The sequence below is a fragment of the Hypomesus nipponensis genome, chromosome 11, assembly GCF_054491055.1.
Source record: "Hypomesus nipponensis isolate SF chromosome 11, ASM5449105v1, whole genome shotgun sequence".
Lineage (NCBI taxonomy): Eukaryota > Metazoa > Chordata > Actinopteri > Osmeriformes > Osmeridae > Hypomesus > Hypomesus nipponensis.
In genome coordinates, this window is record NC_140371.1 from 16,704,759 (window position 1) to 16,826,654 (window position 121,896).

Consider the following 121,896-nt stretch of genomic DNA (forward strand, 5'->3'; position numbering starts at 1 on the left):
ATTACCGTTCCCCTACTTCAATCAAAGCTGAGAAAAGAAAGGGGAGAAAGGGGAACTGAGTAAAGCAGATGGGAGGGGGTGTTGGTGATAGAGAGACTCGGAGATACACACAGCTCCCTCCCTGCATGACAAGAAAGGGCACTGTCTCTGATTAATTAGCTGGAGTTGGTAATCAGTTTAATAAGTCTGAAGTTGATGGTGAGAGGTCCCCTTTGGCAGGGCCTGGGTAAGCTTAGCGCCCTGTTCAGGGCCATCTCTTTCTTCTGCCGAGTAAACATGCAGTCTCTATTTACATAAACAGTTGTTTCTTTTTTGTCAGGGCCTATTTTGCCCAAACTGCCTGAGAGCTTCACACCAAAGCTTAAGTCACTTCCAACAAACAGAGATGGAGTAGAGGACAAATTCATGAATTTTTCAATATAGGAAAACTAATTAAATCTAGGCCTTTTGTAAAGAATATAGGGTGAGGGCACTTCTTCTGGATAGTGTGGTCCAACAAAGGGAGTCTAATGCACTAATAGAAGATAATTCAGTCCAGTCCCATAATGGACCAGTCAATGGTCAGCTATCACTTTCATTCTTTCATTCTTAATAGAAATCTTATTTTGAGAGTTTTTAAAGTATACTACTGAGTGGAAAACAAGACTTATGCAACAGCACAAAACCTGAGAATGTTGTAAGGTACCTGACTGTTGGTTAACTCTCACTACAATGAAAGGCCAGATTATGATGACTCAATCATATTGATAACTTAAACCAAAATATCCATAAATTCTATGTTTTAAAAATACTTTGTGACCTTACTAATAACTCACCATTATAATTATTCTCATGGGTCTATTATTCATATCATCTCACATAATAATAGATTGGTGTGACAAGGGCATCAAACAAGGTTGGAGAATGAAAGACCACCCAGAACAGCATTATCTCCCCCTTTTGAAGATGATTCATCTGCTCACGTCTCAGAGCTATATCTTCAAGCAACAAACCCTGAATCTGAACAAAAGGAAAAGAAAATGGGTGTAAGTCTATATAATATACAATTAAATAATTCTGATGTGAATAATGTAATTAAACCTATACATTTAGAGAGAAAAACTCCCTGTCAAACTTTTTTAGATACAACAACAAATATATGTCATTGTAATATATGGTACTTACATGATTACACCCAGTTATATTACTGTGAATTGTTAGATTAGTATATGCCGAAAGTTGAAATCTGCTATAGTCATCTTCTATTAAACAATGTACTTACTGTACTTTTAAGTACAGTATGTAACCAACCTGTTGGTTAACTAAAATAAATAAATTGAGGGCTGGTATGCCTTTTATCAAATAATGTATCACACAACATTACACAAAGCAAAGTTATAAATTATCTGACTTAATTAGCATCTCCAGCATAAAGTTGTTGCCATGGCACCTTACATTTAGTTTGTGGCCAAACAAACTCATAGTACTCAGCCTTTGATAAGGGACTACCACATAACCAATGCAGTTAATGATAGTCCGATGTTACAACAGAAAGACAGTCAAGTAGCAGATAGTGCACAGAAATAATTTAAGCAGTGTTAAGTGGTCTATTGTCATTCAAATGATAAATTATGCTTGGCAGAGGTTTAAGAATGGCTTTTACAAAGCATTGCTATTGTTTGTGTCGAGACAAGGTTTTAGGAAGTCAGAATTGAGGGAATTGCTTTGGAGAGTTTCAAGAACTTCCTTGGGGTTTGAAGACAAATTGGTTCCAAGCTCATCAGGCCTACCCTATGAGTCAGATGAGCTTTCGACAGAACAAACTACTGCCTCTGCTGCAACTGTGAAGGCTGAGCCAAACAAAGCTGAAAGGGGTCTAGTGACAAAAATAAGCACAAATATACTTTTATTTGGTTCTAGATGTTTCATTATAAGTGTTGTTGTATTTATTACATAAATTCTTTCTTTTCAAATGATGCTAATCTACATTATAGTCATACATTTAAGGGAAATACATGAGCCATGAACAGCTTTCTTCTGTGTTTATTCAGATGTTTTTAGGAGTGACAGACAGAAAATGTAGACTCATTTCACCATTACTTATTGTCTGTTGTTGGTTGTTTTCAATCAAGTAAAGCACTGTAATTACTTGCTGTAGGTGGTTGTTCTTTCTTGTAGACCTCCTTGGGATGTAGACAATAAATGACCAGACAAACCAGACTCACTATGGACTGTCTGGATACAAATCAAGGTAAAGCTAATGACATCATTTATGTTCATTCATGAAAAGCGCCTAAGGTTATTTTGATCACTTTGTGACCATTTGTAAGACAAAAGAATCATTTGGGTCCTGTCAGTGCTACATTGACCCAAGGTCTTAGTGAATCATTTGATGCAGGTGTGTTAACACAGAAAACTATTACTTGCTTCAAAACCATTACTTCTACTCAGTAGCTCTGCACCAAGATTCATTCCTTTTATACCAGTAGTCACTTTGTTCCCCCAATTGTAATTGCTTAACGTCACAATTGAAACCCCAGTACATGTGCTAAAAAGAGATCAAAGCAGTTAGTCCAGATGATAATATTTGAGACAAAATGACAAATCAAGACATGTAGTGGATTCAGAAGATAGCTGTTTAGTTAAGGTACAGTGAGCAAGGATAATAGTAATACATTTTATTTATTTTTTGCTTAAGCTATGTAGGTGTAGGTATGGCTATCACATTACTTAAGATGTCATTACCTTTGTGGGGATAGTAAAACGATTCGATAAAGAAAAATGAAATATTCATTAAGTCGGTTAATAATTTATACAGATAAAATGCAATATGCAGTTTGCTTAGTGAAGATGAATACATAATGACTGCATGTTCAGCATATTTGTTCTTGGGAACATTTTATCCTATTTCATGATAACAGAAAATTAATTGAAAGTTAATTTTCATTTTGTGTTCTTATATTACATAAAATGAGAATACATGCTTTCAAAGTTTCCAACTAAAGCACAATTTGTAGGGTCTTACAATGCAGTATAACTACCCTAAAATTACTATGATTTTTAATTATTATTGGGGAATAGTATTAATTTTTTTTGTTATCAAATTATGAGATCTGTCTATTTGCCCTCATTCCAGGAACTTTCTGTAGCAGAAGTTTCTGTAGCAGAAACAGTGTCTGAGTTGAAAAGCTACTGTTATCAAAGCCGAATACAGTGAGAATATCACTTCATACTTTGCCTTGGTATTGAAATTGAGTGAGTTTCAAACTTTTTTCAATTAATGGAACACATTTGATATTGATACTAAACATATATTTGTAATTTAATGCAAAGTTTTGGCACCCTAGATATGCTTTGTTAATTCCCTGCATTTCATATTATTGTACATCATGTGCATTGGTTGACTTTTATGCGTTAATTCTCCTCATTCATTTCTACATTTACATTTAGTCATTTAGCAGACATTCTAATCCAGAGCGATTTACATTAAGTACAGGGACATTCCCCCCGAGGCAAGTAGGGTGAAGTGCCTTGCCCCAGGACACAATGTAATTTTGCACGGCCGGGAATCGAACCAACAACCATCTGATTAATAGTCCGACTCCCTAACCGCTCAGCCATCTAATCTCCCTCCCTCTGTCTGATGCAACCTGCAATGCCATTTTTAAAGCGAGCCACTCAGTGTGCAGACAGTGTGCTCATTATAGCTTTTATTTACAGTGATGTATCCATGCAGTGACAGACGTTTTAAGTTGCTGAATGCTCCAGATCCCTCCGCTTGACTAGGATACCCCAAACACTGTCAAACTAATCTCGTCACTGCACAGAGGTTAATTTGGCTCTGAGATGAATCTACTTTTGTCTAATTATCAATCGTGACACCCATAATCATTTAATAATTGTTGCATTATAATAAATGGCGTGTCTTTTGTGTAAGAATTCTGCGCATCTTGACAAACAAGACCTATTAAACAACCCTGTGGCCTTTTTCAAGAGTGATGATTACGCTAATTAAAACTGCAAAACATCTGTGCGGGCGGTGGACGTGCCTGAATTAAACAGGTCATTAAATCAGCAGAGGAAAATGTCAACATCCACATCGGCTGTCGCTCTGAGACTCTTGCACTTTGCAAATGTTTGAGCACTGAAACAGAAATGTTAAAATAGAATATGCTACTTATGCATGTCCCCTCTCCTAATGTCTTTAGTTAATTTGTTGTTGTTGTTAATATAAATGTATGCTTATAATATGACCGTCTTTTGGAAATTGGACATGCTGCTTTGATCCAAAAACCACTTTACTCTACACTTAAGTTACTGTACCTTATAGTTGATGTAGTATATAAAACCAGCAGAGGTGATAAACTTTAGAAAAATCTCTATATTGTCATATGTATATAATACTTTATATCATATAATAACAATCTATTGTAGGTCTGTTGAAACAAATACCTTTTCCTTTGGGTTTTGAAGTTAAACCTGGGTTGCTTGTGCATGTTTGTTTGCCTTTAATCCCGTGATGGGAGATAGTGATACTATTGATATCTTATGTACTTGATACCAAGTACATGTGTCCATTTTCACGGCAGAGCCTAGGCTACACTTCACAACATTCAACCATTTAATAGGATTGTTGTTCTTCTTTTATTATACTCCTTACAACAACCGTTTTTCCCAATAAGTGTTTCAGTATGTGCCGTGGGAGTTTGTCTATGCATTTCACAACAAATCAACATAGGTCAGGGGCCAAACCTGGCCTGCAGTAAAAACCCAGCAAAAATAGCTCCTTTACATGGAGAAATGGAAAGTGGATTTTCCTGCTTAAAAACAGCATCATCCCTGCTCTGGGCATTATCCTGTGTTCAAAGAGATTAATAAACTGAGATGCTATTGATATGGTGGTGCACAGCCCTTGGCTGCAGATCTGGTCATGTTCAATGACAACCCTAGCAATGCTAACATTAAACGTACTGAAAGGCTCTAACATATGACAAACTCATACTCACAGATTATTTTTGCTTCTGGCCATTGTTTTGACTCCACTGGTTAGACAGCAATTCCAGGGACTCATGATGAGAAGATATACAAAAGGGTTTTTCCTAGAGAAGGTAAACATTATCCAAGAAGAGGTCAAATTAATTATCACCTCTATGAAAAGCCTTCACTATCTCCGAGATTTGAGGTCATGCAATGTTTACAAAGTGAATCAAATATTCACACATTCAGACTGCTCTGATTCAGTAAGCAGCAATGAACACCATCACATATACCATTATCTTAACAGCATAGCTGTTAATAAACACAGATGTTGGGTGGCAAATAAGATCTAATGATATGAGTTAGCTCCATAGGGTTATGGGCAAAACAATCTTACATCAAATGTTGTGTTTCTTCTTCAGTCGAGACATATTTTCAGATAGCAGTACTTAAATTGAAGAAAGTGGATGTTTTACTTTGATGTGCTCAACATTGTTAAACTCCTCTCTCATTAAAGAGATAATAGTTTAATTAGCACAAATTCATAAACTGACAACCTTTCATACAGCCCTGTACTGTAGATAGGCTTGGATCACTATTATTGTCTTCAATCACTGTCTGGTGTTTTGTTACACATATATTGTGCTTCAAATCAATGATAAATAATATAGCATTGCTTAAGTGAACAATAACCGGATACCATTTTAAAGTTGAAGGGTTACATTTTCCAATCATCTTTTTATGCTTCTTGAGGTTCTACTGAAGTACACACAGCAAGGCTAAGAAAATGCAAGCATTTGAGAAGACAATGAGTAAACAACTATTGTAGGGTGGATTCATCCAGTTTGCCTTGTAGAAGAGCAATCATTTTACATTATTGAAAAAATAATGAAACCTTATGACAGCAATTAGACTTACACATTTTCTGTATGCACTTCACAATAATGATCAGAACAAGTATCGCAATTGGAATGTGGAACAGAACTGGGGGTTCAGATGAATACAGGGATTTCAGCATATCCAAAAACATCAAAGTGCAAACTAACAGAAAAGGGAAAAGTATGGCAAACATACATTGACATGGCATCCTCCACCGCTAATGTAGGCTTCTCTTGTGCGCCTCTAGTTTAAGCTGAGGAACAATGGCACTCCCTCAGCATGGTTGAAGGCCAACAGCAAAGCCTGTGTTTGTGTCTCACACATTCTCTGTTCACTCAATTTACAGTTTATGGCTGCTCAGAACAGTTTACAGCGTCCAAATTTCATTTTGCACTCGCAAATCCTATCGCACATTATCCTGTACATTGCATTAGGACCCTAATCTTTCCTTTCTCTTCCTCCTTAGAAGAAAGGAGTGCCTTCATGATTAACCCACTTTACAGCAATAAATAAACGCATCATCCAGTAATGTACACCAGATTTAATTTTTAGGAAAGGGACCAGAAAAGCTCAAATCACAGAAATGGAATGAAAAATAACACAATGCAGCCACCATGGAGTGCCTGGGGAGAATTAATTTGAACATTTTGTAATTCTTGCCTTATACTTGATGGGCTTTGCATTCTCTTTTTTCCCATCCTTCTTCTCAAAATCGTCTGTGAATGTGTACAAACTTCCATGTTTGTTTAAATACAAATGACATACAAGGCAACATCACAAATCTAATTGAATATACCAAGACATAAAGTACCAAAATCACACTCAAAATTTTGTGAACCTACAGGTTAAGTACACCACACATACAGAGAGAGAGAGAGATTTCAAGTCTGCTATACATCTTAGATACTGCCTGTGCTGCTCTGTTTTATTTGATCTATCGTTGTTAGGATATATAAAGACATGTGAAGGAGCTAGACTGCTCATTTGAAAATATAACATGAATTCAAATGTCTTCAATGATGATTCAATGTCTCCATGTCTGTCACATGTATCCCATATTACTTTTGGTCTCCCATCTTTGCTTGGCTTCAAACCTGAAATACAAGAAAGTATATGTTTAAATAACAACAACCTCTTACTACAATAAAGTTTTATACTGCTTTAAACTAAAAAGTAGACTGGTGTGCTAATGTGACAATTTTTTTTACGTAAAGATCCACAGTTGGCATCGGCTTCAAATTGTGACAGTTCAACATGGTGCCACATATAAACAGTGCATTTGCACATATAATTATGTCGTACTGAAAACATTTAAGACACAACAAAGGACCTAAAACAATTTAATTAGCTAAATTAAAATACTGTACTGTATTTAAGACAAAGTGATGTAGAAGATGATGACGATGTTAGAAGAGCAAAACAACAACGAACCCCCAAGCAATTTGCTTCTTCCTTTTCTGAGCAGCCCGCGAAGCCTCTGCTTCCTGTTTGCTTTGCACAAAGTCACGGCAATCGGCCGCTTTTGCAATTTTCACGGCCAGCTATTGAGAGAGAGACAGAGACAAGGCCCATTAGAGAATGTAAATCAGTCTCTCTGGCAAGCAGAGCTATTCCAACTCGTGTGTCAGGGTGGCTTCCCATCAATGCCGCAGGTCCCTGTTTTGTCTCACCAAAACCGTGATGGCTCCTAGACTGTGGGTTGGAACATAGAATACTTACTGTCTACACACATGAACACACACCCACCCCCACACACACAAGAACATTTCATTCACACTAGATAATATAGTCAACAATCCCATATAGTCAAGTCCCATGAATCTGCAAAAAAGGTTCTGACATTCTAACATGTGGTCTACATTTAATTTTGAGTATTTGTAGTCTTCGAAATAAGAAATTAAAAGAATGGCTATGAGTGCAAGCCAAACTCCCAAGAAAGAGGTATTGGGTGTATTGTAGTGCAGAATAATCCCAATAACCCAAGTCACAGAGAAGCACTGGAAACAAAAGGATAAATCCTGCCTCCTCTGTCACTCCAGAGATAGGTTTATTATTCAACCAGAGGCAAACTTTGATAAACAATTTGGAACAATTTCACCAAACCTTTTGGTAATTCTTTGTAATATTCAGAGGAGTACAATCAGGGAGAAGAAAGTCTTAAGGTAATAAAGAAATGTGCCACCACTGCGCTACTCAAGAGAAAAAACCTGGTGAAAAAAATGTTTCAATTATAATTAAGTGGGATAAACTTTATTAGAAAGACTGAAACTAAAATATCTCCTAATGCATGCTGGGATTAAGCAGGTCAGAGCGAGCAGCTAGGAAAAATTAAACTCTAAAGGCTTTTTATCACCATATTTCAGGAACCAAGGGTGTAAAATGTTCTAATTTGGGATACATTAAAAGCCATAAAGGTCTTTCAAAAAGATTAATGGTACTTTGCTTGGATTTAAGATAAGGGCTTCAGCTGGCTGCAAGTGCTGGGCTCCGACTGGGCCCTCGAGGCATTCATCTATACAGTCACTTGGAAGATTTGTAAAAGCGTTTGCATAACCTGAAGCTAACATCCTATGACAGTTTTATAATTCCTTGCCATTTTTATAGGTTTTATGGCCCATAAATCATGTTTTCTAGTCAAACGTTTTAAAAGGGAAAGTTACAATGGATGATCACTCTCATGTTTGGGGTAGATTTGCCTGAAGATAATACTCACCAGGGTGTTTTGAGCACCATGTTTAAGTGAAGTAGGTGCTAAATGCTTTTGCTTGGCCAGAGCGCATGCTGAGATCATAAATCTGAGGTTCATAAAATTGTTGACAAATCTCAGAACAGCTCTTCCTTGAAACATTTACCAAAAATAAAGTAATTGAGTAAAAGGCCCAAGCTTATTCTGAGGGGGAAAAAGTGGTGGATGCTAAATGGCTTCTTCTGAGGTTTACACCCAGAGATTTATCTTTTTTTCTACACACGGATTACCCATATTAACCTGCTCTCCTGTGGGGAGCATTTGAAATGCAAAGGTCTATAAAACACGCCTTCCAAAACATTGCACACGCATAATTAAAAACCTATTGCTGTACCCCCCCCCCCCCCCACAAACACCTTTTTCTTTCTAGTTCAGAACTGAGCAGCTACTATTTTTGAACCGTTAAAGGTCTTTAAAAAAATTATCAGTTTAGTCTACAGTCCCTGATTGTCTTTACTGGGGCTCAAACATTAATGTCAACCAAGTTACCTAGGAGACAGAACAGATCAAAGAGACAAAAAAGCCCTCAAATGTCTGATTAATCAAGCCTGCAAACAGCTTATTTCTTTTAGCCTGCATGCAAGTATGAAAATGAGATTCCGAGAGCAGTACATTGTGCAGATTTGTTCATTCTTATCTGAACAAAGCCAGCGGCAGCTTATTTCATGGATCACTGGCACTGTCAGGCAGTGGCGCCGAGCAGGTGACGGCTCCTCTTTCTGTGGCTCGAACAAAATTAGCAAAAAGTCGGCACAAATTAGCCTCTCATATTTTCTGTAATATGACATTATTTTTTATTTACTTTTTTGATCCACTTTTCAGGATTTTTCACCCTCCCCTTGTGTTCGTCTTAGTGCCAAATCCTTTCACATCAGAAGCTGGCAAAAAGAGTGAGACAGGAATAAAAATACAATGCAAAAAGAAAATGGTACCAGACACAAAATCTTACACATTCTTTGTTCAAATCAGTCATTCAAGGCTATTTTATGTTTCCAAAACGACTATAAAAATCTTAGACTGCGAGTGTCTGATTCAATCAATGGTTTCTTCTCACCATTGTTTTCTCTTCAGTCTGTCCTAAGCACAGTCTGTGTTTAACCAAAGGTTTATTCAAAGGATTAATGCTGTGACCTTTGGAAGGGTTTGCAAGCGACAGATCCACACTGCATAATATAGTCACTGCAGCAGCGGCAGCTTAGGGCCACTAGGAGGGTTAAGTCAACAGCACCACTTTCTGTTGTCACTCATGTTTGGGTTGTCATGGAAATTCAAGTGGGCTCACAAACATGGGACCCAGTAGATATATAGACCTATATGCAATATAGGTTATGAAGACCATGTCAAATATATCCAGTTTACTGACAGAATGAACAATGAAAACATAACCATGAGTATGCACAAATCCCACTACAAAGACATGAGAAAGTATCTATTACAGTAGCTACTGCTTATTACGCCATTTATGTGGCTTCAGAAAAACATAGTTGAGCGTATGACTAAATAGAACTCAGCAATGTCAATACTCTAAAAAAGTGTTCTGGTATTAACAATATGAAATAAATGATGGCTTTAAGGAAGCAATGGCCTTAAACTCATTCATAAATTTCTATCCAGGGAAGCCTCTTCCAATTAAAACGTGTGAGAGGTGGATTAACAGGGGCTATGTGGCTTTGCCTCACTAAATCACCTCCCCGAGCTGCTCTGCTGCATTTGACGTGTAAACGATTAATGACCAGCCTAATTCCCTTATCACACTACCTTAATGCCTAAATAATGTGGCCTTAGTCAACTTTGGAAAGCAGGGCTGTATAAGAATGGAATGAATATCAGATTAGGCAGCTCACATGTAATTTCAGTCTAATTTCCAAGAATGGAGGTGTGGAGGAAAAAGAAAATGGTTTTCTGCATAAAAAGTCAGATCACTCCCATAGAAATTAGCTTGTTTATGGAAAGGAAATCCAGTAAATGTGGCATTATGTCATACATGTGCCCATTAATTTAATGCTATTACCCATGTTCATTTGAAATGTCAATACATCGATGTACAATCGATATACACTGACTACTGTATAGGTATTCTAATGATTGTCACTTTGTGGAGTTCACATTCCACTGCCTGTGTGAGCAAAGCAGGCTTCAGATCTGTTTGTTCTGCACAAAGGAGATACACAACCTGGATTTAAGCCCAACGGGTTTTCTTTGTGTAATGCATTTGAGGTTATACACCACAGGAGTGTGGTAGAAAACCATCTATGTTACACTTTTCCTCCTCTGACCTGTTTCTCAATGGAACGTCTCAGCTAACCCAGGGCACCACTATGTCAGAGTATCAAATCTAGGTCTGCACACCAAACTGTAAATTAGTAGCATGAAAACATGCAAACTGACCTAGCCTCATGCTTGATTTGACTGTGTTCCAAAACCCTCTTCCTAGCATCTGTATCCTGAGAGTTTCTTTTCCAGACATATTTCCATATTCTCCACAAAAAAAAAGATAATCAGTCTTTCATAGGGCAGTCACATAAGAGGTTTATGTAATCTTACCTCCAATTTGACAAACAGCATTACATGGCAAGTAAAAAGAGATCCACTCCTGGGAAGACACTACTGAACAGCCTTTGGTATAATGCCATGTCTCCACATTCTGTTATAATAATCTGATTCTAGATACACAACTGTCATCTTTAGGGGCTGAAAAAGTCTGAAAGTTTGCCGGCTTTGTGCACACTCCATTATCTTGCCTCTTCTGAGTAGGGTAGGCTTATTAGCAAGCTTTGAACTCACACTTACAATGATGTGCCATCAACAGTTTTATAAGCTAATTAGAAAAACAGTTTAATTAATGACTGACTGGCAATAAAATGGCAATCATGAAAAAAGAAACCAAGGGTGCTAAGCTTCCACTACCACCAATTAAGGCCTAATTACAAACAAATTATATATGTGTTTTGCTGTGGGCTTTAATTTTTAAAATGGCTCTAATTAAAAGAGAAAACATGCTAATTAATTAAACAGCACAAAAATCTACATTGAAAAGTATGCTTTGTCTATCAAGTAATTAATGAAATACAATAATCCAAATGAGATTCCCTAGCATTTGATAAAAGCATGTTACCCATTTCAAAATCCATTTCAAAATTAATGGGCAAAAAATGTAATGTGAGTCATCCACAGATACAATAAAAGTTCATTCAGTGATAAATTGCTTATGCTGAAGGAAATAGGAACAAAGATGAGAGTTTTCCTTCACTGTTTCCCAGTTGCCTGGGGGTCCTTGAAAGGAAGACAGTGTAAGTCTCATTCTTTGATGTGGGGCGGGGACAGGGGAAATCTGATAAGGAGTGTTTTCCGTAAAAGCAATTCTCATTAATTTTTGATTACAAACACAGGCATGGCAGGCAAAGGTAGTGAAAAGGAAGAAGGCCCAAATAACATCAATAACATGAAACATTCTTAGTTCAGCTCTTTGTTTTAACTAACTAGCCATGTCTCTCCGAACAAAGCCAACCATGCCACCTTTGTTTCACAGTACTTAAGCAAGGCTTTCCAGAGGCTTGTATTTAATGCACAGTATAGCTTTTAGCCCATGGCTTACACGATTTAAATAGTTCCTCTGTAAAGAGGGTTGCAGTATAATAACATTGAATGTTATGGAAGTCTTATAATGCAAGTTTGCCTTACGGACAAAGAATAACAGCCCTTCAAGAAACTACCTATTGTTTGAAGAACTGCGTCTCAAGGCTTGCATACCTTATCTTTATAAGTACCTGGTCATATTACACATATCTATACCAGGACCCAGTGTGTTTTAAGAACCTGTGCTTTAGGAACCACACTAGTGTCTCTCACAGTGTTCACATCCTTTAGCTTCTGGAACATTAACGGACATGACACCCCCTATTGTGTCAGACTAAGGGTTTTGGTTTGAAGTGGTAATGCTACGCTAATAGCTGTGATCAGTGCTAAGGGGAAACTGTAAGCAGTAACACAGTGTGACAGTCCTTTGTTTCGTATTGTACTCACTTTTTAAACTGCGGCCTCTGAGTATAACAAAGGCTTATGGTTTGGTTTTATAAACCACTGAATTATTAGTTATAGTATAAGGACATTTTTGTGTCAACAGAAAAGAACCTTCCAAAAAACATTCACCTGGTAACATCAAGGGACAAAACATGGGTTCATGGGTAGTACTGCAGTCATTTTACACTAGACCAAGTCGACATCCTGGTGGTCTGACAGAGACATTTATATATAAATGGTGTTACCATCACCACAGGAAACTTCATAATCCCATCATCTCTATACTGTAATACAACTACAATATGAAGAACCGCTCTACTTCTAGCAACTGAAGAGTTTCAGTTTGGATGGAAATACAGCTCTAACTGTTTCAGTTTCTCAAATGCTCAATTAATCCATCTTTCAACTATTAGCTGCCGGATCCTATCAACTCTCCTGACATAGGTTGAGCTGGTTATATATAGCAGTCACTTAATGCTATGCTAATTACGGAAATTAATTACACCATATGCAACTTACAGCTGTGTCAAATAATATGCAATAATCAAAGGATGGAGTCGCAAGTGTCTTAATTGAAGGACTTGCACCACTTAATCTTCTGAACTAATATTAAGAATTACTTCAGAGGCCAGAAGCTTTTCCTTGTATTTTGGGACTTGTTAGGCCTTTGAAAAAAAAATCATAAATACTGTTCTGAAGATCAACAAACTAGCATTCATACTGTAGCAAAGAAGATCAAACACTTGTAATACTACTGTATCTATGTCACTTTTGTTCTACAATGCAAGGTATTAGGGATAAAGAATGGATGCAAACAAAGAAATAATTGTCTCATGGTTTTGGTTAGTATGCCTATGTGTACCTACTTTGAATCAACTTTTGTCGTTTTGTACTTTTACATTTACTTTTAAACCAAATAGAGGTTTAAAACATATCTAAAACAAAGAAAAGCAGTCGAGAAATATTAAAGTATATACATGAGAAGGCAATCTCAAAGCAACCTGTAATATCCTGGCAGTGTCTCAGAACTGAGACAGATGAAAGTGCATGTATCACAGAATTAGTAAGGAGGTTTCAAAAAGGGTTTTAACACATTGTTTCATTACTGAGATTAGGAGAAGAAAGCAAGCTGCAAAATCCTTAATTGATAGCTGAAAAATTCAGAAACAAACAACTATATTAGGTAAAATTCTGGGTGGGCTTTCTATCTTCCTCTATTACACATTGGTTTGAGGATATAAGTGCTGAACTGGTAGATGTGTAGGATGAACATACAGAACAGTGAGAAACAATGTGCCAATTTGTTTTTTACAAACAATCCTTACTGTAGAGGGACCTTTATAATGCTTTGAGTCCAGTAGTTTGCCACCAAAAAATCTAATAAATGTTGTTTTTTGCCTAGTGGAGGCCTTGTGGAGGCAAGTGGAGACCATGGGATGACTAGACTTTTGGAGTTTATAATAGTCTATGCACTATGCTCCTCAACATGTGAACACAGTGAGTTATGTATGCCAGACTGCTGTCAAATCCATCCTTCATGTTCCTGGCAAGCCACAAGGCAGGTGACAGAGAAGCAAGAACCTCAGCTAAATCTTCCTAAATCCACTAGTGCTCTAAGAGGCTTTCTAAGACTACAGGTACTTTAATTTATCTTTCAGTTTCTGACCACTTGTATAGCCATCAGTAGCTTACAGTAAACGGAAGAGACCATAAAGTCTTGAAGTCTGTTTTCTGTTGCAGTAGAAAGACAGATCAGACACCTAGCCTGCATTCATGTATTTGCAAAGTGTGAAGTTATGGTGACAACTGGAGAAGTGTCCTAGTTTTGCATATACAATACATGTTGATCAATGTTGCTAATGAAAACCTGACGTTACAAAGAGCATCATACCACTCAAAGAACAGCACATCAGACGTTTCTCGAAAGGACATGATGTGATTCCTAACCAAAAACGTAGCAGCTATTTCTTCTTAATCACAATTATTGGTGTGTGTGGGCTCCATTTTCTGCTAAATTAGCTTCAACCTGCTTGATCCCTGATGGCTGCCAAACCAAGTAGCAACAAAACTGCAGGCACTGCATTTAGGGACGTCTGCACTTCAAAGGTAAGAAACTCGCACCTTGAGAATGTTTTAACAGTTGGCTTGAAAGCAATGTACGGTTCATTAAAAAGCACAGCCAAAAGTCCTTTAGACATTGCAGCACTTCAAAACTAAGGGGAGGGCTTTCCATTAACTCAATGGAAAAGGGCTCCAGGACTTCTCAATGGTATGTGCCTGTGTGTGTTTTTGTTCCTCCATGTCTTTGCAGGAAAAATGGCCATGGATCCATTAGTTTGATTTGTCACAGCAGGAGCACCCCAAAGATCTCTTATCAGCACAACGTTACCTCTCGTGTGGCGAGTCTGTCGCTCATCTCCTCCGCCTTGGCAAAGTCCCCTCCAGCTATGGCACTCTCTATGCTCTTTTCTAGGCCGGACTGCAGAGAGGGGGAAAATTGAGAGATTTCGAAATAGGAAAAAAAAAATCAAAGAGTAACTTCAAAAGTCCCCAGGGCCTTATTTTTAATATGATTGCCATTACCACAAATATGTAGATTTCCCTTCACAAATGAAAACCTTTTTGATTGGATATTAGTGAGCAAATCTTAAAAAATGCTACAGGAGATTACCAAACATAAATGTGACTCTTTAATTACGCATTTCCATTACAGGCCTCAACAGTGATGGTTCAAAGATGCCCCTGGTGAACGACAGCATGACGGTTCTCCAAAGATGAGACTATCCAAGGCTGTACAGGGCAGCATTTCTACTTATACACTCAACCAAAAGGCTGTAATAGGATGCAGTGTGACTCGAGCCCTATTGTTCACAAACTCACATTGATCTCAGCCATCACATCAGGCACAAGAAAGCAGAGGAACGACAGTAAAACAGTTGGCCGAAGCAATGTGGACAGAATGATTAATTGTAAGTCTATTTTGAAAAAGCATTTTAAAGTTATATCAATGTCAAGTGTGAAAGGCTAATGATGAAATATATTTTAAAAAAAATGAATGTAAAGGAGTGAGGCCTTTAAAAAATACAGCTTCTTGTTAATTCTATCTTTAGCAATTGATGGTAGGACTTCTTTTTTGGTGCTGAAAGACACACTGGGCTAAAAATAACATTCCAAATCAGCATTGCTAGAAATGCCAATTGAATTTGGCTCATTTCACGATATATATGCAGTACTGTACTTCATATTCCCAACTATGCAGCTTACATGGTAATTTATATAGATATCAAAACATGTGACATTTAAAAACTGCTGTTTCTGCTGTTCCCTGCCTCCTCTCCATCCATACAACTACTAACCTACTAGTATGTCTGGAGTTTAAGAAAGTCATTCAACCAATTTCTCCAGTTCTTTACTGCTCTGTAAAGCACTGGACTTTGTAAAGCTAGTTCTTTTGTAAAGACACAATGTAGATATGTCCCTTACATTAAATCTACCTCTTACTCCAATGTTAACCACATAAGTCAAAGTAAAAAAACATCCACATGTCAAGATTAAACTACTCTCATCACTAAATGTAACACAATGTTATTTTCCTCTGTCATGTTTGAGTCAAGAAACCTATCCATCTGTCATATGATAAACAGTTTGAAGAAACTGAAATTAAACATTGGAAGATGGAACAATTTCATTGCTTTTTTAGCAACTTGATCACTGGACATAAGCAGGAAAATTCGAAGACAGAAATCTTGTTACCTGGGGAGTGAGGTCGCCACTAGCAGGGGGCTGAAATCTATCATTGATGCCAAAGTACTGCTTAAGGCCACCCCAATGCTTTTCGTGCTCCACCTGATGTTCTCTAGTGAGAGGGGAATATGGTTAATGTTTATGACATTGTAACAGACACACATGGTTAATATAGGCCTATATGGTTGGGCAAAGCATAGCCAGAGTACAGGGATCTGGTAGACTAACTCTGCTCTCAAGTTTAAAAAATAAACTATAATTCAGGAAGATTAGTGCTTCACATGTCAGTTGTCAGTGAATTGTCTGTAATTTGATACAGTTGCAGTTGGCTAGAGGAAATTACAATGTGGCAGTACATTTGACAGTACTTTGTTATGGATAAAATGTTACCAAAGTTATTAGTTCATACCTTTCTTGGTTTGATTCCATACTCTCAATTGCAGGTTTATTAACTGTGAAGCAGATTAAAAAACAAATGTATCATTCTTAACATGAGAATCTTTCTTGTTAACCGATGGGCCAAAATGTTGAAACAATCATTACACCAACAAACAGGTAAGGGTTTATTTCTACTATATTCTTGGTAAGTTGGTCTCAACAGATTTCACCCAATGATTTCATGATAATATGTCGGGGGGGGGGGGGGGGCATTAACTGGTCCACTGGTACATCAAACATGATTAAATATGGTTGCTAATTTATGTGACAGCAGCTGACCTTTCTTGTGTTTTTTTCTCTGCCGTTTTCCTTTTCTGTACAGCTTTGTTGTCTTGAGCTCAATGTTTTTCTTCTGTAGCTCTTTGAATTTCTGAAAAACATAATGACTCAACTGATATGACATATAGCTATCAGTTACGTGTATGTTCTATTAAAGATACATGCATGGTCTGCATTCTTCACGACTTAAGAATTGATGGTTAGTCTGATCTATTATGCATCCTCATAAGAGCATCTCGATGGCATATTTGCTGTTATAATGCCCTACCCAGTACCAATGTACATGATGTCATTTACACATACTTGCCACATTTCTTGTGAGATTCCTGGTAAGCTGCAGTCTGGAGAACAATCATTTTCTATTAGATTGACATTGAAAGGCTCTTTTTCTACAGCTGCCCCACAATGTTCTCCTTCGCTGATATGCAGAGATCCAACAAGACCTTTGGATTTTGACTGTGCTTCTTGACTTAAAGCATCGATTTCATCATCTGAACTAAGTTCTAAATCCGTCAAACCCTTAGGCAGAAGTCCACGATACATTGTTACCGAGTATTTGCACAGTATCTAAGCATTATATTAAGACCTTAGAGTACAGTTAGGTTTAAGCTACGGCTGCATTCGAAAGCAGTTCATTTCCGGATACACATCGTGACGATTGAAAAACAAAAGCTACGATTGGGCAGGGCTTTTCCGTTCACCAATGAAAACTATGCTTGTTTGATTGTGCCTGATGAGAATCGTTGATAGGCTGGGATCGCTTGAACCCTCCCAATTTCGCTTTGTAGCTCGGCTCGTTTTTCTTGTACTGAAATGTGAAAGAAATTTAAACACGGAACGCCTTTATCAACTATGTAATGTCCAAATTAAAGACTTGCGAACTTTAAAGATATAAATATCTGCACTTTACAAACGTATTGTAAAACAAAGTTATTTAGCCAAAATCTGTAGTGAACCAAATGTGATGTTACTGTCAGCTGTTTGATAGGTAGTTAAGTACAACTTGCATGTCAATGGTGAAATAATAGACATCTGTCGGTGTTACTCATACAATGTTCTCAGAAAGATAAGCATTCTATTTGGTGACCAGTGGCTCACACATTATTCAAAATGCTTCAGGCATTACATTATCATTAGAATGATTAGCATGCAAATCCTGTATAGCCCTAAGCATTGGCAAAGAAACATACTCCTAAATTGCATATTAACCCAAACTCACATTAGTCTTTTTTGGTTGGATTTTCTTGCATTTCGAACTGCAGAGAAGGTTGCATTTTGTTGTTGCCTCTGCATACTATTTGTATGAAGCAATGTTGTGTACAACATTGGATTTTATTGTGTTGTTTTCATTTGATGCTTCTGTCCTTTTCAGCTCATGTGATTGACAATTGAGTCATCCAGTAGAATATAGCTGGTGCTTGCATTTCTCAGTCATACAATATATAGGTTCTAATATCATTAAAGCAAGTACCTGATATCAATATAAAGAGTTACCCCTCTGGAATGAAAGTGTCAAATGTTTTATAACCCATTCCAAAACATCCATAAATGGCCTTGCTCTCTCCTTGACCTCTATATGCCCTGTTAGGGACATTTACAACTTTTCACTTTTTTAGACCAGTTTAATGCATATTAAACACGGCTGATAGGGCTTATGCTATCCTGGTACAGTATATTTAAAAGACATTTTGAACATTTTAAATCTCAATCTCATCCACTGAAATATGCAACTATTAACTGGTATCACTCACTCAGAATTATAACAGAGTTTAATTGCATGTATGACAAGTTGATGGGTATAAAGCTTAGTCAGCACCAGGATGAATTCTAAAGGTAGGCCAAATGAATGAACTACAAAGTTGTGGTATTTGACAAAATGGACAGTGTTTTATTGATTATTGAACTTTGTGTTCTATTGCAGAGTTGAATCATATCTGGGCCATCTCTCTCTCTTTCTCTCCCTTTCCCTCTCCTTCCGTCCATTCCTTTGGCATGCGCTCCAGTTCATTATTTCCATCATTTCTTAGTAATTTGGAGTTGGCTGTTTAAAACTTGGAGCCTCTTATTAAGTTTTGGCCATGGTGGATAAGAGGCAGGACTGTAAGAGCAGGGAGATAAACTAATCATCTTAAACCCCTAATTATTAGTATCTTAGTGTGACAGACTGTTTTTGCGAGCTAGCCAAATTGAGCCTCAAATGAGGAAAGGCATATCTGTGAAAGTGGTAATAATTTTAAGTCATCTCGATCTGGCTTGGGGTGGCAGAATTCATTAGTGCAGATTAGCACTGTGTGTACAAAGTAAATGAGATATCTAATAGCAAACGTGGAGGTCCAGGGATTCTTAATTTCCTGCCGAATATGAGGGATGATGTTAAGAGGTGATACATTTTAACATTCTAACTTGCACTATGTGTATCTGTGTGCGGCGTTAGCCAGTACTTTATCACTAAACCTCTGACCTTTCACCCTCTTCTGTTTGAAGCTACTTTGAAAGTTATATCTCATACTGCAAAAGGCAGAAAACGGAACTCCATATCAGATTATGCAGTGTTACCCTGACAGGGTACCAATCAGAATTGTTTTTGCGACGATACGAAGAAAGCTAATCATGTGTGTAAGGAGAAGGTGGGGAAAAAAATAAGATTACAAAGAATAATTTGCTGATATAATTACACCAAAATTGGGTACACACAATCGTCAAATACATGTATTGCTTGACCTGGGTTAGCCAGTGAAATAAATCCTCCTTCTATAGCCTTTGTTAATTTGTTTTTATCATCTCCAAGTGGTGTTTGTGCAGGCAGTTCAATTTGCATGTGTAATTCCACTGTGCAAATTGACAACAAGTAGATAATTCTAGGAAATAGGCTGGTTGCAGGCCCTAGCTATCTTCCCAAGCCTATTCATTTTGAGGAACCGCTGAGGCATGAAACTCATACATCAACTATTTCCTGACAACGCTTAGGCTTATTGTCCCCTAAAATGTCATTACAGCCATTATTTATGAAGCTAATTCATTTATTAAACCATATTTACTCTGACAGAATTTGTCACATTCTATCCATATCCTGAGCATAGCCTTTGAACAATGGTGTTTCAACGAGTCAAGAGAAAGTTTTAAACAGAGCTTATTTGGTTTCATATGCAATGTTGAAGTAGGATGATTTTGTAGAGTTCACAGGTGAAAACATTCAAATGTGGGTGCATTTAATGCTGAGTTATCTTCATAGCAAGGAGTAAAAATGTTTTTTTCTGAATGTTGGTCTCCAACATCTTTTAATGTGCAGCCATGCAAAATGATAATGGAATGAATCAAAAAGATAAAGTGAATAGACAATCTTCGTACCTGTAAAATACGTGTCCTTGTTTCTTGATATTTCAATAAACACCTTAATATACTTTTTCTATGGAATTATTAGTGCCCTTGGCTTACCTCAGGATGTTCTGGCGAAATGTTGTGCAAAGTATACCAAATTATCCTTCTAAAAAACCATGATCTAATACTGACAATAATTTAAATAAATTAATAATCAAACATTAGTTAACATGACTAAATGGACAAATCCTATTTTAAAAGCTCAGATCTATTCCCTTCTGACAGCCACATTCCTAAATGAGTGTCTAGTCAGTGTTAACACACAGCAGTTAAAGAACTTAAGCGAAACGTTTTTGCACCTATAACTCCTTGGTCTGTTAGTGCTGACTTATGGACGTGTCAGTTTAGCACAGCAGAGTAGGCTCACATGACAGTGTGTATAATTTGTAATTGTGAGAGATGAAGTTACACATAGGGGGTCATACATTTGAATGTAATGTGTTCACCCTGGATAATTCCATCTTGGTATTCTCCTATATTTCTTTCTTTTGACTCACCTGTCAACCAAAAGCACGTATCACAGCAGTTGTGTGGAGTTGAGTTTGAACTGTTTCACAATATTGATTTGGAGGCATGACATTTTAATTAATACTGGGTGTTAGCTGTCATAGACAGTACTATTGGTTGGTGGATGAGGTAGATGAGGGGAGCAGTGGAGATAAGTATAAAGCCCTTACTGTGAAAAGCTTGTAAAAGGGGATAAATGTTGATGGGTAAGACAGTCCTGGAAGCAAAAGCACCAATATCTGTCTGTTTGTCTTTTCGCCTGTCTTTATGTGTGTCCATCAACGTTTGTTCTGTGGCAGGTAGTAAAAGTCTTTGAGACACTATCTGCACTTTTTTACAGGTTGCAGGAAATGTCTTGTTCAGTGGAGACCCATGCATGCCAAGAGGCCAAACAAGGCAAGGGAAGACAGAGGATCAGAGGGGAAATTAGCTAACTTTGCAGCAGTCCATTGAACAGCAATAAGCTTTCAGGGCTTAGCCAGCATAAACACATTAAATAGATGAGATTCATCAGCACTCTAGTGTCAAATCCACAATGCCCAAAGGCAAATCTCAACCAAGGCAAACTGCTGTAGATACAAGTTTTTTCCACATATGTGCAAGCCACCATCAAATCTGCAGTATAAACCATAGGACTAAACAACAATTTGTATCAAATTTTAATGTGCAAAACCGTGAAGTATGTAAGACACACACTGTTAGTTTGTGATGTTGATTTGTTTGATCTGTGGGTGATAAAATAATACCTTTTAAGAAAACACTTTTAATCAGAGGTAAGGATTCCTTACTCATTCCAACTTTATTTGACATTTTTTTTGTGTTGTGACATTTCTCTCCAAATCATTATAGCTCTGCCTTTTGGATGGGTTCACTGGAGGCAACCAGATCAGCATGAAATTAAGCTCAGTTTGAATCTTTACAGACTCCAATCAGATGGGCTGAGATTTAATCATGGTTAGTCTGCCCTACTGGACTGAGTTTCCTTAGATGAAATGGACTATGAATTCATAGGTTCACTTACATGGTTGATTATACCAGCCAAGATAGGGGGTGGAACCTTTTCTTCCACCCTTTTTTTCAATTTCCTCAAAAGAAGAACAAAATGGATATTTCCTTCTCACTGATTGAGTCTGGAATTAAGAACAAAAAGGAAAATCACTTGCAATGAAATTACAGCATGAACAAAGGATTTGGACCTACAGTCTGTTTACTCCACAAAAGAAGATTCATATTATTCTCTCTCTGATGTGTTAATGTGTAAAACAGTACCTTTCATTAATTTCCAGCTGCTTAATGTACCATTTACACTGCAGAGAATGTAGCATTTTTCTGCTAATTTGTGTGCCTGGCCTTGTAATCATTCCATTACCTTGCTTGACATAAAATAATGCCTTGAAATAATGGGAAATATTACCTGATGAATTAATTTAGGTGATAGCATCTAGGGTAAGAAGCTTAAATGCCATCTTAAATTACATGCAGGCATAGAAAAACTTTCAACTAGTCTCATTTGCATAAGAGGAGCAGTGAGTGTGGAGCCTTCATTCTCATAGAGGCCAGCACACTCGCTGAGAAGGCTAATTGATGAAATGATTGTAAGAAACTATTAATCACATCATTAGCAAGAGTAAAACATGATACCAGATCTCCCTTTTTCTAATAACAGATTGGTTCTTGTGGTCATGCTTGTATTCTGGTGGTACTCAGTGTCCAAGACTCACATATTTCCTACATATCATGAAGTACCTCATGTTGTAGTATGAAACAAGCAGAATGACCACTACTACTCCATTATACTCATTTATTGACCCAGAGTATTGTAAATCATGGGTCACACGGGGAGAAAAGAGTTAAAACCATTCTCTGATGTCAGAAATTAGAATAGATTTAATAAATTGCTTTATAATGGTCAAAGGTTACAACCTATTAATTCAAACCTAATTTATATCTACAACAAACGTATTAACATTCAGCAACTTGCTCCATTTCCATTGTCTTTAAGATAGTAGAGTTGATATTCAGTTTGACAATTATTCTACATTTTTAATTTACTTAATGGACGCAATAGCAATTTGGAGAGTGGAAATTAAAATGGTCAGTCAACTGATTTAATCTCTTTCATTTTAGTATGTGAAAATGTCGTTCATTAAATTGTTGCATCCCAGGTAATGAGCAGCCTCGACAAATAATGTCAAGTCCTGGGGCCCTCTTCATTCAGTTTGAAGGGGGCAGTGAAAGTTCAGAGGACAAGGAGATTTGTCTGTGAGGACTATCTTGAGAGGGCAACATCTGCAGCATATTGATGACCCACATCACACTGTAGGATTTCACTGTTGCACCATGGTAACCATGGTAATACTACCATGCTTACAAGGCTTTTCCCCATTATGAAGCTGCAGTACATAATGTTGCTCTCAGATTCCTCAGCTGAAAGTCCCCTTCCACCTGGAATCTCTTGGCACAATCTCCCAATACCCAAATGTTCTTACTAAATATATAACCTTACCTGCATCGTATTTTGTAAAATAATTTAACAATAAAAACAACCCTGGGAACAATGATAATATATTGTATGAGGACATGTATGCCTGACATATCCCATAATCAATGTTTGATGTTGATATGAGACTATCAGCTTATTAGTAGCTTCCACACTATGGGTGCAGATATAATTTCATTTACATGTACAATGATACGCTTTCCATTTACCTGTTTGCTATGTAGCTGTAAAATCTTTTTTTTTTTCTTCAGCACCTACGATCCATCTTTCTAATTTTGCTCTATTGCAGCAAAGTTTTCAGGTAAGCTCTCCCTCATAGCACAGGGAGAGAAAAAAACTCAGATTGTGAAAATCTCCTGCCTTTAGAGAAAGAGAGGGAGAGGAATGCCTTTCCTTCCTCATTACACTGCTGTCATTTACTCTTCATCCCCGTACTCTTTAGTGGCATTAAGACGGGATGTAAATTTGACAGTTAACGCTGTTAGAAAATGGCTGGTTCAAGAAGGGCAGGAATTAGAGATGGGCATTAGGCACTGATAAGCTCCTTTCCTTCGCCGCGGCGACTGCTTAACATTCATGGGAAAGTCATCATCAAACAACGTTATCGCAGCTCTGTTGACGGCTGAGGAACATCATCACTATGATAATTTTTTTTATAGCTGTGAGCCAAAAAAGCACTCTTTTATTTCAGTGGTTTGTTAATGAGATAGGAGCTTGTTGGTATGGGCAATGCAAACTTACCACTCTCCAACGTTTGTTTGAGTCCCCCGGTGCCCCCCTCTCTTCCCAGTACTCCTCCTCCTCCTCCTCCACGCTGTTTAATGTTGCAGGGGGACATTTTTATGTACTCCAATAAAAGTGCTCTGTGTACATTGCTGAAGGAGGGCCTTTATGTGTACCTTTACAGATCAGTTGTTCAAAGAAGGAAAACATGGTGATATCAACAAACACTCAGCTGCCACATGTCAATCAACCACTGTATTGTCATTTGTAAGCGGGGTCCAACCATAGGTAACACAGTATATCCAAGAGGATTAGCATGAATGGTGGTAGGTTGATAAAGCAAATTGGTGACCCACAGTATTACCTCTCTTAATCAATGGTAAATACCCTTTTTAATGGAATAGGATGTCAGAATGTAAGGCTTCAAAATGATTTCTACTGTCTTAAGTGAGGACAATGGATCAGTGGTTCAGCTGGTCCCATTTTGGACACATCCATCCAATGTACAAGATTGTAAGAAACAATCTGACTGCTTCTCATAACTTTCACAACAATGGTGTCCTTCTAACAGTAGATATCCTTAAAGACAGCTTGTTTAGATCTATGTTTAGACAGTACAATGGCCGCTGCTTTGTCCTCCTTTATGCACAAACCCCTAGTGGTCTGAAGCAGAGATTTCGAATGACAGTAGAGCAATGCAGAAACTGTGTCAGCTGCCAACACAAAGCAGCTCTGTTTTGGATAGGGATGCATGCATACTGTGAACTGTAGATACCAAATCAGATTTTGGATTTATTACTTAGCTTTTGTGAGTTGAGTGGTTTAACAGATTTGATTTTTTTAGATTGTTGCCAAGAAAGCCTACAAAGCATTTCCAACTTATTTTAATTAGTTTGCGAACTTTCTAAATTTACCCTGCACAGTTTTTTCAAAATTCCTAAACTCCTATACACAGTATCATGCATGTATTGTCATTTTCAGATATTAATAGTCTTTATATATTTAACCATTTAAAACCCCAAATATTTGTCCAAACAGTCCAAGTGGTTTAAAAGTGGGTAACCTACTTGATATATACTGTGCTGTTCAATCTGTACAGTTTGTACTGCACTGTAATTAAGCAAAAGTTGCAGTTTGTTGGTGAATGCACTTTCTTTTGCTTTGAACTCCAAAGCTGTTTATTTCATCCATCCCTATAAGCTGTTAATTTTCATTACAAGCATCCATGTGTGCTTGTGGTCTCCTAGTCCCAGGGCATGGGAGAAGAGCATCATCACTCGGTTTTGGCATTTAGAGTACTTCCCACTCTCTTATTTAAAAACAAAAGGCATCTTTGTAAACCAATTGGTGTTCAGGCCTTACTGGTAGACACCCTAGGCACATTTCAACAAGGTGTCTTTGAGAGCACTCATAGCAAAATAACGTTTCTGCAGTTTATTTTCTTCTCCGAAAACAATGTGCCATTAGCTATGACAGAAACTTTCACTGCATGGAAATTCCTTCCAAAATCATTCAATGTACAGAGAACAGTAGACTTCTCATTTTAACTCACTTTGCTCAGTTTCAAACTTATATTCTTTCAGCATTTCTCGGACAAATTGACAGCTATCTTGGCCACAGGTTCGGCACTGACTTGTTAGGTTACTTTGTAAACCAAAATTGTCCCCACCCAAAAAAGAAAGGTTTGAGTTATTTGCCTCAGATTGAAGAGCTGCACTCATACTCTTTACGTGTGTAGCATAGGTCAGTCTCCTGTTCTAAATCATCATAAGGTAATGAACATGGTTTTCACTTTAGAAATATCTGTTTTGGTTTTACCTTTGCTACCAGGTTACCATTTTTGGTTTGATAAATGTCACAGACATACTATTCTTTATTGAATTACTCCTTTTCCTTCCTAAGTTTTAGTTAAATTTTTAACCCATTACTAAGTAATCATATTGTCAAAATCCGCAGAGCCTTTCATCCTTCCTACACCCTGCTTTATTTGTGATCCCTCTACCCGTTCACTGTCTCTTTCCCTCTGTTACTCTCTTTCACTTTCATTGCATTGGTGCTCATATTCTTGGGAATGAATAGATTAGTTTTACTAAAATAGCTGTTACTCAGATTTGAGGTCAACTGCAAATCCATTTGGAGAGAAAAAAAAACACAACTAACCTCACTCTTCTCTGCCATCCATAGTGACCCGCTTTTCAACAGTTTCTCATCTCGTGGTGCTAAGCCAAGGGCTTAGTGCCCCATTGATAGGAGGTAATCTGTAACATTATTTATTCACTAATATATTTACACTTATTTTATTAGCCTAAAATAATCACTCCATGAAAGTGAAATCTTGTGTCTTCTGAAGTAAATGTCAACAGGACTGACAACACACCATATTGAGAATAAGATTATCATAACATTTAAAAGGCAAGCATTTATTTCTGTAAGTCTTTAACAAGTATTGTCTGTTCATTTCCGCATGTGATGGAAATATTTAATATATGCCATTAGTTTTAGAAGTATGTATTTGAAAGACATCTATCTGTTTTTTACGATTGATTTTCTGAATTACCACAACACGCATCTGTCATGTCATTTGAAAATAGTTTTTTCAAGGTTGCATTATGTCAATAATTGTACTAAAAGACTGAAACACTATCATTAACATGATACTACCACTGGAGTTGTTCTTGAGTGAACATGCAGGTTCGCAATTTGTAATTACTAAGTATTAATTTTTAATGAAACTGATACTGTTTTATGAGTTATTAAGGGTACAGTTTTAACAGAAACAAATCCACTTATTCAGTACAATGAAAGTGGTTGCATGAAAGAAATAAAGTGAAGGTGCAAAGAGCATTGAAGCTAACGAAGTGTATTACACACATATTAAAGTAATTTTCACTTTGCCTCCCAGACCTGGCAAAAACCACTTTTAAGTTCTTATTGTACTCTAAGGTATGGGAATTTTTTTCCTTGTTAACTTTGAAGTAAGCTCAAAAACGTATAGGTAGAGAGGGGATGGCATCAAATAATCAGCAACTTCAAAAAGCATGCTGCCACTTAACACTCCCAAAGCTAATGTCCTCGAGACATTCAGAATGGAAATTATTCAAACTCATTTAGTGGCAGCAAATTGGTCTAAGTTCAATCAGAAAACAGACTGACACTGAACAAGAAGTGCACCCTAATTATACTTGTTTGTCAAATGAAAATTTCATTTGGGTAGAAATGAAACCTTGCAGCAACTTCTTTTAAGGTGAGCTCCTAGTTGTATTATCAGCTAAATGCAGTAAAATCCATAATCATATGGTGATAATGAAAATGGAGCCAATGTTAACATTCAGGCTTCTATTGCCCCTGGCACATGGTGATAAAATTAAGTACCATAGTCCTCTGCAAGGCACGCTGACACACGGGCTGGTCTTTAGCCTGTTAGATGCGTTTTTGCATTTTAAAAACTTTATCAAAGCACTGTTGCAATGTGGAAAATGTCAATGTGAAATGCACTGAAGGCAAATTGGAATTTCATTAATTGTAAAATTATTGCTTTTGACTGATGTATTACTATGCTTGTTAAGAACTGGAGAGGGAAATGCTGGCCTGTCTGATCGACAGTTGCCTCTTCTTGTTCCATGTCCTTTGCTAGTTAGAGATCTACTTTCCAACTAAAAATGAAATGTAAATAAGTGGCCAAAGTCAAGGGAAATCCAAGCTTATATACTCTAGGTCACAATGTATTACAACATATTACAAAGATTCATCACCACGTGCAATAAACAATACTATGACTTACCATTTAGAACAAAATGTAATACATTTTGTCACCGGAGTTGACAGACTTCTTGGCAAATTCAAACAAGCAGTACAACAATATGGTCAAACTGAATAAAGGGAATTAACCTACTGTACAGTGTGTTACAAGAGAGGGGCAATCTGACAGTTGATGTGGTGTAGATCCATATACTAGGATCGGTAGGGTTAAAGCTAGACTTAGCATAGGTCTCTAGACAACCATTGTCTCGAAGAGTACTGAGCAGCAATTACTACAAGGCTTTAGCGATCCCACTGTGTGCAGGCATCAGAGATAGCACTGAGTGGTGGTATCAGCTGTCAAAGCCCTGCGCTCTCAGACCTTGTTTATTGATTTACCTGGTAATCCTCTGTGTGTCTATGTTGTCAATGATGGAGGAGAAAAGGGACGACTTGTCAGGCAGTCTATTGACAGCAACTGGAGACATCATATTAGCTTATATATCTCTAAAGGGTTTGAAGAGCACATTTACCTTTTAGGTTGCCTGAAATGGATGACCTCTGTTAAAGAGGCTTATTTTATGTCAACATGATTAGACACTGATGAGAGGTTTATCTATACTATTTGTTATGATGAGTTTTTAATGTTAGGCTTGCTTCCTGGGATTTTAAAACAGATAAACAATATGCAACATAATCTGACTTATAGGAACACTTCTACTTGACAGACTGTACTATCTTATATGTTGCTGCACATTATATTTGACATGATAAGGCACAAAGTACAGCACTTACTGCATGTGATTTCTAGATTTTTCTATTTAATGATTTTCTTATTTGGTATATGTTAGTGCAAACTATGTCCTTCTGGTCAGTGGTAAAATATGTCTTGTTATCAGTGGAATGTCTCCATTTAGTCATGAGTGATAGATAACTATTCGCTAAAATGAGTCATTCCTCCTGACATTGGAAAGTAATTTAAATGACACTGTTGTCACTCTTACCATCACACTGTTAATTGAATTTGTAACAATGTTTAAGAAAACTTATTTCAATACCCATATTCCCAGACATCGCCCTGTGTGATGCGCAAAAGCTGTACAGGTTTTATGTCTGGCACACATTTTTGCTGCAGAACTACATTAGTGGTGGAACTCTGACCTCTTGTGCTCTATTCTGGTAATACTGCTAACGCTGCTAATGCGACTATATCAGGCATGGCATTTGACTCCTATTTGTATTCTTAAACAAAAAGGAAATTCTAATATTTATTATTGCAGAACTCAAATAATTGAATGCTAACTGTCCATAGACATTACCAATAATCATCTTTCTCTACAAAAGGGACACCGATTTAAGAATCTATCCTAATTAAACTATTATCTCCAAGCAGACACGCATAGGGCTAAAAATAAATAAATAAAACAGGAATTATCTGCTGGACAGCATGATTAATGTAGCCCAAGCCGACGTACCAATTGAGTGTCTTATCGTGTCCAAGTGATTTCAGCCAAGCAAAGACAATAGATGAGAGCAAATTGATCTTTAAATAGTAGTTTAAGATACTGGTTTGATAAGTCATGTGCCTCAACCGATTTGAGCAATGAAGCATGTATTCAGTATATTGCCTATTTAGATACACAAGATTTGGTTGTCAAAGTTATTAATAAATTATTTTCTGACAATCTTTCAACCTAATTGTATTATTTATGATAGTGGTGCTGCTTGATTTAACTTATGATGTATAAAAGAACTCCAAGCAAAGGTTGAGTTTGATAGAAGGTTGTCTCATTCTTTTTGTCCTTCTACTACAGTAGAATGGAGAATGTTTGTTATGAACATCACGCTTATGTATTAATAATACAACCACAAGACAAACAGGCCATGTGATGAGTACAGTACAGTAGTATCCACAGAATTTCTCATTTTTATGGAGCTAGAGTATATACAGTAATGTACAGAATATTGTAATGATGGTAAGCTACTATTACCTTTCTACCAAGTGAAAACATAAAATCACAATTCAGTGAAAGCAGGTCAAATCTCTTGAGAAAATTTGGCAATTGAAATAAGACCCTTCATAGACACACTTATCTTTATATGGCTTTGCCAATGACCACCTCAACCTCATGTTTTAAAGCCCGCAAACTGCTTTTTTTTTTTGTGGTCCCTTATGGGAACACTTGTCAATTGGGAGTGTCAGTTGAAGAGAATGACAGTGCTATTTTTCTCTTTACTAGTCAATGCAATGCTTGTTTAATAGTAATTGGAATCTTATCCTGCTGTTTGCTCATCATTTCCTGTGCGTAGTTATTCAGAACCTAAACTCCATTTAAGTTTTTAATAACATTTTAGAATAGTTCCAATTCAGGTAAACAGAATCTGATTACCTTGATGGATTGAAAATGTATGTCTGGGTTTATTTGATTTATTTATTCAAGGCCTACAAATGGAGCTGCTTTATGGAAGCAAACAAAAGGTTCCCTCAGTATTCCAATTGCATGTAGGAATATTAGAATAGTTTAAAGCCCTTCTGACATTGTACTAACCCTCACCAAATTCTGACACATAATGAAAGAATGACAGTGCTAAGAAAATGTTGCTACTGTACCAATTGGGGTTATAAATAAGTTACAACATGTTATGAGAAAACAAAAACAATATACGATGAAATTCCTCTGTGTGGCCTGGTTCGAATGGAAATTAAAAAGCTACTACAGTCCAATGAGCCCTAGATAGAACCATTCTCTGATCGTTTTAGATTTCTCTCCATAGGCGTCCCATTGTGTTGGAGGACATGCTTTGCCAAAGTGCTCGCCAACTGCTTACCAAATGAGGTTATAGTGTTTCCCTATCAACTGTAAATTTCAATAATTTGTTGGAAGGGCCTCTCACTGTCACTTTTTATCATATTATCAATGACGACTCAATTTTCTTCAGCCACTCCAAGTGGAGCACTGACCCCGACCCTATTATAGTCCTGTAATGAAGTGCAATGGACTGGTAATTGGCCCACATTATACAAGATCAGGTAACATTAGACTTATTTTCTTATCACAATGAGCCTGCTGGTGACTCTCAATGAGAAACCAAACACAGTCTCTTTCTTATGCAGGCCATCGTCCAAATAACATTTCAGCTACTCCTTCCTATTTAAGTTTTCCATTTCAAGATTGTCCTACACATCCCAAGGTTGCAACTTGTTTCTAGTTTCCTTCACTTTAAACACTCTCCCCAAACCATCTTATTATTGTTGCAAATATGTGGAAGATCAGTCCGAGAATGAGGAAGTGCAGCAAGTGAGCTGGGTAGATGACCATATGGCTGTAATATGAGGAGTACAGTACAGATCGACTGGCCTTAGCATGTCAATGGCTACCTCCAGATGTTTTTTGGAAAATAAATTTGTAGTCACTTATGTCCAATTTCTCAAACATGAGACCAGAACCTAACACCTAACAACACCAACAACATACATAACAGAGAAGAGAACATTTTGAAATGGCCAAGTCACCTTTACTTTTCTAGTAAATGGCCATGTCACATTTACTAGGCACGTTTACTTTACTTCATAACCTGACAGCTCGAACTATTCAAGGGGTCATACTAGCATAGTTATTTTTGGACTAGAAACATTGAATCAGAAGCAAGTACTTTATCTGTGCTCTGAAATGTCTGGAGGCCTGGTCTCTCCCCTCTGAACTAAGTCTGGCACTGGTGGGGTCAGAGCCATGTGCTGAAAATACTCTGAGGAATAAAAGACAGGATATTGGATAACAAGGTTAAAATATAGGAGCAAAATATTCTCTTATTAAACTCAGACTACAGGGATTTGGTTTGAGCCACTTAATAGACAGTGGTTTTGAGAGAGCCCAAACAAAAGGTAAAGGTACGGTCATGCTTATGGTAGCTAATAGCTGAGTTAATAGAAATTAAGGGATTTTTTCCACAGGAAATTGTGCTTAGACACAGGTCAAGGATCATCCGATTCTTCAAGAGGGTGTTTTAGAAGTCAGGGGGTAAGCATTTGTAAGAAATTTTAAAAAGTCAACCTATTTTGCAGGGGTGGATTGTCAGAACATAAATACATGCCATCATTTATTTAAGGGAATAAAAAGTGCAGAATGATTTCTTAGCACAAAGCAACATCATCATTATTAGAATCAGAATCTGGTTTATTGGTAAGTAAGTTTACACATACATGGAATTTGCTTTGGTCGGTTGGTGCATAACAGTATGCATAGTAAGTAGATAAAACAAGTTTTAATTATAATTAACCAGACTATAAAATACTGTAATATGCTATAAAAGATACAACATGTCTTAAATCATATAGATGTAGATCAACAAACTACTGAATGTATCAGCCTCATAGTTTATAACTGTAATTAAAGATGACATTAGCTTGCAGAGCAAACATATCAACATGGGATTTAATTTATCATGGCAACATCAGACAGTTGGAATGATTGTATCTGTGATGGGATGCTGCCCTCTGTTGGTTACCTGGGCTCCTGGACGATGCATTATAGATGTTTTCAGAGAAATGGAGCACTGGATTCACTGTGAGGGTAATAGTCCCAAACAACCTGCAGACATTGGTTCAGATAAAATCCACAGTAAATTGTACTGGACAAGTCACAAAGTTAATCGTGCTTCAGTATCTGTCATCTGTCTCTTGGCTTGTCGTTTTGACTTTGAAAAGCATGCACACTGCAAGGCTAAACTTGAGTAACTTTGCTACGGAAGTGAAAATAAGAACAAGCACACTTGACAGGTGTGTGTGTGTGTATTTGTGTGTGTGTGTGTATGTGTGTAAGTAGTTTAGTGTGTGTTTGTGTAGTGGTGAAGGCGTGGGAGGATAAATTGTGTGGTGCTACCTTTTTTGCATGTTGGTGTGTCCATGTGACATACCGACATGTCATAGTTTACTTGTGGAAAATCGTCAAAAGAGTACAAATCAGTTTTACAGTGAACTGTTACAACTGAACCTCTTTCCTGTAATTCATGCAATTAAATTAAAGGTGGAAAATAATGCTTGAATGTATTGTAGATTTTATAGTGTAAAAGTGAAACAGCCACTGACACATTTATGCACTTGTTCACTTCCACTTCTGTTTGGCCACTTTTCAGTTTCAGGAAGTGACGCCAAGCCACCTAAATTCAGGAAATCAACAAAGACTATTTATATTACAGAGTAAGTAGTGAAGCTGAACAGAAAGCAAGTACTTCAGTGCACAACGTCCAGAGCTGAGGGAACACCAGTTCAGATGTTTGACTGACGTGAAAGACTTGATGCAAAGCTCTTTTAACTTCACAATATGGAAGGAGTTGTGTCATCCTCATTTGGTAAGAAGGTCATTAACCTATTTGCTTCATTGTCAAACAAAAGTTTAAAAGTGGAATCAATCTTAAAAAGTACTATTATCACTCTCTTAACTGTGCGGATGAATCACAGATTGTTCAATAATCAGGAGTGGGGTAGAGTGTATTTTAATTGACTGTTTTGAATTAAGAACTTAACCTTTTTGAAATGTGGTTAGTTATAAAATGTAAGAGGATGGCCTCTCAAACAAGGAAGTGTGATCGAATTCTTCCGCTATTTGCTATCGGTCAATGTACTTGTTTTACCCCGAAACCCCAGAAAGCTTTTTCTGTCGTCAGTGTCGTTTATTAATAACTTTCACAACAATCATTTCATCAATTAAGTTTACTTTTGTGCAAATTAAATGTTTTTAAGAAGAAAGAACAGAGCTCTGAATATTGAAGGGGACTGATAGTGGTGTGTGCCATTCACTAGCTGTGCAGGGGTTACCTTGACATCATTATGTAAATACAGTAATGAGTTCAACCCAGTTACTCTTACTCATATTTATTCTGTAGTACTGTGGTGGTTTAGCCTGTTGACTGTACTGCATTGTTACCTTGACCGAATGTACTGTGAGACAGATGGTGCTGTGCATCTAGAATCGAACATTTTTCCCCACAGCAAGACTCCTAAATGTTAATTTCTTAATGTATTTAATATAGATAAAGGACAGTCAATTCATCAAAAATGTGCATCAATGATGCCTCTGTAATCAGCTAATCTCAGTGTTAACATTTTGTGTGTTTTAGAAAATCCTGAATCCCCCCCCGACTGTGAGATATTGATTGTCCACACTGCTGAAGCTGAGGAATGGGCAATATATTTACAGAGGATCCTAAAATCCTCTCGAAAGTTTCTCAGGAAGTCCATTGTCCTGTACACTGTGGGACCGGCTGATTATCTACATGGATATAACTTTGAACATTTCCATGGCAGTAAATGCATTGTACCATTGTTGACATTACCATTTCTGGACCTTTTATGTGACCCTGAGGTCCTGGGGCCATTTCAGAGACTTCTTCACCAGCCTCACAGGGTAGTGGCTCTGTTGTGTGGTGTGTTAGAGGAAGATGTTTCCATCTGTAACTTTGAACACTGGCGGAGCTGGAGGAAACTCTATACTGAGGATGAACCAGCTCTCTACATATCCACTATTTTAGAGGCCATCAGTGACAGTACGTTTGTTACTGCGGGGATTCAGATTCACTATTTGTAGAGTCATTTTCTAATTTGGTATAAGTAATGATCACTTATCCTAATTGATATTGATATTAATATTATAGCACAATAAATATTACAGCACATTCTGAATTTTTCTTAACTTTTAAAGGCAAGAGAGAGGAAGCTGACAATGAAATTGAAGCCCTTGCCAAAACAGCGGATGAAACCACACCAGTGACTGTGGTTGAGATCTCTTCCCAGGAGAACAAAGACAACATTATCTCAGAGACTCTGCAAATTCAGACTAAGAGTATAGTACACCCTGCCTGTCTCACTGTCCAGCCAAACAGAGTACTTTGTGGGGTAGGAAGGGCTTTGGTTAATAATTCAGTTGATTCTGAAACTGCTATTCACTGCATGTCTGATTGTGTTTTATGTCTTCTTAAAGGACGAGGTTACTCTTTACATCATCTTGACAAATAAATTGGACTGTCAGTCAAAAATAGAAGTTGAGTTTTCATCTAATGACACAGTCATTTTAAGGATCCCAGGAATTCAAGAAAATGAATATACAGTTAGTGTTGCTTCGCCTGGTAAGCATGAAACTGTGAACCACATACTGTACTGAAAGATGTTTTGCAATAATAACCCACCATTTCACTATCACGGTGTCGTACTACAGACACATCATTCTATGTACCACTGTAAGTTTGCATTAAATAAGACAAGCTTTATCTTTTTTTTCTAGATATGCCAGCTGGAGAGGTGTCACTAACTCTGTACAGTGACGAGTCCTCAATCAGTTTGAGCCCTGTTACATACTATACAAGAATGGGAGAAATAAGTAGTTTTCTGGAAAATGCCTCTGCTCCTATGGATTTCATGTGCCAAGTGAGAGTTGACACAGGCAAAGAGCAAATTATTTACCCGGCATACCAGTTTGGAAAACTGTTTTGGGGCTGCTGTCTCACGGGCTTACTCTTTCTTCAACAGGCATTCAACATCTCTTCTAAAGCAACAGAAACACTTGACACCTTGCTTACAGACTCAGTGAAATGCAGGATGCCTGCAAATGGACTTCAGATGTTTGGAATAAGACAGATGGAAGAAAATAACATGGCTACATGTAAGCATTGCCTTTTACAATTCTGTTTTTTTTTCTTCCCACCAAGCTAACAATAGCCATTTATATTCTAATCATGCCAAGTTAAACTTTGTTTTGTCTTTCAGATCAGCGGAACGAGGAGCTTCCCACTCTTCTCCACTTTGCTGCAAAGTACGGTCTGAAAAAGCTGACCACAGTTCTATTGCAGTGTCCTGGAGCCTTACAGGCTTACAGTGTGATGAACAAACATGGAAACTACCCAAATACACTGGCAGAGAGGAGTGGCTTTTCTGACCTCAGGCAGTTCATGGATGAATTTGTAGTAAGTCCATTATCAACAAGAGTTTATACCTGTCAGCAACACTAATGTTTAGCAGTTTCGTAAAAAACACTTTTACACAGACACGTTGTCCTTGTCAATGGGCAAGATTAGTGTCAAGCAGCAGTATTCTGTACCCAGTATGGTGAAAGCTGAGTTCATTTCTTTCTCTATCTTGAACCACCCTTTCAGGAAACAGCTGACATTGTTAAGTCCCACATTGGAGAGTCCATGGCAGAGGAGGAGGATGGGGATGTGTATGAGTCCATGTCTGACAACATCTTGAAGTATTCCTTGAACACGGGTTTCAGAGAGGATATTTACGAGTCAATGATAGACTTGAATCCAGACTGCATGGAAGACCTATGTATGAATTTACAATGAAGAGTCATAAGTATCCGTCCTCTTTGGTTCATGTTTGATAGTGATGGTAATGGTAATCATTTTTATTTTTTGCTTTCAGATGAGTCCATGGAGGCAGTAACAGGAGCGCCTCTTAACTCAGAGGAAGCTATGCTAAGAACGTTTTTCACAGGTATTAAATTATTCTAAAGTCAAGCCAAAATTCTTTAAGAAATAATCAATTGAAAAGACTAAACAAAAATATTCTCAACATTGCACTTCAACATTGCCGCACAAATACAGAAGACAAACAAATAAATAAATAAATGTAGTAAACATTTTTGACAATATTCATGTAAAAAAAATTGGGTGTGGCTAAGACCTTTGCCCAGTACTGTATATCATGCATACTATGAGATTCTTTATAAAATCACTCAATTTTTTTCTGACAATAGAGAAAATGAGTTTCTCACAGGAGCAACTTGAACATTTGAATTGTCATGACAATCGTATGCCTTTCTCTTATCAATAGGGAGGGAAGGAGAAAAGCATCCAAGTTTTACCCAGGAAGAGGAGTGTGATAAAATGATAGACCCATATGAGCTGGAGGAGGACCCATATGATCCGTGTATTCCAGACCAAATCTATGACACAGTGGATGAAAATGCAACCTGTGTCCTTGAAGTCTTAAATCGTCCACCAGCCCCAATTCCCAGACCAGTGACAGTTATAGAGCCCAAACTGCCACAAACCTACATCTCAAGGGGTAGGAAGTTGTTTTATTTTTACAATGCTCTCTCCACAACTGAGAGAACACACCATTCATCAAAATCTGAAGAATCTAACAATCAAGAAATTGTTTCCAATCCAGTGTTTTCTTCAAAAGAGGAATCGAATCCACAGAATATTTCCAGAGAAGCAGCAGCTGTACTAGGTAGTTAATTGTTATAAGTTCAGACAGAGCCCTTGTTCCTTTTACTGTATATGAAGGGTGTATGATCACGTTGACAAATGTCAAGATTTCTTCTTCTTGGCAAGTAAAGTGGCATTAAACGTTTCTGTCTCAAACTTCTAGCGAGGCCAGTGAGAAGACAGGCTGTTGCTTCCGGTGCCATCTCGCCCTCCACCCACGATCCCTATGCTGGGATGAAGACCCCAGGGCAAAGGCAGCTCATAGCCCTGCAAGAGAGGGTGAAAGTAGGGGCCATGAGTGTGGATGAGGCTGTCCAAGAGTTCAAGGCCTGGCAGTTTGACCAGGAAAGGAGATCCAACTCTATCCGCTTTCAGCAGGTCAATAGTAATAACTGATTTCTAAGTATATTTAAGTACAGTGAGACAGGTACATGTCATTGAAAGCTATGGGTTGGTAGTAAATGTGAATAAATGTGTAATGTGTGTCTGTTAAGGAGCAAGAGGATGTTTAGAATGAATGATGAAGTGTTGAAGTTATGTTGCAGGAAAATTTGAAAAAATTACGAGACAGTATTTACAGACGCCACAAAGACATGGAGAAGATGGGAAAGGAGCTGGGTAAAAGGGTTCAGATTATTTACTTTCATGTTCATGTCATGTTGCTTCTGAGTTGTGCTTGTACAGTAGTTGATCTGGTTTTGTTTCTTCCCTCTGAGAACTAGACATCACCTCTCCACTCCCAAATAATTGTTCCTGGGGTACTGACACGACGTTGGAGTGTGCTGTGTATGAGTCCAGCCCCCAGGCCATGGCCCCACCGCCTCCTGTGCCCCACCCAATCCAGAGAGGCACCTGGCAAAAAGGAAGCACATCCAGTACTTCCAGTGAGTTCTTAGCCCCCTGCAACCATGTTGACCCCAGTATTCATCTGGAGGGCAATGAGATCTGAATGTATCCATTATTTCCTCTTGTCTGTTTGGTTTCCACGCTTTGTTGCACTCTAAGCCTCTACAGTATCTTAGAGCTGAGAAATGGAACTGACACCTGCTTGTGGTTTGCACACGGAATGAGTGTGTTTGGGGGCTTAGTCTATGCAAAAAAAACTTGTTGTATTACTAGTTTGGTTTCGGTTTTTGATGACTTCAGATCCAACCTTCTGCTGTATTCAGGTAGTGGAAGTAACAGACTCAGCACACATAGCACCATCAGCTTCAGCAGTGGAACAGAGCCAGATTTTGAGGTGAGCAACTGGCTCTTGGTAAGCCCTTCTATCTTAGTCCAGAGAACCTTTTAGGTCACTTTTCTAATGATTTGTTTGGATGAGCAAAGTGTCACATACAAATGAACACATGACTTCTAGGGGGAAAAGTATTTCAAAGATCCAGTGGTGAAGTTTTAATGTATATTTCAAAGCTTCAAAATCCCACGGTTCCATTTTACAATTAACATACATGATACATTAATGGATAATAATTCCTACTAGGCACATCGAGAATTTTTAGCCTGTTGTATTGATGATACACGGTGTATACTTTTTGCTACATTCAATAGGAAGCAATAGACTATCTCCCTCCTCCACCTCGACCCCCACGACCTACTGAGGCCTCTCCGAACCTTCCCCCACCTAGGATCCCTCCACGAGTACCAGAAAGGTAAGACATCCATCAAGCAATGTAGTTTTATCAGCATACATCAGCAACTGTGATATTACATCATAAACCACCTTAAACAAACACATGGAATTCTGAGAAAACAAACAAAAGTGAGCACGCTGACACTGACACTTTGACTAGGCCGTTAAAAGGGTGTTTCAAGTGTAAAGACACCATTTGGCCATGTGATATTTTACGTGAACATTAAAACAAACAAAACTATTTTCCTGTAGTTGTAACTTGTAACTTTTGACTCTGACATTTGTGTTTACACAACAAAATAGAGGACAAAGGTTTGAATCTCTTTCATACAAAAATTATTTGTGTATCTCATTGAGCATGTCCTGGTTAAATAGAGGCTAAATAAGAATTCATATCATAGCTTGCTTTAAGAAATGTAATTTCTTGTGTTTGCAAGGGTTCCAGAAAAAATCCTGCATGAGCGTTACGTATCAAGTCCATTGCGAGCACTTCCTCAAAGACCATCATATAGAGACACCTTTCCACCCTCTATACCACGTAGAACACGATGATCTACTTGCTGACATCTTCACATTTTTTTATGATAATTTTACAATTAATGACATACGGAAAAAAGGATGTGAGAAATACAACTAGATGTGGAGTGAATGGTCAACATTTCTAGATGTGTAAGCTGCATCACACACTTGCACTGTTCATGAGCACATTGTAACTGCAAACATTTGTGTTGTGAAGAATTGAGATTACAGTGTGTCTTTGGTATTTGTTTGTTTTATATAATTTACACATGTACAGATTATGTTTTACACATGTACATGTCTTAATGTATAAAATAAGGAACCTATCACAATTTTGATATTTTGCATGTGTTATCATTTAAAAGGATGTGTTGACAAGATGGTGTCCTGTTGCATTGTCAAAGGGGATAAAGTTAATAGTGCAAAGCTATTTTATTTGAATGAACTTATAAAGTGACAAATAAAGGTTAGGGTAAAAAAAGGTAAAAGTATATATTTTCTATACCTTTCTGACCTGACAGGTGGGGATCAATTGAGATGGATTTAAATTGACCATTTACATTAAAGACTTAAACAGAGTGGAGTCATTAGGTTTGGAGTAAAACAGTAAAAAAGAAAATCATGTTTTATGTAACAACATAGCATCTGGGCTGTATAGACATGTATCACATAATGAAAAGCAGGCAAATAGCTTGTTGCCAACTCTGGCCACTGGGTGGCGCTCTGCATGTCTACACTGCATTTCATGGGTTCAGGTTTCTAACGATGGTTTAGACATGGGCCCAAAATCCAGTCTGAAAACTGCAATGCAGGGGCGTTGTTAGACCCTTTTTACTGGGGCACGTGCCCCAGTATAAATCTGCTGTGCCCCAGTAAAATCGAAAGCTTGAGTTTAATATTTATTAGTCAGTGCATTCATTTAGATTAATAATCCCGGAAAAAAGTCATGCCTATCCCAATCTTGTAAAATCAAAGCAGTTTAACCAAAAACACAAACCGATGCCCGCAGTTGCCAAATAGCCACTGCAGCATGCACACAAAAGTCCGGTACACAAGTCAGATTTGAGGTAGGCTAAGAAAACATTACAAAACTAAAGACATTTTTTAAATAATAGGCCTACTGATCATTTTAATTTGACTAAAACATAACAACAATATTACATGAAGCTCAAATGAATGCAAAAAAATGTGCGTGCTGGTATTAACTATTGATGTCCCTGCCAAAGTTGATATCAAACTTGCGTCCTGAACTGTGGGTTAAGCAAGGGGAGTTTCTATAGCCGAGTAGTGGATTGTGCGCAGCAAGCTTGGAAGAAAAAAAGGGATATGAATAGGGGCCTGTGTCCTAGTAGAGCTTTCTGTCTAATAACGCTCCTGTGCAATGCTTTATGTGCTCATATTTAATTTTTGTGTTTTTCCAATCAATTATCATGCTGCATATTGGTGTTATATTCATGACTTTCTAAAAGTTGTCAACTATTATTTAGTTTTTATTTGAGAGACATTACATACTGACGTTTTTTTTTACAAGTGAGCCTTAAATTAGTTTTAATAGTCCTTTAAGAAGTAAATGAATGAACCCAAAGAAGCTGCCTGACAAGTTTATAGTATATTTTTTTGTTATCTTAATGTTTCTGGGGCTATCTTGTTGTTATTATCAGTGACCTATGCACTTTGTAAAGCTCTCTCTTTGAAGTCGATAAAAGCGTCTGCTAAATGAATAAATGTAATTGTAATTATTATTTGATTAAACCACAAGCATCTTCAAGTAGGCTAAATTTCATATTGGTTAAGGCAATTTTTTTTTACTGATGTAAGCATCTCAGAGTACTCCTGAGATCATCCCTCCCCTTTGCTGTCCCCACATGCAAGGAAACGCAGTCTAATGTGGTACAACGTGCTGATGAGACCAGTGGGTGTGAGCGAGCCGGGTTAGTAATTGACTGAAACACTGTAGGACAGACCTCAGTGCCGCGTGTTTGGAAATATCGACTTGGCACACTGGATTGCCATTCTTTAGAGGTAAGCTACATCATGTTTGTCCTTTTGGGTTGTTGTGGTGTTTAGTCCGTTTGATACTGTAGAATCACTAATACAGATGGTTTCAGTAAATTCTGTATCCAGTGTACGTTGGCAACAAAATTGCTGACTTTGTATGATGTTGTTTCATTCTGTACCATAATGCTGTGGGGTTATTCTGTCCCATTGATATACTGCAGTGAAGAACTCTGTCCCACTGTACACCGCACTGTGATCTTGTTTTTTGGATGGGACACACATATGCCACTAAATTGTTCCGGGACAAAACAAAATACAGCCTCGTTCTTTGACAGCCGTACTGCAGTCCAGAGAAGAACCGCTAGTCGACCGCTACATCCTCGCATGTGCTAATCATTACATCCAAAATAGAAAAATGAAATCATCAAAATGTTGTTATGGTTTGTTGGGTTTTTGTTTGTTCAACATAAGCATTTTACATTTCCCGAAATGAAGGCCATTCAACATCAAATATTTGCAACAATATTATCTTCTGACAAGTTGAGGGTTGCACATTGTTTACTGTAGATTTGCTTACCTATACCGACTTAATGGCATGCACATTATGCGGCATACTGTACGTTTGTTAACAGGGAACCCGTCTATTTTTTATTTCCAGGGGTATCTCTTGCTTGTCTGCAGTAACCCAGTGGGCATTGGGTATCATTACTTCATACTGCATAAACCTTAGACAATACAAATATTCTCTAATTGTGAATGTGAACGACCAACGTGACAATACAAATTGGGGCACCACTACTATTGAATATGCAATATCCACACACGTATAGACAGCAGTATGAACGAAAATGACCCATATTGCAGTGCACTGCAGGATACCTGATCAATGCTATATATTGGACCCGTACACACACTGCCATACATTTGTGAAGGCAAAAAGGTAAATTTCCCTCACATGTCACTATTAGGCAAGCTCTAACCGTATCTGTTTGGTACATACTTTACATTGGCAGACACATTTAGATAATTCACAGTTTGTTTAGCTTTTCAAGCCAATCCAAGTTTTGTTAATGGACATATTGGGCCAAAATGACCATTAAGTCTCAGGCAAGGCTTCTCCATGGTTACACACCGAACCAACGTCAGTATAAGGAAACTACAGTAGTGAACTCTCATTGGCCCTGTAGAAGTATTTGCACAGCGAATGTGTATCAGTTGTTTGACAAATAGGCCCGGGGCTTTCAGATTGAGTGCATGTGACATTAACTCCTGGCCAACATCAGAGCATTGATCAGCCTGTGGTCCTGTACACAGTTCCTGTGGGAAGACTCTTGGGATGGAGTGCAAGGCTAACACAATGTTCATTTACATGTGTAAACATACCCGTGGTCCTATGTCATCATGTTACATCAAAGTTCTCTTTGTTAGCTCCGTGGACCTACCTTGTGATACCCTGTGAACCTGTAAATCCTGTTGTTCAGAGGCATCGCTGTGCCTAGTGCTGTGATTCTATACCACACTACTACCGTGCAGGGGAATGGCCAAGCCCACCTGTCAGCTTGGCAAGCAATGGAGAATCAGGTCTAGCCTTCCAACAGCTGTGTCATTGTCTACTATATCTCATTGACGTGACACTCAACATGAACCTGGCTCTGGGATCAATATGCTGAATGGATGTAGTTGTAACTCTGCAATCAGTGACTTTATTGTCACAGTAGTTTGTACTCTGTAGTATTCTCCAGGCAGATACATCAACATTTACTGTAGGCCTCCATTGTCCAATGCCATAGATAATAGCTCATACTCATAGCTCATACTGCCATAGCTCAAACAGTTCTCACCACATAGGGTGGCATATTACTGTAAGTACAGACTATTGTAATATTTGGAGTACATTGTTTATGTACTGGCTGCTTAGACTCTTCCAAGCCATATAATTAATTATTTATATTGAGTTGTCAATTTTTTATAAACCCTGTTTAGAATCATGTTACTTGAATACCCATTGGACTGGGGAGAAACAACCATATATCACAAATCTTAAAACTTTATTTTTAATTTTTTAAACAGGGGCTATCCTTGCCCATTATTTGAAGTACTTCTCTGGTAACAATTCCTTTAATTTCCCTGGAACTAGCTTCCAGCATCTATGTAAGATAATGGCATGTCAAGGTCATGTCACACAACTACTGAACTGATGGAAGTCAAAGGTCATAAAGGTTTATTATTTTTCAAAATAAGATCATCTTAATGAAATGATTGGCTGACAAACATTGATGAGTATGTCCCAGCAGTCAGCTTTGCAGAGCTTCTGTGAATGGTTCATTCAAAGTTCCATGTTCTTAGGAATGGACACCATGAACATGAAATATCTGGGTTCTTTAGTATTGTAGATAATTTGATTTCTTTGTTCATTTATCTAAATTGTATACCTCCATATCTATGTTAGATATTTAACATAGTTCACTACATGGAAAGTGTAGTATGAAAACACCAATGTTTTATTCTGCAGTAAATAACTGATGGCTTTTCAGTAAGACGGATGTTCAACACCAGGTTTCTGTTTTCATTCTGTGTTAATGTTACAACTCGTTGCTTAGCAACTTCTCCCTCCCCCTTTTCCCATCTGCTTCTATTGGACGAAGTGGATAGTGCTGCTTGAGTGTTATGCTTTGGCTTTTTCAGGGTCTGTGTGCACAAAGAACCCCCCCCCCCCCCCCCCCAAATGAAAGTAAGTAAACAAGAGATTGAATAGGCAATTTATGGTTTGACGATAGATTTGTCGCTCTTCACGCTTGTATTGTGTAGGAAAATAATAAAGGAAATAAGAGACACAAAGAAGCACAAACACTTTTTGGCAGTTGTTGTCATTATAGTATTGGCATACAGTTTCCATAGGGCATTCGTTACTGTCTTTTTACATTGGTGCTAAATTCAGAGATATGCTGTCATTCTTTAAGGTGTCGGGTCTGTTGGTATCCCCCGACTCTGGTGATTGTATCAGGGTTATCTGTTAGGGCTAAGTTGACAGTGTGTGACACTCTTGGAACAGACAAACATGGAGACATTTCTCATGATGGAGGCAGTCTTATGTGGTATTTTTCACAAGGCCACATTTAGCAAAGCACTTAAAATGAGTGGATTATCGCATTGCTGTTTATAGACATGTTTAGGTGCTGTATCTCATGACAGTTTAATCAAGCAGTTCTGTCACATAAGCACTCACAGAGTTATTATAAGTAACAGAGAACACTCAAAGCTGCCATTCCACATCTGAGTCAAAACATCCCCCTTGAAATACGGTGACACTTTCAACACTCTCTCAAACAATAACATGAATTGTCATCAAAGCTCCCAAAACAAACAGGTGGTCCAATAGGAATCTGCATACTTCAAATTTAGAGTCAGATGGCTGAGCGGTTAGGGAATTGGGCCAGTAATCAGAAGTTTTCCGGTTTGATTCCCGGCCGTGCCAATGACGTTGTGTCCTTGGGAAAGGCACTTCACCCTACTTTTCTTGGGAGAATGTCCCTGTACTTACTGTAAGTCGCTCTGGATAAGAGCGTCTGCTTAATGTACATTTGCGGGAGGATAGTCAATCATCTCAACTCAAACAGTCAGGAACATATCCATCATTTGAAGTGCACTACATTCACCTCAGTTTGCCCAATTTTAAAACAAGCTTGCACCTCTGACAACATTTCAACAACAACAAGTAAAACAAAATTCAGTGCTAGTTGCCTGGCCTGGAGTGCTCACTTGCCATGGAGACGTATTGTCCTTGGTAAACTGTCAGCTCACTGACGTTCTTATTACACTGGCTCTAAAACCCTGGCAGTCAGACTATGCCCAGCTTGGACCTCTAAAAATGTCCATGTGAGACAGTGTGTCCATGTGAAGAGCCAGCGCCTTCTCCAGGACCTTCACACGTGCCCAGCCCACTCTGCCCTGGGGATCTGGTCATCGTCATGCCCAATAACTGTCCGAGCTTTCCATGGACATACTACAGTAGTTGCAACAACTATGCTTTGAATCCTGAAGCACAGCACTGACCAAAACAGAAACGTTTAGTCAGCACTCCTCATACTGATTAATAGTAGATGATATACATTTTAAAATACATATCTTAGGATTCAGTTTCAATTCTTACGCGAAAGGCACTTGAAAATTATCAGGTGCATGCATTTCCTTTTATGTATGCCTTTGTTTAAAACCATGGCCTCTGCTCATCAAACATGTCTGTTGAGGAATGCGTAGAACCCTCGGCTTGTAGCCAGTGTGGAAGCTGTTTATGGAAGAGAGGGGGTCCTCTCAATTAGAGGGATAAGCTGATGCTCTGGAGCGGCCCTTTCGAGCCTTGTTTGGAGCTGTTTTATAGGATCTTCACTGAGCCCTGGACAGCTTCTTTTCTCCCTGCTATTAGTTGACAAAGCAAAAGTCAAATGGCATTACGTAAGAGCTCTTTCTCTACTTCAGTAGAACACCAGACCTCGTGATGAGTTATTTTGTGTTAACATTATACTCTCTTCTCAGCAATAGTGCAGGAATCCCTGGTCAAAGGTATCATTGTTTGAATTCTCGGTAGCATTATCTTTTGTTTAATTTTTCTAAAGTAAACATAGAGTTGTTTAAACATGTGACGCTTAAAAGACTGTAACAGCTCAGAACAGCTGTTCATGCTCACTGCCATTGGGTTTACAATGACATTCAGAAGACCAGTATTTCAATCAATGTGTAATTTAATGCATTTCAAATATGTTATTACAGTGTATAGTACTTAAGTTAGTACTAGTTAGTTTGAGTAAAACAGATTCTTGAACTCTACTTCCCTAGCCGTTGTCCAGAGTTGTCCACTAGCTAATTCCAGATCTCCTCAGATGTCCAATTTGTGCCAGGAGGGATCTGGGGACAGAATGTGTTTATGTACTGATGGTCTGCAGTTGTTGAGTAGGTGCCACATTCCCAAGTGGCATGTGGTGACAGGCCAATCGGGACACGCCTTCTGTTGAGAGTGGCCAGACCACCCCGGCTCCTTATCCGCAGTATACCCCCCCCCCCCCCTTTCCTCCCCCACTCCCCCAGAGCAGCCCAAGGTCAGATGTGGGCACCTAAATCAAAGAACAGCCAGCCTCACCTCCTCAATACTGTCTCAGGGGTTTTTTACAGAGAGATATATAGAGACAGATAGAGAGAGAGAGAGAGAGAGAGAGAGAGAGAGAGAGAGAGAGAGAGAGAGAGAGAGAGAGAGAGAGAGAGAGAGAGAGAGAGAGAGAGAGAGAGAGAGAGAGAGATAGAGAGAGAGAGAGAGAGAGAGAGAGAGAGAGAGAGAGAGAGAGTCTGGCTTGAGTGTCAGACAGAAAGAGTCTGTCTAGAGTGTCACATGGGCTGTCTGATTGGATGAGCTTCCTACTGTACTCAAGACTGAGATCTGAACTGAGCTGTGAAAGTAATCTGGCACAGTAGGTATGGAATGGCACTCAGTTAGGTAATGTCACTAATAACATCAGTCATTGACTGTTTTTCAGAAAGAGATTGTATAGTTTATTCTTGCCATGAACAGTTAATATGTTGTATGACGGAATGGGTGATAGGTAGCATGTTGTGTTTAACTGGCTAAAACAATGTACACAATACTGTATGTCCTGCATTGTGCTGTAGTCCATTAAATGGTATAGACTACTTTCTGGAAATGCAATTCTGAATGTTCACATGGTGTACATAACCATAGTGTCATCGGTGCTATGTCTGACTCAAAGCTCAGGTGATTTTTGATTTTGCTGCTGGCTGAGCTGAAGGGCGTTTGTGGTTTGTGCTAGTGCCAGGAATGTTGGCTGATAATATCAACATTTAGTACTGAAGCACTCTCAGTTAGGAAGGAATCACACTCTGTGGAAAATCAGGCCTGTGTGTTTTCACTTGTCTCATTAAGTTTGACTGAGCAGTCGACTCCTCATGATCTCAGTGTGAGTCTTGCTGTCAGTCACCATCCTGTTGTCTGTTGTTGCGGCTTTACTTTTAACCCCCTCTTGCTTTGGACTGACTGACTAACTGGCTAAATGACCAAGGACCATGCGTTATTGAAGTTTCTGGCGGAAAGCAGTTGCCAACAGCTTGTCCTTTAGTAGTAAGCTAATGACCCACAGAAGCCCTCACATCTAAAATCTCAGAACCCTATCTAAAACCAAACTGACCTTCTAGTACATTTGAGTTTCTTTATCTAGCACAGTATATTTGTGTTCTTCAGTGAAATATTTCGTGGAAGATGAGAGAAGAATGTTCTTACTGTAAGTAAAGACTTGGTGTGAAGTGAAGTGTGCTTCATAACAGCTTATCAGTCTCATGTTTATCTTGGCTTGGACATGGCTGGCTGTCCTCACACTGGTGGACTAGTGCCGGCTTCTCTCTCTCTTTCTCTCTTTCTCTCTTTCTCTCTCTCTCTCTCTCTCTCTCTCTCTCTCTCTCTCTCTCTCACACTTCTCTCTCTCTCTCTCTCTCTCTTTCTCTCTGTCTGTCTGTCTCTGTCTGTCTCTCTCTCTCTCTTTCTCTCTCTCTCTGTCTCTCTCACACTTCTCTCTCTCAGTTGGCCTTTTCCGAGGCATCCCTTCCTAATATGGAATGGAGTGATCTGTGCTCTGATATGTTTATGTGTTGCCATGATCTCTCACATTCTTCAATAACTGTAGCTGCACTGAAAGAAGACAGTTTCTTCTTTTTATAACACCGTCTTTTTCTCTCATTCAATATTTTTGAGAAGCAAGTTAAACTCTGAGAGCTAGATGATTCGTTTGCTGCAGTATAAGCTTTCTTCTGTTGGAATTGTTTGGAAATTAACAGATGTCACCTCCATAAATGGTGTCTGAGATGATGTGTGGGCTCTTTGTGACATTAGAGATCTTGAAGAGGATCAGTCTTTCAATACACTAAGGTTATAGATAGAAAATATACAAATGTTATCTCTTACTACGGAGCGTTTGTTTGAACGTTAGCTCAAAGATGGGTCGATTATTTATGTCTACTTTTACCCATGGGTCTTGTCCAAAAATATCCTGTTTCATTTACAACTGTTTTGGTAAGCATAATTTATGTGCATGTGGTGTGTGTGTGTTTGTGTGTATTTGCATGTGGGGGTTCTTACCATTTCACATGTTTCTTGGCCTCTGTGACTTAACTCAGGCACCCTTTTCCAACTATAGAAATGGATGTGTTCCTAGAGTGTCTCCTAAATCAGTCGTCTTACATTGTTATAGTGAGGCTCCTGGCAACTGCAGGGAGATGTTTCACTGCTTCTTTTCAGGTGTCCTGGTGTTTCCCTGCACGCTCTACTGACGCTATTCAGATTTACATATGTCCTCACCCCCCCATGTCTTTTTTTGTCAACCGGAGGACTCATTAGCTGTTACACTCTCTGATGTGTGAATTCCCTCAGCCTTTGTGAGAGTTTGGAGATTAATGTTTTTCTCGCCAACAACATTGTGCTTTATCATTCAACTAATGAGGTGAAAACTTTTCTAAGAATACTGTGAATAGGTTACTGTGTTGTAGGCAAACTGTGTGTGTGGTGAGGATGTACGGTTAGAGCTGATGAGTTTCCTCTCAACTCTTGCCATAGTGGATCCTGTTTCAGCGTGTAATGCTACCATAGGCGTGCCACCTTCTCATTAGCTAGATGCGGGTCCCAAATGTAGCCATTATATGCATCACCGCTAGCATAGATCAGTGTTAAAGTGATTGATGAAAATGATACATGCTGGGTGTGGGACAGTGTGTTTTCAGACATCTCATTTTCACAGTGTGTTCTAGTCTACCCTGCACAGTAATGGTCTGAGCCAAACTGCTGCTATCACATAAAAAATATCCTGCTGACAGCTATGCCATATTTTGCTGAAATCTTTGTCAACGTAATACTCAATCTTTTCTCCTTTTTCCAGGCCTCTCCAGCAGAGGGCAGTGTGAGGTATAATATATCCCCCAGTAAGTCCTGCAGTAGGCTGGTTTTAATCACTATTGGTGAATAATTGTGTTTACTTATGATTGGGACTGACATGCATGCCAGTGGGGGCTGGGTTGTGGAGGGTGTGCACATGCAGCATTGACACATAGCACATAATCACACTTATTGATACTTACACAGTCATTAATCAGTGCTTCATTTTTAATTGACCTCACAAATCAGCATAACAATATACAGTAACTTAAATAAATAAAGTAAGTGAATAAAGTATCGCTATTGAATCATTGTGCACGACAGACAGTGCTTCACTGTCTTCCAATTCATAAAGCTTACTGTTACAACAGAGATGTTCTTTCTGTCAGTAGCGTTCCTTCCTTCCCTCCTTCCTTCCTTCCTATAATCTATCTTTCTTGACTCCGTTATCCTCTTTGACATCACATGGTCTGCGTTGTTTCCCCTAAATGGTGCCTTTATCTCCATCCCATGAGGACTATACTATACTATACATGGCTAATGTGTTCAGAATCATAGTAATTAATACAAAATGATCAATATGTAAAAAATACTATTACACTTTATTGTCCCCTCTCACGACTTATACGCATGTGTGTGTACATGTGTATTTGTGTGTGTGTGTGTGTGTTTGTGCGTGTGTCAGCTCCTTTTGTGCCCTCCGGTCCTCGTTCTGTCGCAGCAGTCAGGATCACCCCTCTGAGAAGCATGAAAGGCTCTCCTGACCTGATTCCTGCCTCAGGTGAGGAGCTGATTAACTCCTTCACTGCCCCATTTCTCCTGCTCATTCATTATTTATCGGCTGAACTGAATGACACCTCCAACATTCTGTAGAGGGTTAGGAGGACTATTTGGATACTAACTAGTGCACTAATACTTCACACTAATAATGAGTGCTCATTTAAAGCTAATGGCATTCTGGTGATGTTTAACCTGATGATGTGGGAGACAATCACTTGGTGGCCTGGATTTGATGTTGAAGTTCTATTACAGTCATTGAGGGCATGAAGTATGACATATTCCCACTAGGCCTGAAGCAATAAAATCTTGTCCCATGGCGATAACTGAAAATCTTACTGAAAATAGCCATGTTTGAGATCCAGTATGATTGCTGCTTGACTTTGTGGGATGAGGAGCTTCAGAGACTGTATGAAGCTTGCATGATTTAACCTGTCTATCCTTTTCCTAGAGTTGGATCCCTCGAGGGTGTGCAAAGGCAAGGGAGTAGTGACTTTACGAGCCACTCTGATCCACATAGATGATGAGGATTCCATCAGCGAAGAATCCAACGTTGACACAGCTCCAAGTAAGTCTCAGCTACTTCAGCGGTTGGCTAGCATTCTCTGGATAATGTAGAGGTATCACTCTCTACAGTGATATAAGATACCATGAGGAGGTGAGAGAGGCCAAGTCTGCATAGACGCTGGGAATGTGAGAATGAGGTGAATTAATTGCATTTTACACAATCGAAAAAAAAGTGCTTCTAAGAGGTTAAATGTATGTTCATATTTAACTTCTGAATGTTTGGATATGTGAGTTATGTTTTCTGTTCAGAAGTGCATTTATATTTGGGTGTTTTTATGTCCTAATCGTTTACACTCCCTTCTCATATTTTAATGTGTCTGTCAGAGCAGCTTTTTGTTGTGTCCTGCCCACACTGCACTTTGGAACCAGGGCCTTGACTGTGGACTTGTTTGTTGTATTCAGCATGTTAGAACTGGCCTGGAGGCAGGCCAAGGCTTTGGGGGTGATGGTTTAATTGTTGTTGAGCCTGAATATAAAGGCCAGTGGAACAAATGGCCTTTACAGGGCACTGAATAGGCGCCTTGTTGTGATGACAAAGTTCACAGATTGTGGGAGAATCTTTTTTTCCTCCATGGGGATATTAGCATCTCTGTAGATGGAAAACCACCATGATAAGTGTTTGGTTCCAGCGGGAACAGCCGGAGATTCGTTTCATCCGGGATTAATTAACAGTTTTATTTGTTGTCACAAGTGTATTGCCAAGTGACAAAAGATACAGTATTTTAGATACTACTAAATATTGAGTAGCTTTCTCAGAATGAGACTGACACTACAGTGCTGTTTTTGGCTAAACTAAAAGTACTGCCAAATCGTTTCAGGTGGCTGGGCCAGCCAAATCAATGGAGACAGTGCTCAAGCAGGATTGGCAGATGGAGGCGTAAACAACATCACAGCTGATCTACCTACAGTAAACAACACATTATCCCAGGTTTGTTTACGTTTAAACATTTGGCATTTTGTGAGAGTCATGGAGGAAAACAGTTTGGTTGTATAATATGTGGATTGATGTAAAAGCAGTGAGACGGAAAATGTACATCAACATGTTGTTGACGTTTGCTTTGTCATCAGGCAAGTTCACCCGTGAGCACAGAGGAGCTTCAGTGTCCCTCCTCCTCTGACCTTCAGAATCATATTATATCACCAGCAAAGGCCCCCTCTATCTACCCCTCCACCACAACAGTCAACCCAACCATAGTTTTGCTTCAACACCACAGAGGTAAGGGCTAGCTAGCTCTGTTTAAAGGCAACATTGCTTTATAATATGTAAACTTTGATTGTTATAAGCATTTCAAAGGAGAAACCAGTACAAGGTACTGTATACTGAGACTTGGCTTTAGCTTAATTTCACTGTCTTTGCCTTGTTCACGTCTATCTTTCCCAGAGCAACAAAAGCATATTTTTCATTTAGAAGGTATGTGCTAAAACTCTCGTAATACCATCTCCTTCGTGTTCTTCGGATGTCATACCGCATGTGGATCATCTGTTCATGTCTGCATCTAGCCAACAGAGAACATGTTCATGACAGACAATATTTGTTTTTCCTGTTTAGTTTGAGCCATCTGCTCCTCCCACCCCCTACTGCCTGAATAGTTGACTCAGCACGTTCAATATATTTGCTCCTGGCAATACCTGCAAACAGCATCAAGTGAATGAGTCATGTTGCCCAGTGTGTGGATTATGCACTGTGCTAATGGAATATTTCATTTTTTGCTTGGACAGCCCATACAGTACCAGTCTCATGTGTTGTTTGTATTATTTCATTGAAATGTGCCTTTCAATCCTTTTTTAAATCTCATATGACCAATACTGAATGCCAATGCCCACCACTTAAATTATATTTTTCATAGCATTACACTTCTTTGGCAATTTATGAGGATGAGCAGAGCATCATACTGGCATTCAACTCAGTTTTCTGTTTTGAAGCTTCTATTTGCTTTGATGTTCTTCTCTGCCTTTACTTAGACCCAACACCAGAGAGGGACAAATCCCCGGATCCAAGGCCAGTAGGCGGGACAGAGAGAGACCCCCATAGAGCCTCTCAGGTCCCAGTCCCAGATATGGACGGCAAGAGGATGAGGATGTCCCAGCACTCTCCTGCCCTGTGCCCACTCACCCAACCCATTGTGCCTGTACGGGTAAGACAGCAACTAAGACAACTGCTCTAGTTTGATTGGCTTTTTGTTCATGCTGGAGTTTATAACTTTTTTCTGAGAATGATATTTGAATCTTTATGTTTCAGAACACGGAGAAGTCAAAGGACTGGTACAAGAATATGTTTAAACAGATTCACCGAATTCCAGGTAAGGGAAGTCTTTCTGCTGTTCTGAGGTTCTGATATGATGGGTCCTGTAAGTGTGTTTGTTTGTTTGTGTGATTGTCTGTGTGTGTGTGTTTTTGTTTGTACGCTTGTTTTTGTGCGTCCATTTTTGTCACTTGTGTGTTTTGTCTCTTCGTAATCACACTCAGAGCCTGTTGAGGAAAACCCATATCGCCCCACCTACATTTTCCCAGAATCCTATGACAGGCAGATGAAAACCACAGGTATCCAATGGCAGTAACAGCTCCATGTCTCCCATTGGCTTTACTAATCTGTAATATCCTCACTCATCTCAAATATAGCACCACCTGTCCAAGCTCTTTTAGTTGCTAACCATTACCATGCATTTCAAAAATATGAAATGTGATACATTTTCATATAAATAATTTCCGACTTCTAAAGTTGAAGTTAAATCATTTATGTGAAAAGTCATGTATATAATAAAAATATGTTACAAAAATTCATTTTTTTGTGTAGTAGAACGGAAGTAGTGGGATGATCAAACTTTCTAGACTTGACTACCAAAGTGGTATGACTAAGAGACAGCTTTCATCTTGTTTGAAGAAAGATCATAAATGGGTCTTAAACCCAGTGAGTCATTTTAGCCACTAGATGGTAGACCAGTACCATGAGCTACCAGACATACCCAAAACTCACAGGAAGTTCATGAATGCACATGAATGTCTCTGCATATTAAAGTGTGCTTGTAACCCGATGTTTAACAGTTATGTGTATTAGGGATGTCTGTACAGTAGATATTTGCATGTTTGTGTTTATTAAATGATCTATAATGCCATATATGTTACCAAGTGAACTTGGAACTTTACTGGGAGCTCACTCATGCTTTTACATTGTCACAACCTAATGTTTCTGTTCACCCATCTCTCTGTCAATAAGTCCCTTTGTCAATCAAGTTGTTCAGCCAGAATGTTTACCCTAAGAAGACAATTCCCAGATTACCTTGCTGGACATTACTTATTCATATCATGAAGGCTGATCGATAGCCTCTCTTTTTAGATACTGTAGATGAGGCTTTTTCCTAAGTGCTTTGAAGCACTCCATGGCCTCTGAAAAGCACTCTGCTAACATTTAGGATAACTATCAGTACTAAACTAATGGAAGCTAAGGCATGCAGGGGACACATACGTGTTGAAAAGGTGTTTTTTCTCAAAGCGGCCATGTCATGTATGACTATATAGACTCATAAATCGTACAATTGGCTTATAGTATAATACTGTACCTAAAGCCTACCTTTTGCATGGCTTTTCATGCAATGCATGCAACTCAAACGCTTATAATTTGGTTCTAGTAATATGTAGTTGTAATTAATCATGCATGCAATTATATGTAGCACATATGCCACACAAATGACATAACATACAGTACCAGTTTTGACTGGTACTGTATGTAAACTTGATACTCTTAGCTGTGCTCATAAAATCTTGGCAAGCTTAGGTAGACTACTTAATCATCTGTGTAGCATTACTACACAGCAACCTCTGGTGGATATGTTGAATATCTCACTATGGAATCAGATTCTTGATTCATGAAAGCAAATGTTAAAGTGTTAAAATTGTTGTTTTCAGATGACAGTCCCTCTCCCTTTGGTTATCTGGAAGATGGTGAGTTTTGACTGTCTCGACACAATCAATAAAGTGTTCAGTAGCCCAAAAATAAACATGGTCTTGTTTGAATTAATAGACATTTTATCGACCAGATCCCTCCTTTGTCTATTTTCAGTAAAAGGGGTGCCACGTTCAAAAAGTGCTGCTGAAGTACAAGAGTCCAGAAGTCAGTCAATGCCAGTGCCAACGCGGTCCTCTTCACTCAAACCTGCCAAAAGGTTGGTCGTTTTCTTATTCGCTTCGTACAGTTGTGTTATATACCATGGCCTTCACGCATCTGTCTCCCAGTTGTCTGTGAGTGACTTTGACTGAAAGCCAGGGTTACCTAGTCACCCAGTCAGGTCCCCTGGTCATATTAGATGAGGGTAGTCACCCTCCTTATGGTGGTGCTGACAAAGAAGATCCTCTCTGGAAGGCGTGTAAGAATGAGTGATGGCGTGATGAAGGAGGACAGGTGATAGAGGATAAACTGTTGCCCGCTGGAGTTTTAGATTGCGTTCCTGGCTGCCTCGTCACATCATTAGTGCTTGTTCAATCTTCTGAACAGCTTGACCAGGTATCCATGCCTTTCGTCTTTTGACTGTTCACACATTTTGCTTTGACCATGACCCTTGTTTTGTGGAGGTAGCATTTCATGACAAATATGCTATGCACCACTGAGACATTATGGTTGACAGCTAACAGTTAATCATAGGAAAGCATTTGTACCAGACTTCCTTTTGAAGTCAGTGGATGCAACGGATGGCACTGAACATACATTCAGTTTACTCTCAGGAAATGCAGAGCTCTGGTTTTTGTCATCTTGTTTACGTGATTTGATTAGTGACTCAACACATGACTGTAAATTGGATTTTGTGTGATATAGCCCTGAAGGAAAGAGATGGAGTGGGAAAAAGAGGCAAAGAGGGGGTTATAAAAGACTGCTGTGGATAAGGACTTCTGCCGAAAACTAGCCATAGCCGGTTGCCATGGAGACTGCGTGATAAAGATTGTCTCTCTCCCCCTCCCCCTTTGTAGGAATGAGTGGGAGCCCCCGGATAAGAAGGTAGACACCAGGAAGTACCGTGCCGAGCCCAAGAGCATCTTTGAGTACGAGCCAGGAAAATCATCGGTGCTGAAACTGGAGAAAACGGTATGGTAGCCAGCTCACTGCCACGCTTATGTTTGCCTGTTCAGTTCTACGCATGTTGTGTAAGCTGTTCCACCCCTATAAGAGCTTAGGTGGCTGCTTTACTAACTAGGACAGCTCTGTAGGCGACGTATGTGCAGACTGAATCGCCATGTGTGCAACATTCCTAAAGAGGCTCCTGTTACAATGACAGATGACCCTAGCTTCTGTTGGTGGTGTGGAGGTATCACTTACAAGAATAGCCATTGTCTTGCTAGTGTTCAACTTAAGCTTATTTGATGGATTCTGCTTGGGCAAGGACAGTACACACACAGCGTTTTCATGAGGAATTATGCAATGTACTCGTAAAAATGTGGTGAATAAGTCATGTGACATCATCCGATGTCCTTGAGGAGCCCCAGTTGTGATTAGCCTCACCAAATAGGTCATTATCCCTTGACGTGCCGCCTGGCTCTTGGGAATATTCAAAGGAAAACGACGGAACAAACTGTGTGCTGAAAGGAAAGGATTCGCTGCATTTGCATTTACTTCAGTTCATACAAGCCACAGCTTTCCCAAATATAGACAAGAGGACCAGAGAGGTACAGGGTGGGAACACTGTGTAGTTATTTGATTACATAATAATGTAATCACTTTAGTTGCAACTCAATTCAACTGCACCAACAGATGTTGTTAGCAGCTCTGGCCAATTCTATTACACCACATACGGGAGACGATGACAACAAGGTATTGTTGTCACCTGGACTGCTACCTAGTAGACAATTGTCAGTCTCTGTACATGGTTGACTCTCCACCTACAAGACCAATCATATGGTGTCTTGGCAGTTGTAGCTCTCCGATTGGTCCTTTTTTTCCACCTCATCCGTTGTATCTGTATTGTAGTTGATCTTTGGGCATATATTTAAGTTACTGAGTGTTTGGATAAGAATTCACAAAAACGTACAAAAAATATATATAATTGACTAATGTTATGGTAAAAAACTAAACAAAGAATGAGACTGTACCCGTATAAAAGTCTGTTCTCGTGTTAAGAACTTGTTCAGTACGTCTTGTGGATTCCATCATTAATGTGCCATAGCTTCATTGTCTTTCTGTGTAAATGCTGTGCTGTCTGAACTGTCTTCTCTGTTATTTCTCCTCTTTTCCTTATTGCCATGCCCCTATAGACTCAGGATTTAAATCCAGAAGATGTAGATATAGAGAATGAGCCTTGGTATAGATTCTTTTCAGAGATGGATTTTGAGAAAGTGGTAAGTCGTCACAATCTTTTAAAGTGACAGTGTAATTAAATCATGCATGTGATAACATTTATGTTTAAATACTTAAACAGTGTCTGTCTCAAAGGACTACTCCAAACTCTACCCCACGTCACTCTTTCAAACTTGAACTGATTGATCAACAACAACATCTTGTTTTGCACTTTACAAGTTTTACTATAGGATTTCCTCTATTTCTGCGACCACCGTATGACATAACTGTGTGTGGCCATGTCATTCCATGTTTTGTACTGTATATATTTTATAATTGTGGCTTTGCATTGTTTTCAAACCTTGTGAAAAGGAAAATAATTGAATTGAAGCTTTTTCAGTCATACACCATACTGTAGTCTCCCTGTATTTTACACTTACAAAGAGCCCCTGAAGAAGATAAGATGTTTTGGTTTCTTTCATATCCTTTATCTTGGCTACCTTGGCCGCCTGCAAATCTCTGTAAGTTTGGAAAATAACTTTAGATAAGCTTGGTTTAGTCTGTAGACCATTGTGTGACTACCTACAGTAGCAATGGCTCTTATTCAGAGTGACAAAGATTATTTAAATGTGTACATGCTGTCTATGCTAGGAGTCTAATTATAAACCCACACAATCCAGCTGCCTTTTCTATATGGTAAAGAATAATTAATGTATCCCAGCTGTTGTCGGGCCACCAGGCATTAGGCCATAGTTTACAACAGGATCCTGGCGGCTGTACCATCCATGGCACCTTGCCTGTTCTACCATATCATTAAGTCAGCACCCTTGCAAAATGTGGTGTTATTCATTGATGGGCAACCTGCAAATGAGGACACATACAGTAGCACAAGCCAGAGGACTGGCCAAGGTGACTCAGACTAATGTAACACCTCAGTCAGACTGCATCAGGCCTGCACAAGCACTACATGACAGTCCCAGGTAGTTGTGGAAAGACATGCTGTCTCTGGTGTATTAAATAGTGTTCTGAGTGAGGACATGCTGTCACCGATGAATCAGTAGATGTTTGACTAATAGGAGCTTGACAAATACTTGCCCGGAGCCTGTCTTGGCACCAGACTATATGGGACTGGAAGACTGGTTTTCCCACCAACAGATGTTCCGTCTCCTTGCCCTATGACAGTCAGGGCCAACCTCCGACAAGTCTGCCTGGAAAACCCTGGATCATATGAGACGGCACGACTCGGCTGTGAGATCATGTTGTAGCGTCAGCTAAACACATGGGAGGAATCTCCAGTTCCCAGCCTTCTCTTTGAGTCAAGGGGGGGTGATTTGTTGAAAGACATGTCTGACTCCAACTCCTAGTTATATGAGGAGCCTGGTAGTAGTGATGGAACCAGCTCTCTCCCTTGGTAGATATTGGGGCATTTGGATATTTGCCAGATGAGCTCAGTTTGATGACTGGCTCCCTGTGAAACGTCAGTCAATGCTAAAGCTACACCCGGTATGTGTAATATTTGACCCTTAAGGCTGGCCTAGACAGACTGGCTCAACAGTCTTTGACTGACATATCTCTTTTCGGTCCTAGTGACTAGAGGTAACTGGAAGATAAGTGTTCATGAGTTTAAATGAAGAACTGACTCTATAAGGCTCTTTTGGCAGCCAGTTTGTATACTTGGCCCAAAGTGACAGCACGGCCATTTCTTATCCTTGATGAACAAGAGACCAGTGCTCACCTGAACTCACAAATCACTTTTTCTTAAAGAATAAAAACAAATCACGCATCTTGTGAAAGGCACATTCCCAATTCATTACCACACAGTGACATCCTTGAAAAGTCAGATTGACCGTTGACACAAGAAAAGGTAATAAGCTCACAGTGGTCTAGCAGTGGATTCAATACATAGGTCATCATAGTCCTGTGGTCATAGTTCATAGAAGGCTGACCAGAGTCAGAATTCCATACATAACTATGGTCAGGACCATCATATTGGTCTCCTGTGTCCGACCGAGTGACGCTGTCTGTCTGGCATATGCTGAGGAGAGGGCAGCTGCAAGCAGCTACAGAATCTTTTCAATGAGTCACATACCACCCGGTGTGAGGCTCCATGTACGACCTTAACGTTCCACCGGAAGCAACCCATAAGCCGACCCAGCCCATTGTATTTTCCGATTTAACCTCTGTTATATACTTAACCTTTATCTCTAAGCATTTAGTGCTGAGGGGGATGAGGGACAGCTATAACAGTATAGTCATGCTGGCAAGCAGTTATCTTCGTAAGAACATCCCTAAACAAATAAGAGGGTTCACTTTTGGAAGGAACGGATTCAAGTTACCATGATCAGAGTCCTGATTCCTATTTCTGAAGTTGAAAAGCACTCCAACCTGCGATGGAGACCTATTAATACCTCAGCAAAGTAGTAAATTTCTTTCAGTCATCTAGGACACCTGTTTGGAAACAGGCATTTGAAAATGTGCAAACATTAGTAACACAGTGTTCCACTGACACATCGAGGGAAAGGAGTCCATTCCTCGTTCTGTCTGGCTCATAACAGCATCTGATACTGCTGTTTTTATATCTGATATGATATTCGCTCCTGGGTGTTATGTATCTTATGGATTTGGGCTTTCCACAGTATTGTGTTGCTCTGTTCTTGAAGGGGATTGTGGGGCTAACATTTAAAAAGGGCCGACAGTTTTGAGGTACTGTCTCCATGGCTAATACAAATTGCTGTGAGAAATGTTATTTCACCTTCCACGTACCCATACATGTATCTCAAACAGTGACATGACTCAGGCTTCTACAGTATCTCTTGTAAATAATCAGATTAAGATTCCATTCCTTGACTTCAGATAATCCTTTCACTCCTGTTTCCTGTTTATTTTCCATCAGCGCTGTGTGTGCTAGCTCAATTACCCACCACTATCAAGGGACAGCCTTTCAACCCCTGTTGACAGTGACAGGGGAGATCACAGAGAGGGCACACAAGAAAGGAGGCGAGGGCAGACACAGATTATTCGGTGGCAGTGGCATGTTCTCGAAGGGTGAAGTGGCATGGAACATTTGGCTTTATAAATAGATTAGTCTATAGACCTGCCAGCCTGAATTCTGGTCTTATAAAGATAGGCATTTGTTCTGAAAGGTTATTAATGATCCTCCTCTGGCAACCAGGAGGAGAGGCATGTCAGGGGAAATGAGCTGTGCAGAATGCTACTGGTCTGGTCAACTGTTTTCTGGATCGTGCGGGCAGGGGGTGCTGCGCCAAAGTAGATGTGGCGCTACTAGACGGGTCAGGATGGCGCTGGGGTTGCGCAATCTTATTTGCAAACAACACTTGTGCTTTTATTCATAGCTCGCATGTCACGTCTGTTATTTTTACCCTCTGTGACGTCCACATTGCAAAAAGCAAGAGAAACAGTGGGCTAAAATTAGCAAGCTCTAAACCATTCAAAATGCTTGTTGGTGCTCCCCCAGCGAATGGCTCTCTATGTTTTGGGGTTAGTAACTGCCCCACAAATAACAAACTGCTTTTGATCTCAAGACACCCACGTGCATGTCGGCTCTCACAGTTCTCCACACATACTTACTCAATTCTTCTTCTTTTGCTTGTCGATCTTATCTTACTTTAACTTTGCTTGACAATTGTGCCTATTTTTCTACGTATTTTTCTTCATGTGTGCTCATTTTGATGTCTTTGAATTCATTGTTCATTATATCATATTGTATTGCATATTGTATTGCATTATTACATTCTGTGTGTTTTTATGTGTGTGTGTGTGTTTGTTTGTTTGTGTCTGTGTGTGTGTGTGTGTGTGTGTGTGTATGTGTGTGTTTGTGTGTAATTTGGCCTGCTAGCACCACCAGCTGGTTAATTGTCCCCTGGTCTGGTCCACTGGTAATGAGAGTGACTCAATACCAGACAAAAGAGATGGCCTCTGTTAGAGACAGCAGCTGATTGGCTGAGCTAGTGACAGCCCCCTCCCCGCATGGGTGCCCCTGACCGATGCACGCCCATCCCCACAACCCCTCCTCACTGCCGCTTGTTTTCTCCAACTTGCACGCGGGCCAAAACACACGCTTACTCTTCTATGTAAAGCTTCAGAGCTAAGAATCCTGGGCTTTCGAGGCAGTACAGAGACAGCAGAGAGAGAGAGAGGAAGAGAAACAGAGAGAGAGAGAGAGGACAAAGAATCTCACCATAGCTAATGCTCCTGCTTCCATTCTAGTTGGAGGAGACCTTCCTGTGGATCTATCAATGACTTCTTTGTTTGGTTTGTTGCAGAGTGCCCCCTCTTTCAGCCCCCTGGAAACCCCTTCCGACCTACAGCAGTAGTAAGTCCACGCTTCTCTTACCTATACGTGTGCTGCTCGATTCCTATCTGTTTGTTGCTCTTTATTTCAGGCATGTATTGAGGAGGGACAATCAGAGGGGGTTCGGTATGCCTATACCCTGTGGAGATCTCCCCCTACAGGGGGGACCCCTGCTTCTTGAGAGCTTCCTCATAATTAGAGTAGGAGCTGCCAGTACAGTCTGTCCTCTGTCTGGGTTCAATCTTTTTTTGAGGGATGGTGGTAGTAGAGGAGACACATAGTGGGGAGACTGTGTTTCAATTAATTCAGAGCATAGGCAAACGGGCCAGACCAAAACCTGGTTGTCATTAGTGGGGAGGAAGAGGGAACTCCAGCCGCTCCCACCCATGCTGCTATACGTAACTTCAAAACCGTTATCTCCCCCTGAATGGATGAGCGAGAAGCTGCTTCTTCTACTAGAACAATGGTTTTATACGACTGAGGATGTTTGGTCAGTGAGGAAACAGCACGTCTGACGGCTTTGATCTCTTTGTTTTTGTCAGCAGAGATTTATGTGTTCTATTTTTGTTTCCGTAATAAAATGTGAGGAATTCTGGACCAAGCCATAGTGACTTTCTTGTGGTCCAGTAACTAAACTTCTCCCTCCACTTTTGTATGGAACTTTCCGTTGGCCTGTTAATGTCAGTAGTCAGAGGGTAAACAGTAATATTATCATTATCTATTATGTACGGCAGGTTTTTGGAAGGTGCAGTATGTGATGTGATCACTTTCAGATAGACATTGTGAAAGCTCATTGACTAGTCCTAAAAAAAAGCATGAAATTGCATAGACTTTCTCTCTCTTCAAAGGAACATGTGTTTAGGGCGTGTTAATTTTCTCTGGGGTTTCTTTGAAATTGGAGGACTTCTTGAAATTACTTTCTTCTTTCTAAAGATGTCTCATGTGCCTCATTTGCCCCTTTCAACCTTATCTTCTATGTTTACATTTTCAATACCACATCCATTGTGCGGCTAAGAGTATAAGAAAAGCAAAGAATGGGAGATTATTTTTTATTTTGGAGTTCAACGCAGGTCAACAACAGACATCGTGTGTAGAGTCCAGCAGAAGCAGAGGTCCTTACACACAGCACATCAGTATAGACCTGTGTTCTATTGCATGTAGGCTTGTTAATTATTAAAATGTATTTAAAGTGATAAATAACATTAACATTCCTCTCCCGGCCTTTAAATAATATTGGTAAGAACATCTCCAGTCAATAACTGAGGTTATTATGCAACTGCTATGGATCCCCAGTCCAGTACTGTAGCACTGGACCCAGTGTCTCCCCCCCCAGGCTGTCTGACATCACATGATCTCAGTACTATCTTCCTCAGGAACCATCTGAGATATTGCGTTATGTAGCCCCATGCAGATTCCTCAGAGGGGATTTATTTGAATACTTCAATGTACCCATAAAGTACATGACTTTATTGGCAGTCTTTAGTATTGAGTCAGTGGTCCAAATACCTTTTTTAGATGGCTGTGAGAAGGCAGCCAGGGAAGGGGAGGGAGGACGGTTCAAATGTGGCTTATGGCCAAGTTAGCTAAGCAAAACTGTAACAATCTAGCCAAATATTTAGATCTCATCATCCCAATTGATTTCCTTTTCAAGTCTACCTTATTTTTATCCTCCTGGAGGGGTTGTTTTTTTTGTGTTTTACCTGTTTTATTTCTATGTATGATTTACAGTGATACTAGAAATGACTGTCAGTTTAATGAGCACAGGCGTGCAAGGCTGCACAAACAGGGAAGCAGAACGTGGCGCACTGAAGTGGTATCTCATGTTGAGTGAACCTGAGAACAGTGCAGGTGCATGGCAGAGGCTGCACATGACAGCATGTGGGAACACTCAGACAATATTTTTAGAAATCTCTCCCATTGGCCCCTGTGGAATGCTAAGATAAAGGTAGCAGTGAGTGCCGTTATGTTGTAAGTCAAGGTCCAAATTCCACACATGCCTTTATAAAAGCATCTTTTTCACCCTACATTTAGTTTTCATAAATGCAAAAAAATCCCAGAATGTGTACAATAAGTTAAAGCAAACATGTTTTAGTCAGCCATACGTATTGCCAAGCCTCAATACATGTATTGTTCCTTAAATACTGATTGTATAACAATTTTAACTGAATTAAGCTGTGTTGTAATTACCATTACACAAAATATTTACCCTTGGAATGTTTTAGACTACTTTTGGCAGTGCAAATGTGCAGGCCTATCTTAATCAGGCTTTCATATTAAAGCTGCTTTCTGTGTTTAATTGCTCCTTCCTCCATGTCCCTCTCATCCATACACAGCTCCGCCTGCAAGGCCGGACATAGCGAGGTGGAGAAGGACGGGGAACTGTCGGGGAGCGAGCCTGGGGCTCCAGAATGCGACCGCCATGTTTACAAGAGCGTCCTGGAGGGCGGCGACATTCCTCTGCAAGGTCTGCGGGCCCTCAACAAGCGCCACGCCAGCTCGTCCTCTTCTAAAGGTAGGAATCCAGTGGTGCTCCACAGGCTGCCTGCAGAGATAGAGGGAGCAGGCTCATCACTGGGCCATGCTTAGGCCTTCCACTGAGACAGAACCAATGACTTCCAGTGATGTTGGACTGTAAACGTGTCAGGGATACATGTGTTTCCTTTTAACTTTCTGTTGGAATCTACGCGTTTCTTTCCTCTTTTTTTTTTCTCCTGTTTTTTGTTGTTGTTGCTTTGATGTTTGCTCCAGGTTATCATAGCAGTGGCCAATCACCTTGCAACATTCATTTTCTCAGCAGTTTTTTTTAATAATTGATGTCATCGACGTTCCACCAAACTTTATCCAGTCATTTGCTTGGGAAATCACTGAGATTTAAACAATATGGGGAGAGAGAGAAGGTTCCTTGCAGTGTTTCAGCTAAATCAGGCTAACTTCAAGTTCTGATCCTGTCTTCCATTCCTGAAGCAGGCAGTAGCTAGGCAGGCTTCGGGCAGGGCTCCAGAGTGTTCCACAGCCAGAGAGCAGAGGTGCAGCAGGGGGACGGATGGGGAGGAAAGGGGGAGATAAACAGGGCTCTGCTTAACGGGCTGGGCCAGACAGGGGTGAGATCAACAAGAGGGACACAGAGGGTGGGCAGGCAGGAGGAAGTCAGCTGTCAGAGTGAGGTCAGAGGATGGAATGCGTGCGCACATGACCAGGAGAGAAATGCTGGGGGAGGAAAGGAAAGGAGGGAGAGGGGAGGAGAAAGGAAGGGACGGATCGGGCACAGACACGATGCTGCCCCCAATACTTAACATTCCGATTGTTGAGCAATGCTTAAACCAACGTCAGAAAGTCAGGGAGCTCACCTTTGTGACAGTCAGTTTCTAATGTTTATTTTCCGTGTTGCACCCACATTAATTGAGAAGTATAATTTTCCTCAAAATAGATTGTGAAGTCCTACAAAACGTGAATCGCTTGTTTACTATTTCGGTTGGTATTTTGGACGGTCGGGTCCTGCCTCAAGGCCCCATTCAGTAAACTAAAGGAAACAGCTGTAAAGGCAATTCCGCTGTATCTTGATTGAAGTCAACTGACTAGCACACTCAGTCATTATGGCTCACCAGAGACATTACCCCAGGTCTTGCACTGCCAGATGAAGTGCGGACACAAAACACAGGAAAGCAAGCAACCAAAAACTGGAGTAAACGCTTATCATGTGTGCTGATAATGGCAGGCGTTGTATTTTTATTTACCTAATACTTATTGAGGGATTTCATTTCCCTCTTTATGTTCAACAAACATCAAACTTCTTTAGTTCAGTATTTCTGTTGGACCTGGAATGAGGATATTTGGCATTAGATATACTGAGCCATGTAGCCATAGAGCCACTAAGCCATACTTTTGGCTCAGCCAGATGCCAAAAATGCAACTGCCTTCCACAACATTCAGGGACAAAGACGATGCCCTTTTGTCGGTTGTGCTACTGCACCTTGTGTGACATTTGTCTGATTTAGGCAATATTTAGTCTCATATGCTTACTTACAGCCCTGACAACATCACATCATCCTGACATGGCATCTCATGGCATTCAGTTCCTGGCCCTTTGTGTTCCACATCTTTATGTTGTTACAGTCATCAGTAGATCGATGATCAGGTCATAGAGACTGAAAAAGCATACGATCCAAATAGATTTGGAGATTGATCAATTAAGTTGATCATCTTGAAGTGTTGATTTTATGTAAGTTGTGTTAAACGTATCGGTTACTACAGTATGAAATATTTTTGTAAGGCATTAAAAGTTTCACTGCTCCATTTTAACACATTTTACCTCACTACGCTGTAGAGCCATTGCTATTAGTATAACAAAGTCATTTGTTACTTGATGTAAACTACATCAAGTTTTTTCTCTTCTCATCAACTTTTGATGGAAGTTAGTCTTTCTTTAAAAATGTGTCTGACAGTGTTTAAGTGTGTGTGTGTGTGTGTGAATCTGTGACCATTGTAATCTAATATGCTGTTTATTCTGTTGTCCTGCATGCTTGCCAGTGGATTATAAAGGTGGGAATGGCCATATAATTTCACCCTGCTCCTCTGTAAATAGTCGATCAGTTCTTGCCAGTAATGCCCTAGGTTACCAGTGTAAGAATAAGAAGCCTCTATCTGCTGCCAAAGCCTGCATACCACAAATCCTCCCCTCTAAATTCAAGCCCAAGCTTCTGTCCCCCAGTGGCGACAGCCAGGACTGCAGGACTGGGCCTGTCAGGCACCCCAAAGCACACAGTTGTGAGGATCTGTATACTGGGACATGTGGGCCAGGAAGCGCTGGAACATTGGCAGGGGAGGATTGGCAAAATGTAGACTCCCTCACCAACTGTCCATCTGAGTGTGCGTCTGGCCTTAGGAATGGCTCCCCAGCGACCAGAAGGAGCACCGCTGAGTTCTCCACCATGTACAGGAACATGCACAGCATCCAGAGGCCTAGCTCGGTGGGTTCCAGCCCCCACGGCAGTGTCCGGAGCCTGGCCTCACTTTTTGAGAAAACAGGGGTCAATGAGGGTGAGAGGTCAGAGGGTGACGAGGCTGGTAACATTCCACGGGATGCCGTGTCATCACGGGTCAGTGAATTTGAGTTAATCATCCAGCGCTCCAGCCCCGCACCCACACGCTCCTCCTCCATGCCAACGCTGCACTCCGACCACAGTCACAGTCCCAGCCCTAGCCCAGCCCACCTCTACATGGCTTTTGCAGTCTCGGCAGAGTCCTTGCTGGAAACGCAGCCTGCGCAGACAGAGACAGTGGTCTGCTCCCTGGTGGACACAGAGGGCAAGGCAGCCAGGGAGGAGGCATCTCTGTCAGGCAGTGAGGTGGTGGAGAAGGTGGTCTCCCTGGAGTACAGTGACTCACTAAGAGCTGAGTCACTGTCTGGGGCTGAGACTGAGGCGGAGGCGGAGCAGAGTTCTACTGAAAAGTCTCCTGGAGAAAACCATCTGGCAGCCAATGAACCAGACTGCCCTCAAGTGATGGTTACACCTCCCTTTCCACACAACCACAATCACAACCTGAACCACCACCATAATGCCCTCCACAATCACCTCCACTTGAAACCCAGTAAATGCAAAGGCTCCTGCCCGGCCTCTTACACACGCTTCACCACCATCCGCAGGCATGAAAGACAGCAGGCCTCAGCCCAACAGAACAAGCAAGCCCCCCAGGAGAAGAAAAGCAGCCTGCCTGGAAACCTGTTCCTCCTTGGCCCGGCACCATTCAGGGTCCGGAGACCCCTCCACCCCCACCAGGCCAAGAGAACTCTGTCGGCCACCAAGGTAATGGCTGGCCACAGCAGTGGGTCCGTTGAGCTGAGGCCGCTGATCCCCCAGCGCCTCTCTTCCCTGGAGGTCCTGGAGAGACTGAACAGTGGGGATGGGGGGTCAGAGAGGGGAGACAGGGACAGCCTGACTAATGGGGAGGGCTTGGACGCCAACGGAAACCTTCTGCAGCTCCGGGCAGCTCGCCGCAGAGGTGGCTATCTCCATACTTTCACCAGCGTCACCTCCCTTCTCCCTCTCCTCTTGCACATGTGTCCATCTCTGTGGTCACTCATTCTCTCTCTGACTTTTTCGTCACATTGTGTCCCTTTTCCTCCACAAAACAATGGTGCCACCCTCCATCCTTAGTTTGTGTGTTTTTTTTGTGTTTTTTTTTACGAAGTGACAGTGCAGCCTCCTTCTCACTTTTTGTGTGTAGTTTGATGCTTTTTTTTCCAATTTATTTTGTGTTTGAGTATGGCCTTGCCCAGTGAACACACAAATCCATTTGAAAGCATTTCAATTACTATATGGGATTCTGACCTATTTTGGTAAAGTATGTGTCTTTTGGCAACACTTCACTGAGGAGATAAACTGAACAAATGTGTCCCACATGAATTTTACACTCATTTGTAAAACATCCTATTTCAAGACCCAGATGAAATGATGTATAATGTTTATGTGGGATAAGTAATAGCATTGCAGATACCCCCTCAAGTGATGTGTTACCATGTCTTTATGGTTTTGAGTTTTGTTTGTTTTGGGAGAAACACATGTGCTTTATCAAGGCCCTCGTGTCATCTTTCAGTCTGCTACTCTGATAGGTTTAAATTAGCCAGGCAGTTTCCTGCTTTGACTTCCTGCCATGGTAGCTGGTATCAGTGTCACTGGTCCATTCTACTATACACTTGGTGATACAATGATAGCTACAGCAACTGGAAGTTTGGCAATGATACGGGTTGTCTCATTCGACACTTGCTAAAAGACATGGTGAAATGTCTATGGAAATGGGCAGGGTAGGGAGAACATAAGGAAGTGAGTAGTCTTGTAGAAGCCTAGTGTAGTCTTAGAGTTTTACAGCTCATTTAGAGGGCAAATGATTCATCATAGTACTGTAAATGTGGTTACGTAATAGGCATTTACACAATTCCACCATCATACAGATCATTCTCATAAAACTTGAATCAAGTTTCATAGTTTTGTTTCCAGAATGCATCAACCTTGTGTTGTATCATTTTCTCAAAAACACTGGCTGGTTTATAGTGTGCTTGTTCTATGTGCATGGGAAAGTACCACAATGTTGTCTGCGTGTGTTGTTTGCTCTTGTCAAAATCCACTGTTCATCCAAAGCATGTACATTTATAAAACATTTGTTATACATTTGCTTTACTTGAGTCATCATATCTATACTGTTTGTGCATTGTAGTTACAGTGCTGTCATGGATGTTTCTTCACATATGATTAGAGATTTATAGTAAGTATATTCTGAAAAGACTTCAGAACATAATGGATTTGTTTCTATCTTTGTTAGATTCAGACTCATCCCAGATTCTGATCCAGGGTGATCAGTGCGAACAGGACGAGGTGGTCAGGAGACGTCATGGCGACAAAGAGGTGACCTTACTGTCTGAGTCATTTTGTCTACGGTACCAAAAAATACACTTCATTGTTGGCATGAAACAATGTCAACAACAACACAGCAACAGTAAAACAGTACAATAAATTTTTTGGAGCACATACTACAGAAGTAATGCGTCACATGAAGTCAAAGGAAGTGACATCGTGGAGAGTGTAATCTGTTACAGGAGATGATCACGGAACACTGTTTTGTCCTCACAGAAAATGTTGGAGGAGCAGCGTCGGCTAAAGCGGGAACAGGAAGAGGCGGACACGGCTTCGAGGCGGCACACAGGCATTGTCCTGACTCATCACCAGTTCATCACAAACGAGCGCTTTGGAGACCTGCTCAACATCACTGACACAGATAAAAGGAAATCTGGTTCAGAGGTAGCAAATCAGTTCTATCCCTCTCATTAGAACAAATGACAAGTTTGGGTTTGTTTAATGAAATATAGAAATATGTATGGTTTGCTTTCATGAGCAAGCGCTTTTCCAGCTTTCCTTGTAAACTCTCTTTGCAGCCTTCTGTTAGTAACTACACCCAACAGTTGGCATGTATGCAATAAAGGAGAAGAGTCACATGCGTATCATTCCATTACTAGAATATTCTTGGTGGACAGGGACACTGAAAGGACACAACTCTTAGGCAGATGAGCTCAGACATTTATTATAACTCACACATTTACAGTACATGTATGTTTTACGGAATTGTCACAAAATGTCTAACTATGTTTTTTGTCCACTGAGAATATAAAATGGGAAATGACACAGTGTAAGCTGTGAGAAAGCAAGAGAGCAAAGTTCAAGGGATATTTCCTTTTTCAGTTCCACACCTTTTATGGGTCAACAACATCTCACAGGGATATAAATTGTGCAGGCACAACCCCCAGTGATTCAGTGTAATTCAAGCTATAAGAGAACCTTGTTAACTTTCTGCTCAAGCCTTGGAGTCTGGCATGCGAGACTAGCTAGCCTGAAGATAAGCAATGTTCAATGCTTTACATCATAGCAGGCAGTCAGACAGAGAACATCTTCATGCCAGTCATGTTCTAACAATCCCTGCTACTGTATGTTTACAGAGAACTCCTGCCCTGGCTCGATTTGACTTCAGAGCAGAGACCCTAAAGTAGGTAAAACAAATGGACTCAAACGATACCATAAGTGTTTTCTGGAACATGCAGCATGAAATATTTTGAGCTCCAGTGAGATAGAAGCCCTCATATCCCATAGTAGCAATAAAACTGTAACTTTGCTGTGACTTAAAGTGACAGTGTCCCACATTATGGAGTTGGCTTCACTCTTCGCACCCTTGCAAGTCTCATATATCTCGATGCCTGTTTCTTAAATTTGTGAAACATTGTTAACTTCTTATGTTTTCTTGTTGCTGTTCTCTTCAATTGGGAATTGTTGACAATTCTAACACCTCTCTTTCATCTTTTTGTTGTCAGAGAGTTGCCTTTTCAAAAGGGAGACATTGTGTACATCTATAAACAGGTGGATCAGAATTGGTATGAAGGTGAACATCACGGCAGAGTCGGCATCTTCCCACGCAGTTACGTTGAGGTACATAAAGTCCTTTACCATTGACCTAGACTTTCAAAAGGGTTCCCTTTTGGTTGGATTTATTGCTGCACAGACAGATTATGTCAACAAGTCACTTTGGGGTTATGGTACAGAGCTGCTCATGATGTTGAGACCCAGCTATGAAAACAGTAACGACGACCAGTAACTTGATGTTTTGTGTGCTCATCCAGCTGCTTCCCCCCACCGAGAAGGCCCAGCCAAAAAAGAGTGCCCCAGTGCAGGTGTTGGAGTACGGGGAAGCTATCGCCCGCTTCAACTTCACGGGGGACACAGGAGTGGAAATGTCCTTCAGAAAGGTATGGCAGAAGGAACAAGGTTTAAGGGTCTCACTTAAAGACAAATATATGCCTGTTTCTGTTTGTATATCACTTGTCCATCTGTGAGTTAATGAGATGCATGTGTATGTCTGCAGGGGGAAAGGATCATTCTGATTCGCCGGGTTGATGAGAACTGGTATGAGGGCAAAATCTCTGGCACCAATCGCCAGGGCATCTTCCCTGTGACTTACATTGAGGTGCACAAACGACCCCGTGTCAAAAATGGAGTGGAGTATCCAGACCCCCCCATGAGCCACTCACCTCAACGCAGCACCAACGCTTCACCCCAGGTAGGAAAGCACCACCTCATACACCCACCTTGTAGAGGTAGGTCTACAGGAATGCGACATCCTTTCAAAAGGATTTTTATTTCCAAGTCCACTATGTATTTCACGCTCATTGTTTACGCTCATTGTTTTCATATTTATTTTCCTTTTTCTGTCTTCTCATCCCCCTCCTCTTCTCTGTCATTTTGGTGTAAAAGCTGAACCGTAACCGGCTCGCCACCTCCCCTCTCCCACTCCCTCACTCCCCTCGCCGCTCCGTGTCCCCCGAAGTCCACGCAATCTCCTCCGAGTGGATCTCCCTAACTGTGGGCGGGCCGAGCCGCCCCGCTGCCCCCACCCCTCCTCTCCCCCCACTTCCCACAGTGTCCTATCGCTGGGGCGAGTATTTGCCACCCTCCCTCAACGCCAGTCCTGTGCCCCCCATCTATGGCAGCCCCTACTGCATCTCCCCCACGGCCTCTCCCTCAGCTTCCCCCCTGCCCCCACCCTACCCTCCCCGCCCCAGCTCAGCCACTCCCTTCCTCACCTTCACCCCACCTCAGGGAGAGGACTTCCTGCTCTCCCCTCCCTCCCCTCGTCTTTCCCGCAGCCTGAGCCCTTGCGGTGGGTCAGGCCTGGAGGGCTGGCTGACTGGGGCCAGCCCCTTGAGCATCCTGGAGAGGGAATTGACAGAGGGGGAGGGGGCAGACAGGGACAGGGCCAGTGGCCGCGAAGCCCGGGGCAGCTGGCGAAATAGCCCTGCAGAGGTATCTTCTGCATGGTGTGCAGTGTTGCATCTCAGGCTCACTCTGGAGCGGGGCTGTGGGCCACCATAGAATGTTATCATTTAGCTTGCGTCAGTTTTACAGTATTTGTGCAATGGATGGTTGTGTAATGGATATTACTAACTGTAGGCGTGACAGAATTTGTAACATGCGGTGCTTAGCTGGTTTATCTTGGACGGAATCAAATATTTTCACCCTATTTGACAAGGCTTTGAGTGCCTGCAAGTTCGCATGTTGTTAAGCGTGCACTACTAACATGCAAATTTGATAAGACTACAAACTCAGTGGTATAGAACGTTTAATCTAGACTGTTAATAATGATAACCATTTGACCCTGCATGACTGATGTGTTCAGATTCTAGAGCATGTTGAATAATAAGTGTAGTTTCTTATTTTACAAGAACTTTCTATGTTCCAGGACAAGACTATATAAAACATTTTCTTATCAACTCTCTCTCAACTCAAACAGAGCGTGATTGACCTATAATTGTTATTTCAACAAATACATTTTGTGGCCTCCGGGAATACGTTTTTCTTAGATGGTGAGGCTAACGTGTGTTCCTTTCCCCTCAGCTGGTGAAGAATGAGAGCGATTACCATGGACGAACATCCAGAAGCCCTGTTATGTTGTTTGACATCCAAGACAATAACAACGCTAACTCATTTGCGGTAAGGCTATGGAGACCTTAAGTGAGGATTTGTTTATTTGGAGATTTAAACATGGCCAGCATGTTGTGAGGGATAATACATGATGTTACCTATTTGATGTGTTTAGATCTGAGCTGATCTCTATTCATATACTAAACAATTTAATATCCCTTTACTCATCATTGTCAAAAATACATCCAACTTACTTCATTTAACTCCCATCTCAGCTTGAATATGGTATTGTAAAATGATGTAGACACATTATACTGCATGTAAAATGTGACAGATTTGGACTCCTATACTACTTTCTTGATATTATCTGCACCTCTGTCATCTTTATCTTGCCCCTTGTGCTGCATGTACACTTTTACTATTTCTTTAAAAATCTGAACTAATATTTTATTGTTGACTGTACATTTTACATGCACTCACTCTGATGTCTTGCTCTTCCATGCTTACCTTCTGGACTCCACCACCATCTCTCCTGGTTTCACGGCTTTCCTGGTCTTTTAACGGATCCCTCCCTTTCTCTGCCTTGCTTCTCACTGGACCCACTTCCTGTCTGACCTCTAACTCTGTCCCTGACCCCCCCTCTCTTCCTTAAACTTAATCTGTCTCTCTGCTCTGGGCTGGCTGGGGGATATTCGGTGGGGGCGCTCTCTGGTCACCTCAATCAGGAGGCGGTCTGTAATGAGATCATGAATATAGCAGAGACCTCTGTGAGGTACTGCAGCACCCTCTCCCACCCCCATGACTCTGTCCACAGACTGCCCCCCCACCCCAGTAAACAATCTCTCATCATTTCCCAGCAACCCCAGTCCCACAGCAGCAGTCCGGAGCCGAGCCGTCTCAGCTGTGGAATGTGAGTACTGTAGAAGGTTCTGGATACTCTGCATTACCCTATCTGCTCATATCATCAACGGCTTCAAAGCCTCAGATCTAAGTTATGTGCAGGGCTAGGTTGTCCCCAGAATATTTTTCTGCTGATCTGTTGAGACCATTTATACTGTAAGTAGTTGTGCACACTGTAGGCTAAAATAACACTTAAGGGTTGGAACAACTTCTGTCTTGTACTTTTTGTTCAACTCAATTTGTTTAGTTTTGTTCTAGCTCTTGTTGGTTCATCTAGTTTTTCCAGTTGTCTTTCTAACCCCTTGTTTTTGCTCTTCTGACAAGGCTTTGTGTTGTGCTGTAGTTTCCAGGCTTTGTACAGTTACGTGCCTCAGAATGAGGATGAGCTGGAGTTGCAGGAGGGAGATCTTGTCAATGTCATGGAGAAGTGTGATGACGGCTGGTTTGTTGGTACGTGCATTGAGCCTCGGGCCAGATTCCTCATAGATATGGTCATATAGTTAAAGTGTGTCATCCATCCAGATCGGGTTTCTACTGGCTGACAGGAGAAGCAAGCACTGTGTATTGTGTGTATTTGCTAAGATGCATTAAGGAGGATTGAAAGACATTTACCAATATTGCATTTACTATATAGTATGTATAAAAAACATACAGTATGTATTCATTGTAACTGGTTGTTTTTTAAGTGGTGCAATACCACCGCAATTATTTACTTGTGTGACATGTTTGATTACTTATCGACATGTTTGATTACTTATTACCTGTTCATTAAAAATATGTAATTTGTGTGATGCCTTTTCTGTTTTGCAGGTACCTCAAAGCGGACAAAGAAATTTGGCACTTTCCCTGGGAATTACGTGAAGGAAGTCAACTTGTAACACTTGGTTGCCTGCCAAGTTAGGAAAACCATTACTATTGCGCTTGACTGTTTAATTAGAATAGTCATTTAGCCAGGTATTTACATTTGTCTGGGTAAGTGATTGGTTTGGTGTGAGGTATGTTCATGTGCATGTGGCGGCGACCGAGACAGCTGTTGACTCCCTGACCAAAGCTCAGTATGGTGTATACCTTTATCACATTCTACAAAGTACCTGGCTCAATTTGTCATATTCTCAAAGTAGAAATATACAGTCAAAACTACTCCAAAAACGTCTGCACTCACTATATATTTTTGTGTATATAGTAGCCTTGGCGTGTCTTTGTCATTCACTGTATACAAGTGTTACTAAAGCACATGCTAGACTTTGGGGGTCAACAGCAGAGAAGTCAGAAGGGATCAGAGGGGATCTTAAGAGTGCTCAAATAATGTGTTGATTCAGTATGAAACTTGAGCTCTTTGTCATCAGCTACCTTTCAGGACCTACTTGACAGAAGTGCTTTCTCTCATCAACCATGAATGCAGACACACACTTGTGATACATGTGAGATTTGAAACAAACATTAAGCCTATTTGAAGACTAATGTTTTTCCAATGGAAATCCAATAAGCATTAGTGTTTTAATGGACATACCGTACATATATCAGGCTGTATGTGATGGCACATTCTTGGACTGTGTCCACAAGACCATGTTCCTTGGTTTAGATTTCAAAAACGTGGTGACCTCAATGTGCACCCAATGGCCTTGAGATATGAAGTTATAGGTCTGGGTTGTATCTTTGTGAAATGGCTAGGGTTTTGCTCTTTTCTGGAGAATTCAGAATGCACTGACAACTATACATCTCAGAATTTGAGACATTACAATATAATATAGTCAGTGTTGGCTCGGTTTTTGTGACGTAGCAGAGCATTCTTACCTCAGTGCAGTCAACAAGCTTCCAATGCCATTTAGTATTGCCTCTGTTTTCCATTCAAAGTCTATAATATACTGTATAACTCTAGCATGGCCATGCATGATAGAACGTCAAAAACGAAAAGATAATGTTAGCTACACTTTCCGACAGTAAACATTATAAATTAAATCAGGAACAGGTCTTGCTGCACTATGTGCCTGATAAATAACACATATTGTGTATTTAAGTGAGTTTGTTTGCTCTGGTTCATGCTTGTGTGTGTATGCATAGGAACATCATACCTTACAAAAAAATAAATCTGTCAGTCTGTATGTCATGTCTCTCCCTGAAAATTGTAGGTAACATAAGCTGTTTGATCTTCTGTGATTTCTGTAAGGTAGCTGGTGGTAGACAGCTGTCTAAGCTAGACTGGCTCCAGGGTAACCACAAGACAGGCGTGGTATGCTACTTTTAAAGCACTTACTTCCGGTGTGGTCATCATTGGCGATTTTAACTATGGTAGGCTAATCCAAAAGGATGCCGATGTCATTGGCAGACACGTTTCCACTATAAGCTCTTTGTTTGACTGACAATTCATATTGATTTACTGTAGGGGGAAGAACAATGTTCTTGCACTAAGTTGTAGATACCAGGGGGTGGTGGTGCTAACAGTAACACAGATTCCTCTATGATTTGTCCAGATGTATTAGTATTTTTCCTGCCAGTATCATAGGAATGACTGCAAAGAATGTCACATCATTATAACATGTATTAATCAATCTTGGGGCGCTCAATTCTAAGTCAGAGCAGTCTGCTGGTATGAAAACAGCGTAATGGGGTTGAAAGTATTCCTTGAACTAGATAACTCACCCAGTAAGATTGATTTGTATTCTAATATCAAAGCATCAAGGTGGTCTTCCTGCGAAGACAGAGGTCGTAGATCTGAAGACCTCATCAGAGCAAGCACATGTCAGAATATATCCTGTAAACATACCTCAAAGGTGTGTGACGGAAAATACATTTTTCTTTGCTCTCATCAAATTCCTCACCAGTGTTATCATTCACTGTGGTGTATAAAGCAGAGTTCCTTATTGACAAGACTTGATCAATTACACAAATCTTGATCAGCAACAGCGATTACTGGCTTGCATTTACATATGAAGGATCCTGCAGAAGAAAGTTTGAACAGTATCAGAAATCATAAAGTATTTTCCATCCAACCATCAGTATTGATGTGTTTGTATTTTCCTAACATTTAATTTACTTGAAATTTGAATTGAAGAATTTTTTTTAGTTTAAACATTTGATAACAGTAATCTAATAAATAAGCACATAGAGATGATCATGATAGTCACTTATATATTTCTTATATATCTCTATTTTTCCATTGACAAGGTTAGTGATGGTAGTGCAGTGATGATAACCAATTACCAGACTGGGATAGGGTTTGAAGCTGTAAGTAGCCACCACCTACAATAATATGAGATGAACTGTCTAAAATGGCAGCACTAACATCTTATTATCTGTCAGTCGTAATTAAAACATATACACATTTTCAGTCAGTCAAATCAGCTAAGACTTTTGTCATCTCCTAGAAAGAACCTATTATCAAGCAAAACATGACACTAAAACAATTTTGTGTGGTTGGTAATACTAGTCTTGAGTAACAAGTACATTATTATGACTATCTGGTATTTTGTGGTACCTAGGAGGAAATGCTATCAGTTGCTCATTTATTTTTCTAGGGATTAGTGTTTCTCCCAGTAGTCTGCTTTACCAGGCTAATTGCCATAATTTGTTTTTGAGGAGTATGCTGAGTGACTAAGTTATCTGTCTTCCTTTCACTTAGTGTACTTCATCAATTTGCCCTTCTCTTGGTCTCTCATTTACCCAAGACAGAAATGTAAAAATAATAATAATGGTATGCTCCTTCTCTTGAATGGTGTGCTCAATCATTCTCTTTTCACCCCACAAGTCAGTATATAATGATATACTATAATAATGTGCTCCATGACACATCGTAGGATGTATGAATGTATGAATGTGGAGTATTGTGTACACATGTAAAAAAAAAAAAAAAATGAACTGTGCTTTCAGTTTGAATGAACCATGCAAACCATTAAACAGCCTGGCAGAATAAGGATTGTAAATATGTAAAATAAAAAAGAATACAATGCAAGTGATGGGGAAAAAATGACACTGTCAGTTGTTAACGTTCATTTTCCATTAAGAATATTGGCAAAGCACAGAATGAAGATTTATTGACCACACGCAGGGTGACGCATTTGAAGTAACATTACATTGCCATGTTGTGAGGATCGTAATGCCTTATGTCAGATGCAAATTGTGCCTCATTGTCATTTGCTTTTGTTGATTATCACCGAAGTGTATCCATGTCATATTTAAGAATGTTATTATTGTTTCCCCCATAGTTCTAGTCTTTGTGATGGGAAAAGAACATTTACTAAGGACCTGTCAGTTACTGTACCAGTACCTAGACTAAAGTGTGACACAAATGCTTCAAATAAATGATTAATAATCATAAGAATGTGTTCTTTAGTTTGCTGAGATGCACAACCTGCAACAGGTTTGGTTTGTTTTCTTCAATTTGCAGTGCTGTTACAATGAGTATATTAAAATAAAGACAACACTATTTACTGCTGTGATTTTGGTATTATGCAATATTTAATAAACAATATACAGCATTTGAAGGTGGCACATGTTTTCATTTAATTACCTTATTGTATTAAATAGCCTAATAATGTAAGAAAACATTTCCTGTTTTGTGCAAAAGTCACCATAGAAGATGGGCATTTTGAACTTGACAGTGTCAAATGTAGGCCTATCAACATTTAGGCCTACATTTAGATACATTGACCAAGTGTGAAAATATTAAACATTTAAATTGCCGCGTTTCTGCCCCGTGGTGGCCAGCGCTGGGAGAGGAAAACAGCACAGATGAGGAAAGTGTGTGGGTAGAGTTCGGAGTTCATGACCGAGACACACTTTCTTTAGTAATATGTCTCCTCACTTTCATCAAGTAATTGTTGCTCTGTCTCTGTTCGGTGGTGATAGGAAGCGGAATAATTAAATTATGTGTTGTAATGAACTGGAACGTGAAAATAGAAGGAAATAAGGAAAATATCAATCCACCAGTCATTTTTGCATTTTAACTATGGAGGCATCTATTGAATAAATGCGTTAACTCCTCTGTTGTACACCCCCCAAAATATTGGGCTATAGTTTTCAGGCATTTTGGGCTGGTTTTGAGCACTCGTTGGGCTGGACATTTTGCTAGACCTTGCAACCGTAAGGACCGTGACTTCCTTTTCAAGCCCCAGACCAGACGGGTATCTGGCAGACGACAATAGGCCCAGACGGCAGTATAGTCAATTACGCTTATAATCATGATGATTTTATTATCCGGAAGTCATTAATAAACATGAAAAACTCGGGTTTAGCTTACAACGTGAAATAAATGCCCGTAGTAGAACTATTGCCTACTGACTCGACTACCAGCAGTCAGTGTACTTGAACTGGGGGGCATGTCTCAATCGGTTGGCTTCTATAGTTCTCTACAGCGAACTGCAGGAATTCAATTTTTGGGAGCGGCACATTCCACATCCTGGGATTTGGCTCTACCATAAATGGTAAGCTTGCATATAATACGGTGACGTAACGGTACGTCCCTAAAACAAACTAAGGCTATCGTTCTTATCAGCGTGGAAACTTCAAAAACTACTCGCCCAACTTAACCACAGGAACCGCCCCACTTCTGGTGTTAAAGTAGCTACCCTGAGTCTTGTAGAACTTCACTTTCAATACTGTACGTGTGTCCTCTAGCAGGAAGCGCAGCGAAATAATGCCTCTGCGAGTTGTCATGCAAGGTCCTGGACCCTGGGGATTTCGTCTGGTTGGTGGGAAGGATTTCGAACAACCATTGACTATCTCACGGGTAAGTGTTTGTTTAGCAGATTGTGTTGTAACCGCACTGTTCGTAGTTGAATTTTCACCTTCATGTTTGAAAGCTCTCAACTGTGTAAGGAATCTTTTCGCTGTTTTAGATAACGGTTACACGTGACACAAGCATATGGGTTTAGTCAGGGAGTCAGAACTGCAATCATTTGAAAGATATTCAACTTCTTAAAGAGTCTTAACACTTTAGGAAACAATGTAGCACGCTGTGAGTGTGAATATCGTATGAAACATGGACTGTAATACTGAAGTGAGGCGTTAGGCCCTACTACCACCATCCTCATGCTTTCACTGCCCATGTGGGTACATAAATCAACCTGGTCAATAACACCTACCTTATGGTTTTCCGGTTAAGAGTCAGATATTAATCAATATTGTAAATAAGTACATTTCACCTTGGCTTACGGTCCTGGACATTTTGGGGATGTGCATTGATCTCCTTGTGGACTTTCCCAACATCTCTGGCTTTGATATTTTTAGGGGGTTAGATCTGGAAAAGCAACCTTTATGATTTTGTTTGGAATTGATGTTTATGTTGAATAATGATGATAATAGTTGTAACGCTGTATTTTCCAGGTTACCCCAAGCAGTAAAGCTGCCCAAGCCAACCTTTGTATTGGGGATATGATCTTGGCCATAGATGGAGAAGCTACTGAACACATGACTCACCTGCAAGCACAGAACAAGATTAAGGGATGCATAGAAGAGATGGTCCTCTCTGTAGACAGGTAAGATTGTAGATGTATTGTCGACACAGTCTCAGCAGAGCAGGGTCAAACAGCAGTTTAGCAGTTGTGCCTAATTTTAATGTCCTCCATCTGATGTGCTTTTGTTTAACAATCCACAAAGCCTGGTGTGGTATATTACATGTTTGAACGTGTGTGTGTGTGGCCGTCCTAGGTCAGAATCCAAAATGTGGTCTCCGCTTTCATCTGAGGAAGGAAAGGCCAATCCCTACAAGATGAATCTTGCATCCGAGCCGCAGGTATGTCTGTCCTATTTTACCTGACATGACTCCCACCAGGAAAATCAATTAGACATTCAACTTTTAAACAAGGTGTATATACAAATACAAAATAAACCTGCACTGTCTTTAAGGATGAACTTAATCCTTGCATAAAGAAGAAGCCATACAGTATCTGGAAGTCTTTGTCGTTCAATAACAAATGCTTGGGATTTTGGCACTGCCAAAGATGATGTCATTGTTTACTTCCCAACAGGAGATATCCTAGGAGACCGTAGTTTATCAGCCAAGCTCTGACGCAGACTCAGTTCCTGCCTACTGAATGGAAAATTGAGGCCAAAGTGTGAATTCATGTAGGAAGTGTGTGATATGCTGGTCCCCAAAGCTTTCAGGGATGTGTCACATTATTGTTGCATTATGGTCACTGCTATTTAAGGAAAGCGTTTATTTTGCGTGGATTTCTGGTTGGTCTTTTTACTGCAGTTTGTCCATTTAAATGAACCATCTTGTTCATTTAAAGGTAGTAAACTAAAAATGCATTTGAGGTTGTCATATTGGCATTTTTATTTAAAATGCATTTTCAGTTGGAAGCAAAGCATCTGGCTTTGTCACAGTCTTTTGTGGTTCTGTGTGTTTAGAGTTTGCCACATTTATATTGTTGAAGCATGAGAGAGATTTGCCAGCTTTTGTTATGATCAAAATTAAATGTCCCTGGATTTTGTCAAAGAGAGCCCAAGTTGGCTGGCTAGACAGGTTTGCATGCAACTGTCACAATACATATTGCATGGGTCATAAGTAATCATGTGTCACATATAAATATATAAGATGCATTTTATTCAACATCAGGTTAAAACTCTTTACACTCTCTTCACTCCATCCACCTACAGGAGGTTAAACAAATAGGCTCCGCCCACAACAGGAGTGCTCTGCCGTTTGCTGCATCCGGTTCCAAGGTGGTCACCAATCAGTACAATAGTCCATCTGGGCTGTATTCCTCACAAAACATCAAGGATTTTAACACGACTGTGGATGATGCCAAAACCATTGCCAGTGCTAATGAGTCCGGGAGTATGTAAGCAAAGCATTTGTCATCCTCTATCCATTCACTATTTCAACATCATTTGTTTGCACAGGATAGGCTTGGTTTGGGTGCCGTTTGACTCACTTTTGTAAGTCATTAAAGTGTGTTTTAAATGCTTGATAGCCCTGATCCATCAAAGCCAGGCAGTCGCCCACCAATAGCAGCAGACTCTGAGGTGTACAAAATGCTGCAGGAGAACCAGGAGTCAGATGAGCCTCCTCGACAGTCAGCCTCCTTCATGGTGCTGCAGGAGATTTTGGAGACGGGTAACTACAGCAACACATCAAATGGCCTGCTTAAGTCCAAAGAACACATCATCAACATTTACACTAGTGTTGTGTCTAGAAACAATGTTGTCTCATGCAAATAATTCATTTGCAGTATATACAGTAAAGGTTGAGGTAAAGGTTAAAGGTTGAATCTCTCCCATACTGTGTCTGTGTTTGTGTGTGTTATCTGTGTGTCATCTGTTCTTGTTGGGTTGTAGGTGACCCTGAGAAGCCATCAGGATTCAGGAGTGTGAGACCTCCCACAACAAAAATTGGTTCATCAGTGGGAAATACAGACAAGATACCCATATGTGACAAGTGTGGATCAGGGATTGTGTAAGTACATTAGTGGTGCGCACAAGTATTTAATAAATCATTAAATCTGTAGCCAATGTATGTTTAGCTCATAGCTTCCCTTACCATGTCTATATAAAATGTTTTGAGCCTGTTGCCTTCCAAGGCCGGTGCTGACATTATTTACTATTGGTCTTTGTCTCCTCCTTGTGGTTACTTTTACAAAGCCCTTGAAGTTCAGTGTCAGTGACTGATATACTGTACAGCCATGATATAAGCATTCTGCCAACAGCTGTGCACTTGAGGGCTTGTTAACTCTTGGTTATGAAGTGTTAAGACTTTAGAGACGCTCTAAAGGAGCTTTGACATGCCTACTGTGTGACCTCCATAGAGGATTGGCTGGCACAGTTCAGTCTACATTCTTAGACAAGGTGAATTATTGTTAGGCACTCTGCAAGGACTTCCCCCTTTGTTGTTATTTTTTTATGCCTCATATGACACTGACAAATGTTTTCCCTGAATGAATTGTTTTGTAGCCGTTTGACTACATGTGTACCATAGATTGTAGATCCTTACTGGTTATTACTTAGACTAGACATACACTTGCATGTGCTTGTATTGCTTATTTTAATGTGAAAGAGAATCAGCAAGATTTACATCACAAATGCAAGTTTACAGTACATTGTATAATTAAGATGGGTTTAATCAAATCCAACCATTGAGCATGCAGTCCACTTTATTCCACAGAGGCATGGTTGTCAAGTTGAGGGACAAATTCCGTCACCCCGAGTGCTACATCTGCTCTGACTGCGAAATCAACCTGAAACAGAAGGGACATTTCTTCGTCGAAGACCAGATTTACTGTGAGAAGCACGCACGTGAGCGCATGACACCTCCTGAGGGATACGATGTGGTCACTGTCTTCCCAAAGTAAAGTGCTCATTGAACTTTGGCTCATACTGCACATCTCCATAGAGGCCCCTGAGAACAATGAAAACCAACAAAGACATTCCACCATACAATTATTCTGTCCTAATGGAAGCGTGTCTATTGTTCCATAATTCTTCAAAACTATAGCCGCTAGGCATATGTAAGACTTCATTGAGTTTTGTCATGATTATTTGCACATAAGCATTGATATTTAGAATGTTAACCAAAGAATACTATGAAATTATGATGGAACACTCACATTTATGGTGTCACATCCAGTTATGTCACCAGAATCTTAAACCAGTCTCCCTTTATTACCAGCCTTCATATTTTTTATAAAGTACTGTATTGTTTAGTTGGGTTTTTTCAGAATCAATTGGTTATTGTTAATGTACGTGGTTATTATTACTGAATAAATATTTTTAAATATTTTTTTTCAACTCAAAAGTTGGATGTTGGACTCATTACACTGTTTGTGTAGTGTCTGTGGGTTATCGTGGTCTGCCAGTAGAGGGCGTCCTATCATTAATGGCTACAAAACCCAAGCTTGAATATGATCTAGGTACGCATTGGTGGGAACACTAAATATAACGTAAGCAAGGCCGTAGCCATATAGTCAACATTAGGGGGGACGAATTACATTTTTTATGATGATTTCGGACAGGGTGCGTGGTTGCCTGTCCTAGCATATCACATTAATATTTTTATATCAATATATTGGGGGGGATATCATATTTTGACCAGATTTGATTAGTGGGGGGGATGTGTCCCCCCTATATGTATTATGATTACGGCCTTGAACGTAAGGTTTGTGATGCAGACACAAATTAATTTGTTGACCTAATTGATTCGTTTTCAATTATGGGATTTTGTGTGCCCAGGGTTTGCTGAATAAATATACACAGCCTTGTTATTTTCAAGATTATTTAATAAGGAAAACGGTATAGCCACATGCCATCTATTGACATTATATTACACAATTCATAACGGCATAAGATCATTACTAATGTATACACCTCCATAAAGATAGTTTCAATCGTGTAAAAGTGCATTCGTAGTTGATATGCAAGTGCTTATGCAAATGAATAACTAAAATTCAATTGTTTAAGAAATAGGAAAATTAATCATTGATAACCTGATTAAAACTCAAATATAACGCGATGGGGTACATGGTTGATTGTTCCATTGAAAAGATGTTTGAATTAATTTCACAATGTCCTGCATGGTCAACAAAAGGGTCGACATGTTCTGTCATGTCTGCAGTCCCATACAATGAGGATACGTTTGATGTTGAGTCCCACTCAGTCGAGAACATGCTAATGGGAGATTCCAGATTGTCAATGTGGACCTGTGACACAGGTAAGCATCCTTCACGTTGAATGTAGTTAGGAATGTGACCAAATTGATCAGCCATCCGCAAAGTCTCGGTAAGTGCCCAAATGTAATTGTGTGCAAAGCGCAAAGTTTCAATTTTGGTCAGTTTGGCATCGTCAGGCAAAGCAGGAAGGATCTTTCTTAGGACGTCCAGTGCCGAGTTAAGGTCGTGCATACGATGCCTTTCTCTGTCATTAGCCTTCACCCTGCGACTGTTCCTCCTTATGATCAAATCCCTTTTTGCTTTTAATTTCCCTTCCACACCATGACGTGCAAACTTGTCTGAGCAATTACTGAAGTTAACCAGCATACATGTTCTCGCTGATGGGACATCGAGGACTTCCATCAAATCATTGCAGAGAAACGGGGAAGGATTGTCCATCATTTCGTGTTTGTTAGCATGCTGTTCGACGGAGGCGCACAGTGATTTTGGTGTCATCCTGCAAAATACACGAAGTCATATTTTTCTGTTTAATATGAATTGCACTCTCGTGAATTCCTAAAAATATACAATAGATCAATACATTGAGAAAAGTGGGTGTAAGTTGTAAAAAAAAATATATAAAAACGGTAATACTTACTTGACAAGTGAAGCCTGGAAGAATAAGGATCGAGTATTGTGTCTTTCGCTCCTTTTACTGAGGCACTTTGAAGCCGGCTTGTCTCACGCCTGCTGGGAGCTCTATATACGTTGACAGCTGACAATGCGGAGTTGATGAGCATCTCTGTCATTTTATGCTCCCTTTATCTTATCTCTGCGCTTTGATTGCGCCTGGATCAACAGTGGCTGAGAAGTGACCAATCAGGATTTAGTCAAATGTATGTCCTCTCCAGAGTATTCTGGGTTATGTACAAGATTTAACTTACCAAGTGGTTTTCACGAACACAGTAATAAATGTTTTTTTTCCTCAAGGATATGTGATGCCAATCATCGATGAAACTAATAGCCTTCGAAATATAGGGTTATGGTGAGGGGTTGGAATTGAGAATGCTGCATCTAAACATCAAAGGAATTGTGTTTTGGATTACATTTTCAAATGTGATGTCTAATAAACTTCCAGTAATAGTCATCTAGACTATTCACATTCATGGTATTATATTTATAATTCTGAATATAAGTTCGATACTGACATTATAGTAGATGTCGTGAACATCCACACATGGCGATGTGATGCTCAATTCCGCACATGAACACCTATAAACCTATACAGTAGGCTTGTCTTTCATCCCCACGCTCAATGGGTGACATGTTCAAAGTACCCATTCTCTTCAAAAGCCTAATCAATCCTATAGGCTACAAAACTTAATTCCCAGCAGGTTAAAGAGGATCTGTTCCTAAACTCCTCTATCGAAGCAGGGAGACTAAATAGCACTTTTACGCTCAAAGTTGGTAGGTTAATCTCCGCACCAATGTGTTCACCAGAGCTGGTGATCATGAGAAGAGTGTTTAATTTATTATCTAATTCGTTTTCTACATCTCTTGAGCAATGACAACCTCATATTTAAACATAAGTATGTTGACGCACTGGTGTGCGCGATCTAAAGAAACCAGGTATTTTTATTTAAGGAGCAATACGGATAAACCATTACTTTATTGGACACGAAAAACACCATCTATAAAATGAAAGAGGTCTAAAGATGAAATGAAAAGTTAATAGGAGAGGGAAGGCTATGTACAGTGAATACTTTCACAAATCTGCTGTCAAATATTTACCTTTCGTGAGAGATTGCGCGAGAAACAGGTGTTTAGGTACGCCACGTTACGCATGGGGCTAACATATAAACAGTAATTGAAAAAGAGAAACGTGCAGTGGGTGGTGACAGGACAAAGGGTCTGGCTCTTTGTCCTGTAAATAAAAGCTTCATTTATGCCTAGATGTAAGAATGTCTCTCTGCGCTATGACATCTCCAAAGTAACCATTGTCGCCAAGAAGTCTAGGGCGCAGTATATTCTTGTAATCTTTTTAGTTATTTTTGTATATATCTTTATTATCAGAATGCATGTTCCCTATTTTGTGAATGACAAAATAATGTGGCTTTACAGTAGGCTATACTTTGATGTTACCTGCAAGGTAACACAAAAGCACTCCTTAACTTTCTATCCAAATATGTATTTTGGCAGCTACCTGATAACCATATGCTTTCAATAAAATGGACAAATATCCCGGTGAGATAGGAGATGCTGTCTTGCTGTTATAAAAGGCACAAAAAGTCTAAAGTAAACGAAATATTACCGCTTTACAAATAATCATTTGATGCCAAATCTATATTCGGATATCATGGACAGGTGTGAGTTTGAAGCTGTCAGTCTCATTCCTTGATTTTTATCAGCATAGTGTAGTGTCCTGCTTGTTATGCAAAGTATGGGCAAACATAGACTCCCAGTTGCTGTGGAAATAGTAGATATCGGGACAGAGTTGGTTGGAAAGTGATTTAACAATATTTAACAATAAACTGAGCGTGCTTGTGAGCAGGTGATACCTGCCGGAGTCTCCTGATTAATACTTCCTCTACTACCCCACTTTACAATCTGTTGTAATTATTTATTAAACGAAATCTATTTATTATTATTTTAGCAAACAGAAGTACCAGGTGGGGCTTTATTTTCGTCTTCAGCTTTTGTTTGAAGGACGTTTTGAGAGGGCAATCAAAGTCTAAAAACTCGCTGACCAGATTGTTGCCATCCATTTGTTCGAAACTAGCGGCGAACCCATTGAATTTGTCCCTCTCTTGTTCAGACACGTAAAAGGCTGCACATAAAGAAGAAAAGGGAAACTTCCCTCTGAGAAAGAAAAACATCTTAAAAACATTTAATTACAACCCGGATGCCATATGTACACCTCTTGTGAAAACTCCCAACAATGTCTCTTTCTTTAGAAAATAAAAAAGTGCGCCTTTGGAGACGCGTGCGCTTTGGAGAGGTATGCGCATCGTGACCAGAATGACCCTGAGCACACTTCATGCAAGAAGTAATTCAATTTTAATGTGCTTTAGAGTTTCTTTTTCACAGTCTATGTATTGTGTTCTAAAAAGTAAGCTTTTGATGACAATATACACCAATTATCGCGGAATAGCAAACAGACCGGTGCTTGAACTTCTTTGTATTCTTTGGATCCCACAAATGAATACCTTTATTTTGTCTACTTTTATTGATTTTAGGTCTTGTTGCTTTTAATTAGATTAAATATGTTTATGATTGCAAGTATTTACCCCTCAATACTCAACTCAACAATTAAAAATAATTTATTTCTTTACTGTCTTTAGTTCTAACGGTGCTGTGTTTGCTTTCCATCTATAGATAGAAATTAAAGACTGAATAGATGGTTTCTGTTCGCAGCGGCTTATTCCGGACACTTGCAACAAAGTGTACCTCATCAAAATAAATCATAAAATGCATGAATAGTTTGCTGTCTATGTCAATTATAAAATGAACTAGGCTACAACACTCTTAAACCTTAAAATGAAGTCAAGTCAATCTAGCATAGCTTGGACATATAGATTTGACATGATAGAGCAACTATGTAAGAAGCATTTAAATAATATTATGTTAATAATGTTTGCTCATTTGAAAATGATTACCAAGGTAAAAGGAAGAAACATAAATGAACTCACACCTTGGTCAGTGTAGATACAAAATAAAATTAATTCGTTAAGAAGGATTGATGCTAATGTAAGTTGCCTGATGCAACCCAATGATAATTGGTGGACTAGCAAAATTCTGAATGAAGGCATCCTCAGAATTTTTTTTATTTTAACTTCACAGAAATAATCTTATATTCGTCTAGAATGACAATGGTTGTATTGCTTATCCATTATAAACAATACCTCTCATACTATGTGAAATGTGCTTGTATAATAACCTAGACAACCTAGGACACAAAATTCCTTGTCTGTTTTTTGTTAATAGCTCTTCTTAAGGTCTCCTTAGTAATTTAAGTCTTTAAATAGTCACGCCTGTTTATGTCAGACAGGCCTGTGTCAGGCAACGGTGCGCGTCATCGGTATAGCCCCTTTGCAAGCGCTCGGGGGCACTGTTGTGTTGATCCGACGGATGAAAACATTTAGCGTCAGTGCCTATGCGACGAAAGTGCTTTGGTAAGTACTACGTTTGCTGCTGTCTAAATATGCAACCATGCTGCCATTGTGCCTGATCTTTACAGTGTTCAAACGGCAGTTCCAGTACAATTTTGTCCATCCAGCGATTGCATCTCAGTTAAAAATCTACAGTGGTGTAGTCAGTGCATAATACTACGCAACGATTTCATAACAGACACCACTCTCAGTTGTAAGACACTTCCTGAATGTAGGTGCCGATTGTCTTGATATGTTGATTGTATCCTTGGAAGGTTAGCATGCAATAGGCCTACATATAATTTTAAGGGTATCCAGTTAAGAAGATAATTTGAAGATAGCAGTTTGACGGCTTGACACCTACCATGGACTATTGGGTAAGTTAATTTTGTCAAACTGAAGCTGACGGTATTTTCTTTGCTATTGAAAAGAAAGTGACGGCTTTGATGTTTTATGGTCTCTAGGCAACTGTAGGCTGCTCTGTTGATCGATCTTTATTTTTAATCCCACATGTATTCCAAACTGGAAGTGTATCAAACACTAATCGAAGGGATACACTCCTGAAAGTCACATTTAAGACGCGAATACAACCTGTCAGATTGAAGGAAGTTTGATAGTCAAATCTAAGAGATGCCCAGTTTAGACCAACCGCTACCTGTTTTTTTAAATAAGTGCAACAATTGCTTAGTGAACAGACTACGTTTGATTCTTTAACTATACCAGGGTTTAAATTATTTCCGAAATCACAGTCATAAATAGCTAGTATCCGACACCAAAATGCTGCCACAGACCGATCTGGCTCACATGGAAACGCAACAATTAAGATTTTCTTTCAGAAAAAGAAAACAAATAAACAAGAATGTTTTCTGAAGAATTCAAGTAGAGATGGTTGTATAGAGGTTTATACACGGAGACTTATATAGTATGCCATCTGTCCTGCCAACAATGTATATGGTTAGACTTCCTGTCCAACTCATACATTCAGGAAGTACTAACAAAGCACTAACAAAGCAGTGTACTTTGGCCATTGGAAATATGTTTTCATCAGCATCAGAGTCCATAAACTAGTAGAATAGATGTAGAAGCTGAGATGTATTTATAGCTATATTGGGCAACTTTGTGTTTATAATCCTAAATTCTACAATAAATTCAACTAAACCAAGGCCTTGTCATTCATGAGTCCATTCCCTAACAGTAGATATCAGGACTCCTTGTCAGAATAACATGCTCTCAAACTGGTTTGGTGGGGTTAACTAAGCAGAGCAATGAAAAACATGTCATGCAACCTGCTATGTTGTCAGGCTATGTGGCCCTGATGCTTTCCTGCAGCAGCTTTTTCACACACAGTACATTTCCATAAGAAATATGACCTCCCCTTAGAGACAACAAAGGTCCCCTTACAGAATAGGCGGCTCCTTGAGGGAATTGTAAGGGCCTAGGCATCCAAACAACAATAGAGAGAAACTTTGCCCTGGAATTGCTTTTTGTTACAATGCAAAGATGGCATCCAAGGTGTTGTAATATCCAGAGAACGCTATTCAGATCAACTGTTTGAAAGTTCTCTAAAATGTTGTATAACTTAGCTTACGTGACAAATGTTCTGTATGTGTTGCAACAGTTTCCCATACTTGCCTTTTGCCCTTTTGAAAGATAACAGTTTAATCTTTCCAAATTATGATAAATATTATGAAGATTTAAATGGACAAGGTTTTTCAATCCTACATATTAAATATGTTAACAATTGCTTCTCCACTGTACAGTAGTTTTATATAATTAGGGGAATGTCTGATTGTCATAAAATACCATTGTTATGTGATATCAGTGAAAGTGGAGAAAGTAGCCAGTCAGGCAAGATACCACGTCATGGATTGTTTCAAGGAAACTATCTGGATCACAGGCTTGTAGATATTGGCTTTTAAAGGGTTCATGTAATTATACACTGCCTGGCCCCAAAAAAGTCACATACTAATATTTAATTCTGTCCAGAGCTGCATTAATTTTTCACCAAGATCTTGTATTGATGATGGGAGAGTTGGACCACTGCGCAAAGTCTTCTTCAGCACATCCCAAAGATTCTCAATGGGGCTAAGGTCTGGACTCTGTGGTGGCCAATCCATGTGTGAAAATTATGTCTCATGCTCCCTGAACCACTCTTTCACAATTTGCGCCCGATGAATCCTGGCATTGTCATCTTGGAATATGGCCGTGCCATCAGGGAAGAAAAAATCCATTGATGGAATAACCTGGTCATTCAGTATATTCAGGTAGTAAGCTGACCTCATTCTTTGGGTGCATAACATTGCGGAACCTAGACCTGACCAACTGCAGCAACCCCAGATCATAGTTCTGCCCCCACAGGCTTGTATGGTAGGCACAAGGCATGATGGGTGCATCGCTTCAGCTGCCTCTCTTCTTACCCTGATGCACCCATCACTCTGGAACAGGGTAATTCTGGACTCATCAGACCTGACCTTCTTCCATTGCTCCTGAGTCCAATCCGTTGGACAGTGCTTTTCCAATTTTAGTAGTTTCAGCAAACTCCTTAGATGTTTTCTTTGCTTGGACAATAATTCTGAAAGAGATTAACATATTTTTCACGACCACAGGATGTGTCCTTCGACATGGTTGTTTAAGAAATGAGAAGCTACTCACTGCATCAGTTAGGGTTAAATAACTTGCCAGCTTAAACATAATCACCCATGCAGTAATTATCCAATGGGAGGCTCTTACCTATTTGCTTAGTTCAATCCAGGTAGTGACTTTTTGGGGGTCCAGGCAGTGTATATTTATCCATCAGTGAGATTTAATGTAAAGCCTCTGCTTAGATAATCATTCCTTTTATGTGTTAAGTATTGCATCAGGTTCGTTTGTGTAAGTATCAAGAGTTTTTTAAGGTAGTTCTGTGGACCTTAAACTTGTCTTAATCTGATAACTACTACAGTTTAGTAATACAATCTTTTTTTGTTATCAAGTGGTCCATCACGTCCACAGAGATAAAAGTACCATTAAAGATGTATGTATAAATGTTTATTGCATTTACTAAAGTACATATTACATGAATCATTAACTCAGGCACAATACACAGGTTTGCATTTTACTACAAATATACTATTAGCTATATACTTACTTTTATCCACTACCGTTTGATACTAAAGGTGCTGACAAGCTATAAAATCTTACAATACAGTATAATTATAGCGTTGAATTGTTTCAGAGGAAACGTGTCCCAGAAGTTGACCCACCTTCTTTAGATATTCTAATTCTGATGAAAGAGGGAGGAGTCTGAGGATAGGATCGAGTCAGCAGACTATTTTCTCTCCTACTCACAGACAAGGAACCGCAACCTATCAGTATAGCGACAAACTGACAGGTTCATCTACTCAGTCTTGTTTATTTAATCTTCAACCATAGTACAGAGAGTGAAATTGGAGTATATCAGGATGACAGAAGTTTCCATAGTAAGTTATATTGTTTATATAGCGTCATTACACTGTAATTGCATTGGTTATAAAATAAACCAACCTTGTGGTTCTAAAAAAGTAAAGCTTTGTATTTTTTAAATGCTATTTAAAATGTGTTTGGAACATCAAGTCTTGTCCTTTGTAAGTTTCATTCCTCACATGAATGAATGAATGAATATCAGCTTTTTTACAATTTAGCATTAGCAACATCATTATTTTTGGTTTCCAGAGTGCCTTGGAGGTGTATAAGGAGATGCTACTTTTGTACCTGGAGGAAGGCAAGCAGCTGGTCAACACTCGCTGTGAGGAGTTGGAGCCATGGCAGATCATTGGAGCTACACTTATTTCCACACTGGGGGCAGTCTGGCTCAAAGGCTTTCTCTTTCAGCAAGAAAGTAAGCACTTTTAAATCTTCAAAGTCTGAGATGAGACACACAAATTGGGACTCTTAATATGACAGTTGAATAATACGTATTGTAACGTTTTGTACTTTGTGCTAGGACGACGACAGCTTCTTCATGATATGATTTGATAGGATAGACACAGTTTCAATTTTGTAAAATCTTGTCTTCCCCCTTTTCATTTGTCTTAACCACCACACGCCGATGTCTCATGTCTTGTGGCTTTATGTCTAGCAGCATTTCAAAACCGCTTTTTTCCCCCCATTGTGGTCATTAGGCCTCACATCCCGAATCAAGAAGCAGTGCTTTCAAATCATCAGAAAAATACCATTTGTTGGCACATCAGTAAGTACTTTTTTTTCTTGTTTGCTGCATATATGCTCTGGCACCTTCTTTTGAAGAAGTTGTGAGTCATCCTTGTGTTGGCGTGGAGAGGGGGAACAGAAGGGGGGGGGAGACCTTTGACAGACTTTACATCATGGACTTGGGATAATGTAGGGTTACTCTTGGCCATTATACCACTGTCTCACTCAGCATAGTCACATTTTGACTGAATAGTTTCACTCAGCTTATTCCCGTAGACCAAATATCTGTCTATTCTATTAGTCACAACCTACTTTGACCAAATGTAAGGTTCTTGTTTTGCACATTGATTTAAATGATTTTCAAGTTGCTGACTACGTGAAACATTTGTCAAGATAATATTCGTCCTTAACTGCCATAAGCATTCTTCCTTTCCATATCCAACTGCTTTTCTTGGGAGAATGTGTGTGTTATATTTGATGTATTTCATGTGACTCCAGTGCCCATTTCTTTGTGACAGATTCAGACCCAGCTTAACAAGGCCCTGGATGACATGTCTGTGAGCCTTTGTACCCTGAAGGAGGGCATGAGCTACACCAAACAACTGCCCGCCAAAGGCCTGAAGCATGAAGAGGTCCTAGACAGGATCAAAGAGTACCAGTCACTGAGTAAGTCCAGGAGAACCGTTTTAAGTTTTTCTCTGTATGAACCCTGTCAAAATGCAGCCTACTGTACTGTTGTTGGGGGTGTATTCATGTGCAGTGTGACGTGTAATAATTTGAATCATCGGTGTCTGCTCCCGACAGATGAGGTGGACTGGGAGAAGGGGAAGGTATCAGGTGCAGTCTACTGGGGAGATGAGAACCTCACCAAACTTCTAGTGAAGGTATATTGTTTTTAATGCTTTGTTTAGAAATAGAAATGGGACACATAAATAAATGTTTCAATCAATACAGGTCGCTACAGTTGGGATGATATTTAACAGTCTATATAACAAAATTAACTGAACAGAACTGACCAGTGTGTATCCAATAAAAACCACATTTTTGGTTAATCAAATAATTGTATCTTTTATCTTAATTTGATCTTGTCCATAGGTATATGGTGATTTTGCATGGAGCAACCCACTTCATCCAGACATCTTCCCCGGTGTCAGGAAGATGGAAGCAGAAGTTGTGAGAATGACATGTTCTCTCTTCCATGGTGGGCCCAATTCCTGCGGCGCAGTAAGTGTTCATGCAGCACTTCCTCATTGAGTGTCTCATTAGATCAACAATTCAGAGGCCTGGAAAATAATACATGTTTCTTGAATGACAAGGTAACCTCAGGAGGAACCGAGAGTATACTGATGGCCTGCAAGGCCTACAGAGACATGGCATATGAGCGTGGCGTGAAACACCCTGAGATGTAAGTTCAATCTAAATGTTGACCACCGTCCATTTGTATTGTTTTAAACAAAGTAATCCTGGCATGCCATCTTGTGCAACAATGTTTCCAGTTTCAGCTGTCCTTGGAAAAATATAACAATCTGTTAAATATACAAAAACAATTTTTAATCTGGCTAGGCTGTAATATTCACCAAACCAACATTTAAAGTATTTGCGCTACTATTTTTCCCACACCCCCACTTTAAAGCATTGCTCCAGTTAGTGTGCATGCAGCCTTTGACAAAGCAGCAAACTACTTCGGAATGAAGTTGGTTCACATACCCCTGGATAAGAAGACGATGAAAGTGGATGTTAAGGTGCAAATATTTATTGACCTCCCTTGAAATAAGGCCCTTATTTTACCAGCCAATTTTAAGTAGCCCTACAAGTCTACCACTTAGGTTAGAATAGGTTATAGGGTTGAAATAGGTTTTATGTGCATTTAGGGTTAGTATAGTGTATTATTTATTGTTATCTGTAATTTAGGAAGTTTTAGTATTAGGGTTAGTATAGTCAATTATTTATTGCTATCTGTATATTTTGGAAGTTTCACTTATTTAAGCTCAGCATAGATGTAAATTATGTTCTGTGTACTTATATGTTATGTTATGCCAGGTGCTTGCGTTGTCTTGTCTTAAGAATTTCAGTGCCCAGTCTGACCTTGTGTTGTTCCGTGTACCTGACAAATTAAAGACTTGAACTTGAACAAGTACTTCAGTTATGGTAATCCTCTTCTGGTTTGGGTTTGTGTAGGCCATGAAGAGAGCCATCGGTAGGAACACTGCCATGCTTGTGTGCTCGGCCCCACAGTTCCCCCATGGAGTCATGGATCCTATTGAGGAAGTAGGAAAGGTAAAGAGTCATCAATCTTTCAACTACACATATACATGTAGAAGGGGAAGACATCTTTTTTTTACTCTGCCTCACCTGTCCCTTAGCTGGCTCAGCAATACAACCTCCCCCTGCATGTGGACGCATGCTTAGGAGGATTCCTCATCGTGTTCATGGCAAAGGCTGGCTTCAAGCTGGCTCCATTTGACTTCAGGGTTAAGGGAGTGACCAGCATTTCAGCAGACACACACAAGGTATGAAGACCATCAGGACTGCACTTTACAGCTTTCATGGCTCTATACTGTGAAATTTGATCTATGTAATCAATTACCTTTTCTTTAAGTTTTTTTTTTTTAATAAGTAACATTTTAATGGGTAACATTGTAGATTGTATTGACTGGCTCTTGTGTCTGACCCTCCTACTCCCCAGTATGGCTATGCCCCTAAAGGATCCTCAGTGATCCTCTACAGTGACAAGAAATTTCGACACTACCAGTACTTCGTAGCCCCGGACTGGCAGGGGGGTATTTATGCCTCCCCATCGGTGGCAGGGTCCCGGCCTGGTGGCATCATTGCGGCATGCTGGGCCACCATGATGCACATAGGAGAGAGTGGCTACGTAGAAACTACCAGGAAGATCATTGAGACAACACGCACTATCAAGATGCGGTAAGATACTCAGTCGTTAATGTCAGTTAATGTAATTTATTTTGATGCTTTCAATCATCTCAAACCTAAAAGTTGTTTCAATCTCAATTCCTTGACAGAGTCAGTAAGATACAGGGACTGTTTGTGTTCGGCGATCCGGAAGTGTCTGTGGTGGCATTGGGTTCTGATGTCTTTGACATCTTCCGTCTATCTAACGCACTGACATCTAAGGGTTGGAATCTGAACACACTACAGTTCCCATCAAGGTTTGGAATAAAACATAATTAGATAATTGTATCATAAAGAATACTTGTAATAATAATTCCAGTATATTGAGTTCCAACTGATTCTCTGTGTCAAGACCGGAATTGTAACATTTTTTTGTGTGGAACCACAGCATCCACATTTGTGTGACAGTACTGCACACACAGCTAGGTGTGGCTGACCAATTCATCAATGACGTGGCTGAGCAGGTGGATGTTATAATGCAGAACCCAAATGAGAAGACCACTGGAATGGTAAGTTTTCTAGTAACAGAGGGTTTTAAAGGAATTTAAAGGATCTCTAAATTAAATCTCTTTAAATTAGTATCTCCATGTAACCCATCTTTCTGTTGCTTTATCTTTGTAGGGAGCTATCTACGGCATGGCCCAGTCCATCCCTGACAGGTCCATGGTGACTGAAATTTCCAGAGGCTTCCTAGACTGCCTCTACAGCACAGAGGTGGCCAAGACTAGCCACATGAATGGAAATGGAAAGGCGCACTAAGCCTTGATTGGATCTGCTATGGCCTGAACCCCCCATCAACACTGGGTTATGAGCTCCCTCTCACTTTGGTTTGCTTGCCAACATCACTTAACGGTTGCCTTATACGGCCCACCTGTAACACACTTGCCCATTTTCAAAGAAGAAGGCACAAGCCATGTTTTAAAGATAGGGGAGTGAAATTGTTGAAATCCCTTTTAAGGCACAGAGAAGGTATGGCTTAAACCACTTAGATGATGTCCCTGTGATTATTTTTCATGTCATAGCATCATGTGTGTGTTTCTTTAACTATACAGTACTCAACTGTTTTATTTACAAACTTGATTTAATTTTAGTCTTGTCAGTATTTAGGTAACAGCTTAAAACATTTTTATATACCATTATACAAGTACATTAATTACTATATTACGTATTACTAACTCATATGAATGTCGACTGAATGTCTAAAATATTGATAATGGGTCATCTATTTTCCATTTTGAATACCACGAAAATTTCAGCATGCCAATAGATTTACTATAATACGCTTTAGATATCTGAACCCATAAGGGAAACCTCTACTGCCCCAGTCTTCAAAACCAGATGTTTAATTACCTACAGTATAAATGGTTAAAGTACAGTGGTTAGAATGATCTTACTATAAGATTACAGTTGAATTTACAATCAAAAACGAATCAAGCGCTTGTATTGTTCAATATGGAAACATGCAAGGACCACAATCCTTTTTTTTTTCTTTTTTTTAAACAAGTACTTCCCCAGGTACTTATTGATTTAATAACTTAACTGTAGTTGATCCTATGGGACTATTTGGTTTTTACTGTAGAGTGATCCCTGCAAAGGCCATACTAAATAGTAAACTAGACATTATGTATTTAGAACTCCTCTTACTTGAGGATTCATAAATCTTTGCTATGTTTGTTTACCAGTGGTTTAGGAGCAGAAATACAGAATGTAATACAAATTATATTCTGTGTATAGTTGCAATACAAATACACATTTTTTTGTTTGCACTGTAGGTTATTCATTAAGTTCTCTACTAATTGTATCTACCTCAGTTTCTGTTCAATGCAAATGTGTTGCTTAATTAACAACTTAACTTGCATTTATATGTAAGGATTCTCAATCCCAGTCTGTTTAGCAGTATTTAACTTTTTCAACCAAAATGTTAATGCGCGGCAATTGTTCTGAAATGCAATGATACTGGGAGGAAACGGTTTTGCAGCACTTAATTCCCTAATTTAACACCAAAATAACCTCTACAGCTCTCCCAAATGCTTTTCCATTTGTGCTCAAAGACAAACTAATGCTTTAGCGTTTTTGTTTTCCCTTTGTGTAGCACATGTTTGTACAACCATTACTTTCTGGCATGGAAGGGAGAGCAAGAAAGGAATTAGTCCAACATTTATCATAATACTGAATGATGATTTGATGACCTTAATCAAAACTATAGTTCCCAAGACTTTACTGTGTGTGACCACTGTTTTTCATCATTTTAATCTGTCATCAATGTTCATGCTGTGGGGAGGCACATGCATTAGCTGAGCTCTAATGCAGGACTCAGTCTCTTGTAAATGGTCCCTACTCTCACTGACCCATTTGTCACTTTAAAAACATTGATAGATTCCAGCTTTAATCAGTGTGTGATTAAAAAGCAATGATAAAAAACAGGTAGGGCAGGTTAATCCCCAAGTCATGGAGCTAAAAATGATGTAATTCATGCATATGTAGGAAATAAGTGTCTTTAGTGAGAGTTTGGTGGAGCCATTTATGGGGAATTGTCCACTAACATGTTCCACAATGACCAAGAGGGGAATTTTAAATACTCTATAGCACACCTAATGCAAACATGTTATTAACTCGAACTGTTCTGTGTCAGCACTTTAATTGCTGCTTACCACACCAGAATATCTAGATTGTCATGAAACAGCTGTTTGATATCTATGGCACAATGTTCACATTCATAAGTAGCATTCACCTGTATGCCTTCAGAGGCCAGATTGATGAGGGCTATTGGGTAATGGCAGTGTTTAGATCAGCCTCAGGGATTTGGCTTCATAACATCAAGCCCAGTAAGGTCCAGTGCTCTTTTATACATGTAAATGTTGTTCCTTGAAATATATAAATAAATTTTGTGGAAAATGTAAAAATATAGTCGTCATGTGGTTGATACAAATACATTTGTTACAGAATTGTCTTCCTGTGAATTGTATATTTTAGAACAATTGTTGCTCCAATAGTTTAGTTACAATCGGAAAATGCTTCCAAAAGGTGTTTCCTCTGTAAAACAATTTAAATTGTGTACACACAGATGTGGTACTTCTGAACAGCTACATTGCTGTAGGAATGAATTCACTATGACAGAAATGGTTTACAGCCTACAGGTTTATGAAGTTTCTTTCAGATACAAATTAATTGACAAACAACTAGTTTTTCTGAACTCTTTATTTGCTCTTACTACATCAGTAACTGGTCAGTTTAAACAAACACTGGGCACAGACATGACATCGAACAGACTAGAAAGGCACTGGGAAAGGTTGTGAACACAGTTTATGAAAGCCACTGGAATGAACATGAATGACTGGAATGAACTAAGAATTGTATTCTAGCCTTTTCTTTTTTTATTTCACTGAACTTCAGGTTGAAGAACAAAAATGTTTGGTATGCTATTATATCATTCTTTCATGATTTCCATCCCCTTAAAGCCTGTCCACAAACGTTCACTGAACCGCAATAAGGCTTTTAAAACATATCTGCTATACAATATATTTTACATTGAAACAAGACCTGTAAAACATTCTCACATATTCATTTTGATCCCAAAGGGGTCTTTTCAATGTGTAATGTTTTCATTAGAATGAACATGAACTAGTCTTTAGGCTCTGACAGAGTCTCAGTTGAAGTGACTGATGCTGGCCAACCGAAATGTAAGTCTATGGGTTGGGCTCAAAGGACAGACGCTTGGTCGATGAATGTTGCCAAGGTGATGTCTCGCTGGGAAAGCCCCCCACAGTCATGTGTGCTGAGTGTGATCTGGACCTGGTGGAGGGGAGCAAAGGAAAATGAGAACTTGTATGCTTCGTCTTACAGGTATTGTTGCTTAACCTTAGAATCAGACTTAGAACCATGTAAGTATGTACCTTATTATATACATTGAACCACTCAGGATGATGGTCCATCTTTTCAGCTTGTAGTGCCACCCTGGACATAAATCCAAATGCCTGAAAGAGAAAAACAACTTTAACGCATGTGTCATGACGTCCTTAGTTAAAAGCACACTGTGCTATAGGCCACTATAAAATACCACATTCAGCGTTAGCACTTCATCATGCACCAGAATGAATCGTGTCAGCCAGTCTGACCTGGTTGAAGTCTTTGAAGAGGAACTCCTTGTAGATTGCATCCCTCTCCACCACCTCTACCCACTGGGCATTGCGTAGCAGAGGTAAGAGGTGCTCTCTCTCCTCCTCACTCAGGCCCTGGATCTTACTGGCCTGGAGGAGCAGAGGGGCAGTTTCACCATCGCTAGCTGTGATTGGTTTAGGAGAACCCCATCTGGAAGTAATTATGTTTTGCATTCTTGATTTAAGACATGGGGCTGGGGAGGGAGTGATCTCTCTCCTGATCACTTCAATGGAATTCCACAGTCTTTTTGCACATGGTTTAAGAATCATATGACTCATTTCTGTTGATCCTAAAAGGTAAGATACATCACGGAAGATAGAGCCATTTGACTTCAGTTATTTATCACGTAGCTTTTACTACCCAATCACACACTACAAAGTACTTAAAATCATGATATTTTGACATTTTATTGCAACATCAACAGCGGGCAAATACAACGTTTCCAACCCCGAAAGGACCTCCAATGCTTTGAAGCAGAGAGGTCCAGAGCAAACATATGTCACAATGAAGCCTGGACTGTTGATAAAGGGCAATGACATCAACAGGTATCATAGCAACATAATCTTCTGTATCAAATTTGGGGGACACAGATGCACACGCACACTAAGACGATATAAACCTCATCCATTTAGTAGCTAGCCACATTTGCTCGTTGAACACAATTTGCATATCGTCTTTCTTGAAACAAAACTGTAATTCGTTTAGAATGTCGTTCTTCAAATACTACTTATTATGGGAGTTGATTTATTTTGGTCGTGCAAAACGTAGACTGCATAATTCTTTATGAAATCAAGCTTACTGATTTGAACAGATTGCTCTGTGCTATAAAATATTATCAATTGCTTCATCTTGACCTATAAACTCGTGGTAGGGCAACAGCTGTGTGTCTGATAGAAAACAAGCATACTTGGCTCTGCATATCCCTCTAGTCAGTTGGTTTATACAGACATAGCAAAGGCAGTGTACTTACCATGCTTGTAGATAGTGTACACACTACACAGGGAAACTGAGGGTTGTGCTCTCTTCCAGCTTCTCTTGCACTGAGCCAATCTTCTATAACAGCCGAGCAGCTGCAACACAGAGCCGAAGGTCCTGTTGAGCTGCCCATGCAGAAGCCTGAAGAGAAATACGCATCGCTGCAAACAGCAACCACTCTCAGTATGCACGGCAATAATCATAAATCCTCTACTGCTGCCAGTAACGACATTTAGCTATCTGATCCACTGAAAGGAAATTAAAAAATATATATTGAATGACAATGCTACCTGAAAATTGCTTTCATTGAGGGAACTGTCTTCTCTAGTTGGTATCCTCCAATAACCAGCGATGAGCACTCAGATTAATTTAAAGGAACAATAGGTACGTTTTTTTTTTTTGATTTTTGTTGTTGTTGCCCCCTATAGCCTAATTATGTATAACTGACATTAGTAACACAGGCCGCTCAGTGCCAGTGGAACGCCAACTCCACAGAGGTTCCACTGTCAGCTACTTTCCAGCAATCCGTTTTCGACAAGGCGTGTTTTCCTCTTTCATATTGTCTTATTTTGTAGAACCATTCAAACTCGAGCTGTAGGAAAGTTTGGAAGTTGACACAAGTAGCCTATTAGGGGTGCTGTTTCTCAATTCCCTATGTAGATAAATGTTACCTACTGCAGCTTTAAGAGAGCCCCAATGTTGAGTGGTCTGTCACTGGTTATGCTCCAGTGCGTGTCAGAGGTTAATGAGTTGCTCTACAGTGAGATTACCCTTGTGAACTCTGTCACAGGCTGCGCTCAGAGGAATTAACTGGTTAATGAAATGAAAAGGAGAGGATGTGACATGGATTTAGCTTAAATGGCTGACTGAATGGGCAAATGACTATGATGCTTCAGCGATTCGTTGTTTGGGGACTGATGTGCAAACATTATGTCTGGACTGTTAGCAAATTATAATGCAGTTCAGATTGGTAGCTACTGAGTGTCAGCAATTTGTCCTGGCTGAAACAGATATCATCTAGCTATAGGCCTACCTGAAATGATCTTTCTGCGTTTGACTATTATCATATAGTAGCCTATATAAACCCTTGCCTCCTCCCTTTCCATTTGGAGACGTGCTAGCCTTACTTGAGTACGTGCAGCACCACCCGTTTTCTCACTAAATTATGTCACAAAGTATTCAAAAGGAAGGTGTGCCGTTAGATGCACGGCTTCCATGAGAGGCATCCCCCCCTGCAGCGCGCGGGAACCATTCGGAATCAAAAAGTGAAGGATTTCGTCTTGATATCGCAACCAAGCCCACCCTACGCGCAGGCTAGCTACATTAAAATGGCATGGCTGTGAACCAATACATGAAGAGCCATGTGAAATACTTTGAACTAAACAAAATACATTTATTTTGGTAATCATAGCTGGGGACTGGGGTATATTTACTCTGAATGCGACGTTATGGTGCAAGAACGTTGGTTTGCGTTCGTTACTAGGCTATACGGAATGACGAGTTTTAAGGATTTTGTGTTGAGAATAACATCTGTTATTAGATAACCGACATTCTTCTCTTGAATTCTATAACAAAGAAAGTATAATTTGAGACATCGGTCTCCCCTCCGTTTGGTTGCATTAACACGAAATCCTTCACTTTTGGATTCCGAGTGGTTCGTGCGCACTCCCGCGAGGGGGGTGCCTCTCAAGAAAGCCGTGCATCTGATGGCACAACAAGACACCCATGGGCAGCTTGCCAATCCCAAAGCCCAGAACAGAACAGAACTCCAAACAAATACAACACTATCCAAACGATACGCCCTCACTCCAACTCTCAAAACAAACGGGGGTATTCCAGATAGCAGGTTTTACTAAAAACCCTGAATTGGGCAACCCTAAAATGAGGTAACCTCTGGGTTTTCCGTTCCAGAAAGAGAGGTAAGGAAAACGTTTGTTAAGTGTCCATGGTAACTAACTCTGTGAACCTATCCCCTATGGTTTGAAGGAACATGGGAAACTGAACAGTGTATTAACATGAACAATGGTCAAAGTAAGGTTAAATAAAATAAACATTTAATAACATTGCAAATAAATGAAATCAATTACGAGGCAAACATGATACAAAATGAAGGTTAACTTACCTACTCTACCATGATTATTGTAAACCAGAGAGAGAAAGCAAGAGGTGAGGAAGGTGGGACAAGCCAGAGCTGAGATCTGAAGAGCTGAAGGTCTCAAGAGATCAAGAATCCACAGAACAAAGCTCCACAATTCGTTTTATACCCAAGAACAACCAATCACACCACAATCTTGACCCATACTTATTAAAATATGACTAGCAATGTTACAGTGGGGGGTCAGTGGGGGGTCAGATGCCTGAGCGGTTAGGGAGATGGGCCATTAATCAGAAGGTTGTTGGTTCGATTCCTCGTCGTGCCAAATGACGTTGTGTCCTTGGGCAAGGCACTTCACCCTACTTGCCTCGGGGAGAATGTCCCTGTACTTACTGTAAGTCGCTCTGGATAAGAGTGTCTGTTAAATGACTAAATGTAAATGTACATTAAGTTACACAATGAGGTGTGAAAGCCATCAAGTTGAGACTAAGCACACCATCTCTTGATCAGTGTTTGGCACTTGCTTCATGAGATGCAGTTTGTACAGCTCATCTGGTAACTGGGAATACATGAGATTACATTAAATTCCACAGTTCCTCATGCAGAATTCACCTGTGATTAAGTGAACATCTCACTGTGTACAGCATCCATGCTCTGTTGTCTCCTCCGTCAATTGTCTCGTACGCTGCTACAGCCATGTTGCTTTATTGAGGAATATGTGCTCAGATTCACCATAAACACGTATTAACACTTCTATCTGAAGTATGGGGAAGCAGGACAACGTTTTTTGTCGCCGGGTTGCCATGGTGGTGGATCCTAGTATCAGAGCTCCATTGATATTGGCTTCATGCCCGCGTTTGACTCTGAGTGGACTTACTCCGAGTTGATTTAACTATCAGCTTTACTGGAACCAAAAAGTCGGGGTTTCCCATTTTAGGGTAAATCAACTCAGAGTTCAGGGTTAGATTCACAGTTGGTTGAACACGCTTTCTGGAATACCCCCCGGAACTCGATGCGTATACATGTTGCCCTTTGAACAGAACACTTGTTTATATTGGGTGGTGTCATAAAGATGAGTGCAGTACACTAGTTTTAGTTGGAAATGGAGTCCAGAAGAATATTGAGACAGACCCTGATCTGTATGTTGTTTCTTACATGTATTACTGGACTGCATGAAGAAATATCACATGTTGGTAAGTGTTTCTAAAGGGCAATGCAGCATCAAACTTTTAAGGAATTAATGACAGAACATATTGCCCCTCACCGGGTAAATCTGTTGTTTCAGAGACTAATTTGTATTAGATTGTATTGTTCTTATAAAATGAGTTATTTTATATAGGGTCTTGTACAAAGCTACATGCATTTGTCAGCACTTTTGTCAAAATGCCAGTTGATCATCATTGATTTTTTAGATAAACATGTAGTAAAAAGCTATCTAGAAAACTTTTAATATGGTATGCAACAGAAGTCATTGACAGAGTAATTTCTCAGTGTAAAATGTTTGTGAATAGATACACTAATTACTGTCTTTGGTTATGTTACCTTTATGGATAGATCAAGTTTTTTGAATCTTGCTAACTCCATAGCAATGTTATGAAATTCCATTGCATTTAGGATTGTTTTTGAAAATGGATCAGGCTTTGGTTACATTTCATAACATGTTACCAGAAGGAGTGGATGTCTTCTACACTTCTGATTACTGCTACAAGGTATCAAGAGTTCTGCATGTGTGTGTATACAGTGTGTGTGTTTGCGTGTGTGTGAGAGAGAGAGATAAATATTATGTGAATGTGTTTAATGTGAGTTTGTGTATTGCTCTTAAATCATTGTGTATTGTCCCACATAGTGTCTGGACCAGCCCCTGGTCACGTTGAAAAGTGGCTACGAAAATACATCTGTTGTGGTTAGTACCCACTTTGTCCTGACTCTGCAGGTAGAATCCCAAGAAACAAGCACACCTCTCTGCAGGTAAACTTGATTCAATGCTGAACATGTATAATGTAAATAGTATAATAAATTATGTGACACCATGTTGATTGAATGGTGGTAATTGCATATACTGGTTTACCATGCCTGTTATTAATGGTGTTTCTCTATTATTGTAAATTAGTTGCTGGTCTTTAACCATTTGAGTTCTCGACATAGAGCAGGAAATACAGCTCTTGCATTCGATAATTGCATCAGCAATCCATGAGATTATTTACTGGGGTTGGAAGGTGATTCTAACCTGTTTTATGGAACTGAGTGATGTCTTTGTTGAATCTACCTCATGGGTATTGATCAGAGGCCTTTTGGGGGTTAATAGCAGCTGACACTCCAATAATGATGAAAAGAGTCATTGAGATTTCTGAGTAACATCTTGTTGAAACCTCAGAGGGGATGTCCAACAAAAGGAAACAGTAGCCACACTTATAAACAATCACATTTTATGAGACAACAGGGCAGAGCTTTACATTTGAGGGTCACCCTTAAACATGCTCTGAGGGATCTGGTTACACACAACAAGATATTGGGTGTTTTTTCCTCCACGTCAGCTGAGATCTAGTCTTGGGCTTCCTAGATCAATGCAGTGGTCCCTAACCAGACTCAGCCACTATTGATTTCCTTTTGCCCTTAAAAAAACACTCCAAGTGATAGCCAGTATGTCATCCCCCCCTCAAATCAATAACAGCTTGTAAAGCACATTTTTGGGATCTGAAACCAGAGATGGTGATCCTGAAGATGAGACCTGCAGTTATGGTCTGTAACACTAGGTGGCCCTCAAGATCCTTTTAGTTGTTTTTTTGGTGGATAATGGAATACATTGTGTGTAGACTAGTGGAAGATACCTACAAAGGGTAAAAGATCAGATGAATGTTTGCGACAACACAGTTTGCAATAATATTCAATAAACATTTTTTTATATGGATCTATACAACAGCTTACCACTATCATGATTAATGACAAATAACTGTTCTGTTGTCATTGTGCCTGTGTCTACTGGATGCCTTTTTGATGATCCAGGTGGAGTCAGCTGTATGAAGAGGCAGGCCATTACTCTGTCTGGGTCCAACAGTCCGCTTCCTCCAGTAACGCAACCTGCTCACACACTGTAGATACAAGTCCACAAAATGCCTACTTGCGTGAGTACACAAGTGATACATTTTCATTCATTTAAAAAAATCGTCTTATTTATACAACTTGTATTCCAACCAATACCTAATATTTACATTTGTCAATAATGAACATGAACTTCATAGAGATAGCCGATGCCAATAATTAAGAAAGGAAAGTAAGTACTAATGTACTTCTAAATCTTGAGAGTAATCCCTAGCCAAAGACTTTGATCCTCACAGCTCCTAATTGAATCAGCAAGAGGAGACATCAGCTGTGTTGTACACTTCTATTGAGAGGTAATTCTCTCTCATCTCATGGGACAAGATGTGTATCGATTAGATAAGACAGCCTTTCTTGAAAACGGATAAAAGAAAAGCTTTTCAGTTTGTTTTGGAGACTGCTCCAAAACAAAGGGGATTGTGGGTAATACATTAGGGAGCGTGGAGGGATTAGTTTGTAATGGGATTTTGAAAGCGTCTTTTTCCATAGTGTACACTCAACGTACCAATATTGCAGATTATGTTGTAGATCAGACTTTTAAGGCCAAGTAGCCATTATCTAGCAGATATACAGTCAGTAGGACTGCACCCCCACTGTATGATGAGCTTCCATTAGCTTCAGTGTCCGGTGATTATACTTAGGCTGTAACTAATGGTCTGGTCATCAGAAGCAGCTAAAGGCACCAGGAACAGGTTAGAATTGCCATACAGAATGCTATTTTAAAGTTAACCTTAATCTGCAAAGAGACTGTTTGCCGATGGGTGTGCCAATATGTTATAAAATATAAATTTGACTCAGAATGTCCTGCTCCTGTATGTTTTGGACTTTCAAGCCTGTCTTTAACACTGTTAGGACTGAATGATGTATTAAACCACAGGCCACAAATCACCTGAGTGAACCACAATTCTTACAGAGATGTTTCAAGATGCTAGTGACCACAATTGAATATACATTTAACTGAAAAACCATAATGTATGAATTAGAAATGCAATATAGCAGATAAATGATAGTTTCATTAGGATTTAAAGCGATTTTGTTTAACCAATTGTTCTAGAATGTCTGTCTTTCATACCACATTTCTGTCAGGAGTTGTGTGTATGCCAGATGAGCTGTACTGTACACACATCCAGCCTCCATGTTTTGAGAGGTTTATGAGTTTTTATGAGTGGTGAGTATAGAGGGTTAGACTTTTCAATGGTGATTAAATGGCCAGTCTTTGTTCAGAGTAGATGTCATAGTGTGCATTCAACCAAGGTTGAAATGAATGATTTTTGTTTGTTTTTCCACACAAGACAAACAGAGAGCACCTTGTTTCCTGTTTCCTCTGCTTTTATGTGAGTGCACATGTAGGTGGCTCCTGTTATATAGGTTGATTATACCATTTTAACCTTTATTTTATAGTTGCACTATCAGCATTTTTCAGCATTGTGGATGTGATTGGATTATATGCATGTCTCAGTAAAATATATCCTATGGTGTATATTTAGAAAACACTCTTAAGACAAAACAAGTCATAAACGTGGTTTATTTTGGCTCTTTGAACTGCTTTTGTAAGAGGTTATATGGCTAGTCTGGCTCCACCGTGCCATACATCCACAGACATACAAACCTAAACCCCTGGAGCATATTACATCATTGATTCCTTCAGGCAGTTCTTCACATGCACTCCATCTTTGTTTTCCTGTCGTATTGCAGAGTAGCCTTAAAGAATGTCCCTTTTTTATAACTTAGGGCTTAGATTACCTCGATTGACTTCTCTGTGATGGATAGGTCTAGCGTTTTCTATTAGGGTTCTGTCTGTCCCCTGAGGGATCCCCCTGTGACAGAGTCTGGGTGACGGAGAGCCACAAGGGAGCATGGAGACAGGCGGTGGGAAGGATATAGTTTATGGGGCTGGAAGTGGTAGTCAGTACTCTTATCCTTAGTCAGGTGACATTTGGTAGAAGATGCCTGGCACAGACTTCTAGACTCATTGTCAACTTTACAACGTGGCTTTGGTATTCTGCTCTATTCCGTGAACAAATGTAACTTCTAAAGACAGTAATGTGACAAGACAATAATGTGACAACTGTTCTTCTTCATGTGCTGTGCAGCTCTTTTGGTATCAGTTCTTCTCCTAGCCCTCCTCTCTCTCTTCTGTGTGACTGCACCCTACTGCTACAGGTAATATGACTATTTCTTCATTCATTCGCATATGTTTAGCATAATGTCAATGGTGGCACAGCTCATTGATGCTGGAGCAATGTCAAGGTATTTTAACTGGCATGCTCAGACAAGTAAAGCTATACTCTTTCCATTACAGGAGACGCTGTATGACAAAGTTGATCAAGCGCATGTGCTTGAAAGGTCCACAAAACTCAGTGGATTGTGTAAGTATATAGTAAATAGTTTCCTTGGTTAAGAGAGAGTTACTCAGATCAATATGAACAATCACTAGCTTACTTTTCTAGGTCCTAAGTCAAAGTAGGATGCCCTGACTTTAACTCAAATTAGCACTTACTAGCCTTAGTTCTATAATTGATTACTATATATAAAATATCCTTTAGTCCTTTGCAATCAAAATGTAAGGTTACATAGATTTTCCAAATACATTGTTTTGTTTGAATAGTTTTGAGTGAGTTATTATGCAAAGGTCGAGAGGCATCTGTAATTACTTTAGGGCTCCAGTCATCAAGCTATTTGAGAGAGGGTAATAGAATGATTGATACAAATGTTATCAGATCCAGTGGTACAGCTAGCAGACATACACTGGGGTGATAGATCAAGAATTGTATCTGTCCTCTTGTCTAGCTTAACGACGTAGGCTGCTGTGTATTTTTGGTGAGCATGAATAGCTCCTCTCATCTTCCAAAGGAAGAGATCTCTGTCTTCCATATGCCGGCTTAATGGCAGTCAGATCCATCACAGGGAATTAGTACTGGTGTCTTCCTGCTCTGGCTCCTCAGACTGTGTGGGGGCCAGGGAGGCCAGGGAGCCAGGGTAATATAACTGAGAGGGCAGCAGGCCAGAGTCATCCACATCCCACCCTCAGAAAACAGTGAGGAGGAGGGGCCAGCCCTCACCACAGGAAGAGGAAATGTTAAGATACTCACTCCGGCACTCACATTGGGCTCTCAAATAGTTATTAACATGTCACAGCGTTTCAAGACAGGTTTTTGTCACAACGCAGGGGTTATAGAGCGTTATTGAAGGCAGATCATATGTGTCATGTAAAAAATGTTTGAAATGTGTAAAGCATTGGCTGAAATCTTTTTGTTCAGGTTGAAATACAGAATGATGGGACTGAGGCAGAGGCAGAGGCAGAGGCAGAGGCAGAGGCAGAGGCTGCCAGACCCAAACAGACACGTCTACGTTCACTGGACACTTTCAGAGGGTATGTACTGTACTGTACATTATGAACAGTAGTGTGTATTAGTCGATCACCACATTCAGTTTGTTTACATGCTGATTGATTTTAGGCTAATCATAGGCATGCTGAAGATGTACAGGCCCCAGTATGTATTGTATAATGCCTGATTATAAGGGTCACAGTCTGGTCACATGCTCACTTGAGCCTTTGTCATCCAGGCAATAGCTTTGGGCATGATTTCTAATATCTCTTCTGTCTATGGTTTGGAACAGCGTATTTCTGTTGGACAGGAGTGATGTGATTTAATCTGGGGTCCCTGCTGGCCTTAATTGTGGCCTCGGGGCAGACAGAAAGCACGCCTCTCTGGAAACAGGAAGCTGGTGTGGCTTTGACCTACCCTTGCCAAATAATTGATATAATAATACCTTCAACATATCAGCACACATTCGTTTAGCTATGGATCTAGATCCTAACTGAATTGAGAGAGGTTTTGAAGATGTGTTTTATTATTCGAGAGACATTGGCTAACCAAACATCCTCATATCTGTAATCTTCATTTTACACAAAGGTGTAGACATGATTTGACCATTTTTATTTTAAGTTGAATATATATCTGCAGAAGTAATACATTTAAATCCAAGCCCCAGGCCTTCTTAATTTGGTTTGTATAGATTTGTATCACTTTACAGTGAGGGTTAGGGTTGGTCTTTGGATGGACTCTACAGCATGATAAACTTCTCAAGGTAAAACACCTGAGATTCTTGTCAAACCTTACTGCAGATAGTATTCCCCTGGGATTACAAATATTAATTAATGTTCTATAGTGGTTCCTGTTCCAGAAGTCTAATACCTTTCAACATGCTTAATCAAAGTGTGACTCAGTCTCAAGATTAACGTTGCCGGCACCTCAACCAAGTGAGTTACGATCCATATCCCAATAAGTAACAACTTTCTACAGAAGAAAGAAGCATCAGTCATCTGGCATGAGTGGTGGCACATTTCAGAGGCCAGAGGGTTTTCTTCTGAGCTGAAAGGCTTTTCAGACCATTCCTCAGAGTCCCTGGACATGATCTATGGAGAATAGTAGACTTTGTTTGCGTTTTAATTTTCTAAAAGGATCTGGATTTGAATCTTGTGGCACAGCTAAAAGCCTGTCAACAGTTACAGTTCTATTGAAGATTATATATTCGGAAAAAGTTGTTATGTAAACAAGAAGCAACAGCAATTATAGTCTAACCGGAATGTGTCAGGTGTGCATGTAACACTAGGTGGTTGAGTAAATTCACATATTTTGTCAGGCCTAGAATCTTGATAATCATCTGGACCAGTCATTCTGTTTTCAGTCATTCTGACCAGTAAACATAGATGTTTTGGCAACAAACTAAAAAATCCCCTTAGTAAGGTGCTATATAGCAGAACTACAGAGAATCTGAAGAACTCTACTGTTGTCACTGTAGTGACGAATGGGTGTATTTGCTACCATCTGAATGAAGATACACACTTGTGTGTCTTCAGGTTTGTGTCTGTGTGTGTGCTTGGGGGGTATGCACATTGGCTCGCTCTTCTTTAATAGGCCTTCGGAGATGATAACGTCTGATTAAAGTCTCGTATCAGCAGGTTGGGGATAAAAGGAGCAGTAATGGCTTGGTGTACCTCCTAATTGAATCCGGCCAGAAAAACAAGGCAGGCCTGAAGAAGATACAGTGCACCTTATCAGACCACAAATTATCTCGGAGGTTGTTGTAATTTCCTTAAGGTTGTTAAAGAGTAAACTACCAGATGTTTTACTTCTCAGACCGAACTACCCATGAATCAAACACGAAAAATGAGAATTTTATGGCTGATGAAAAGGGAGGAGCTCTTAGTGCAGCACAGTACAGCTCTGCACTATACCTATTACCTGCAGGCACAATCAGTTTGTGCAGTGTCATGCAACCATTTTCTGTTTTGTGATACAAACAACCTTTCAACAAGCAGCTGATTCAGTTTAGTACTCCATCTTGTATGCTATGTTTCAGTGGCTTCAGCTTGCACTAAGAAATAAGTGTATCATAAATTAGAACCCAAGTGTTTAGTCAGCACTCCTGCATGAGGAGATCCAGAGGACAAGTGTTCATTTCCTGAGTGATTCATAATGCTTAGATGGGAGTACCTTGTGTTTGCAATGTGACTGAACATATACTTTTGTCCTGATCTCTTGATCTCTGAGTCACAAGTTATGTCCGTAGTAATGGCATTGGATTGAATAGATGCAATGCAGCACATTTTATTCAGTATTTCATGGCTTCACCAATCAATTTCTACAACCAATTATGTAACCAATCTAATGCTAAGTACATTTCTTCAAATATAATTTAACATGAAAACTATAATAATAATAATAATAATGTATTTAAAGAGCAGTGTTTTGTTATGTTTTATAGATTTTCCTTGACAGCCATGGTGTTTGTCAATTATGGAGGAGGAGGCTACTGGTTCTTTGAACATGCACCATGGAATGGTAAAGTATAAGGCTGATGCTACTCCTACTTGTGAGGACAAAGGTTGTAGTGACCAGTAGAACACACCATAGTTCAAAGCCATCTAATGTTTTCTATGGCAGCATTTATGATGTTACGTCATGATTCTCCTGCCTGCATTAACAATGGTAAACAAACACATGCTCATATAACCAGTCCCATGTGACGTAATTCCTTATCTGGGCCAAGTCTAAGTCACCTCCCACTGATCCATACAGTACTGGTAACTAACAAGAGAGAAAAGAGGAGGGTTGGATTGCCCATTTTAATGGAGACAAAATGCATCTTTGCTGGTATTTAAAGATGAACTCAATATAGGCTTTATAATAGCCACTTCATCACATCCACAGAACTATTGATTTTAGAGAATAGTTGATGGATTCTGATATTACTACAAGACCGCTACTGTCAGAGTTGGGACGTTTATAAATCGCTCACCCCTCAAAATCTAACTTTAATAAGAAAACTGTGTTTTTGACGGTAATGAAAAAAATTATTAACAACACACACAGTCTGATTTAGGGCTGCGGTTAATTTGTTTAGAATGAGTTTATTTTTGTCTGTTTGTCCATCTATCCGTCCGTTTGTCTGTCTGCTGACCTGAATGCATGACTCTGTCTCACAGGTCTAACTGTGGGAGATCTTTTGATGCCATGGTGGGTTGGAAATTCTTTTTTCAGCTCTGGTCAATGATCAGCACTGCAATCATGACACAATTCAATGCTATTTAATAAAACTACTCATTAACAATGAGTTGCCTTTCCGACCTGGATAAAAGTGCACAGTTACCATTGAATAACACTAATCTGTGTTAGTTATTTGGATGTTTCCTGATGTTTTCCTTCAGGTTTGTGTTCATCATTGGGACATCGGTGGTATTGGCCTTCAGCTCTATGCAGAGAAAAGGAATCGCCCGTGTGCAACTGCTGCGTAAGCTCACCTGGAGAACTGTGGTCCTCATGATGATCGGTTTCTGTTTTATCAACTACTCTCCAAAGGACGGCCCATGTAAGTACACACCATGTCAAATCCATGTAGGTACTACCTGAACCTGTGGTTATGTCAAATTTCTACCAAATATTCCACCAAACATTTTCATGACTTGAAAAGGGAATTCTTTTAGATGGTTTCGCATGACTTGTCTTAAATATCTTTATCTTCTGTTCTGCAAAAGTTGAGTTTCTGATATCAACTATTTCATTTGATCAAGCATTTAGCCTTGGAGACAAGAGCTCTTCAGTTAATAATGAAGTCTGATACTGGGCAGTGCCAGTACCTGACTGGGACGTGACAGGGTTGAATAAGGGAAGCTGTCAGAAAAGGCCAGAGTTATTACTGTCCACCAAAAGCCATGGTGGGTGCCCTTCACACATTAGCCAGGCCCAGTACTAATGGACCTTCCTGGGAGGATGTCTCGGTAACCAGGTTTACAAAAATATTGTTATTCTGTGCAAAGGCAAAATACAACATCAGGGGACGTTTAACAGAGGCGGATTGGGCAAAAACAACCCCTGCAGTAATGGACAATTACAGCAGATAGAGTTACATAGAACCAGCTGAACGGAGGAGGCTGTGTAACCTCTCATAATGGGGTGATGACTTTTACCATAACTGCTGGGTTGTCCTGATTCTCCGAGGACGTCATTGGCACCTCCTGTGTTTAATCTAATAAAGGATTGTACTTTTCCATATTCTGAACTTCTCTCAAATGTGTCACAAGACTACATGATTAGGTTCCTAACATGTTGATTTGTCCAAGGTAATATCACATTTAAAAATGTTAGATCCAGCTGTGTTAAGTTGATCTGTTTCCATATATCAGCTTGCTTCATGAGTCCATAAATAGGTCATTTGTCCCTTCATCCCTGATATTATTTTATATAATTCAATTTTGGAATCAGTCAGTTGAATGCAAAACTAATAGTTAAACATGGCAAAGTCAGCTGCTGTGGAAGTTGAATTGTGACACATTTAAATACTATACTTTAACTAGCAGCCTTAACAAACATAGGCCATTAGTCATTTAAATAGCTCTTTTTTTTCCTGTGAAAAGAGACATTTCCCCTTCTTATTTGATTTGTCAGGATCAATTATTAGGATTATATTGTTTTTACAGCACTTTGTCCTCAAAGAGGTTTTCAATTAAGTAATGTACAGATTACAATCAATCCTTTAACCCCTGGCCATTCCCATCCTCCACAATTTGTCGCGACCAGAAGATAACAGAATCTTTGATTGGCTTTCCACTTCCCTGACACATACCTCCACATCCGAGGGCTGACACCATTTCCTCCCATATTGGCCCTAAGCGTTCACTTTCATCCTCCCTCAGGGAACAGTATACTTGTGGCCTCTCATCTGTTCCAATGGACGTTACTATCAGTTTCCTGTATGATAACTCGCTGAAGTCATCTGAAATAGTTTCACAGAGTTTTGGAAATACTTTATTTAATGTGTCCTGTACTGTAGCCATGCATATTTCTCGTAAAGGTGTGTAGCTTGTGTGTGTTTATTCAGTATCTTGGTCCTGGCTGAGGGTTCCTGGAGTTCTGCAGCGTCTGGGCTTCACATACTTTATATTGTCCCTCATGGAAACTTTCTGGGGCCAGAGAGAAATCCCAATGAGGAAGGTGAGCCCCTTTTCTCAACATGTTCTCATCTCTGATGCTGTTCTAGGAACCAATTTAAACATTGCAGGAATTCACTCAATGGCTTTTAAATATCTTTTCACCTTCTAGAATCCTTGGTGGAAACCTGTCCAGGATGTGGTCTTGTATTGGCCTCAGTGGGTCTTCATTCTTTTCCTGGAGACTGTCTGGCTCTGTTTCACTTTCCTATTGCCTGTTCCCAACTGCCCCGTGTGAGTCAAACCTGACATAATACCAAGCGTTCCTATCATGCTATATTTTTGGACAACATCCAAGAAACCAATCATTTAGTGATTTGTCATTTAAATTACCACCCAGGCAAGATGGCAGTGGGGAATCTAAAGATGTAATCTATTTCTAAATGCTGTGGTGATCTCATATGTGGCCAGACAGTAAACGGGTTGCATGCAGTGGCTGGGATGGCGTTTGTATGCTCCATGTGTTGCTGCTGTTATGAGCCATTGTGATTTATGGCTCTGAGGTGGACGCTTCACAGGGCATAATTAGCCAATCTGAGTCTGTCATGTGCAATAAGAGGGGCCGAGGCAGAGGATCCATCTTCCTCTCTCTCTCTCTCTCTCTCTCTCTCTCTCTCTCTCTCTCTCTCTCTCTCTCTCTCTCTCTCTCTCTCTCTCTCTCTCTCTCTCTCTCTCTCTCTCTCTCTCTCTCTCTTTTTTACTTTCTCTTTTCTTAATTTTTGTGACCCCGCATGGCCATAGTAAGGAAGTTGATGATAGTATGGTTTAATGGTGAGAGAAAGTAACACCAGCATTTCTGTTTCTCCTATGTTCCCTTAAAAAAAAAATCTTTGCCTATGATGGGATGAGGATGGGGGAGGATGTGATAGTAGGCAGTATCCTTTATCTAAAACCTTTGTTTCCCCAAAGAGGTTATTTGGGTGCTGGTGGAATTGGGGATGATGGCCTCTACCCTAACTGTACTGGAGGGGCAGCAGGATACATTGACAAGTGGTTACTGGGAGACAACATCTACCGTTATCCAACATGCAGGGTAAGGTTGAGTACTTTCCAATGACTAAGACTTGCTCATCACTTCAGGAAAGTCAGAAAGTCATTAAGGGATTAGATTAGCAGAAATATATGCCAATATGTAGTCATTTGTGTCCTTTGTTTGTCAGGAAATGTATCGTACAACAGAGCCATTTGATCCAGAGGGGGTTCTGGGAACCATCAACTCTGTAGTCCTGGGATTTCTGGGCATGCAAGTAAGCTGAGTTTATCTTTAGTCAATCTTTTTTTTTTTATACATGCATTTCTTGCCTACATTTTCCATGATTTTGTCCTAACTGGTTAAGTTAATGTATTCTCACAGGCTAAATTATTTTCAGTATGCCTAGTTAAATTTGGAATTATTCTTTTAATAATCAAATTTAGATTTACTTTGTATTTTGACACCAAGTTTGAGCCAGTGCTACAAATAATGGTTGGGTTAGGGACATTTTCCTGCCTGGTAACAGCACAGCTGTTTTTCTTCATTGACACCTCATGTCCCCTCAAGGTTAGGACAGCGCTTTGGGTTCGCAGGACAGAATGGGTATAATGGCACACAAACGTTGATGGTGACTCTGTTGCATCATGAAACGGTTTTTGGGGTGGGAAGTTGCTATGCACAACCAACCACATTTCTGAATTCCCGGTGGGCGGTTAGCGCTGAGCTTTTCCGTCAACGAGTCTTAGATGACACACCAGGTGTCTGCTGCCCTTGTCTGTGTTTGCCCATGCTAATGTCCTCAGCTGAGACATATTCATCATCACCAAATTAATCAGAGAGCGCGGGTGACTTACACACCACATCTGGCACTGCAAAATAGGTGAAATATGAGAGCTCTGTCAAGGACGCAGTATTCACATCCACGTCCACAACAATCTCTATTTAGCTCACCCAATACAGATAAATGAACAAGCTGATTGTTAGTGTTGATCATATTTCTTGTTCAAAGTATTAGATATGATTAAGTGACCTAAATATCCTGTTTTGTGATCATCTTTGTCACTTTCATCCACAGGCTGGAAAAATTCTACTTTTTTACAAGAAAATGAATGTCAGCATCCTTTCCCGATTTCTAATATGGGCCATCATTCTGGTAAGTAGCATCTTTCGTATCTAGAAAGAAAATACTGGAAGTTGGATCTGGTAGCCGTTATTTTAAAAAGTATTTTAAAAAAATTATTTCGTAGATGCTCATATCCAAAGAAACGTACACAGTGCATATTAAGTGCAGCAGAAAATCAAGGACTAGTGCACAGTTCTATCATAATGCCTTCCCTCTGCACTTCTGGCCTTTGAACTAATCACAAATGCCACCTTGTGCCACCTGAAATGTAAAAAAATAGTTTCGAGTAGACTCATTTGTTTTGCATCAACTGATCAATGAGTCTTAGCTGCACAAAGTTCTAATAAGCCGTTCTTTGTTATATAGGTATGTGATCTCAGTGCATGTTCCAACCACACCACCATGTATGGATGAGTGTTTCCGGGCAGACATAAGTATCCAGAGACCCAGGGGATAGCCTCTGCCTCTTATTGCTTATGTGACTCTCGTGTGGTTTTAGAATGTAAAAAGCCTGCATATTGGTTACATTGAGCTCTAACATGGCAAAGCTCATGTTCTCCTATCCGTTCATGGATGTTCAAGTCTGTCCAAAGACTCAATAAATAGAGGTAGACCAAACAGATGATTTGATGCAAGAGATAAACCAATGTCCTGCTCTCCTAGTTGCAGCTTATTCTGGGCCTGAACACTGGTGTTCATTCATCTAAAAACGGTATTGTGTAGCTTAGTTTGAACTGAATCATGTAAGTAAGTATGGAGGGGAGATTTGTTTTGGACTACCACTCATTCTGGGTGGTCTCAAAACAAATAGAGGCACAGGCTGGCTGCTATTTCATTTAGGCGGGCATCCGTCCCACAGGGAGACGCTAAGTGTTATGTGAGACGCTGACCCATCATTGCATCTGAACACAACAAAAGAGAAGCAATCCACTCATAAGATCACAACACAACAACACAAATTCTATATAGTGATTATATGGTTTGCCAAACTTTGTGACCTACTGGTATCACATAATCTTTTGTGAGAAGCAGACCTCAGCCATTGGGTTTGATGTAGGATTCGTTTGTTTTGGTGGCAGTAATCCGGATGTCCTGCGCCCAGTGACTATGCGTGCTGATGGAGAGGAGTTAGCTGGAAGAAAACAAGTAGGCCAGTAGACTCAGGGTGCTGATACAGAAGGCAGATCTACTTTTGCACAGCATATTTATTTACTGAATTACTTTGTAATATTGATGTTGATCACCAGGTTGGATAGAAACACTACATTATAATCGCATGCTGATACCTTTTTAGAAGGAGTGTGGTCAGATGTTTTAGGAATCACCCCATCACAGGCCATAGAATGGGTCTACTAATGTTATTAGTCTCAATGCCTATGACAAATCTCTCCATTATGTTTCTTATGCTGAATCTTATTGAGTATTATTGTAGTGCGAGTAGCTTCGGGGAACTGAAATAAATTAGACCCATTTTGGTCTTCCCAGAGGCAAGAATGAAACCACCTTGATATATTATTGTACATTATTATGTACCATTAGGCTTTTACCAGTCAGTGTATATGCTCCTAGAATTTCCATGTCATCCCCAGTCTGCACTGCAGAGATGACTTCAGTCCTGCCGTACTGGACTGTAGCCTACCATATGTTAGAGGTGTTCTCAACAAATTAGTTGCAATAAAAGACAATGGATGAGAGATCAATGCATCAATAAAAAAAAAAATTGTGATTCAAAAAACTGCAAATTCATGGAGTTTCTGAAGTGTATGAGATCTGTTCAGATATTTCCTTGTGCCACTTTAGATAAGCTCAGGGTTTAGTTATTTTGCAATCATTTTGTCAGGAGTCTCTCTGGAACCAATATTCTATTGTTCAATTTTTATGTGGAAAGCCTTTGTTGTTTGTTGACTTTTTCTGATACAGTAGATTTCCAGTTCAGCCTATTTACAGTCAAATAATGGAACCACAGTTAAGTGTTTTCCTGAACAAGTTTTAAAGTTTTAAAAGTGATTGACCAGCACTTGATATTGACTTCTCTAATAAGATTCAGCCTTCGAGGGGAGGTTTGGAGCTGCGCTCGAGCAGCCTCTTGTATTCAAAATGTGCTCTTGACATTAGCGGTTACCCTTGGTAAGCCAAGCAGCTAATAGCTGCATCCAGACAACCACAGCACTTGGCTACAGACAGACAAACAGAAAGAAAGTAAGACAAACAGACAGACACAGTTGACTAAAAAAGACCAGACCATCTGCACTGTAGCAGTGGTGTTGTTGTGGCATGGCTGCCATGGCTGCTGTTGCTTTGATATTCTGGGGCTGCCATGCGTCCTCCTCCTAATAAACAGCAGCCAGAGTTAATTAAAGCCCAACGATCAGGGCCTGGGAGTGAGAGATTGAAATTGAGCGATTGCCCCACATACCAGCAACGTCCCCACATCCTGCCTGCATAGCCTGGAGACTCAATCTAGCCACAGCCAGGCTATTTCCACATCATCGATTCTGTCATTTATACAAATGATGGATATCCACCTAACAAGCATGGTGTTTGGGTTCTGATCTATTGTATGGTGTTTATGACAGGAACACAGAAGACTTTCTCCCAAAAAAAATAAGCCATTCAAAAAGAATGATGTACTGTAATAAAGATTGTAATTGACGATTATACTGAAGCCCATGCATACTGTACATTTTGTTAAGTGATTGAACAGATGTATGTAAATTTGGCCATAAATATTTCCACCTCTACTTGGAGCATCAGGAATCCATTTACTGTGAATAGAAAGACAAATCTTGAATTTAAAGTTTACTGTAGAACTGACGGGTTTGCAGTTTGTTTGTTTGTGTAGCTGACACTTGAGGGACCTTTTTGATCAGAGTCTCCGATAATCGGTTTATCTTCCTGACTTGATTCTGTTGGCCCATGTTTTTTTTGTAGCCCAATACTGCTTGCTTTATCGCCCTGCATTGATTTGAAATCTGTTTCATTTCCACCCTCAGGGAATCTCTACAGCCATCCTTACTAAGTGCACGCGAGACGAAGGATTTATACCTGTCAATAAAAACCTTTGGTAAGTGCTTCCTGACCCTCTAAATCCAGCCACTTTCCTCACAAAAGAAAGGATGAGTTTCCAGCAGACACAAATCATGGTCTGCTAAAACACGCGTTTACTTACCTCTAACGACAGATACGACTGTAAATAATCACCCCGGCTGTCGGGGGTGTGATGCAGAAGGGTGATACATTCTCCAACAGGGTCACTCTTCCTCACAACCAGGTGAATAGAGGGAATATAGATATTTTATTCTCCCTACCCCACCACCCATCATAACAGGAGAATCTCTCCCCACTGGTGGAGACTGAGTGGAGTTCTGGAAATCAAAACAGTAGCATGCTTATGTACAGTTCATTCACATTTAGAATAAACAGAGTACACTGTATACCTATTGAGTTAATGCCTTAATGGATGCTTCATAATAATAACATAGTGTCATAATCCTACACAAGTATTCAATCACTGTTTTATAGTGATTTGGTATGAAATACAGTATGATTATGGAGGCACAGATTTTATAGCTGTTGTATTTCTTCCATAATCTCCCTGTACATTACATGAATCAGTTTAATGCTATGTCAGGCATAATACAATTTCTTCGATGATATGTAAGCAACTTCTCTGATGTCCCACAGGGGCTTCAGGATAGCCGTGCTCATCCTTCCACATTACCTGCACTGGCTTTATGGGCAGTTCATCATGGGCATATTGGGCTCTTGAGTATGACTCCCTGCCTGCATGTCTAAAAGTAATTAACTCCCAGCCAAGAGTCTTTTTTGGCCCCACTTCAGATAAGATAAAAGATGCTGCCCACCGCAAGGCTCTGGGATGCAGCCATTTTACATTAGATGATATAACATCAAACATTCTTGCACTTAGTAACAGACAGGGACATGACTCGCTGGCAGGGATTCATGGGGCATGTGCCAGGGATCCACTATGGAAGCTAATGCTTTATGCTGGCCGGCCCTACTGTAGTTATGCACCTGCAGCACTGGGAAATATCAGTGTGCAGTTAATACTAACCTGCCTAATGCCGTTGAACACTTTCTGCTGATCACAAAAACTCTGGATATCAAGTTTAGAGAAGTTAATGAGAGGACTGTTCTTTACGTTGTGCGTTCCCAGGTCTCTGTCCTTTGTGACATGCACAGGCTGTTTCTCTTTCCTCCTGCTGGGAGCCATGTACTTTATTATAGACGTCAAGGGTTGGTGGGGTGGCCAGCCTTTCATATACCCAGGTGAACGCATTGACATTGACTCAGGGCCTCAGTCTTACTAAACCAACATAGAACAGATGCAATTACTAGAATAAGAAACCATAAACAAAATGTCTTTAATTTGTCGATGGATTTTCTCTCAATTTACTGTCTGCGTTGTGATCTTCAGGGATGAACTCCATATTTGTGTATGTGGGCCACTCCCTCCTGGGTTCCTATTTTCCCTTCAGCTGGGAGATGCGTTTCCAGCAGAGCCACTGGGAGCGCCTGTTCCAGGACCTGTGGGGCACATCTCTCTGGATCCTTGTCGCATACCTGCTGTACAGGAAGAGATTCTTCCTCAAAATCTGATTGCTTGACTGACTCCACTCTGTACATACCTTGTTTGGTCTTGTTATCTGGCATCTATGTCAGACCTCGAGAGATGTATGCTCTTTGTTGTCGAATAGTGCTGTATAGTGAAAATGTATAAAATCTGTAAAAAAGCACAGTGGACTATTGCAGGTGGGTGAATGTTTTTACACAAGTGACACTATCATATCTAGCATTCCACAGCTCAATTACTGAAAAAGGTATACGTGATTCAAGCAGATGTCTGATTTACTGTCGTCCATGGACACCTCTTGATGTTTTATTTGGTGTCAGTTGTGTTAGGCACTGAATAGAGTGATTAAATCAAATATACTGAGGTGGTACTTAACAAATTAGAGTGAGAGATTCTGCTACACCGTAGTGGCCATTATGTGTCTGTTGCCATGGCCACGCCTCCTCTCTTCAAAAGAGAGTGTACCATCTGCTCTCAGAGTGACAGCCCTTTAATAGGGGTCAAGATAGACAGTGTCATAAATATGACCAGCACCTTTTGCACTCATACTAATGTAAAATTTGGAAACCATACATCCGCTTTGCCATTTGATAACCACATTCTGCTCCCAAAATGATACTACCAGAAACTCAAATACACTTAAATTTCGTTTTTTTTTTTTTTTATACTTTTCTTTCAGTTGTTCCATCTTTCCATTGCATTCCCAGAGACAGACATCTGATTGAATCATTTCACCTTGGAAACATCTCTATGACATCCACTACTTGAACAATAACTACACTCACGCTGTCTTACAGGGTTTTTTCACTCTAAAGCTTGCGGTACTGCCGGTACACAGTGTAAGTTGTTTCCATTATAGGAACATCCTGCTCTATCAAACAAAGCTCAAGATTCTACAAATGTTCACTACTTCAACAGAACAATTAATTCAACATGTCCCTCTTCACCAGAATAGATGTTAAGTAGCATGAAAGGTTTGGTACGTTTTAGTGAAATTGTGAATGTCCCTATCTCTATAATCATGTCTGAGAAGAAGCTGGATGCCATTCACTTTACAAAAATCCAAACCATTAGATAAGATTGTGGTTACACTTGTCATGAGAGCGTTACCACATTTCCTTGTTCGCATTGATTTCCATCGACCAGATGTCTCAGGATACCTATAGTCTGACATATGGTAACTTTAGCTGTGTTAATAGTTTCTAGCGGAGGCGAGTCATATCAGTATTTTATATCACATGTACATTCCATTTCCCTTTGTGTAGTGTTCTCACTTTCCTGGTAATGCAATGACTAAGACATCCAAGTGTTTCATTTATTTAAAAAATCTTTAAAAATAAAATTCTTACCAAAAAATAAATTGCAATGTGTATCTTTTAGTAGCATTTTACATTTGATTATCTTGTATTTGTGCAATGACATTGCAAATGTTGTTTAATTTAAGCGGTGAATTGGTCACCACTGTTATCGTCGTGTGACATGTAGGGTTCCGTATTGTAAAGTATTTGCTCCATGTTGTACAGTATTTGCTCCATGTTTCACCTGGCTATATTACTTATTACAATGTGCACCTGAGCCTAGGAGTATCTGGTGTAAACTGGGTAGTCAAACTGGCGGG

General features: G+C 39.8%; 7 protein-coding genes and 1 long non-coding RNA gene across 23 annotated transcripts; 6 read left to right on the forward strand and 2 right to left on the reverse strand.

Annotated features, from left to right (window-relative positions):
• Positions 1–6,361: 6,361 nt before the first annotated feature.
• fam204a (family with sequence similarity 204 member A) lies at positions 6,362–17,724 on the reverse strand. The gene is made up of 7 exons (XM_084709792.1): positions 17,366–17,724; positions 17,063–17,153; positions 16,755–16,797; positions 16,355–16,457; positions 14,991–15,080; positions 7,267–7,376; positions 6,362–6,929 (listed from the first exon to the last, which is right to left on the reverse strand). The coding sequence occupies exons 1-7, from the start codon at positions 17,603–17,605 to the stop codon at positions 6,878–6,880; spliced, it is 729 nt and encodes a 242-aa protein (XP_084565918.1). The 5' UTR covers positions 17,606–17,724; the 3' UTR covers positions 6,362–6,877.
• A 15,389-nt stretch (positions 17,725–33,113) lies between these two features.
• Positions 33,114–39,605, forward strand: pik3ap1 (phosphoinositide-3-kinase adaptor protein 1). 2 transcript variants are annotated; one of them, XM_084667210.1, is made up of 17 exons: positions 33,114–33,257; positions 34,026–34,451; positions 34,607–34,800; positions 34,886–35,030; positions 35,186–35,328; positions 35,431–35,563; positions 35,668–35,864; positions 36,054–36,228; positions 36,325–36,396; positions 36,736–36,969; positions 37,075–37,137; positions 37,279–37,493; positions 37,661–37,733; positions 37,832–37,999; positions 38,285–38,355; positions 38,667–38,767; positions 39,186–39,605. In XM_084667210.1, the coding sequence occupies exons 1-17, from the start codon at positions 33,230–33,232 to the stop codon at positions 39,298–39,300; spliced, it is 2,553 nt and encodes an 850-aa protein (XP_084523336.1). In that variant the 5' UTR covers positions 33,114–33,229; the 3' UTR covers positions 39,301–39,605. The 2 variants fall into 2 exon arrangements, with proteins under 2 accessions (XP_084523336.1, XP_084523337.1); XM_084667211.1 differs by having other exon boundaries at positions 37,838–37,999.
• A 10,269-nt stretch (positions 39,606–49,874) lies between these two features.
• Positions 49,875–77,443, forward strand: sorbs1 (sorbin and SH3 domain containing 1). 5 transcript variants are annotated; one of them, XM_084709320.1, is made up of 25 exons: positions 49,875–49,970; positions 50,418–50,534; positions 51,352–51,461; positions 51,602–51,749; positions 52,496–52,668; positions 52,773–52,833; positions 53,000–53,074; positions 54,437–54,472; positions 54,591–54,693; positions 55,493–55,607; positions 56,771–56,854; positions 61,076–61,125; positions 63,438–63,616; positions 65,632–67,104; positions 68,428–68,504; positions 68,730–68,897; positions 69,590–69,636; positions 69,959–70,073; positions 70,265–70,390; positions 70,507–70,701; positions 70,896–71,444; positions 72,036–72,131; positions 72,788–72,972; positions 73,306–73,412; positions 73,773–77,443. In XM_084709320.1, the coding sequence occupies exons 1-25, from the start codon at positions 49,937–49,939 to the stop codon at positions 73,838–73,840; spliced, it is 4,491 nt and encodes a 1,496-aa protein (XP_084565446.1). In that variant the 5' UTR covers positions 49,875–49,936; the 3' UTR covers positions 73,841–77,443. The 5 variants fall into 5 exon arrangements, with proteins under 5 accessions (XP_084565446.1, XP_084565447.1, XP_084565445.1 ...); XM_084709321.1 differs by lacking the exon at positions 65,632–67,104 and having other exon boundaries at positions 49,894–49,970; positions 68,422–68,504; positions 72,920–72,972; XM_084709319.1 differs by lacking the exon at positions 65,632–67,104 and having other exon boundaries at positions 49,895–49,970; positions 68,422–68,504.
• Positions 77,444–78,090: 647 nt separating this feature from the next.
• Positions 78,091–82,692, forward strand: pdlim1 (PDZ and LIM domain 1 (elfin)). 2 transcript variants are annotated; one of them, XM_084667122.1, is made up of 8 exons: positions 78,091–78,382; positions 78,576–78,687; positions 79,284–79,435; positions 79,608–79,692; positions 80,559–80,743; positions 80,876–81,018; positions 81,240–81,357; positions 82,063–82,692. In XM_084667122.1, exons 2-8 carry the CDS (start codon positions 78,595–78,597, stop codon positions 82,247–82,249), a joined length of 963 nt encoding a protein of 320 aa, XP_084523248.1. In that variant the 5' UTR covers positions 78,091–78,382; positions 78,576–78,594; the 3' UTR covers positions 82,250–82,692. The 2 variants fall into 2 exon arrangements, with proteins under 2 accessions (XP_084523248.1, XP_084523246.1); XM_084667120.1 differs by lacking the exon at positions 78,091–78,382 and having other exon boundaries at positions 78,419–78,687.
• A 4,736-nt stretch (positions 82,693–87,428) lies between these two features.
• sgpl1 (sphingosine-1-phosphate lyase 1) lies at positions 87,429–97,673 on the forward strand. Of its 2 annotated transcripts, none has more exons than XM_084709788.1 (14): positions 87,429–88,067; positions 91,381–91,546; positions 91,830–91,897; positions 92,376–92,523; positions 92,662–92,741; positions 92,953–93,081; positions 93,174–93,262; positions 93,491–93,599; positions 94,036–94,134; positions 94,221–94,367; positions 94,544–94,782; positions 94,881–95,027; positions 95,159–95,279; positions 95,392–97,673. In XM_084709788.1, the coding sequence occupies exons 1-14, from the start codon at positions 88,056–88,058 to the stop codon at positions 95,527–95,529; spliced, it is 1,692 nt and encodes a 563-aa protein (XP_084565914.1). In that variant the 5' UTR covers positions 87,429–88,055; the 3' UTR covers positions 95,530–97,673. The 2 variants fall into 2 exon arrangements, with proteins under 2 accessions (XP_084565914.1, XP_084565913.1); XM_084709787.1 differs by lacking the exon at positions 87,429–88,067 and adding an exon at positions 90,902–91,148.
• A 280-nt stretch (positions 97,674–97,953) lies between these two features.
• On the reverse strand, positions 97,954–100,225 carry pcbd1 (pterin-4 alpha-carbinolamine dehydratase/dimerization cofactor of hepatocyte nuclear factor 1 alpha). Of its 2 annotated transcripts, none has more exons than XM_084709790.1 (5): positions 100,194–100,225; positions 99,899–99,998; positions 98,886–99,017; positions 98,664–98,744; positions 97,954–98,562 (listed from the first exon to the last, which is right to left on the reverse strand). In XM_084709790.1, the coding sequence occupies exons 1-5, from the start codon at positions 100,208–100,210 to the stop codon at positions 98,470–98,472; spliced, it is 423 nt and encodes a 140-aa protein (XP_084565916.1). In that variant the 5' UTR covers positions 100,211–100,225; the 3' UTR covers positions 97,954–98,469. The 2 variants fall into 2 exon arrangements, with proteins under 2 accessions (XP_084565916.1, XP_084565915.1); XM_084709789.1 differs by having other exon boundaries at positions 99,899–100,064.
• On the forward strand, positions 98,991–100,177 carry LOC146268398 (uncharacterized). The gene is made up of 3 exons (XR_014768874.1): positions 98,991–99,224; positions 99,353–99,473; positions 99,958–100,177. It is a non-coding gene; the product is annotated as an uncharacterized LOC146268398 (long non-coding RNA).
• Positions 100,226–103,054: 2,829 nt separating the features above from the next.
• LOC146268399 (heparan-alpha-glucosaminide N-acetyltransferase) lies at positions 103,055–121,638 on the forward strand. 8 transcript variants are annotated; one of them, XR_014768845.1, is made up of 19 exons: positions 103,082–103,191; positions 103,613–103,707; positions 103,845–103,966; positions 105,002–105,120; positions 107,188–107,257; positions 107,397–107,463; positions 108,355–108,467; positions 110,867–110,943; positions 111,588–111,618; positions 111,810–111,970; positions 113,480–113,592; positions 113,701–113,822; positions 114,498–114,621; positions 114,749–114,835; positions 115,637–115,714; positions 118,678–118,748; positions 118,866–118,955; positions 119,862–119,974; positions 120,123–121,638. XR_014768845.1 is itself a non-coding variant. In XM_084709535.1 (18 exons), exons 1-18 carry the CDS (start codon positions 103,101–103,103, stop codon positions 120,302–120,304), a joined length of 1,836 nt encoding a protein of 611 aa, XP_084565661.1. In that variant the 5' UTR covers positions 103,055–103,100; the 3' UTR covers positions 120,305–120,441. The 8 variants fall into 8 exon arrangements, 6 of the variants coding, with proteins under 6 accessions (XP_084565661.1, XP_084565662.1, XP_084565660.1 ...); XM_084709535.1 differs by lacking the exon at positions 118,866–118,955 and having other exon boundaries at positions 103,055–103,191; positions 120,123–120,441; XR_014768844.1 differs by lacking the exons at positions 119,862–119,974; positions 120,123–121,638 and adding an exon at positions 119,369–119,456 and having other exon boundaries at positions 103,086–103,191.
• Positions 121,639–121,896: the final 258 nt, after the last annotated feature.

What these genes read in the sequence shown, in the direction of transcription:
- pik3ap1 (XM_084667210.1), top strand. Translation starts at nt 33,230, where the DNA reads ATGGAAGGAGTTGTGTCATCCTCATTTG. An exon ending in GCTAAGAACGTTTTTCACAG is followed by an intron (nt 36,397 to 36,735) that starts GTATTAAATTAT and finishes TCTTATCAATAG; the next exon opens with GGAGGGAAGGAGAAAAGCAT. An exon ending in GAAGATGGGAAAGGAGCTGG is followed by an intron (nt 37,734 to 37,831) that starts GTAAAAGGGTTC and finishes CTTCCCTCTGAG; the next exon opens with AACTAGACATCACCTCTCCA.
- LOC146268399 (XM_084709535.1), top strand. Translation starts at nt 103,101, where the DNA reads ATGGAGTCCAGAAGAATATTGAGACAGACCCTGATCTGTATGTTGTTT. An exon ending in TGAAGAAATATCACATGTTG is followed by an intron (nt 103,192 to 103,612) that starts GTAAGTGTTTCT and finishes CATTGCATTTAG; the next exon opens with GATTGTTTTTGAAAATGGAT. An exon ending in GGAGATCTTTTGATGCCATG is followed by an intron (nt 111,619 to 111,809) that starts GTGGGTTGGAAA and finishes GTTTTCCTTCAG; the next exon opens with GTTTGTGTTCATCATTGGGA.
- pdlim1 (XM_084667122.1), top strand. Translation starts at nt 78,595, where the DNA reads ATGCCTCTGCGAGTTGTCATGCAAGGTCCTGGACCCTGGGGATTTCGT. An exon ending in GCAGGAGATTTTGGAGACGG is followed by an intron (nt 81,019 to 81,239) that starts GTAACTACAGCA and finishes GTTGGGTTGTAG; the next exon opens with GTGACCCTGAGAAGCCATCA. An exon ending in AAGTGTGGATCAGGGATTGT is followed by an intron (nt 81,358 to 82,062) that starts GTAAGTACATTA and finishes TTTATTCCACAG; the next exon opens with AGGCATGGTTGTCAAGTTGA.
- pcbd1 (XM_084709789.1), bottom strand. An exon ending in TCTTCAAAGACTTCAACCAG is followed by an intron (nt 98,745 to 98,885) that starts GTCAGACTGGCT and finishes TTTCTCTTTCAG; the next exon opens with GCATTTGGATTTATGTCCAG. An exon ending in GGTTCAATGTATATAATAAG is followed by an intron (nt 98,563 to 98,663) that starts GTACATACTTAC and finishes CCCCTCCACCAG; the next exon opens with GTCCAGATCACACTCAGCAC.
- fam204a (XM_084709792.1), bottom strand. Translation starts at nt 17,605, where the DNA reads ATGTATCGTGGACTTCTGCCTAAGGGTTTGACGGATTTAGAACTTAGT. An exon ending in ATGGAATCAAACCAAGAAAG is followed by an intron (nt 16,458 to 16,754) that starts GTATGAACTAAT and finishes CCCTCTCACTAG; the next exon opens with AGAACATCAGGTGGAGCACG. An exon ending in ACAGACTCGCCACACGAGAG is followed by an intron (nt 7,377 to 14,990) that starts GTAACGTTGTGC and finishes CTCTCTCAATAG; the next exon opens with CTGGCCGTGAAAATTGCAAA.
- sgpl1 (XM_084709787.1), top strand. An exon ending in TCACCAAACTTCTAGTGAAG is followed by an intron (nt 92,742 to 92,952) that starts GTATATTGTTTT and finishes TCTTGTCCATAG; the next exon opens with GTATATGGTGATTTTGCATG. An exon ending in CGATGAAAGTGGATGTTAAG is followed by an intron (nt 93,600 to 94,035) that starts GTGCAAATATTT and finishes GGGTTTGTGTAG; the next exon opens with GCCATGAAGAGAGCCATCGG.
- sorbs1 (XM_084709320.1), top strand. Translation starts at nt 49,937, where the DNA reads ATGAAAGGCTCTCCTGACCTGATTCCTGCCTCAG. An exon ending in TCACTCAAACCTGCCAAAAG is followed by an intron (nt 54,694 to 55,492) that starts GTTGGTCGTTTT and finishes CCCCCTTTGTAG; the next exon opens with GAATGAGTGGGAGCCCCCGG. An exon ending in TCCCACGCAGTTACGTTGAG is followed by an intron (nt 70,074 to 70,264) that starts GTACATAAAGTC and finishes GTGCTCATCCAG; the next exon opens with CTGCTTCCCCCCACCGAGAA.